Below are 110,752 nucleotides of genomic sequence, written 5' to 3'. Positions count from 1 at the left end.
ACCAGTGAAGCATCAGTAACTGCTTTGGGAAAGCTTTACCCTTCTGTCCTAGTGTCTAGACCTTCTGCCTAGAGCCTGACTGTATGTATTTTGTTCAGATTAAGTTTGAAACACTTAATGAGTTTTGTATACACATCCTTAATATTTGGTGTACCATAAGTGGAACTCTCTTACATTTTTTGTAATACATACTAGATGGTAGTATTAAAACTGAATATGATGTGTAAGCTGAATTAGATTGAACAATCATTTTCTTTTTCTACTTTGCTGCAAAGTATATTTAGTGCATGAATTAGTGCGTGAAAGGTCTGATTATAGCAAAATGTGGTCTTCACATACTATTTAAAGTGTCTTGAAGAGGTGAGGAGAAGAGATAATAACATGTATTCTTTTTTTCCCCGAGGCCTGAAAATCCCAAATCTACAACACCAAATAAAAAAAACCCAACAACAACATTCCCCTCACTCCCTTACACCATCTCTTGATGAATTGTCCCTCCATCTGGTGACAGTTAAAGCCCTATCTGGGATCTTGCTGCAAGCTCTCATCTCTTTTGGAACCACTCTCAGCAAAAAAAAAAAAGAAAAAAGAACAAGAAGTTCTTTCATGTGAAAAAGACAAGACTGCTGTGACCTTGCTAACTGTTCATATTCCCTGGGTAGCAAAGACACTTAAATGATGACTTGTGTGAAGACAGACACAGTTACTTTTCTCTTCAAGGGTTTGACACAGTGAAACTATCACCAATCAAGTCAGAGAGCAGGCACATTGCAAACACTCAGACCACATTATACTCTGTAAAGTAGTATCCATTGTTCTGAATGTAGTAGAACCATAGAACAGGAGTCTACAAAATCAGTGAAGTTTGGGGAAAATGGCCTGTGAGTTTAATCTCAACTTCCTTAAGGAATTGGAACGAGAGGCTGTTCTGGAAGTCCTGTACCGTGACCAGATGGTGAGAAATACAGAAGAGGAAAGAATAAGGTATCTGTTGTTCCCCTACTCCTGTATTTCTGTTCCTTTTTTCCCAGAAGTATTCTTTTTCCTCTTTGCTGTTCTTCCAAATATATTCCTTTTTTTCACTTGTTGTTAGATCATGCCTTTTTATTCTTTGGGAAAACTAAGGGTTATACAGAGCCTCTTGGATTTATCATGCTATTGACTACAGTAAAGATGAGCAAATACTGTTCAGTGAATAATCTACGTGATGAATTTTACTTCTAAGCTTAATAGAAAATTCAGTTGCTGCCTGTATTGTTTTCTGTGAAGGCTTTATAGCAGTTTCATCATGTTCCTATGTATGCCTATAATAGCCCTGATAACACAGAACATGTTCAGATTTTTGGCTGGCTTATTTAACTTACCGTTGTGTCAAGGCTGGACTTCAGAATCATTGGGTATGTGCTCATTGTGCTGAATCCATCACTGTCCCTCGTCACTAGTGTCAATAGGTGTCATTGGTTAGGAAACGAATTCTATTTAATTATTTCACACTCTGCAAGTATCTGAGTCGTGAAGGATAAAGGATAATCCTCCAGCATTTGCTTTGTATCAGGGCTAGGGCAAGGATTTCCTTGCAGCTTGTACCCTGCTTTGTCATGCTGCAGCCCCGTGTAAAACAGGGTGTTTGTGTTGCTAAGTCAGAAGTTTTTAGCCTCTTAAATGTAGAAACTTGAAGTTTGTTTACAGCAAACATTTATGTAAGTATTACTGGATATATTAAATGATTGTGAAAAGTAAGTAAAGGGTTATAAAAAAGTCTGAATTGGTTAGAAAATCCCTGACAACTGTTGATAATGTTTAAGCTAACACTTAAAAACATAGATCTTGATTATTAGTACATGTAATGGAAGCAAAGTTAATGAAAGGGAGAGGTTTTGATATTTTGGTCTGATGTGTTTTTTATTTAACTTTCAGGGGATGCATTTGTTATGATTACTTTTACTTCATAGAAGATTTGATTCTTGGATAAATATGTTTTAAAAAAAAAAAATCAAATGAGAGGGAGCACCATTTAGTCTCAGTTTTTCTATGTGAATACATTAACATTTGCATACACAATCTCTGTGCCCTGCCCTGAGCATGCATAACTGACAGAAGCAGAACCACATGTACACTAGACAATTGCTCTGTTTGTATGCACACTTGTGGTTGCATATACAGTGCAAAAATGTGCTGTGTGTAGACACCTTCAGACAGTGCTCAGCTGAGGTTAAATTTGGGGACGTATCTTCCACTAGTAACGATATTGCACAATCAGGATATTAGCTTGTGACTTACAGTGGGGTTTTGGTCTATTTAATTTTTTAATCTTTTTTTTTTTTTTTTTTTGCCTGGGGGATTAGGAAACTGAAACTGCAGCTGCAGCAGCTTCGATGGAAAGGGGCAAGAAATGTAACCCATGAATACCAGGAGAGATCTTGCGCGCGCTGTCAGAAATCGCTTGGGTTATTGATGAACAGAGGTGCAGTATGCAATGGGTGCAGTCATCGAGTGTGCTCTGAATGCCGTGTCTGCCTGAATCCTTACCTTTGGAAATGCACTGTTTGTTACGCTCATGGGTAAGAAATTTTACTGGTTTGGGTAAATGCCAGTTTACACTGATTATGCAGTGGATGCACACTGGTTTTTGTGTGTATCTGTTGCTTTAAACAATTAAGGAAACAAAGCCTCTGGTGGAATGAAAACGTTGGATGAAGTCCTGGTAGCAATGAAGTTGATAGGAATTTTGCATCATACTTCATGTAGTCAAAATTTCCCTTCCTGTGTTTAGCAAAATGGATCCTCAAGGTAGGCCACAGACAGTGTAACAAAGGTGATAGTGGCAAAACACAGGAACAGCTGTTAGTTTCTGAACTGTAGAGAACTCCTTCCCCTGACTCAATACTGAACCAGTGTGTCATAACAGGTTGCTGTGTTTTAGTGCAGTATAGTCAGTTTCTTGACAATTTCCCAATCATTGTGTTGCCTCACACTACAGGAGTGAGGAACCTGTATTGATGAATAATTTGAAGTCATGTTTTATATAAATTTAGAAAGCAATAAGCATTAATAACATTATCTGTAATTGTTTAAATGTGGTCAGGAATCCAAATTTATTTGCTTTGAATTAGTTGTTTTTTCTTTTACTATGTCACTTGCTTTTGTTTTCCAGGAAACAGGAAACAATCTTTCTTTTACTGTGCTGGTACAATTTTTACATCAAAATACTCCATCACAATCCTTCCTTTTCATTAGAATATTTCTAAACCAAATGGTTTAGCTGTATTTTCACCTTTGATGAATAATTATATTATGTAGACAGAGAGAGATAGTTTTGAAAATGAATCAACAGCTGTGCTTGGTGATATATATCCCTGTACAAAGGGCGAGGATTTGGGTGAGATTTTCCTTTATGCCAACACAAGATTAATGCACCGCTTCACTCCCTCTTAAGATGCCAAAATGAGATTTAAATAATGCCTGAGAAATGTAAGGCAAGGTATTGGTCTTAAGCTAAATGAATTTCTACTACTAGTTTGAAGTAATTTTCTGTAGTTTGGAAGAGACTATAAACTATCACTAAAAATATGTACTCCGAATCCTCAGTTTATTTTGCAATTTATACATAAAATAGGCAGAGTAGCTCCATCTATATTTCATACAAAGCAATTGCTAAATTTTGATGCATACATTTCACTATCTGAGCTTCACTCTGTAAGTACTAAAAGGAAAGGTTAAAAAGTTAACTTTCTGTATCCTCCTCTAGATACCTCCCTCCACTTCCTCTTCTTTTAAATTGCTTTCCAGTTCTTTGGTGGCCACAGTGGAAATCCCCTATAAAGAGTAGCTAGTTGTTAAGCTGCATTGTATAGTGCTGTGCACCCTTAATTATTTCATAAGCTTGTCCAGATGTTTAATGGTAAAACCATGAAAGCTTTGTTTAAATTAATTAAAAGACATTTTTACTTGAGGAAATTATCTTTTTGTGTTGCTAATACAGAGGAATTCTTCATCTGTCATTGAAATTCTCTTTATAGAAAAGAGACAGCACATTTGATCTTGTTTAGTCACAATGCAAAGTTGTTAGACTTCTTCCGTTGCTTTTAGTGAACTTTACATCAAGGCTACAAATCTCAAGAAGGGTAGGGAGTACTGCAGTGTGGTAAATGCTACTCAGTGCCTTTTGTTTACCCCAATGAGGGGAAAAATAGGGTGACTAAGAAATGTAAGAGCTGGTTTTCAAGTCCTGAGCAGCATACTTTTGAGTCTTGGTTACCACTAGAGTATATTTTAATGAAAAAAACATTATCAGCAGTAGCACTACTGAGATTCTCTCCTAGAGACATGTTTGTAATGAACATGCTTAAATACCTCAGTGGAAGAACATGCAGGGATAGGTGAACATTCATTGTTTACAAAATAAGAAATGTAAAAAGCCTTGTGGACTGACAAAGTTTGTATCTTTTGCCTTGAAGAGGCATCTTTTACATGAATGGAGTTGGTATAATGTGTTTTTTTTAAAGGAATCATATCTTCGAGGAGTCTAGAAAGACACTTGCTTTGAAGGAGGTTAGTTTATTTTACCTGACAAGGATAGTTCTTTATCAGCTTCGTTGTCATGCTTTTGGTTATGGCTTAGCTTAATACACTCTATAGCTTAAAAAAAAAAAAAAAAAAAAAAGGTATGTCCACCAGATGTGTTTTCATCCTGTGAGTGTGTAATCCTTACATGAGCCTATGCAGAACTGGAGATTAAACTTTGTGAAGATAACCATAGGTAGTGGGGAGAACATAAAGGGAGGGCTGGAGATGAGAATCAAGGCACTACCAATGCAGAGCCCTTGAAAATCTAGTGCAGCCAGAGATTTCAGGCATTTATTAGTTAATAGATGTCCATCCAAACTGAATAAGTGTTCTGTCTCAAAGTTATTTTAACTTAATTTTCAAACTAATCTGTGTTCAGTTATGCACAAGGATCTGTGGTTAGGCAGGTAAATAAATAGTACAATCTACACAGGTAGTGATTTTTTTTAATATTCTGCATTGCTACTTACAAAGGTATATTTAAAATGCCTAAAATGCCTTAAAATCAAGCCACAGAAAGAACAAACAGCATCCTACTTATAGTTTGTCTATTTTAACATAGAGTAAGGTGAGGTGTGAAATGGCAGACCCAGGGGTTTTGTTGCCTGGCCTTTGGTGAATATCAGTATAGCTCTCATGTTTAGAGGTTTTGTTTTCTGAAGGAGGCTAGTCCTACATGAATTTACTGTCTGTATGTTGTTGCCAATTTCAAGGAAGCTTGGCAGACGAATGGTAGTAAAAAGATTAAGTTCATAGAAGGAAAATGAACTACTTGGGTAAAGAAGAAGGTTTAGCAGTGCCTGCACTAAGGAAATTTTTGCAGTGGGACTTCATCCTATAGTAAGCATCAGAAAATCCACAAGGAACAGAAATATTATATATGCCCTAAAAATTAGTAAGACATTTAGATGAGAATTAGGAACCTGAAGACTCCAGAGAATGCCGTCCTCAGTTAAAGAATTTTTTGCTTCTTTAATAATGGATGAGTTCAGATTGCAGACTTCGTCTAGTTCAGTTGGAGACAACAAAATGCAAGAATCAAATCTGCTGAAAATCTGCTCTTGACAAAGCTATTTAGTCTGATATAATTTTATACTTGTTAATCATTACTTTTCTGATCCTGTGATCCTGGTGCCTGTGTATGACATGGACATCACTGATGTTGGCCTCCAGAAAATGGAGAGAGATAGGCCATGAAGCCATCATACCATCAGAGTTGTGGAGCTCAGTGCTCCCTGGTAGCCGTTCCAAGTTCTGCTTGGGAGCATATCCTCTATCGTTGACTTTCCTTGCTCCTCAGACTAGGCTGCAGCTGTAAGCAGTGGTGTCAGCACAAGTACCTGGAGCTGTTATGCAAGTTGGTTGTGTAGACTGGAGCGGACCCAGGACTCCTGGCTTCAGAGCAGTGCCTTAGAGCCGTATGTATTGCTTTCCATGGGCAGTCCTGCATAGCAAAAAGGAAAAAAAAGTAATGGAGGAGAAGAATCCCTTGTTTGCAGACCCACAGCAAAATCAGCCAATGGAGTGAGCAGTCATGAAATCCTAGTTTTATGGCAGGATTAGCAAGGATTGTTGGGTTGTTAAATGGTTGTCAAACATTGGAATAAACACACTTTGGAAAACATTGATTGAAATGTCTTTTGCTTGTTTTTCAGAGATGTGAAAGTAAAGGCTGGTGAATGGTTCTTTGAGGAACGAGCAAAAAAATATCCAGGTGAAGGTAATTGCTGGAACAGACCATAAACTGCCATGTAACGTGTAGTCCTCATCTAAGTGAAACATAGAATGTAGTCTGCCACTGTATTTAATGTTTCTTCCACTTGGTTAGAGATTTGTCAGAAATTATCATGCAGTGCGTCTGTCTATGCACTAAATAAAATGTGAACACAAACTAGCAGAATGCAGTTGAAAGTAAAATTTATTTTGTATGAGTAATAAGAATAAGAAAATTGCTGGCCATATCAATTTGAATTAATGAGTGTTTAAGGCTTCTGAGAAACACAATGACATGAAATAAATATAGAAACGTTAAAATATATGTGCAGGAAGCAAATGATCTTGCATCCATTGTTTGTCGAAGTTAAAACTTTAATTGTTTGCACTGAGAAAGTTCTAAAGCTTAATGAAATGACAAAATGGAATAAAGAAAAACATGTATATGTATAAATCAACAGAAAGCTAAATGCTTACTGTTTCTTTACTTTCAGCCAGTTGCTCTATTGCCTTATGTTCTGTCTTTTTCACTGCAATTAAAAATACAAAACCCTAAAAGAAATTATAGAGGATGTGAATGGATTGCCCTATGGGGAATGTGTTTCACCAACGAAGGGGCAGTTAGTCTTCACCTACAATGACTATAACAAGGTGGAGAGGATTTCCTTCCTCTTTCCCTTGAAGCGCCACTTCAGATAGGCAACTATTTCACTTTGTGCCTGACTGTAGCTAAATGTTACAATTTCATTTCCAGTAGCTGCATGGTATCTAGACTTAAGAATAGCTGGTAAAAAGGAAAGCAATGGACCTTAAATCTCTCTTGGGAAACTTAAATAGAATAAATGGAAGAATGTAATCAGGCGAATTTTGGGTAGTAGGTATTCACAAAAGACAGCAGGTAGCATGTTAAGAAACTGAACTACAGTTTCTACTAAAACAATTCATTTAAAATTTGAAAGATTTCACTGAATTCCATTCTAGCTAACACAATTTCTGATTTTAAAGTATTAGTTGACTAATCTTTTAAAGCATGGTTGTATCTCACAACCATTGTTAATAATTTTTCCCTCATATTCTTTTCAGTAAGTCTAAAGCCAGTAATTTTAACAGTCTCAGTTATTGGACAATGCTATGTTGTTCTCAGATGCTGAATCTGATACTGCAAGATACTGACTGTCCCTCTTTCCAGTAAAATGAATGAGTTCTCACCTTGCATTATCAAAGCTTTGTGGGTGCTTGAAGCATTTTGCTTAGTTACTCTAATGGTAATAATGTTGAAGTCACAAAGATCTAAGGATATGCAGGAGATAAGCCTGTAGGGAGAAATAAGTTTATTTTAGTTCCTTTGATTAGACCAACTGGTATAATTAACGGGGTTAAAAAATGACAAGCTTTTGAAACAGCAGCCGTAGTAGTTATGTACCGTTCAAGCCTGGAGAGACAGTGCCCTCTTTTGGTTTGAAAATATCCTACAGTGAATACTTCAGTTGTGTTATAAGTTTAACTGAAAAAATAGGTGTTACAGTGAAGTTTTCTCATATTGCGGGGGAGGGGGGGAGTTACATCGGTCTGTCTTTTATTAATTTTGTGTAGTTTCTACCTAAAGAATAAAAATCATATTTTCATAAAAGTGATAGTTTGCCTTGCTGGCTAATTACTTAAAAATCTAGGAAATAATTTAGTGCTGCAATAAATCAAGATACCAAATATTACTTAATAAGAGAGCAATAAGTCTGGAGTTCTGATTGAAATTTGTAACATCAATAAGTTGATTATTGCTTCTACCACCACCAAAGTCTGCAGCTTATATGTGAGTAATATGTAATAATTAATGACATATTCCGCAAAGCATAGATCACATGCTGCTTTCTGTATTAGGAATGATTAGTGACTAAAGCCACTCCAGATATTTTCAGGTGGCCATTTGTTACATGCATTTAGCCCTTCTTTCTGTTGGCAATCACTCAGGAGCAAACTACATTTTTATGAATCTGCATTGTTTGTGCCTGATGGAGTGCTTGCTCCTTGGTGTTCTTAACATGTGGCTGTTCGCCAGAGGAATGTGACATGGTTGCTATTTCCCCGCAGGGATGGCCTTCACAAAGGGTTTTGCTCATGTTTGTGAGCTAGTCATGTGTTTTCATGGCTGTTCAGGTCTCTAGTAGGAAAAGCAAAAAGAATTTTTCATAAGATTCAAGAGATGACCGTGTATCTACTCTTGTACACATTTTCAAGCTTTCCACAGAGTTTGAGTTTTATGGTTGAAGTGTGCTTTAGTGCAGTGGGCCCGTGCGTTACCTGCCTCCTAGACCTCAGGAGGCTGAGAGCACTTAGCAACCTGTAGGAATGGGCCTGTTAGCATCCATCCATGAGTGTCCTCAGCATTTGTGAAGAGCTGGTCTGAACATGTCACCTGTAAAGAGGTGAAGGTGAAATCATGATAGAGTTTGTGATACAGGAGAAACTTGCGTGTTGCTTGGCATGTATGCTGATAGGTCAGGTGGGAGCTGATTTCACTCCTGACTTGCATGTGCATGAGCTTCTGTAAATACAGACCAGTTCCTGAAAAGGTACTGATTTTAAAAAGTATTATACATGTGTTACTAACTGACCTTTGAGTGTTTTTTTTTTTCTCCTTCACAGACAGACATGAAACAGTTGGTGCAAAGCTCTTGAAATCTTATCAGAAACTGAGGTAAGACTGATAAAAGGACAAATGGTCCTAGGACACTGAGAGTTTGTATAAGTGATAAATTTTATGTTACAAATCAGCCATCAGTTTATATTTTTTTTATTATGAAAACGAAATTTCAATACTTTTTGAGTGTAGAAAAATTGTCACTTTTATCTCTCAGCAATCCATAGAAAAGGTCTCAAGTACAAAAGAGTACTATGTTTATGGTAATAGTTTTTGATTTACTTGAAATGATGTGCAGTATTTTTGTTAGATCTGCTTATATTTTTTTGCAGACTTACAAAGATTTACACCATTGTCTTTCGAATTTACACACTACTAGGATCCTAACTAGGGCTGCATAAGGGCTTGCTTTTGCCTAGATGTGGTAAAAGAGAATCAAAAAGGAAGTTCACCGGCTGCCTTTAGGGTCCATGATTATGCTGTGATAACAGAATCAGTCAGATAACAGTCAGATTTTTTCACAGACCGGGGCTATTTACAACAGATGAAATGGCTGGAATGCTGTAAAGGGGCTGTAACAGGTTTGGGCTGAGGCAAGGAAGGATCCTTTTAGTATTGTAAATAGACGACTGTTTTCTGAAAACATCTCTGAAACAGAGATGGAGTGTGTTGCACAGGAATTGTGTTTTAACACTCTGGACGCAGATTGTAATACTGCCAACCATATAGAAATCTAGAAAGCCTCTCTTAAATTAGGTCTTCATGATTGTTTTAAATTAATAATTCTGCCTAGAGCAGCCCAAGATTGAGGAGGTAGAAAGGTGGCACTAATTCTTATGAACAGGCAATAAGCCTGTGCTGCAGCTCTTAAAGACACAGGATTTCAACCCAGATCTTTAGATTACAGGAACAACAGAGAATAAAGATACTGTGCATGAACGTGGTTTATTTATCTGTCTATTAGCATAATATATTAATTGTTGCCTGTTTATTGTCTCTTGATTTTCTAGCAAAATTTCTGTTGTACCTCCAACTCCACCTCCTTTCACAGAATCCACATCAGGAAGCAATGTGACGGTAAATGTACATATTTGCAAAATACACATATACACGCACCTCTTACGGTGTCATTCATATGAAAAGGCCAGCCACAGAAATGCAGTAAATAGCAACTGCATAAATACCACTACATAAATGTAGCCTTATGTTCCTTTGTAATTTTTTTATGCTGCATTGGTAGTAGGAGAGAAAGGTCAGAGTCTGTCATGAGGGGTGTTTTAAATTAGTTTTCAGTTTTTGAGGGAAGTAATTAACCGCTGTACTTGGCACTGGAATACTGAACCCAGTTTTTGGTGCGTCACTACAGGAAGGTTGGACTGAGATCTCCTGAGCTCCCCTGCAGCCTGAAGGATCCCATGATCCTATGATATTCAATAGTCATTTATAAAGCGATAATTCCATGTGTTGCTTTCACTACTGAGTGAAAAACAGTGAATATGATGGTTGCCTTTGCATTACAGTTTCTAGTGGACAAAAGAGTGGGCGTGGCTCAGAACTCGTCAAAATTGTGCTAAATGACTATTTCGGTTCATTTTGGACTGGGTCCTCAGGCCCTGGTTTTGAAGCTGGTTGCAATTCTGTAAACATTCTAATATGTGTTTACCTAGAGTTTGATGAAAACTCTTTAATTCAGAGGCACAGGAGCATCTGTAATAGGTAGGACTTTCCTATTTGAAGTATTAAATACGTTACAAAAAATCAGTGATGTAATTAGTTTTATTTATGAAATTGTTATGTGATCTTCCTACTTATCTATCAAAGAATATGGAACTGAAAAGATTATTTCCCATCTTCATACATTAGTGTGACAGTTTTCAACCATGTCAATATATGTCCTCAGATGTATTTGTCTACAGACGTGAGCAAAGGGCTGCAGCCTTACTGTCTGATTGTTATGTGGTCTGTAGATATGTGATCATGGAAGCCATATATTTTGTGTTTTCTTACTCTTGGCATTTCCCATTTGCAGGAACTCAGTCAGTCTAAAAGTTTTAATAAATCTGTGGAAAACTTGTTTTTGTCTCTCACAACACATATAAAAAGTAAGTAGCTTTCAGTGCTTTGTCATTCTAGAGTTACATAGTCAAATGTTTCAATTTTTTGGCCAAATTGTTGGGCAAAAAATAGTTATAAACAAAGGGTGTTGAGTGATGGCTGAAATGACTAATGCCAACCTGAAAAATAATACAGTAATTTTCCTTCAGTATTCTGCTAGCTGTTTAACAAGCTGATGATACCAACCCAGAATGCCTTTCTTGTAAAGATGTGAAAAGACTGTATAATGTTATTTTTAAGTTTACTGAGTGTTCAGATGCAGTATATTTAACTCATGTTAGCACGGAGTAATAACCACTTTCTACTGTAGTGACCTTGGTGTTATCTATCTGACTGAACCCCAGCTGACACTGTAAAAGAACCTGTCATGTAATGGATGTAGAGTTTAATATTTTCATTCACTGGCAGTTTTCAAGAGGACTTCCTTCCTCTTTCTCAGTCTGTCTGGTTGTGTGGGGTTTTTTAGTGCATACTTATAAGAGCCAGCCAGTGCTAACAACTCTTTTTTCATTCTGATACTTTTGGCTCCTTCCATTCACTTATGCTGCCTGCTGTGCTTTAGGGTGCAGACTGTGTATGCACCTCTGAGGCTAACTACAGTGGGGACAGCCTGTCTTTGTGAAGAACAGATTAAAGGCATCAGTGACCAGATGAAAACAACTTCTGAGCCTCATGAAGATTACAGGGACTTGCAGATTTGCATGTATTTGAGCAAACCTTAGTGTTTTCTTACTAGCTTCATCTTAGAAAACCCCAAATGTGAGATTAGACCTGGATAAATTTGACTTTAGTGCCTTTCTGCCTTTCCCCCTACCTCTTGTCTTAGCTCTTGTTTGGTCTTTCCTCTGATTTCTTCCACCCATCCTAAAGGCCTGTTCTCCTTTAACTACACAAATTTAATGCTGTGTCTGTGTGAACACACATTAGAGCTACGCAGAGACGCAATGGCTGTCTCTCCAGAGAAGTGGGTAGGCTTCGTTACTGGAAGCGGATAGCTGAGGCAGCACAGAATTTGAAAAAAATTTATTCTGCTTTCTGTTAGTTTGAAGCCTGGTCATATCCCACAGTTACTGGTAAAGACTGTCAGGACTGCAGCAAGCTAATTTAATAGTTCACTGCTACCAATGGAAGGGCCTACTACTCCCACATCTGTCTTCTCTGTTTCTGGCTATATGCTACCATCACTTAACTTGAATTCGTACCAGTGTTTCTGGACCCCTTTGGAAACTGATTTAGCCAATTAGAATGGCAGAACACTAACCCAGACAAAATACATAGGTATGTTTCTGCTGGTTTAGTGAGTTAAATAGGCTCAAGGTAGGGTGTATATGTTAGAGCCTGCACAACAGAGAGTGCCGGTCCATGTGGCCAGGAGCCAGGGAGTGAGGAGGGAAGAGCCAGTGGCTGCTGAGAGGAATGGCAGCAAGTTGTTAGCTCAGTGCACTGTATGTGAAACCCCCACTTGGGTGCTGTCATCCTCAGTTAAGGTAGAACCTTTTAATTTGTGAGGAAATAACAGGCTGTTGCAATCACTGAAGTCAATAATTAAAGTGTAGGAAGTCTTACAGAGGGAAAGGCTTGGGCTTCTTGACTTAAGAAAACAGCGCGCTCAGACAATATGGCCTCTTAATAAAGCCTGGTACTGCACTGATAAATGCTTTTGGTCACGAGTGTCTAAAGTTAGTATTCTATATCTTATCTAGATAAAAACGTCCTGGTTTGCAGAGGTATTTAATACACCCAGCTCTTGTGTGTAAATAAACCTGGAGAACCTTGTTTATGCCTCTGATTCTGTCACTGGAGCCAGTGTGTGTGCGTGCCTGAGAGCAGCAGGAACAAAAGATTAGCATGTGCAGCACAGTGCCACTGAGGTACAGTCTGCTCTTTATGCTGTTACCTCCTGTTCCAGTGTGGTTTGTCAGTAACAGGAGATTATAATGCAATGGTTGCCATTTGGTGAATGTAAAATGAGTTGCTGGTTGTAGTTTTATTTGCAGTGCAAAATCGCCCTTGGCACTAGAGATAGTGTCCGTCTTTGACCATTTGGGTACAGAAGCCAAAGGAGGAATAGATATGAAAACTGAACAATCTCTTTTTTTCTCACACTAACCTGTTCTGTAACCTGTTCATTTCAAGAGAGTGTGAGGCAAGCTTGTGTTTCTGCTTCTACTGCTGGTCGAGCTACTCAGATTGTATCTACTCCATTAGATCTCTCACTCCAGTTTCTTTTACGATCTTTGATTTCACTGTGTATTTTAAAAACCTGCTTTCATTTATGGTCAGAGATGACTTAATTGAGCCTGCCTATGGATATGTCACATGATGTACACAGAGTACAGTAAACATCTGAGCACTGATTGCTGCTAAGAACAAAACTAACCCAAAGTGGCTTTAAAAATCACACTTAAGCGTGCCGTTGTTTTTGAATACCATAATGACGTATTGTCAGCTGTCTGAGGTTCCTCTACAGAGGGTCATGTTGTGAGAGAAATATTTATTTCTTCTGTATGAATTAAACATATGATAGCTATTTCATGTACCACTTACAAGTTATTAATTCTTCATGAGACACACTCTAGGATTTACAATGAAGTATCTGCTGCTAAGCCTGCTAGTTTTCAACTTCAGAAATCACAGATGAGTGCTGCCCTTCCCTTTAAGTGAAGTTCTGACTGTACCTTGAGGAATAAGAAGCAAAAAGTGGTGCACTAAATGTCCAATTGTCCTATAGATTTATTTCACAATAAACTAGATGTTACTGAAGTGCTGATTCAATAAGGTGCTTACGTATGTACATAAGCTCATCCATATGAGTAATGTTATTGTAGTCAGTGAGGACTACTCATGTTTTTAAAATTATATGTGGTTTGGGACCAGAGTATGTAATATCTCTCCTTTTATCCATATTTTGGATAAATTTTTAAATATTTTCCAATATGCTCTGCTTTCTAACTTCCACTGTTGTGTTGCTTTATGTTGTTATAATGATCTTGCTTTTATTCTGAACGAAACCAAACTGCTTTACAAATCAAACTAAATACAGGGACTGTAGTAGCTACTTCTGCATGGGAACTATATTTGATAGCATACAACAATTCCGTGCAGCAGCTGTAATGATAGGAAACAAGGAGTATAATTTCCAGTTGAAACAGCAGGAAAGATTTAGGTAGGCAAAAAATAATTACAAAAAATGGGACAAGCACTTGTGTTCCCATCTGTTTCTTACTCTTAGGGGATCAATACTGAAATTGCAGGATGAAAGTTTGAAAGCTACAGAATTAGCCTATAAATCTAAAGGATTGCTTGCAATGTTTGGTTATAGTGACTTCTCTCTTTATTTTCCCTTCAGAAATCTCTAAGTCTCAGAATGATATGGCTGACAGATGTCTCCTAACCACAGATTATGGGCAGAACATGGAAAGAAGGAAGCAAAGAAGGAGCCAGTCTGACACTGCCATCAACATTACAAGCAGGGTAACCATATTATTACACACAGTCCCTAACTGTAAGGGCTATTTCAGGAATGGAACATATTTATACAAATAATGACTTACACAGTGGAATTTTACTTTTTCTATATGAGCAGGGCTTAGCTGATTGTCATTGACCATGGGCAGAACTCTGATTCTTCACAAGGTTTTTGACTGAGTCTGCACACTTGATCTCAGCCCAGAGCTGAAATGTTAGACTGAGATTTTACAAAGACCCTCACATAGGGAGGGAGAGGATGTGTCATTTTGCTCTCAGATGCTCCCACACTCTCTTGAGGCTGATTGAGGTCTGCTCTGTGTGATTGTTGGGCTGCAGGGAGGTGCTCTGTGTCTTGTCCTCCTGCCACTGTTGCTGATGAACAGGACCAAGCCATGAACATCCAAAACCCCTCCTGACACTTTCTGAGCACTTTTTAATTTGGCAAGGAGAAAACGTTGACTGCTGTTAGTTGTTGGGCAATTTCCCTTTTCCTTTTGCTTTGGTTACAGTCTCTAGTGTTCAGTGTTTTCTTGAGTAGTTTGAGAAAACCCAGTCATCTGTTTTTCCACAAATTGTGCAGGGCTGAAGATGATGTCACACATTTGCTTTAAAGTTACACTCAAGATTTCGTTTTGTACATTTTCATCTCTCTAGTGACTGAACTTTGTCCATACTCAATTTTCCATATAGTGGGTACTTACTGAATCGCCTCATCTGAATGAGGTAAATGTGGTCTGCTAAGTGCCTGAATTAGATGCTGAGAAAAGCTTTTGCTTTGGGCCAGACCTCATGGCAAATATTACTCACAGGTCCCTTGGTGCACACTTTTCACTTTCCTCTGAAGTGTTAGGTGTTGATAAATGAAAAAGACAGGATGTCAGACCACATGGGCTTGTGGTTTGAATTGGCCCAGCAAGGCCTGTGCACTCGGTGAAATTAATTCTGGTATTTTTGTATGCAATTGTATTGTAAATAAAATTGGCAACCCTTATTAACTACCTGAGTCCTGCTTTCATTGTGACAAACCACATTTCAGTGTTACTTTACCTATTCCGCTGGCAGAGCAGTGCTCTTAATGCATCAAAAAACATCAGAGTTGGAGATAATATGAACTTTAACTATGCTTTGTTGCATGCTGATCACACACAGCCTGTCATGTTTAAAAGATGGATACGGATTCCTTGGCTTGTGAAATGTATTAGTAGGAGATTCCAAATTATTAGGCTATTCCAAATTATTTGTGTGGGGTTTTAATTGCCCATTTAAAGATTAGGACTTAATTTATGTCTACCCTTCGCATTACAGATTTTGAAAGATAGATTTCAATGTTGTTTGTGTGTCAGAGCTCTATTTCTATGAAGTCAGGGAGCTTTTGTTTCATCCAAACCAGCTAGACTATATTTAAGCTAGAATTTTAGTTTTGCTAGAATTACTGTTGATCTTTTTTTCTTGTGAATGTTGTCTTTGCCATTCAGGTTTTTTAATATTGAAATAAATTTTACTCAGCTGTCCCTGCACTTACATGATGGCTTTTTGTATCTTTACTGTGATTTTAAAAATTATTTTAAATCACTGTCAATGGCAGTATTGCATTATTCTTCCTTTTTTTTTTTCTTTTCCATCTTTGTTTTCATTTAATAAGGGTAGACCCTTATTAAAGGATCCTTACTAGAACTATGCCTTAAGTTTAGGGACAGAACACGTTTTAAATTACACTTGCAAAACAACTAATTACTCAGATTTATAACAAAATATGGTTTAGAAATCTTACTTGTCATGATTTCCACCCCAAAAAGAACTTTCATTTTCAGAGAATGAATTGAAACAGGATTTTTTTTTCCACCAGAAAGTGTGAATTTTTCTCCTGGGAATGACTGGGAAGTAATAGCTGTTAACTCTGCCATTTTGAATGTGCAGGGTATAAGACTGGAGCACCACTTCGGTCTCAGGAGTAAGATGTGTATAAGTAAGTTTTCCAAATGTGTGATATGCTCTGGGCTTGATTCCTTCAGATTAAAATTGAAAGGGATTATATTTAACTTCAATAATAGTGAAAAAACAATCCAATGGCAAGAACTACCAGCCAGTGTAACATCTGGATTTAGGAAGTTAATTGAGTAGTGTTTTCTAGGGCCTCACAGCACTAGAATCTCTAAGTTCATTAGAGGAACTGCAATTATACCTGCCTCCCTGGGAGAATAAGCAGACAGGCGCAAGCTTTGGAAGCTGTTTGTAGTGCGTCGGTAGCTGTGGGTTACTCCTGCTGTGACAGCGGATGCATGCTGCTGCAGAGCTGGGCTAGGTGGGAGTCTTGCTTATGTGACCCGATGCTAAGTTTAGCACTGGTAGTTATGTTGCCTCATCAGTCACTTATATTCTGTTTAACACAATAGAGAATTCGTTCTGATCCAAGTAGTAGCTAAAATTCAGTGTGTAGTTGGTTGTTTTGGTTAGCGAGTGAAATTGGTGGTGGTTCAAATTTTCATAAAGCAGAAAACAATTTCTCTGCTGAGAAATATGATGTTTTAGTTTTGGGGCTTTTTTGAGACTGTATTCTGAATGTGTTTTCTGTCTGTTTCCTTCTGACAAGGGAACTTAATGAATTCTTAACATCTATTCTTAAGGTAGGGCAGTTATTACACATAACAATTTCTGCGTGTTATAATAACAGCTTACTGGTTTGGATTTTGCACATCCTGTTTTTTCAGATGTAATCTCAATATATCACCTCCTCTGTTGTCCTCATTCTTTAGTGCTTTCTGCTGATGGTGCAGGAGGGGTTCCCAGATCTGTTAAATATATGTTATCTGTTTCTTCTATGCAAATTAGTCCAAATCCTTTTGTTGATTCGGTCACACTGTATTCTTTCTAGTCTTTCAGGTAATCCCTGTTACACAATTTTTGTTTTCTTAGATCTTAACCCTGTAAATTTTCTTACCTCACTCTTTTCCTACCCATTGAACTGTGAACATACTTTTCATAAATTGTATCATCCAGGGGTAGTGGTGTGCCAGAATGAGCTAAAATTTATTTTCAGCATATTTCTAGCCATCTGTATTAGTCTTTTGGTGCTTCATTGTATTAACTGTTCTTATTGGTAACAGAAGTGGCTGAAGGTAAATTTCAGGGCGTTTTGCTACTACATACCTTAAATTTTCCACAAATTACCAGGGTTTTCACGGGAAGATTGGAAAGGTGAATGGACTCAGTCAAAGCATATTCAAGAAAACCTCAGAAATGTAAACTTTTTCTATAATCAAATCTAAATAAGAACTTGTGAGTCTGTTTCTATTTTCAAGTCTCTTTCAACCTGTATTCATTCTTGCGTAGGTAGACATGGGCATGTCATGCATATCACAAAATACAGTTTTTAATTTTTTTAATTTCCTGAAGGCAAGATTAATCTTTTTTTCTCGCAAAAATTACTGTTTTGTTAAAGGCTAATAAGGCATTTTATTAGTATATTGCTACTTTTGGTGCATTATTAGTAGACTGTTATTAGCAATTGCTGTGGTAGTGATCCTTAGATTAGATGATGGTATGTTGATTTTAGAAAATTATGCCTGTAACGAACGTACTACTAGCTGGGATGGGAGAATTGTAAATCAACATTATTTTAAATTAAAATAGATTAGATTAAATTAAGTTAATACAATGTCTTTGAAAGTGTGCTACCTGCGTGACATTGATCAATGAATTGTAGCTATTTACTGAGTTTTCTTCTGATAGTGTTGCTGAAGGAATCAGGGCATTTTTCTTAAATAAAAAAAAAAATTACTTGCTGAATTTCTTACAGGTGAAAAGCACACCCAGTCTTCAACAGCTCATCACTGGTACCCAAAATGACAGTGAAATTCTGATGAAAAGGAATTGCAAGGAGGAAGAAGACCTACCAACCAGTCCCACAAGTGATGCAGTTTTCTGTTATGGCAGAAAACATGTAAGTTGAAGGGTGAAGCATAACAGAACAGGTGTCTAATCGGGACACATATAAAAGCTAAGAGCTTGTGCAAAATGTTGGTGTATTTTGGATTATATTACAAAATGAAGGAAGAATTTTACCTCAGTTTGTATCTGATCAAAGACTGACTGCCTTTGGCACAGTCCTCATAGTAACACTGTGAACTTTTTGCACCATAAGCCAAATTAAATTAATAATGGATAATTGATAGATATATCCATTAATAATGAATAACTCATAGATCCTCTTTCTTTGAATTTTGTAAATGCAACTAACTTTCTTCCCATTTTATATTAGGGTTGGTATCATGAACATGGTCTTTCTAACCTAGTAGTTAGCTTTTTCTCTTAAAACTTTAACCAAAGGGTTTTGTTGTTCTGCAAGAACTGTGGTAATGGAAATGTCAGTGGAAATTCAAATGTCAGAATGTCATGTGAATGAAGAGGAAACTGACAGTGATGGAAGCCAGAGGAGCCGTTCATAGGTTTAGGGGTTAGCATCGAATCATCCTCTGATGGATGGCATTTTGAATACTGCAAATGAGAGAGAAGGAAGCCATAAATGAATTCAGCGCATTCTTTAAAGTCTCTATGATTAACTGTGGAAGATAATATCTATATATTAGTGACGAGGTTAAGCAGGGTCAAGTATCCAAAGAATCCATGACTGATATTTTAAGCAGGGAACTAAAATGACTTTTAAGGAATCAAAATTAAGCCAGCCTACTCACTTTGCAGAGGAGTAAAAACACACACAAGGACCTTGGCGTGCTGTCATAGTTTTACTGCACTGTGGAGGCTGAGGTGCTAAACTGACAGATAACAGTTTTGGATGACATTTGTGATTCTAACGACAACCATTTGAACTGGGCTATAGACAGCCCAGGCTTAAAAGTGAAATATTTTCTACTATCTTTTAAAGGGGAAGGTTGAGTTCCATTAAAATTCCCTTTATGGGTAAATGTTGGATTGTTGATGACTGCTCTGTGAAAATGTATCTTCCAAAATATCAGATGGCATTGCTTCCAGGCATGCCCACAGGATTGCAATACATGAAGTCAATGCTAAATCCCTGTTCACTGAACCAAAAGCATGAGTGATTTCTACATTGAATGTACGTGACTCCTGATCAGGTGGGAGACACATACAGTGATATTCAGTCCAAACATCATTAATCAGAACACTTATCCGGTCTCTCTAAATAAATAAGAGGTTCTATGGAATAAATATTAGGGACTATTGCAGAACTTTTTTTAGGACATATGACCTAATTCAAAAATCTGTTTGCATTCCTTTGTCATGAAGGATTTTGGTGGAAAATAAGTGTTTTCTGGTCAGATGAATAAAAATATGTTAGTGAGTGAAAGAGCAGAGCTGAACAAAGCTGCAAGGGAGATTGATTACACTGATACATATCTTGTGGAGGGAGTAAGGTTACATGCAACAAGCATCAGGTCAAAACAGCCCTAATGCTTCTTGTGACTTCCTCAGTAAGCACTCTGACCCTTCTTTTGTCAAGTTTGTATGTTACTTAGAGCTTATAAGATAGAGTAGATACCTTCTTTAATTTAATTAAGCTGTTAATGTGAATTTTAAGGAATATGCCACATGAATATTTGGCAAGCTGCACAAATGAAGAAGAGCATCTGCATGGAAAAGAGATATGATCTTATGAACACTACTCTGCACTCTTAGGTGCTGGGTTGTGCACTGCAGAACTCTTTGGTTAACGAGTCCTGTGTGGGTTGGTGTTTATTTTCAGAGGGAGGAGTGATCTAACACAGCTGTCTTAGCAATCTAGGGCAATGTTGCTGTGAGATTAATCACAGTTGTATCTTCATGACATATGCTATGTAAAAAGTTTCTAGGGCTCACCTTAAAGAATATCATTATAAATGAATGGAGACCAAGCTATCTTGATTGTGTTGATAATTTGTTACAGTGAAGGCTAGCTAACACCATAAAGTTACATATCTGTGCTGGGCCACAGAAGGAGTTATAGTTTCTTCCTTCATTGCAGTTTCATGGCCTCTGTAAATGCTAGACACAAATGCTGTTTATGGATGTGGATGGACAGCATCCAAACCTTTGCCCCATAGGTGAAAGTAGATGAAAGGAGAGCAAAGTGGCTGAGGCGAGCTAGGAAACACCTTCTTTGTGCATCAGCATACAACAACTGGATGTCTTCATATTTTAATCTTTCCTGAATGGTCTGCTGCACTATGGAGTATGTAATTTTTATATGGAATTGGGGCATCTTGTAGAATACTTACTGGATGTGCAAAGCTACTTCTGTTTCCTTTAATACATGATAGAACCTAGTGTCTCGGCAGTGTACCGTACTATGGGCTATGTATTAAAAGCGGTCTAGTTTGACGTTTTGTGTGTTCTTAGATTTCAGAGGTTTTTTCACTTCCTTTCAGACACTTACCTCATTTTTCTCATGGGAAGCCACCTAGGAGTTTTATTCGTAGACAATTTCTAGTTCTAGAAGGTACCTAAGAAAGCATTTTCTTAGCCTAGAAAGCTTACTGAAGAGAAAAAGGGAAAGCAGTAGAGTTGCAATTAAAGTCATAATTTTCAGGGCTGTTATGGAAGCAACAGTATGTTTTCTACAGGTTACCTTAAATCTTTGTGATTTGCAGTAGCTCTACTGTCATGTCTGTATAGATACTGACCTTTGAGGGGAAATAAATATTTTGTCCTGTTTGATCTGAAGCTACTTTTCCCAATCATTTGTCTTTTCTTAGGAGAGTTTGTATAGTCTTAACAGCACTTGCACTGAGTCTGGCAATTTTGGCAAGGCTAACGTCACGGGAGAAATAGAATTTGCCGTAAGATACATATTCAAAGCTTGCATTTTAGAAATTTGCATCAAGGGATGCAAGAACCTGGCTTACGGAGAAGAGAAGAAGAAGAAGTGTAACCCGTAAGTATTTTGTAGAGAAGGAGAAAAAAAATAAGGAAAATATTCTGTTTTTAAGATACTTATGTATGTTGTGATTGAAATTGATTGATATATGATGGTGTGCCATATTGGCACTTTCAGAACATCCAGCATATATACCAGCCCTTTTTACATATACACACTGCAAAACAAATGGGTTTCCTACCAGCCCTTGTTCCATTCTGACACTTTCTGCTAGTAACTGTCTCTTTCCTTGCCTGTGACCAGGCAGTTGGGTAGCTGTATGGCTGATGAGCACCTTTGGATCTTGAGAATAGCTGTTCAGATTTTAGCTCTTAAGTTGTGCCCACAAAATTAATACATAAGTGACTAAAACATGAGATGTCATGTTCCTAATTCATCTTCTGACTCACTGTGGGGTCACTGCGTGATTGCTATACTACATCTGTGCTTCCATATTCTGTAACAAGAATAGAAATTTTGGATATTGTAACACATTTTAAAATCTAAAGCTGTTTAATAATTATGTGTTACTGTAAGAGCAAGAAATACCTACTTCTGTGGATAAAATATAACATAGAAATTTTTGGTTGGGTAGTTAAGCCTTCGTGATTTGTCTGTTTTATTACTAAATGATCCTCCCTGACCATGCAGCAACCATTCATAGAAAATCACCAGGCAGAATACCTAACTACCTGTTCTTGCCCCTGCTGTCATGCCATGTTTGAGCACTCAAGTGAGCACCTTGGCATTGTAGAGTTGCAGTCACCTTCACCCAGAAGGAATATGGGGTTTGCAAATCTTGCAGAGGATGCTCATAAAGATGAGCTTGGTGATGAAGGAAACTTTGCTGGAACAGCAGCTCATGAGGCAGGGCATTTTGGGAGCGCTTCAGAAGTTGGTCAAGGTTCTTTAAGTCCCCAGGTAATTAAGCCAGGCAAAGAGGTGCAGGAAGCCTGAAAGGCAATGTGAGAAGTGCTGTGTAAGTGCTGTGCTTACCTATGGGTAAGTTTGGAAAGAATAGGGAAGATGTGCAAGTTCTGCACAGGCGATATCAGATACCGCTGATTTTATTTACCCAGTAAGTTCATCAAGAGGCTGTTTTAAAATTAGTTTAAATCATAATATCGGAAATAAATACAACAAATACAGTTTGAAAATATTTAGTGTTATGTTAAGAATCACTTCTTTCCCTGCCAAGCTGTGAGCCAGCACTCTCTATTGCTAATACTCTTTAGTTCTGAAACCATAACACACATACAGCCTACTGAACTCATATTAAGAGGGATATTTCAGTATCAATGTTCATGTGACCTACACATGAGAAACTTCGGGTAGGAGTCATTGGTGCTTGATATTGGTATGACTCAACTTCACAATTTTTTTTTTACTTGTTTTCTTTGAATCAATGTTAGGGCAATTTTGAGCACTTTAGACAATATCTTTCACTCTAGTGGCTATTATAACTATTAGCATATGTAAGAGTTATGAATTATTATGTATTATTTGTATTATTATACCTTTTTTTGCTGCATGGTACTTGGTGGTGTAAAGGTGAGATGATTTTCTTCATGAACAAGCAGCAATGGTCCTAAAGTAGATTAGATTGAGTTGATATTTTTCTTTGAGCACATAATATGCTGTCACTACAGCTGACAAGGTGACTTCCTTGGTAGCTATTTTATCAGAGGCCAGGAGTGTGAAAAGATTCCTATTCAGATTCCAATCCTTTCCCAATTAGAATAGAATTGAAACACATTAGCCGAATGATATACAGGGATCCTTATAGTCTGTCTGCTTTTATTGAGAAAGGTTATAAATCACAATTTGCCATTTTATTGCTTGGAAAATTACAAAGTCAGTAAAATTGTTGAAAAATTAAGAAAAAACACCTCTCATCTAATCAATTTTTCTTCTTAGTTTGACACCCCTCCACCCCCCATTCTGGCTACTTTCCATGTATCCTTCTCTCTGTCTACAAGGTATGTTAAGGTTTATTTGCTTCCCGATAAATCTCCTCGGAGTAAGCGGAAGACAGCTGTCAAAAAGAGCACAGTGGATCCAGAATTCGATGAGACTTTGAAGGTACTGTTTGCCATTGTGTGCCACTTTTTCGTGTGCGTTTTTCCATGGTAATGTCTCCTTTTGTAATGCAGAATCCTGCAAGTTCAGAATCCTCCTTATGGGGCAAATCTTGGAGCCACTGACAACACTAATTTTTAAACAGGATTACAGAATCATCAAGGTTGGAAAAGACCTTTAAGATCATCAGGTCCAACCATCAACCCAACACCACCATGCCCACTAAACCATATCCTGAAGTGCCACATCTACATGTTTTTTGAATACTTTAAAAAATTATGTTTTTAAGTCCAAATAAGAGAAAATGCTTTGGGACTTAAAATAGTAAATTGCAAACCATCAGAAGAGTCTGCCTTTGTCCATGAAAACACTTTTAATGAATTCCAGTGTTGTTCTGAGTTACCCTGTGGCAAAAGCAAAGTGTCTTCCATAGACACTTTTTTTGTACATTCAGGAACTGGGTGTATTGCAGAGCAGTTAGTTAGTATTTTACACAAGTATCTCTTTCAACTGATACCCCTTTTGTCAGTGCCACTGGGAGTGTCTCTCTGCAGTTAGCTGAATGCAAACTGAATTCCACCACCTCTAAAACATCGTCTGCTTCCTTTCCCCCATGCAAGAGGTGCCAGGCCCTCTCTTTGTAGTGTCTAATTTCAAACTTTAATAATCCCACCAGAGAACAGTAGTTATGATTTTAATTCCTTAATGCCTTGCAATATTACTTCTTGCATCCTTGTAAGAACTGTGTGTAGAAAATAGGAGCCATTATTCTCACTACACAGGCACTTAATGAAACGTGAAGTTGACGCGGAGTACTGTCAGCTAGGAGGGGTTAGATTAGTTTGTTCTTTCCAGCTCCAGTTTTGGACAAACCCTTCTTTTTGTGTGCATCAGCAAGCTGCAGCAGTACCTGAGGTGTTGAGTTCTTCAGTAACGTGTTGTCTTGGAAGAGATATGAAACCAAGTTAATGGAGGGACAAACTTGTATTGTTGCTCCTTGAACTACACAAAAGTTTCGGTGTTGCCTCCATCTCTCGGTGTTTATGAACATCAATAATTTGTAGTGAGTGAAACAGGCAAAATGTTTGAAAAGACCATTGTTAAAATTTGACAACAACAACAAAAGATTTATGTAGTGTATGTAATTCTTATATATCCCAAAGTCTGTATGTAGGGTTTAAGTTGGGAGAAAAAGAGCCTGAAGTTAGAATAATTGGTCCTAATTTTATAGTCCCTTTTCAATGCTAGAGTCATGCAGAACTGATAAAGGGAGAGTGAGAGCCATGCCTGAGCTGGCTACATGAACACTAAAGGTAGTTTAGTTAGAAATCTTTTAAATTAGTTGAATTATTCGTTCATCCAGAGTAGCAGAAACGGTCAAAAGAGCATAGCGCTAGTGCAGGTAAACTACATCATGACACTGCAATCCAACTCAGTGGGATTCAGCTGCAAATTAAGGCACCTGCATTTAAGTAGCTGCATGTGTGAGAGGTGTGTAACTGCTCTTGGGAATCACTGGGGGTGATTCAGGGTGATTTGCCCCAGAGCCTACACCCAGCTTGTGATTCAGCAGCCTAAATGTGGATAGCGATGCCCTTGTCCATGTCATCGCCTCCATTTTTCAGTCCAGCTGGGTGCAGGTCACCTGTAGGCCGGGTATCACATTTGTTAGTCTCATGTGGGTATATTAGATACTCAACAATCTCTCAAAGATCTCTAACTATGTTGATACATATCATGGAGTAGATGTCCGCTGACCAGAATGGAAGTTTTAGCACCTTTGTTAGGTGTCTTAATCTTGAACGCCAGAGCAGCCAAATTCTGCTGGGAGTGTAAAACGGAAATATATATATTTTAAAAAAAAAAACAAACCCCACAGCAAAAATGGTCAAGAATTATTTGAAGTTCTGAATCAATAATCAAAAGCTTTAACAAGGCAGGCCAAGGTATTCCTGGAATGTTGTTTCATATTTGAATGAGCATTATTTAGCATTTAAGTAGTGGGGTAATATGCAAACTACAAAGCACATTCAGATAACAGGGTTCTGTCTGCTTCCAGATGCCTTCAGCCATGCTGCATTTGGGCTTCCTTTGAGCAGGTTATGCTCACGGGCCTGCATTCATCCTGTGTATTGCTTTGTAAATAAATGCTGTTTGTCTTTCTAGTACAAGATTGAATACCCACAGCTGGCAAGTCGGCAGCTTCAGATATCTGTGTGGCATGCAGGAGTACTCAAATACAGGGTGTTTTTGGGGGAAGTGGTGATTCCACTGGCAGCATGGAATTTCGAAGATAGCTCGATGCAATTGTTCAACTGGTACCAGCTCAAACCCAAGGTGATTCTTAGTTTTTGTGCTTAGTTGTATCTTAAGAGCAGGATGTAGTGAAAGCTATGAAAAAGATCACCCTTCTGAGGTCATTGGGGGGAAAATGCTGTCAATCCAGTCCATTAGTAAGATGTGTTGCAAACATAAATAAGTTGTGAGAATGATGTGGAATAAAATGATTGCAGTAATGCAGATTTCTGTATGTTCCTTTCTTCAGCTTGAAAAGCCTGAAGATGATCTTATCCAGTACAGTGGTGAACTCCTCGTATCTGCAAGACTGTCAGTACCAGCCCAGTATAAACATTTCCATTTTGAAGGTATAAAATGTTTTAGCATACATGAATCCCTCGGGTAGAAAAGAATCAAGATCAATGAAGGACTGACAGTGTGCCTATATAATTTTCCTGTACAGGGTGTATAACAGCTACTGCAAACAGTGGTTTGTGGTGTATTATATTTTAAATTACTTAAAATCCAAACATTGGCCAACTTCATATTTTTGTTCTTTTTAATGCCAACAGAAGCTGCACATTAAAATGGCAGCAGAATGATGTATCCAGCTGTTTGGCAAGCTTGTGCCTGTCATGGTGTTGCCAGTAGACCTTATTCTGGAGGTGATGCAGCATTTTTACTGCTCAAGGTAGAGACTGACAATTTAGGGAGAAGGTGGAAGGGAAATGGCTGCAAGGGTACCAGACCAGCACCCTTGGCTTCCTCTGGTGGTCTCATTTTAGAGAGATTTTTTTCACTTGGAAGATGTTAGGTTCAAAATGTACAGTCAGGATTCAGTTTCTGGTAATGAAAGACTTGTAGTAAGTATTGCTGTAGTGTCTCAGAGAAAGCACCTGCTGGTGGAGTAGAATGAACAACTTGAGGTTGTCCTGTCCTTCCCCCCACATTTTCCTTACCTCCGTAGATCATAGTGAGGTATATAGAGGTTCAGAGCTCTAGTAATATGTTCAGGACCATAGCAACAGGCAGAGACCAATAGGAAAATCTAATTAGCTGTTAGGTTAATTTTGTTCCCTTTTCTTTTCCAAATGACTCCAAAGTTACTGGCTTGCTTTCTTACATTTTTCTTCCTTATGCATGCCTGTGTGTTGAGTCTCTGCTATGTAACTAGAGCTGTAACAGAGGAGCTGTCACACGGTGGGTTTGGCTGTTTCTCCTACTTCTGGCTTTGTTTCAGAGAAATGCTCTGTGTTTACTTGTCACAAATACAACAGAAAGCTCTATGTTTGGAACCAGAATCACAAAGCAACCTGCTACTCATTGCTTTCTTTTTTTTAATGAATCATACATTGTTAAAATCTTTCAAATCATCCTAATACAGCACTAGGAGCCTTTATCTCAGCAGTACTGCTTAGTCATGTTCCTACTTACATATAGCAGCACCCTAAGCTGTCAGCTGAACCAACTGGTTATTTCATGTGATAAATGCTCCTGTTTCAGGAAAAAAAGATCAAGGAGTTCCCAACTGCCAGCTTCAGGTTATGATATTTGGGGCCAAGGACTTGCCCGTACTGAGATCTGCTGGAATGACAAACTTATTTGTTAAAGGGTATGTATGAGATGTAACACTTCAAATAATAGAAAATGTCACACATGTTCTGTGCAAAGGTATGTGTTAACATGTTTTCATCAGCAGACTGGCATGTGAAAATGGCACTGTCCACACTCTTAATCAGACTTCCTTGTAATGGTGATATCTGGGTGTCTGCACAACAGCAGCACTCAGCAGGGTGGTGGCAGGTCCCACCTGCTCTTTGGGTCTGGAATAGAACTTCAGAATTTACTGATGTCATTAAAATTTAGAGTTCATAAGTTTAAGTATCTGCTTTTAGATATTAGGAGGAGGAAAAAAAAAAGTGCAAATCAAGAGGGTATTTTCATTCATATTTTCAGCTGTGTCTTTGTGGAATTAAATATAGCTTTGGATACACTGAAAAAGAAACTTTCATCTTCTCCATTCTAGGCATTTTAAAAGAGGAAGGACTAATTTTTCTTCAGTGCGCTGATAGCCTGTATGTGGGATCATTTTACTTTCTTAGTCAGGCATCAGATGCCATTGGAAGTATGATACGGGGTACACTTACAACATCTCACAAAGCCATTTCACCTGCTGGGGCATCTATCTTCAATGAAGTGGGTGGGCATTTTATCTACTGAAAGCCAGATTTCAGGCAGTATTGGATAACAGAACAGGGAGTGAAGACTCCCTCAGCAGTCAGTGACAGCAGACAAAAAGCAGACCAGAAGAGCCTACTTGCACCCACACTGAAGGCAGATAGGAAAAGGAGCAAGCCTTATAGTAAACACACTAGCACCATGTTCTACCTTGCACGTAAGCTAAAGTGGGCATGGTGGTGTTGGGTTGCTGGTTGGACTTGATGATCTTAGCGGTCTTTTCCAACCTTAATGTTTCTATGAACTTTTTGGATATTTAAGGCAAACCAAAGGGCTGTAGTTGATTATTGCAGATGTTCCATTTTCTGGTTGAGAAATCAGTAACCTTGGTAAACAACTCTCATTGTTTTGGGGAAGTTGTCTTATCCTTCCAGACCAAGTAGAGGTAAAGCAAAAGTCTCCTGTCCTCAAGAAAGAAGCCTGTCCCCAGTGGAAACACTTGTTTGTCTTTGATGGCATTACCCCAGCTCAGCTACAGCAATCATGTCTACACCTGACTGTCTGGGACCAGTCAACTTTCAGCTCAAGTGATCTGTTCCTAGGAGGAGCCAAGCTCAGTGCAAGTAAGTTAGTTCTTTATGGCTTAAAAATTGAAGGTAATTTGGGAAAATTTTCATTTAGTTTATATTGTAAATAATATTTATTCTGTGCTATTTATTACCTGCTGTCATGTGCCTACACATACAGCCCCAGCTGCTGTCCTAAGCAACTTGCAGTCTTGGGCTTTGATCCTGCAAGAACCGATGCATGTGTTTTAGTTCAGGTCTGTGCAGCAGCTCCAGGTTGTCAGTGAGAATTTTCAGGAAAGCCATCTGTTAGCATGGTAACTTTCAGGGTCAGAACCTGGCCATGCAGAAGACAAGCACAGAAAAGTTGGGTGGAGTCAACTCACCTAGAGCTCTGTATATACTTTTTAAGATACGTTCCTTGAGCTGTTTTATATGAATTGGCTAATTTTAAATACTATCTATCTATCTCATTGAAAGAGATGCACAAGATCTAATGATCTAGTAGATGTCAGCTGTGCTTATATTTGTGCTGCTTATTTTACATCCACAAATCAATCAAATCAATGGGAGAAACAGTGAAATTTGCTCAGACAGGGCTATTGCATGTCTGAGTTTTGGGCTGTAACATAAGAGTGAGCCCTCTTTCTCAAGGCTGAGAAACCCTCTGCTTGCTGAATAGGCCCTAACTGGTCACTGAGCAGGGAAGCTGCTGTCACTTGACAACTGCCCAGTGGAGGCTCTCACCCCTGTCTTCCCAGAGAGTAAGTGTGTGCTTTGGTTTCAGTATTTGAGATGGAAGGCTCAAAAAGATTGAGGCTTAGTTGCTTCCTTACGGTATCAACAGGCACTTTGGAGGAGTATTATCACTATTAATAACTCAGTGCTGTGCAGGCTTCCTCATGAGCTTCTTTTGATTGTCCTACCCAGCATTTTCCTTTCTGCTAGAGCAGGGACCCTGCTTCTGAGTGAAGATGACTATCCAAGCCTAGTAATGCATTAAAGTCACTGGAGATCAACTGAAGCAGGAACCTTACTGCCGTTCTGCTCCTTTTAGTATGCACACTTGCGCCTCCACTGTTAGTCATGCAACCAAAACCTTTTTCTTTGCTGCAGGTTGAGAGAGTGATCCTAGTTTAACAAGTTGTAAATAATGCTTCAAAAGTATAACTACAATTTATTGCAATTAATGCCTTGGGAGTGGGAGAAGCAGGTTGGTTGTTACCTAGTCAGTTGAGCCAGAAGTTGGGTAAGGCTAAGTGAAAAGTAACTCTGTGACCTTTCCTTTTGCTTTTTTGCAGAGGAATCGTTTGGCTCTACAAACCAGGTTTCTCAGTCAGTGCTCCAGTGGCAGGAATTGCTCTGCAGCCCAAACATGTGGATGGACTTTACTCTTGTACTGCATTCAAATAAGGAAAACTTCAAATCATGAGACATTACTGCCAAACAATTTTTCCTTCCCCATGGGTGATGTTTTAAGTTCAAGGGGCACAAACCTTTTGGGTCTGGGGAAAGTTACACTGCAACAGTAGCTACACCAGCTTTTGGGGAATGGAGTTATGCATTTGAAAGTGTGCAACGTTCTGAAGGTTTTATTTCTCCAAGAGCTAAGTTTTTGTTATCTGTGCCTCTAGCTCAAGTCTCAGGTTATTATTGCTTCTTCATGTGTGACAAACTCAGTTTGAAATGTGTTATGCTGGCAAGGCAACAGTAGCCAGATGATATACAGTTTTCCATTTCTGGGCATAACAGAACTGTAATTATTTAATCACAGATAGGCATAATTCTTAGAGAAAAATAACTGTTACCTTAAAGTTACATGCTTTTGCTCTGATCTTGATGTCTTATACATGTTCAGAGAGAATTAAAAACTAGCTTATCTTTAACTGCTTGCTGCAAATGGGTGATGCTAACACCTCTGTGCTTCAGAATTATCAACAGTGCCACTGTTATGTCACATGACCCAAAAGGCCTGTGGCCATGTGTCTTTCAAATGTGTGCTGTATTGTGGTGCTTAAAACAGTTAAATGTACACATTATCCCTCAGCAGGAGGAATGTGTGGCAGCACATAATAGAATAAATGTGGTTGGAGGAAGTTCCTTGTTCTTAGCAGTTGTCACTGCAAGACAATATTAACAAGTCTGACTGATCTATATGGTATACAGGACAAGAGTTTAGCTAAACTTACTTATTGATGTGAACCAGGGGAAACGCAAGCTTAAGGCCCAGCTATGGTGTCAATTCACTCTGCCTCCACTGTAGCGTTACAGGCAGCAGAAACTTCCTGTCTACAACTGTAACTAGTGTTGCTGCTATATACCACCTCTTTGCTGGGATGGAGGTGAAGATGGTCACACTGGTCATTGCAGCAGGTGTTCTCCTTTCTTCCTTGCCTGGTCAATGTGGCTTTTAAGGACTTAGGAGTTAAAAAGAGAAGGAAGCATAGGCAAATCTTGGGATCTAAAAGAGCAGTAGCACACCTCCTGCAAAATACACCCCACACAAGCAACACTTGACACAGAGTCCTTTGTTACTTTGCAGATCTTTTATTTAGATATTTGCTGCTGCAAATAACAAAACGACGCAAGATTCAACTCAAGTATAAAGCAGCATAGGTGTTGTAAATGGAAGAGAAGAGCTGACAACATACTGTATCTCACTTTCTAACAGATTTTCAAGGAAAGGGGGGAGGTTAGTGGGGAAAGAATGGTCACAGAAATGCTCTCTACTAGAGAGAATACAACTGTGATATAAACAAGCAGTCCCTTCATTTTTGGAGTCTGAAACCTTAAATCAAACATTTAAAAAAATTAGAAAATTTGTTAGAAAAATAGGTGCAGTAAAATTGTATATATTGGATCATGTGCATGTATAACAATTTTCATTAAGTAAAAAAGTGATCTTTACAAATAATGCTTTATAGCAAATCAGCTACACTGTATCAGACTACAGTGGTGTTTAGGCATTTTTACAGATGCAAGTCTTATTAAATCTGAAAAGTAACAAAATATACAGAGCAAAACTATTTCCCTTTAAACTAGTATTGCAATCCACATATTGCATGTTTTTAATATATATATAAATACTACACTATAACTGATCATTAATGAAGCTGGAATGCAAACGCAGTAGTGCATTGGATTCCAACAGAGTGTTTGCCTAGGTGTTACGTGAGGAGGGTATCAGCATCCCTATGCCACGCTTCTGAGCCAGTGCTGCAGAATCTCTCCAGTTGAGAACAGCAACCAGAAAAAGCCAAATTTAAAGCCAAATTTTTACACAAAGTGGTTCTGAGGTGTTGTCAGTTCTTTTGTGTGGGGGGCAGGAACAGGACGTGGGCATCAAGACCAAGATAAAAAAACAGGTGCACAAATACATGTGCACATGTGTACCCACATACATACAGGTGCTTGCAGATCTCAAGTTCTGCAATCTGTCTTCTCACCTGTTGGACTTTACACTGTAACTAATAATACAAAGACATATGGCACAAAATTCACCCACAGTTGCTTATTTTTAGACCAATGCTGAATCCAGCACCTGCACAGGACATGTATCTTCAACTGGAAGCACTGCCTATTAAAATATGTCTTGCTTAAAGAGATGTGACATAAGGCCTTTTGGCACGAAGCAAAGGCATGAACAACTTACCAGGATCAGTGGTACAATGAGTTTTTAACTATACCAAATTTTATAGAAGGTATGGAATAAAAGGGAGATTCAAACACCTCTGGGTCTAGAGAACATTTGTTAAATGTTGTACAGTGACCACTCCTCAGGGAAGAACCCTCCTCAGGGGAAAAAAAAAAACACCAACAAAACAAAACAACCCACAACAAAAAACACCAAAACAAGGACACAGCACTAAGATCTGCCTCTCCCACAGTCCTGCCTTCTTGTTACAAGCATCATTACATTGCCTCAAACTCATCAATTCTCTGCTTGGTGTTGCCTTGCCGGATCTGCCGCAGCGTCTTGTACTTGTCCCGTCCCTGTCGCATGTTCTCCGAGTGGATAATATCATTGTGGGTCCTCTTATTTTCATCTCTAGCCTGGGCCAGCTCATCTGTCAGCGCCTGCAATGCAAAGAACATTAAATACAGATTATACACGAGAAGCTTTCGGTTCATGACAGTGGTATTCTTTGGTGGGAGTTGACAGTTGTTAGATGACTGGCCAGCTCAGTGATATGGATACAACATATGCTTTCCATAAGCACTATGGATAATGTAGGTAATCTCAAAGCCTGAGCAATCAGAGTAATCTTTATATACCTTGTCTTTAATTCAAACTGCCTACAGGAACCGTAAACGAAGAGAAACTTTGTCTGCTTGACCAAGTGGTTAAATGATCTACTTTCCAGGAATAATTGTTTCAATTACTCTGCCTCCTCCAAACATTGTCTTACCCTCAGTTGCCTCTGTACACGTTCATTCTTCTCTGCTTCAGTAATGCGTTTCTCCTCGTTGCGGTCATTCCTGATCCCCTCACTGGAGAACTCTGCACTGTAGGCAGAGTACTCAGATCCTTCATCTTGCAAGTTATCATGGACATGGTAGTTGACTGGCTCATAGACAGGGGGTGGGGGTGGAGGTGGAGCAGTCATTACCAGCTGTAGCTCCTCCTTTGTCTTTACCAGATCCTCCTGGGCTTCCTTGGCCTTTGGGAAAAGAGTGGAAAGTATTTTCATGCATTTCTTGTTCTAAACCAGCATAAAGAACACCTTAATGCTTATCTTCCCAGTTTTATCATGAAAAGCAAGAAAGAAGGAATTAAATCTCTTGCAGCTGACAGTACTCTGTTAGTGTCTTATGTAGAACACCCTTTTTTTTTTGCTAGTGATGCTACCATCATCCACTGTGCAGTCTGCAGGTGATCTGAACAAAGAATGTTCTTCCAATAAAACACAGTCTAGGAAAAATAGTTCTGTGGGAAGCTACAGTTATCTTCATCCTGTTCTCCATGTGAAGAGCTGTAGGCTGTAAATATGGGTTCCACAGAGCAAGAACTTAGATTCCCAAGTCTGTGTTCTTAATGCAATTACGCTCTAGGCAGTCAGCTTGCTTGCTGCCTCAGTGGTTCTGCCCTCCCCTGCTGTCTGCAGTGCTAGTTACACTCCAGCCGCTCCGAGCCTTGCATGGTTTAGTTTTGGTTCTAGTGCATCAAATTATTCAGTTCTCCCACCCCTGGGTACCAAGAAGCCACTAATGACAGAACACACTCCTCAAGACTGGTACCTGCAGTGTGGCTGCATTTGCAGCGTCTTCTCTTGGGTGATGTAATGTTTTCATACATTACATCATGAATTAAATACACCATTTATACATGTGCCCCTCCCCCTCCATGGCTCCAAGAAGTTGAGCACATTTTTAGGTTTTATACCAGCTTCCATTTTGAATTTTGACTGAAGGCTTGTTGTAAGAAAGGGGTTTGGCAGGTATATTGCACATTCATCACAAGTCTGCCCTTCTCTGCTGGTATACAGATGTTTGTCTCCACATGTTTAGAGAAGTCATACCAGGCTAAGCACTGCCTGGTAAAATTGTAGGCTCTGCTCAGGCGTAGAACTTCAGAGCAACTTTGTAGAACAGAGATACTCACTCTGATCTGCCACTCTTCAACCTCACTCTCTTTACGCCTCCTTGCCTCTTCAAGAAGTGCAATCTTGGCTGTATACTCTGCAAGCTCCGTAGCCTGTTGAATAATAAAACTGTAATTATAAGGACTCTTAAAAAAACAAACCAAACACAACAATGAAACACTGTTGACTGAGAAAAGACCCAAGTGTTACACTCCACTGTAATAAAGACTGAATAGGAAGTTAAGAACAAAAAAGTAGATTGCTCATGATAGAAACCATTTTACTGCACTATGTTTTTCCCCAGAAAACAAGGCCTTGCCTTACTCAAAGGGCACAGTAACATGCCTGCATCTTATCCTTAAAAAGACTGGGTCTTACCAGCTGTTCCTGGCTCTTTATCTGGTCCATCGTTTGTCTCTCCAGCTCTTCCTTGGCCTGCAGAGCAGCCAAACGATCAGCTTCCAAGCGTTCTGCTTCCTCCTGGGCTCGTCTCCTTTCTTCCTCCAGCTGAATGGCTCTTTGGATCTGATCTGAGAGCTCTGGAAAAAGATGGATAAATGCAGTTAGTCCACAAGCCTGGTCAAAGCAAATGGACTGCAGTCTCTTAGGTAACTACAAGAGAAGTCATGACAAGTGCTTGACTCCAGCTTGCAATACCCCTTCACTGTGCACCTCAAAGTAATTATTTGCATAATACATCAAGTAACTGAATTAAGGAGTAGTCAGCTGCAGAAGATTTAATTATAATGTGCAAGATATTTGCACTGAAGTCTGTAACACTGACATGATTCTGCTGCCCTTAATTTGACAGCTTACTGTAAGGACCAGATGTTGCTGTCTCCAATCTGCTCATCTGTGCATCGAAACAGAAGCTTCTGTTTCATTGGAAAGACTTGTTCCCAAAGGACTACTTCTGTTAGGAGTTAAGTAAAAAGGACTTGAGAGCTAGGTCTTGCTCACTGCTGGAAGAGGCTATACTGCTAAAACCCTCCTGGCAACAGGGGAAAACAGAATTCGTGCCCTTCGGTTCCCAAAAACAATCAGCAGATTTTGTGCTACTTTCTTGCTTTGGATGATGTCAGCAGTGCACACAGATATGTGTATTTATCCATATAGGTAGATACTAGGAAGCCTTGCCAAGAGATCCCAGTGTCCTCAGATTTAGGCTAGGTGTAGGCAGTGATGCATATAACCCACATAGGGAGCAGAATACACACAGTCTCATCAGCCAGTAGAAGTACTTTACCTTTCTCTGCTTTTTGAGTCTTCACCTCATACTCTTGTAGCCTCACCAGCAGCTCCTCCTTCTCCCTCAACATTTGTTCTTTCTCCCTCTCAATTGTCTCCCTCTTCTTCTTTTCATTTTCTAGTTGTTGCCTGTGAGAAACAGATTTCATGCTTGAAGCTCGCTTTCAGACCTAAGCTGCAGCCAGGCAAGAAAGCTGGCTGGGCCTCTCTCCAGGCAGTTCAATGGGAAGTGACCACGACAAAACAAGAGCCAGAAGACAGAAATACATATAGCCTGTTCCTTTATTACTTCAGAATTTTTGCTCAGTTTTGGATACCCCATTTCATAAAAACATTTGTATTTTTGTTGCCCACCACAGAATTTTAGAACACCAAATAGCTACTAGGTGCAGAGGGAGAAAACCAGGACTCTGTACTGCACAGTAGAGAAGATTTAGCTTTGTTACTTCTGTCATAAGGGAAGTCAAGGAGGTGTAAAAACAAGAGCGCTGAGGGAGTGAAGACAAACAAGCCAAATACCAGGGAGAAGCAACATGATTTCTTGAGCAATCTGCAGCCAGTAGTAGAAGTCCAAGGGAATGTCTAATCCTTTTTTTTTTTTGCCTGTAAGAGGTCTCCCAGTCCCCTCTTCTTTCTCCACAGTGCACACACATGCTCCCTGTGAAGGTTTCTCCCCTACTTCCAACCATCCCATGGCCCAACACATAAATCAGGTCCTAACACTCAAGAGCCAGGAGGAGCCCTCTCTAGGTGTGCGCCACCACAGAAGAGCCCACAGGACCTTTACTTGCACACTTCCTCACAACTGTCAAGGCTGCAAACAGGACAGCAGACTACACGGCCACAGGTCTGAGCCAGAAGAGTAATGCTTACAGTCCCGCTGCAGGTTATCCCGAGTCCACCCCATATACCAGAGCTCTAGAGCCACACATACACCTTATGAACGGGGGATAGCTCAACCTTGCCTAAGCGAAACCGATGTTACAGGCTGCTGCTCTGCCGGTACAGCTGCCTGCTGAACTCTGGCAGTTTGATGTCATTTATCTCTGCCGTCACATCCCCGCTCTCCATATTCAAGCTCACCTTTCCAGCTGTTTCTGGTGCTTCTCCTCCCGGGCCTGGGCTTTCATCTGCTGCACCTCAATGGTGTCAGGCTTCCTGCGCCGCATATACAGTTCATGGTTGCCCATGCAGAGCTGCAGGATCCTCTTGTTAATTCTGAGACGAGGAGCATAAAACACAAAGTCCTAGAAAGAGAGACACCACACAGCTTTTCAAGCAGGCTTTCTCTTCTCCAAGCTAGCTGCAGACAGATCATCTTGCCACAGGCCATTTAAATAAAGCAGCAGAGACTGCCAATATCATCTGAAGCCAAGAAATTGCTATTTATATTATCCATTTCAAGTTTATGTAGAATTGACAAGTTACTCTGTTCATTTTCTCTAGAAGATACTTTTTCTAGAAATCTCAAATATCTCCGTTTAGGGGAGACTGTGGGGTTTGGATATGTTGCAGATGATCCTGGGTTGGCAGGCAACCATTTGGGCAACTCATAGACCTCTGTATTGAGTAACTAGTTTTTAAGTTTGCATGGTTTTGTACTGAAAGATAAAGCATGAAACCAAAAATGTATTGCAAACTTCATAGAACTGCCTGATCTATTTGAACCAATATTCAAGGCACCATCTGTGTTCTTTCAGGGAAAGAGAAGAAATCCCCACCCACGCAGAAATACCTTCCAATATCATTCTTTCCTCTCCATGGCGTTTCCTAGTTAAGTTGACCTAGGCTGTTACAAGACCATCAAATGAAAGCTGGGTTTTTTGAACCACCAAACATACGGGCTATTTTGAATTTTGGGTTTTAGGCAGTAACAAAACACAAGATATTCTAAAATTTCTGGTTCTGCAAAAAGAAAATCTCGATATTTCTGTTTATCTGTGTTATAACCAAGCTTTTACAGAAACTACACACCAGGCTGGAGCTTCTAGAAGTAAATCTGCTAAGAAAGGGATACAGAGGGACAAGCTCATTACCTGCCTGATGATCTTTCTGAGCCCACAACAACATATGTTTACAATGCAGCCCAAACTTCCACAGTGAACAAGCTCTGCATCTTTGTGCCCTTTTTTTTGTGTACTATGTGGATAGTGATATGGGCAGCGGGCAAGCTGCCACCATAAGCCAGCACCCATTCCTTAGAATCGTTCTCCTAAGGATTGCCTCTCTGTTGGCAAGAGGCGGAACTGAGAAGGGGCACACAGAGGCTCTACACTTTCGCATGGCAGCAGTAATCATGTTTTCAACTGCCTGAGCTCAGAAGCACGAGTTGTTGCTACTTCTAGAAAGAAAACTAGAAGTCACACTAGAAGCAATGAAAAGCACTCCAAGTAATATTAGGATGAACACGAATATACTGGCAAAGACGCGTTTTCTTCAATGCATTTTCCTAATTCACATTCTGACTGCAAGAGACACAGTCAGCGCGGTGTGTTGTGCTCCCCCGCCAAGTCCTGCCAGAGCCATTCTGAGCAGCACAGGTCTGACACTGCTAACCATACCTGTAAGCTATTCATCCAACCTCCTGCTTCTGACAAGTGTTTTTAAAAACAGTTTGTGTACACTGCGATGAGCAGGTCCTATCATGAGGCAAGGTTCACCTACATGGAAGTAAATACCGAGGGCATGGACGGTGGTTGCGTTTGTCATCTAAGGCCATAACCAAGGGACAAAATATTCACATAAGAATGTAAAAGAATCCCCACCCCCTTTCCTCATCCCCAGCCTCCCCCTGGTTTCGCACAAATGGGAGCATTGCAGCTTCATATTTAAAAGATAACGTGCTGAAGATGTTAAAGTATGTGAGCATACAGGCCTAAAAATTAAAAAGCTTACTCTGGGCAAGGTGCCACAGGACTCTACCCATTACACTAGTGTCCATTTAAACACTGACATGTAGAATCCTCCAAATTAAAGGGGAGCTTCCAACCCACATCTTGGGCAGACTGGGTATTTTGCTTTAGTTATAATACTTGCCTTTTTAAAAGGAGGCACAAGCATTTGAAGAGATCCAGACAACTTCCTGAATGCTCAGAATTAGTGTCCAGATAAATACTTTTCAGGCATAGCTTTAAACATAACGCCATCCAGAGGGAAAAGCACAATTGAGACAGAGGGAGGAAACATAACTTGCGTTTTTCAATGTTAACACCTTTCTGTATCAGCCTCTTGCAAGTCTCCCATTTCAAACTCAGTCAGATTTACTGTTGGGGAGTTGATGGAAAGCTATGATCCATAAACAGGAGATCAATCATTTTGTAATGTGTACATGTCCACGAGGCTTTTCTAGTGAGAAAAGCATGCCTGACCGACCAGCTTCCTGTGTCTGTGGAGTTTTGTTGGTTTTCACTAACAGCATCACAAAAAGAAGCTCCTCTCCCCTAACACCCAGTTTGTTAATCCGGGGGAACACTGTGTGCTAGTATCCTTTAGACCACTGGGAGGATCTTCTTCTGTTAGAGAGATTTATAAGCCATCACCCTTTGCCAAAGCCAAACCGCTTATTATTTCTCAGGGCTGTACTTACCCACCAAGGCCAAGCACTGGGATGGGGGAAGAGAGGAAGAGGAGGCCTTTCTCAATTATTCCAATAGTTTCACAAGACTGACAGAGTAAGATCCACCTATACCAGTTATTCCACTTTATGTTCTCAACAGGTCTAAGTAAGTTGCTAATTCTTCACTAAAATAACTCTAAAAACATGTTTGTAAGCATTGAAAAGCAAGTCACAGGCAGCTACATTTCAGTTCTCCACAGAAATCATATCCTTGCCATTTACCCTAGTAACCAAGAAGGTCAATGAAAACCATGGTCCTTAACTGGCTTTTACTCTTTTAGTGGCATGGAAGTGAGCATTAAGATGGGAAGCTATGTGTATCCATGTGGTTTTGCACTAGCATTTCAATGATTTTTGTGTTTGGGTTGTTTTGGGTTTTTTTAATGAACAACAAAAGTTACCCACCAGCTTTCATGCACTGAAAGAAATGAGGAGAGGACTAGTTCCAGTATAATCTGGCTACACAGAAGACTCAGAGAACTAGAGAAGAATCTCAGGTTTAAGCATAAGGCTACCTAGTTTGCTAGAAAAACAGGACTCTGCAGTTGTAAAATCCTTGGTTTTCTCCACGTTAAATACCACCATAAACCCTTTATTTATGCTGCACAGAAAAACAGACAGCTCTAAACACACCCTAAATAATAAGGCTCATTTTGCATCTAGAATATCTGCAGCTTTCTCCTCTCCAAAGACAACTTTATTTTGCGATGAAACACTATTAGTTGTTCAAATGCAGTATCCAGGAATCCATCATATATATATACTTACAGGTGCCTTCTTGTCAATAGGTTTTATAACAAACTTCTTGTCATTGAAAGAGATATTTCTGATTTCGCTCCAGGGGAATCCAATCTTTGGAGTCAGCCTGGAAAGAAGAGAAACATTTTTAAGAAGTGCCGCCATGAACTTTTTTCCCCCACATTGCTTCTAACACACAGACTTGGTGGGATGCAACACTTCATACAGCTCTCCCAATGGACAGAAGACAGTAGTTGAACCAAAAACCCACAGGGAGTAGGGAAAGATGTCTAGTCACCTCCTGTACAATCTCTTCTCATTGCAATCAGCCACCCTACTGACCTTTGGCTGTGCAATAGGGATGGTCTCTACTGCAGCCACACATTCAGCTTTACCAAACACCTATGCTTTAAGTTCATTTCTTTGAAATCAGGGCCTAAAACCCGCAGCGTGCAGACTTTAGGCATACGTGTTGCGCTTCCAGGAGGCTTCTCGCACATAATGGGCGGCATAAGCCAAAGTAACTCGGCCACTCCCCAACACCTTCTAGCACCCACAGAGAAGTCTACACTGCTGTCTTACAGCTAGCCCAGTTACCTCCATGCTGCCTTCACTACTGAAGTGCTAGGCAGGCACACACACAGTTGTTAGAAACAGATTTCTTGTCTTTTGTTTCCTCCCCTAGATTACAGGCAAGACTAGTAACAAAGAGCCCTCGTCTCTCCTTCCATGCAAACTGCTCTTTCAAGCCCATCCCACTACTCATGAAGCAGAACTTCACACCTTGGTCATGCAAGAGGCTGCGCCACATGGCTCTCTCCCATTGGAAAGCAAGCACCCCTACGAAGCAAAGGGCAAGACTCGGACTCCCAGCTCTTCCTTGCTGCCTAGGAGTTCAGGTCTGTTGGTCTGTTTAAAATTACTTCTTTGAGCTTCGTTAATCATTTAAGATTTTCCTCTGCTTTAATTTCTCCAGACTCTTGCATATAAAAAGCATCAAGTTATTCAGGAGATGAAATGTTTCTGAGCCATTCCAGTACTTCATCCTTACATACCTGCCCAGTTCTGCAGCAAGTTCCAGTATTACAAGGACTGGTGTATTTGACTGTAACCAATTCCTTTTATTCCCTCCCCCCAATATTTCAATTTTTATGTTTAATATCGCATTATTATTCTTTTATTCTTCTCTTATCAAGGGAAGGTGTATTCCTGGCAGTTAAGAATTAAGAATTGTGTCTTACATAAATGATAATACCAACAAGCAATCTTCTTATTATCTGACTCGCCAATGCATGTGTGTCTGGCACACACTGAAGTGCTGACAATTATTTCTAGCAAATGGTTTGAAGACATAAGTAATGGTTAGCACTTAGAGAAATGTGTATCATCACGGTGAACCACTTGAGCTCTGTAAGAATCCTTACTACGAAGCTCACTGGTTAAGGAAAAAACTGGCAATTTTGGAGGAATTTGCCTCAACATCACAAAGATGGAAAGCTACCACATAGCTCAATTTCACTGGGCCCAAGCATAAGAGAAAAAGCTTGCTCACTTTTAAATCAAACATCAAGAATAAAATACATCCTCTTTGGAACTTACCATTCCTTAACCTTTCACTCAACTGCAAGATTATGCAACAGTGTATGTGTGTGTAACATTAAGTGAGAACTGTAAAGAAAATTATTTTACTAGACTAAGATTAAGTAATTACTCCAGCCTCCATCATATTAACTTAAGAGTTTCAACCCTAGATCATACAGTATGACAGACAACTAAAATAATTCATGTATTAATAAGTTCTATTGCAGATTCTCCTCTTTACTGCAGAGAAAAAACCCAAAACTTGAAAATACCTAGAAGTAGGACACTGATACACATTGCAGTACGGAGGCTTACACACCTACAGCAGTCTCATTTTCCCCAGCTTGAACTTCAACAATGAAATCTTTGCATTTTCACCTTTGCCCCAGTCCCCAAGTTTTGCACGTACAAACCAAAGTCGAGGTACACATTACCATTTTTCTAGTCCCCATATCTGGTCAAAAGACTTAATTACATAGTAGCAAGAGTTACAGCAGAAACAAAGAGTTTATTCCAGCAGTGTATTTGTTTTGCAAACGCTCTTGATAGATCTTTACAGTCAGCGGCCATACTCTCTCTGCTTCTGCAGCTTGAAAAACCTGTTTGTGTGACCATGGTTACATAGCAAGACGAGTCATTCAAGACTGAAGTATTACATGAGCGAAACTACTTTTTCTTTCAAGTGACACTCCTTGTTTTCTGAGTGACAGCACATGTTAGCATTGCAGAAAAGACTGCATTTCTCTTTGCCGTCTTAACAGAAGCTCCAGAGAGTTCCAATTAATATTTGGGTTGCATTCAAAGCTTTTTGGAGGCAAAGACATAGAACAGGTGAAATCCCCTCTGTATGACAATGAGAGTCAGTTACAGATTAGTGACATGAAACCAAGACTTAGGAGGTGTGGGGGGAAAGCAGCACTCTAGACAACAATGCTTCATCTAAAAATGTCTATTCTAACTCCTCTTCAGTCCTTCAGTTGTGCAGTATTAGAAGAGACTAGCAGGCTTAGACACAGCTGTTATCTTCATTTTATGTTTATTTATAGATGTAGTCTATCATTTCCCACCTACTATCCAATTAATAATGGCTTTGTCTTTACCAGAAGGGCTGATTAAAACTATGCGTACCTCAGCAAGACCTCATTTCATTCCTCGTTCAAGGTAACTATATAGGTTAAATTCCTCCCTGGGTTCTGGGTGTTATCCAGCTTTGGTTTCATGTCCACCCCATAACCTGTCTTTTTCAAAACCAGGCAGTTGTACACACATCCATCATTAACTTTAGTGTAGGAATGGCCTTAGATGTCCAAAACACCCTGCAGATATCTTAGCCTATCTAGGTTCTTGTATTGTATCCACTGCTGGTATACCTGGCAACCTGACTCAAGGAAAAGCTTGGTAAACTCTTTAGTTCAGAGTTCAGCTCTACAACTGTGTACGATTTACCAGATGGCATTGTACAACTGATATCTTTCTTTATATGGTAGGTAGCATTAACAAGTCAGGCTAAAAGGGTCAGGAAAGTCATGAAAGCATAAATGATGAAAGCTCATTTCCTAGCACAGCTTCACCTACTGATCCAAAATTGGAACATGAGCAAGTTCTAAACTTTTCCCTGATCCTGTAAATGATAAATGTTCCTTGGCTCCCACAGGAGCCCTCACTCTGGAACATCAGAGGTGGGGGAAAAAAAGTCTTACTTATCATCCTTTTCATAGATGTTGAGCCCCAAGGCATCGACCCCCAGCCAAAGGTCAGTTCCTTTCTTATTCTTGATTTCAAAGTAGTTGATTCCATACATCTCCAGGTCTTGAGCAATCTTCAGGTATTCCAGCATGGCATTCTCTCTAGTTAAGACAGGAAGGAGATCAGATGTTAGTCATCAAGAGAAACAAGTAACTTTTCCTAAACCAAGACATCAAACAAGGGTTAAAACTGAACATTCAGCATTTGGGATTCACTTTAGGAGTTAGGATATTACACCTATGAACACACACACACACGGAGTACTCCCATTTACCAAGCCCTAGTATTTCTGGACAGAAAATTAGCAGCTTTCATCTCTTCCAGCATTCATCTTTGTCTCAAGGTACACTCAGTGGGAAAGGTATAGTACCTGAACTTTGAAGCATTTGCATTCGCAGATGGGGAATGAACTTAAGGTTAGATGCACACCTGTACTTTTTTCCCCATTCAAAGTCATCACTGATATACTGTGCCTAGGCCCGTGATTTTTAGGAAGCCATCCAAGAGACTGTTCTCAGCACAAATGTGAAAATCCTATTGAGTTTTAGCATGTGATTTGATGTTGGACTAGAAAATATACACCAAGAGTTCCCCCACACAGGCCACTCTTGGAGTCTATTTCAAAAACTCTTTGTAGAACTGCAAGCTGGTAACTAACCAGTGACAAAGTGATTGGCGTAGGGACTGAGACAAAACACTTACTTGAGCATGCCACTGTGTTCAGCGTGCCACACCTGGGTCCGTTCTTCCCACTGCTCTCTGGAGAGCTTATGCTGGTCCATCACCCTACACAAGAAAGAGGTATTAGCCAGATTAGTCTTTGTGTTCTGCAGTATCTGTTGATGCTGATCTTTGCTAAAGTCTTACTGAAAAATCAGTCCCACCCATGAAGCCGTACTGAAACCAAGAGGAAGATACTACTCAGCCCAAAGACGTACTCTGTGAAGCACAGTAATTCTGAATGAACAAAAAACCTGCAAAGCCTTTCTGGTCACTGACCAGAGACATGAGAGGAGTAAGCAGAACACTGCAAAAGGACCACATACATGCTGCAGACACCAGAGTGTTAAAGCAAAGCAAAAGTCAGTGTCATTCCTGGAATTAGACACTGTGCAGAGTGTCATCAGGGAGTGTAAACAGAAGTCATTTGTCTGATAACATACACTTATCCTGTGTGGGGATGGGCTACGTAGCCTCAAGATTTGCTTTCCAGATATAATGTTTTTAGGACCACACATTAGGATTGTGGACACACAACCTAACCTTCTTCAGGGACGACACATGCCGAATGCTGCTCTTTTCTTCTTTAAGAGGAGACATTCATACTGCCAGCTACCAGCACGGCAACAATGTTTAGGAAACAAAAGCCAAATTTAAAAGTATACTTCCTCTGCCTAACAAGCCCAAGGAGAGAGCACAAAAACATACTCTAATATGACAGAGAGAAGTAAAAGGAAAAAACCCCCAATGCATACAGTTCAATTTTTAAAAAATTGCTTTCAGTGAAACTCTCTGTATATAACTAGAATGCAAATTCTTGACTTTTAAAAACAACAACACAACCAAAAATGGGAGCCTGCATAAACCAACTCCTTCACCTTTGGGGGATCAGACGCTCTGAATTGAGGTATCCAGGCTTGTGCACATCTTTGTTGTAATCTCCAAATTTGGCCTGCACTGCATAGGAGCCAAGAAGTACTGCTGTTTCAGGAGGACAGTAGATCTCATCACTGAGGATCCCTTCCTTCACCTGCAGGAAGAAGAGCTTCTGCGTGATGTCCTGGATCAGCTCTTCAGACACATCCTCTGGGAAGAACTTGGCACGGAATTTGAACTGGAGGGGATTCTCCTTTCTGATTTCTTGAGCAGAAACCTAAGGACAGAGGCAACACACACTGAGCAGGGTTGCAAACAGTAGAATAAATTGCTTTTACACATAAAAAGGGATTTGGGGCGTTTGCCTTAAGAGGTGAGTGACTGGCAACTTATTACTGGCATTCCTTAATTCCAGCTGTTTACTGGTATTAGAACACAGAGGAAAAGCATTACGTTTTCCAGCTAAGCCAGTAAAATTCTGCTTGCACAGCAAACCTTGGTCACTTGAGAATGATTTACTATGCTATATCAGGTAGCAAACCCATCCAGCATCATATGCATTTGACAGAGAACAGCCCTCTGACATTAAACAGGCACGTCACTGACTGCCCCATCAAGAAAAAATGTTCATACCCTCATAAGAATTACAAGTCCACAAACGAGAGCCCAGAGACACCTGTGCTCTGTTACAACTGCCCAGCCTTGAAGTGACCTATCTTTCTGATTAGTGCAATAACTGATCCTGCACAAGCAGAGGCTAAAACCATTACTAGCCAAGACATTCCTCCAGACACAGTAAGAATAGCTGCTTCTACCCAAAGTACCATATCAAGCTGCTGCTGTACATATGACAAATGCTGTAAAGCTTTCTACAATTCACACAGAGAGAAAGGGCAAACTTCCACCATGCCACACCTCACCCAAACAGTTCCCATTTTATCTAAAAATAATCACGGAGTTATGAGAATTAAGGAACAATCAACAACAGGTACAAGGTTTATAAAGTTGCAGCCAATAAAACATCAGGAATCAGGCAAGATTTAACCTTTGTTCTGCAATTAGCCCAAAGTCTGGTACCTTTTTATCAAGCTTCAGCCAAGTCTGGAATCCTTTGTTGTCCACATACTGAAGACCAAAGTACCACACTTCTCGCAAACCTATGGTTTTAACCACCTGAAACAGAAAGGTCAAAAAAAAAAAAAAATTGTTATTGTAGGTAACAGTTCAATTGAGGTCCATGTGTCCTCTCAAATCCTGCATCACCTGTGAGTGCAGGCAACAGCATAAACCTACTCATCCAGCATCTCTTAATTTCATCTTGTAGACAAAGACATACAGTTACCATAGCAGGTGACAGCAATGGCATATTGTAATCATAGAATAGTTTGGGTTGGAAGCGACCTTTAAAGGTCCAACCCCCTGCAATAACCAGGGACATCTTCAACTAGATCAGGTTGCTCAGAGCCCCGTCCAACCTGACCTTGAATGTTTCCAAGGATGGGGTGTTTACCACCTCTCTGGGCAACCTGTGCCAGTGGTTCACCACCCTCACTGTGAAAAATTTCTTCCTTACATCTAGTCAAAATCTATTCTCTTTTAGTTTAAAACCATTACCCCTTGTCCTAATGTACTTGTTCCACCCAGTTCCTAGAAGATGAAACTGGGGAAGAAATGGGGCAGGTTATGGGCCACCAACTGCTAGGCTGGTACACTGGCAGCAGGTGGGGTTTCTGCTTGCTTGTACCTACTGGCCCTTCTTAAAATTGTGCTTGATAAAGCAGACAGGTTACTTCTCTCACCAAAACTTATGGTGGGAGATAGTCTGTAATAGTGTTAGTAATAACTACAACTAGTTACCAGTACTAATGGCTCAAGCCATCTTGCCTGCCAGTCACTGAAGATTATTTGGCTAGAGGAAGCAACTGTGGGATGCTTCACACAACTGCTGCAATAAGTTCCCTGTGCGGTTTTGAAAGTTAAAACAAGCTGCAAGTATTCTCAAGGGTATCTTTTTTTCAAACTCACACAAATTTTTGAAGGACAAAATATTATTATTATATATTATTTTGATGGCCCAACATTAGGACAACTTTAATTTAATTTCATATATTGTAAATACCAATGAGACAAAAGTTCCAGAAACACCCTTGTTAACTGGATGGCACATTTACTAGTGAAAATAGTTCTGTGTGGACATGTTCCTTTTTCTCCATGGAAGAGATAGCCTAACAAGTTCCCAACCTCCTCCTACTCTTGACTGCTTGTTCTTATAGCCTGGTAGGTTGCTGCTAGCTCATGTACCTATAAAACTATGTTCTAGACAGAGCTGAGATCTGGAAAGATCCACTACACACATATCTGGATCACTTTCTTGATGTTATTTGCAGAGTAGCCCCTAAAAAATTGATGTGGGCATGACCACAGGGAGCTGAACTGAGTGGAAGGCAAGAACTTTTAAAAATTACTTTACAAGTTAGGAAAATGTGACAGACTCGAGAGGGTGTAGTTACATGGGCTTCAACAGGTCCGAGATGTCAAACAAGGTTCTTCTTCACCCTCCCCATTTATAGTATTGCTGAAGACACTCTGGCTGGAGAGCAGACTTGAGAGAGACAATGATTTTAGGATGCTAAATTAGTTTTTGCTGCAGTATCCCTTAAATTTGCTTACTGTTGAGCTAGAGGCCAGCAGTCTGTACTTAGAAGCCAGAGCTTCCCAGGGTTGGTAAGGGAGATAAGGAAAAATGCATCATCTGAGAATTACTGTTTGTGTGACACTGTTGAGTAACAGGCAATCTATAAAGTTTAGTGATATAAGCGGACCAAGAAAATTGCTTAGTAATATGGAAAACGTGAGTAAGCAAATACAATTTTTAAGAATAAAGATGTCAGTGCCTACTAGTTGAGGAAATGGGACAGCTTCATAGCTAGACATTATATTCAGTAGGCTACAGTTTATATATTCCACTTCAGCAGGGCCATAAGTAACTAGTTATAACTAGAGTTTATGTTTAAAAAAACCACCAAACAACCAACCCAACAAACAAAACCACTCCCTACCCAACAGCTTTTTTTTAAAAAAGAGCTGGGGTCTGAAAATTCTTCAGCCTTTACTTGACTAAAATCCCTTTTCCCTCCTCCCCCAAAGCGGCTTGTTTCACTACAGAACAGACAAGTTTGACAGCTAGACATATTTTTAGAAGGGTCAGAACTGGGCTTTACTCAATCTAGCAGGAAAGCACAGGGGTATGTTGAGTGCGTTACTTCCTGTTGCACAAAAAAAGTGTTGCAATTTTGTTAAAGTAAGAACTTGCACAAATCAAGCAGTTATCAGGTCATTATCTCTGAATGTCTCTTACAAGAGAAAAAGTACACTTATTCTATAAATCAAGTTAGATTGCAGAATCTTGCAGAAGTTATGACCCCTCAAGTTCTTCCCAAAACCTAAAGGCAAGGAAGGAGAAAGTATTAAGCTAAACTTCACAATTTGACCATTTGAGTTCCAATATGAAGAACAAAGACATGAATGTTTTATCCTGTATTCTGCAAAATGGTTTGTAAACTTCCTCCATATCAGAGCAAGGAAGAACTAAGAACCAAGGCATTATATTCAAGATGGGAGACACACCCCCCACCTCAAATGCACGAAGCCGGAAATCTTAAGTCTGCCCATTCTACCCAGAAATGCATTCACTCCCAGAAACTGCCAGTGGCACGCTGTCGTCCATTTGAATTTCTTTTCCTTCTGGCCAGAATGCACCTGACTGCCGTGGGGAGGTACTCCAGCCAGCTGGAGAGCCCACTGTGCTGCTTTTCAGGGCACTTCAGACCATTGCAGTGTAAACTCTGCACAGGTCTGGCTCGAGCAGAGCTGAACTGAGTATTCACAGGTTTCCACTAGTTTCTCCTTTCTACAAAAAGGTGTTATAATCCAACTTACATGCAGGATATGCTTATGCTAGCAAAGCTTAAAGCACAAGGACGCCGCCAGAGTAGTTTTGCTAGCTGACAGCAGGCCAACAAATCATCCTGTGGTTTTTAAAAAAAGCTTGCTTCTTCAATGCCCTTTTCCCCCCACAGTGGTTCTGTGGCTCAAGTTGGGCCACTCCCCATACCTTCAAAAACCTGTTGCCTCCATAGGCTTTATCTGAGTGTAAACTTCATCTGAGATAAGGGCCCAGTAAAAGGCTTGCACAGCAGAAGTGAAGAGAGGATGTCACAACAGTTGCAGCTAAACAGTCTTCACCTTCCCCAGTTTTATGCTGCACGCTTCAACTTTAGTCTTCTGTTGACATGCAGAAGTGCACCCCAAAAAGGTATGGACTAGGGATAAGAATTTCCAATCACAGGTTTTTAAACCCAAGCCATAGGATGCAAGAAGCAAGTCTTCACGAGGCGATAGTCTATCCCAATAGTGCAATACATGTTGCAACAAGCAGAATCTTCAGAAGTCCAGAACTACCTAGACAGCAAGCTGGAAGTATCTTGGATCTGAAGCATCCCGCCTTTTTCCATGTTCTCAGGATTTTGTGCCTCTCAGCTGGAGGTCAAGAAAATAGTTCCTCTTCTGCCAGAGAGATGAACCTGACTCTTAACACATGTAAACATTAGTGAATATATCTGGGGGAGAAAAAAGGTCCTTGTTGAATCCCTGTCATCAGGAACATAGGACATACTTACATTGTCTGATCTAAAGCACTGCTTTTAAAAACTTGGCTTTTAGTCATCTGGATTTTTGTGCCCTCAGAGATGAAACCAGAGTTCTCCGTTTTGGGTTAACATGGGAAGGGCTGGGGCAGGAAATTACCCTGATGCGAGGGTGGTCAGTAGCGAATGGAAGGTCAAACTCCAAATGCTGGTTCCATAAAAATGCAGCCATTTCATATGCGCTTCACCAAATTTCCAATCAATGAATACTCAATGTTTAACCCACATCGGTAATAATCAAAAGGAATTAAGTTAGATTTAATGATAAACATAATTTGTAGTACTCTATTTTGTATTCTGGAGTTCTGCAGTGATTGTAATTTGGTTTCCTCCTTTCACTCCCTCCAAGAACACACTAAATGTTTTTGTTTGTTTGTTTACAAAGTAGTTCTCACTGGAAATCTGCACAATTGCCACAAGGCATAGCAAGCTCTAGCTAACTCACTGAAATGAGAAACTGTACCAACAAAAACTTAGCAGGAACGAACACTGTTTAGCCAGATCTGTCTACTTGAGTTAAAGCTCAGCCACCCTGGGCTATCAAAGGCTAGCAGGCGACAAGGGGAGAAATGCAAAGGAGTTGCTGTAACGCTTCATAAACAGCTGAATACGTGTAACTGAAGCCTGCATACATAAATTCTTAGTTTTCAGGGTTCCAGCAGGAATATCTAGAAGCAAGCTCTTTTTTTTTTCTAATTATTTTTGAAATTACAAAATAACAAGTTCATTTTTCCTGCTGCAATCTAGGTCTTGCTTCAGTTTAGAAAAGAATTACAAGGTTTTAGAAAGTGCTCTTTGTTTATTTTAGTTGTCTTTATCTGACCTTTATATGTCCATCTCCAAACCTGTGTATTGTTAATGTAATAGCAGGAAGAATAACACTAAGGGAGGAGAGTCTTGTCTACTGTGCTGGTTTTGTCTGGGATAGAGTTAATTTTCTTTATAGTAACTAGTATGGGGCTGTGTTATGGATTTGTGCTGGAAACAGCGTTGATAACACAGGGATGTTTTTGTTATCACTGAACAGTACTTAGAGTCAAGGTTTTTTCTGCTTCCCACCCCACCAGTGAGTAGGCTGGGGGTGCACAAGAAGTTGGGAGGGGACACAGCTGGGACAGCTGATTCCAACTGACCAAAGGGATATTCCATACCATATGATGTCATGCTCAGCATATAAAGCTGGGGGAAGAAGTGGGAGATGTTCAGAGTGATGGTGTTTTGTCTTCCCAAGTAACTGTTATGCGTGATGGAGCCCTGCTTTCCTGGAGATGGCTGAACACCTGCCTGCCGATAGGAAGTGGTGAATGAATTCCTTGTTTTGCTTTGCTTGCATGCGCAGCTTTTGCTTTACCTATTAAACTGTCTTTATCTCAACCCACAAATTTTCTCACTTTTACTCTTCTGAGTCTCTCCCCCATCCCACTGTGGGGGAGTGAGCGAGCGGCTGCGTGGGGCTTAGTTGCCGGCTGGGGTTAAACCACGACAGCTATTCATGCCCTCCACTTCCCTGGGAACCCCTGGAGGCAGGCTGGACAAGTCTCTGCTCCATACTGCTGCACAGGGACTTTGTACAAGGCATATTGCTATAGTTGCTGCATGGAGATCACAAACTCCTGTGGTTTTCCACATGTGGCAAGTGGCTACCTCCAACTCAGCTCCTATATGAATGCAGCTATGCATACATCATCTTCATCAGTCATCTGAAGACCTGATTCTAAAGAGCTTTATGCACAGAGACAACATTTCAACTTTAGAATTTAAGAAATAAGTAAGAGCTAAGCTGTATTTCAAAGTAAGAGGTGCATTTTTACACACTACATACGCTGTCTAGACATTTTAAATCCCTTATGACACTTCATCACCCAGCAATGCTAGGAAGACAGGTTTCACTGGAACGTAACATACCTGCAAGGATTTTTGCTTATTTCTTTTACTGCAATGGAATTTAGAGATCTTAGTCCAGACCACTGCCCTTTGATTCGGAGGTAGAGGGAAAAAAGAAAGATAGGTTTGGAATCCAGTCTTAAGAAAACACTATAGTCTGAAATGTACTCCAAGCTTAAGCAGTAAGAGCCCATACCAACCCTTCACTGACCTGGTCAAACAACTGTTTGCCTGTAGTGTTTGGCTGGATGGCAAACTCCAGCTCTGCGTCCATAGTAACAACTCGAACGTTGATCTAAGGAGAAAAACAAAAGTATTGTTTAAGATGTAGTGAAAGCTATTTCTCAGCATTAACATAGTACTTTGTGTACAATACAGTCTCCATGCTTTGATGCACTACTGTAACCTCTAAAATATACACACTTAAGCCCCAATTAGATTTGTGTTATCACACCAGCAAATTTAATTGGGGCACTGACTTCACTGTCTTATCCAGATTGCTCTACAGGTTTTCTTACTCAACATGGGATTGGATTGAGGTTCTAGTTAAACAAGAGGGCATTTTAGAGTTGACTGTTTCCAAGAGGGCATTTTAGAGTTGACTGTTTCCAGGTCTAAACCCCCTTGGAATAAGGGCTCCTGTGACTGTGTGGCACAGCTGCCTGCAGGCCATCCCTTGGATTACAAAAAGCCCTAATGACTAAATTAAATTTAAGACTTATAATTTAACTTCCATTTATATTAGAGCTGGATTAATCTGAGGTTTTAAAGGCAAAAGGCTGCAGATTATTCTTACAAAGCAATCAGCATTAACCTGATAAAACATTCATTCATCCCCTCATAAAAATCTACTCAGCACATAAAAACAGCAGTTATGGGTACCAAATGATACTACAGGGCAAGAGTTCACTAAGCTATGGCTGTTAGTGAAGAAACAGCATAACCAGATTTACTGCAATGGTAGAAGTAGACTGCAAGACAGAGGTTACTATTGTATGCAGAAGGCAAGAGTGTTTAGTGACTTGAAAAAGTCTATTAGCAGTTAATTTGGAAACAAAAGCAGCGACCAAGCTTGCAGGGAACAGCATAAGGACTAGCTAAATGGCAAATCAGGAAAGGATTATCTCCAACTGTTCTGACTACAGGACAGTCTATTACTAGCCATATTATACTAGGTCTCAAAAAAACAACCACCCCAAAGCAAATTAAAAAAACAACAAACAAACCAGACATGGATGATTGTGTAGTATAGTTCTACTAACAAGTTAGATTCGTAGCTTGGTATTTTAAAGAAAAGAGAAGAAAAAATGGACATGTAAATACAAGGCCTGACAACAGGCAAGCTACACACAGATAAAATTTCATGACATTTTCCCAATATTTTATAACTGTCGCATCACAGACAGAGCTAACAGACCAGGAGAGCCTGCTACAGCTGCAGCACTGGTACACACAGAGGTACACATTTGAAGAAATGAAAGGAAGGGGCAGAAGAGGAATAGAATCACTCACTACAAAACATTGACACTGCAGCAGTTTCCAGCCACTTAATTATGTATATTTAAAATCTAGGATAAATGTCAGGTAAAACAATGCTACAGTTAACACAGAACTGTGAAAAAAAAAGTTGCCTGAGCTAGTTTTGTCAAATACATTAGAAAATTTTGCATTCTTTTTTAGCAAGACATGAAGGCATCAAGTGTCTTTTAACCCTTACAGAGATGTTTCTTTTTCCCACTCTCTCCCAGATGACAGAGGACCCTCCTATAGAAAGATGACTGAAGGCAGTTTCCAAGTCATGGAACCTCAGAACTGAACAAGAGAAATGACTGCTTAGGTGCCTTGTCACTTTCAAGCTGCATTTATAAAGCAATGTCCTTTAAATTGGATTTTTAAAAAAAATTCCTCTAAAAGCAACAAGAAAGAACAAGCGGGAAAGGTTTTCTGAGAGCTCCTTTTCCTAGCTGTAGCGTTTGGGATCCGTAATGGAGCATGGAAATGTGCTTAAGGCTTTCTTCCTGTGCCTTAAGAACCAAAGGTTTCCCAAACAGTGTTTTCGGTGTAGGAAGGGAGGGGAAGTTCAGATACCAAATTCTCAGGAACAGCCAGACTGCAATTCAAAGATGCGACCTTAAAAAGCTCCTGTTGCTTAATCCCTCTTGACAACAAATCCCTAATCATATTCTAATCCTTTCTGCCCACTTCAAGAAAACATATGCTCGTAATCCACAGTTTCGTATTGTGCAAGTTATTTGTATTTCTGGCTGAAACACCACAGTGGGTGTAAAATAAGTATCAATTTACAAGCTAAAGAAGTTGAAAGGATGTGCTTCCCACTCCTTACCAGAAAACCTGCAGGAAGTTGGCTGAGCACAGAATTCCAGTCAGTACCAGTACACTTGTCTTTTACTCTCTCTCCTTAGTGATTATTTGCTGGTGAAAAAGGGTAAACTCCCTAGTTTAGGGGAATACCCTGTATTACTCCAACCCTTAAAGACTCTTTTGGATACAGTCCCCTTCCTAAAGGATCAGCTACATAGCCAGCTATTTAGTGATAAAGCCATCTACCTGCTACATCTTTTAAGAATTATTTGAGAATTAAGACCAAAAATTGAAGTCATCTGCTTTCCACTTCAATCATTTAAAGCCATGCAGGAACATGACTACCTGGTTATCCAAAAAGCTTTCAAGGACACTTGGGTGTGTGGTAAAGGTTAATTTCTGTGTTCTTAAAGGGCTGAACAACCAGCAGGATAAAGAGGAACTCCCTGGTGTCCCCTCAGACAAGCTGCTAGCCACATGACAGGCAGAGCAAGAAGAGACAGAGCCTCAAGCAGTTGTCACTTCAATGAGCTGAGGACTCCCTGGGAAAAGCCTCCCAGCCTCCTTCCTGCCATATTACGTCCTCTTGCTTCTCATCTCCAAACCTCAGCCTTGATTTCAAGAAGAACATAATGGTTTTAACAGTGTTTCTAACTGGATGTCATACAACCACTCCACACAAGCTTTTAGCCACAGAGAAGCCGATAGTGAAGCAGGCAAACAGAGCTTAACCCACCTGAAACCGTGGCTTAGACAATCTGAAGAAACCTCCATGTCTGTTAGGCTGAGAGACCATCAGTTTGGCATTCAGCTCTGACCACATGAAATTCCCCATGGCACCAAGACAATTAAATCAAAACCCAAGGTGCTAATCAAAGGATTATATATTGTTGGGGAGGAAGAGAGAACAACTCAGACTAATTTCTATCAGCAACAAAAAGCAAGACAGTTAAGACAACTTTCACAAGTGAAGTCCTGCTCACCCTGTGTAGGCAAGGCAGGTCATTTGTAAGACCCCTACCAAATCCTGGCTGTACCCCAAGACAAAATTGAAGCCATAAACAAAAAGCAAGCAGTTTTTAATTGTTTCAGAACACAGGGCTGTTATACATGAAATAAAGGTTTTTAAATACACATAGCATGCTAAAAATCCTACACAGTAAGATGGAACTTCCTTCTCAATAGGCCAATGCTGTAACACTTTATGATTACACATTTATCTCCAAGACTAACATACTTAAAATGAATGACAAATAGGGCCTTAGAAGGTTTGCTTATGTGTACAAAAACATTTCTTCCCCTGTCTTAGGATGCATAAAATTGCTAAGAAATTTGATCCAGAGTGGAAAAAAACATGCAACTGAAAAAGACAATGCCATTTGCATTAAAGGGAAAAAAAGCTCCATGAATCGTAAGATACAACAGAAACCAAAGGACTTACTACACTAAATGACTGAACACTAATTCCATGACTTCAGACTGTTCAGGGTAGACTGTAACGTTACCTCCATTTCCAACTGGGACAAGAGAGTGGAAGTAAGATGAAAGATAGAACTAGAGAGAACTTCAGAATACAGTTTAAATAGTCTAGTCCTATGGAAAGCTCTTGTACTAGAAGTTACAGTTGTTAGAATGTAGAAAGCAAGGAAGATCTTCCTTGCTTTAGCAATGCCCTGAAGTCATGCATTTGTTCTTTTTTCTCTTTTTTTCTTAAGACATCTCTTCTAACACTAAGTCAGTAGATCAATCTATGGGACACTGCAGCCTTTCAGAGACTGTGCACCATACAGTACCCAATTTCAAAAATTAAAATGCCACTTGAACAACATTCAGAAAACATTGTCTCTTAAGGAGGCAATACATTGCCATCCAGCTGTGGCAACATTTTCTCTGTGTGAGATCCAAGACCTAGATAGGAACCCAAGATGACATTGCCTTTTCAATCCCTTCCTCTCACAAATGCAGTTTCCAGGTGTGTTGGACACTGCATGCACAAAGTAGTCTTTTTTTTTTTTCCCTAGTCTGACTCTTGAGCTGCAGCCTGTTTATCCAGAACCTGTCTCTGGTTGCAAGCAACACGGTATCTTTGAAGTTAACCATCCTGCTCCTGATATTGTAGCTCCACTACAAAACATCCTACTCTGAAGGGGACAAGGAAGGCAGAACAGGAAAAAATCCCACAGCCCTCACACACTAAGCCATCATGGATAGCTCGCATCCCGATGCATGAAATTCAATACCCCTTAAGTTCACTTGCATAATAAAATATTTCAGTGAAACCATGAAGTTGTGCAAGTCATTTAAAATACCATACAATTTATTTCCAGTGAATACATAAGATAAGGGGCAGTAAATACTGACTTTTACCCATATACACAAGACAAACCAGTATTTAACATGTTCATATCATTATACAGACCTAAATGCCTCAGACCATACTCAGGAATGTTTTCTTCCTCTTTCCAAGGAGGGATAAACACCAGAGTCTTTTAAATAGCAGGCTTACACGCGCAAATGCTAGTGAAGTATCTTTCCAAGTGGTGGCAATTAGAATCATAGTGGAGAAACCCAGACAGGCATGCCTTCTTTCTTCAGTCACTGGATGACTGGAAATCCCAGGCAAATATCTAGTACATGTAAGCAGATCAACTGCATAGCGCAGAGGGGATAAGGGGTTTTGAAGTGCTGCACCTGCACAGCACATACTGTGAAAAAACAGCATGCAGGCCTGTTAAGGTTTCCTGCACATATGCAAACTGGCCATATAGCACACAGACATGCTTATGCTGAAGGAATACGGCAGTCTTAACAACAAATAAGAGAAAACAGTAGTATTAAGAACACTGTTAAGAAAGCAGTAGTATTAAGCTTGCATCCTCTCTTCTGCAGGTCTACTCTCCTGCCACACAAGCAATAACTACTATTGTACCTGTAATGAATAAGGCAAGCTTTTTGCTCTGAGTTGCAATGTATCTGCATGGACAACGTAATATCATTTCAACTTGGCAACCAGACCTGCTCATAGATGTGTGTAGTGATAAGGTATCTGGTAATAGGAAAAGCAATTTCACATAGCAGCACCAGCTACTGGGCACTAAAGCTGCTCAGTCTTCCACCTTCCGTGCATTAGTGTTTGTTGGTTCCAACAATAAAGATATAACTGATGGAGTAATCTTAGTCCCAGCTCCTGGAAACTGTTGGGACAATTTTCAACTTTGATTAAAAATTGATTGAAAAAATCCTAGAGGCTCCAGAACTCAGAGATTATCTGTTAACACTTCAGCATCTGCATTTCTCTGTCCCCCACAAATTACTTAAGGCAACAGCTAATGGTTCAAAGGCTGCAGAGAGGAAGGGACAACTCTGGGAGGGTAAGTAGCACAAATAACCCAAGCAACTGGAGAGATATTAGTTCAATTTATTACATTATTCTTTAGCAATTACAAACACCAACACGTCAAGAACACAGCACTTAGAGCCAGTTCTGTTGCTTCTCTGACAGAATAACCTGCCTGATAGATCAAACCTCATCTAGTTACATATTTGATGTGGTCCCATATGACATAGACTAGGTATACAACAGAACTGCACCATGTGAAACTACCACTGAATGAGCAGTTGTGCACCTAAATTCTCCATAGCTTCTGTTAAAGTAGGAGGCAATGTCATGAATATCAAGCAAATTATCAGCTCTATTTGATGGTGCAGAATTGCCAAAGCACAACTTCCCTCTCAGTTGGACTCAGCACCTTCATCTACTATTACTGTAGGGACACGTATTCTGACCTTTTCATGGCAGGCCAAGGTCTTGGAAGGGGCATGTGAGTGTGGTGGGGTGGAAGGAGTAAGAAAACAAAGTATTCTCATGGTCCCTAGTAGACAGAGTGCACTTACAAGTTCATAAACAGCACCTAGTCAAGAACCAAGATGACACTCTTTAGGAGGGCAGGGCTGGAATTCAAAGATCTTGGTAGGTCTGAGAAATAGTTACAGGTATTACACTCGCAGAGGTGAGAATGGACAAGAGTCAGAAGAAGAGGTGAACAAATTACAGGCTTGCAAACAATGGGCTACAGCAGGACTGTAGACAAGGATGTGGTCTATTATAATCCCGAGAAAAACACCACATTTCCTGGTGCAATGGTATTGCATAGAAGGAAAAATTACATTCTTCAGTGTATTTGTCACCGGAAGCATTACAGAAGCGACTATTCTGTTCTGCTTGCCTGGTGACTTGCCAGTTGGAATGCCGTCACCCAAATTTGAATGCTCCTTTTGGAAGGGAGCAACTTAATCAAGGAAAATCTGCACTAATCTGAAGGTCGTGTGTTTCTGGGTCGGCTGCATTTTTTGTGGGTTTTTTTTGTTTGGTTGGGTTTTTTTGTTTCAAACTGGAGTTGATTTTTTAGCATGGCACTGATCTCTTCCAAATGGGAGTTGCCTGAAACATGAAGTGTTTCTAGAGAAGACAGTAACCTTTAAACCCACAAGGAGAAAAACACCAAAAAGCCCTCTTACTTTGCAGGTTGGGTGACAGGAAAAGAAACAATAATTGCTGGAGTGGTAAGATATCAGGATACTATATAATCAGTTCCATGCAGTCCTCCCCAGTGCTACATTTTTATGATTTAAAGGGTCTCAAAGAAGCTAAAGTGAGAAAGCAAATAACAAACCTGCAATTTTTCTTTTGCGGGAAGGAGAATCTGATTCCTATGAGAGTGGGAAACATGTACAGCACAACACTGAAGAAAACCTTTCAGTATGATCCACACACTCCTCCCCTGCTCCCATGCCAGAATCCTTTCTGCACTACCTGCCCAACACGCAGCATTTCAGAGAGGGCAGTGGCAGCACAGCAAAATAGTCCCCAGAGTTCCCTTCCACGCCACAGAGCACACATTTTGCTAACAATGGAGAAAACAGCCTCATCAGTTCACAAAACATGAATAGGGGGATGGCCTTATTGGCATCCACTTGACTGAGCAAGGCAAGCTCATTGCATTGATTTAACCGACCCAGTTTCTCAGCATACCGTGTTAAATCAAAAAGACCCAACTGCGAACTGAAGGACACGTTCCATTCCAAATCTCATTGTGCTAAACATTGCTTCCTCATTGCAAATAAATGGGAACATTAAGTCACGTTCCACTGGAATTCCTCTGAGTCTATGAAGCAGAGTTAGGTACTGCTGCATTTGCAACAGGTAACATTAGAGTTGAATAGGCTGGTCTTTGTTCCTTAAAACCTTGCTCACCTTCCCATGAGAGGGGGAAATACCACCAAGGGTAAATATAGTTGTATATTTTGTATAGTTGTATATAATGTATAGTTACTTTAGAATTGTCCAGCACGGTTGTTGGCCTTAACTACCAGTCAGCTTTAATGCAACAGCTTGTACAATCATATTTTTTTTGGTAGTAATCCTCACTATTTAGGGAGCAATACCTGTATCAGCTGTACTTAACCGAAATTTCTCAAGTATACTCCAGGCAATAGGAGCCCAGGTATTTGCTGCTCTCATGTAAGATGAAAAACCTTTATAAAAACTTCTCTGGAAGTTTTTCTGAAGAGAGAAAAAGGACTTTGAGGGGGAAGCCAGGAATAATTTTGAAGTGAAATGTGAAAGCTAGGGACTCTTTAGGAAGGGGTGGGAGGGGGGAGCTCATGAGGGCAGGAAAACCTTGAATATCCAGATCTGGAGAATCATCCAGAAATTCCAGTTTTAGCAAAGCAGGTTGAATTTTCAGAACAAGTTTCCCCCTCCCCACCAGCTAACACAACCAGATCACAAGAAAGCCAACTCATTGAATTTGGTTTTGCAGGCAGGTCACTTGACTCTTTGTGAGATAACATGAAGCCTTCCTTATAACTAAACATGAAGATAATCCTAGAACATAAATTCAAACTTTTTTTTAGTTTATTTGTGCAGAAAAAGTTGCCATACCAAATTACATGCCTGTCTCAGTTTCCTTAACCAAAGCTGGATGTATCTGCTGTCAGCATATAATAACTGCATAGCATGCATTTGCATGAAAAGCTGAGCAGCATCCATGGCTGTAATTTAGTTCTTTATCTTAGGCCAAGCAATAACGCTCTGCATGCCAGAAGATCATGAAGATTTCATGCAGGTGTGGCAAGCACACATGACCCTGCATCTCTGACAGCCCTGGTTCCCAAATGCCTAGGCCTCAGCCAACTTGCAGGGTTCTCCACATCCGGTCAGCTCTGTACAGTTCACTGTAGCTGCCCAGTGAAATCATAAAACCAAGCAAGTACTCTCCCCAGAGAAAAATCTTCCTCTGCCAACAAAGTTTCCCCCAACTTTTCCCTAACAAGCAAACTGCAGCATTCTGTCCCAGTTAGGGAGAAGTTGAAAAGCTGAGAGACAGAGACCTTCTAAAGATTTTAAAATTCAGGTTTTTTTAAAATCTAAAATTACCTAGGATAGCCCTACTTTCTGACAAGACATAAAGCAATGTAGTTTAAGCCTGAAAGGCCCCAAAATATTGCCCTTAAAGCCCTGTATACTCAGGAAGCCCAGACGTTTTTCATGCAAAACATTTGCTCTTACTTTCTCTGAGGGTTGTAGGAATGGTTTACTCCTAACACAGACAAGGCTAGGAAATGGCAGGAGGGTTTATGGCGTTCTGTTAAAATACATTAACATTCACTTTAAACTCTCTGATGCTGTATAATACTCTATTAGCATTGTCGGAATATCTGTGCACAAGCAGCAGTCTGTTCTTTAAAGAAGAAACACAGAGCCAGTGACAGCAGGCTTGGCTCAGCACCACTGCTTGGATGAGCCGTTTGCCCTCAGTCGGAGTTGGGATGGGTTTAGGAACACAGACTGCAGCAACAATAGGTCCTTTGTACCTAAAGGATAAGTACAGAGGGAAGCTGCAGGCTACTAGATCAAACTCCTTCCTACACTGCTGTTGCATCTAATTAAACATAATGAAGTTGCAAGACTAAGGCTTTACACGTGAAGTTTAAAGAAAGCCCCACAACCAATCCTCAACTAAGCTTTATCTCAAGAAGTCACTCGGAGTCCAGAACGAATCAGACTATCCTTTGTGTTCTTCCATCAAAAACGTCAGCATGGGGCCAAGTGCAGACAATATAGAGGTTTAAGATCTCAAATTTAATTATAATTTCAGAGTCTTTTAAACACTTTAACATCTCCAATATTTATATGGGTCAGCTACATAAAGTAATATGGTCCTTCTGCAATCCCCATGAAGGAAAATAAAAAATAACTGAGTATCTTATAGTCTTGACCCAGAACATAATATCTGGGTTCTCATACCTCTGCTTGGCTTTTTCATTTGGAAGTAACAAGCACACAATACTTTATGCAAAAGCTGAACTTCACGGTACCAAGTCACAACAAACAGGGGCAGGGTCTGAAGACGTGAATAATCTAAATAAAAGCTACAATAGCCTCAGAGCTTCCCCTGAATCTGAGCACCAACACTGCTGCCTTTTATTCAATGCTTATGCAGAGGCACGGGTTCTAGAGAACAGTATGCATGGAAAAACACAGAGCCATTCCGAAGAGTCAGACGCCTGACAGCTGCTCACCTGGAGACCAGGCAACAACACAACCTGTCAGCACACAGCTCTCACCACTTTCAACAGATCCTGTATGAACAGCACTAGCACAAGGTACAATGATTGTTCTTCTGAGGTGGAAGACTGGCACATTACATTGGAGCATCTTGGGCTGTGTGAACACAAGGAGAGTCTGTGACCTACACTCTCCTAGGATTATGCCCTGAGAGTTTAAGGGGACCAAGAACCAAATGTTGGAGTAATGTTCTCAACAACTGTGCTCTTCCCAAATGGAGACACTACAGGAAGCAAAGCAGTATTTTTCATCAGATGTGAACTGGAAGAAGCTCGAGGATGTTTTAAAGGCATGGAATAATTTCCATGCAAAGATCAAGTAAGCTGGTTAGGACTTCTCAGTTTGGAAGAAAGTTAACTGAGGCTAGGACATAAGAGCATGTAAATTCATGAGTTTATTATTTATATGAACAGGGTGGACAAGGACCACATTTTCAGTGCTCTACCAATATAATAACTACGGGACATCAACACTCAGAATAAGAAAAAGGTTTTCAAATAATGCTGTAGCAAGGCGTTTTGTAGATAACTTTCCAAACAACATGAAGGTTATCTAGAACAGCCTTTGTTAAAGCATACTGTGGATGCTGGGGTGGTTTCAAGGGGAGACTGGACAAGTTCACAGAAATCCATTTAGTAACTCATTATATAGGAACTTTCAGCCTCCAGTACCTCAACAGCTCAGAGGAAAGCGATGGTGCTTATCTTTGAAATACTCTTCTTCAAGCATCAGCTTCTGGCCAACGTCAGAGACATACTCTCAGGCTACAGGGGCTTTCTGCTTGACCTGGCAAGACCAGACATGTTCTTATAGAAGTCAAAGAGCAGAAGGAACATGGACTGCATTTACTTAAGGATGAATACCAATGTAACAAGTCACATAAGGCCCGGTAATGATGTATGTTCATTCTGCATTGTAGTTATGAATCCATTTGTCAAAGAAGGATTTATTGATTTGATACCTCACCCTTCTGTTTTACCTGTTCCATAATCCGGCTCTTTCATTTTATCTCATGGACTTTGGTGGAACATATCACATGGCATTTGTGAAATTTATGAGTAGGATTATATGATGTGATCACCTCCGATAGCTTGATAACCTGATCTACGTCCAATACACTACAATGCTCACACTGCCTAACAACGTACTTCAAACAGTATGCAACAGGTACTATTTGCTCCCAGATAAAGATAGGTCATTACAAGTCCTGAAATGTCACCTAAGCACAAAGAGATTGCTCTTGAGAAGTTAGAGATTGTACAGGAAAAGTGATTGGACGGATCGGCAAAATGCCCCTTCCTGATCCCTAAAACAGCTTGAGAGCTTCTCAGTTTCATATTCTTCACAGGCCCTTGACTGTGGAAGCATGATGGCAAACAAATATGCACCAGTGATTCCCAAAGCATATCCAGAGCACAGTGGGGGCAGAAAAAGTAACTTTCAAAAGTTTGTCTGCACAGCCGTATTGGTTTTTAAAGGGGAAAGCTACTCTCTCCCACACAGAGATCGCAAAATACCTATTATGCAAATCCACTCACCAATTCACACCACATACTTTGTGCACCAAGAACTTTCTACAATCACTTATCTCTACAAAGACAAAAAGTTAAGCAAGCTAAGCTTTCATGATTAAAGCGTATTCAGCTAGGTGTTAAAGAATAACTTTAGCTCCCACAAAGAACTCTGAAGCCCAGATCCTACCGTACAGTACAGACTCTGAAGTCCTCTACCGGGCTACACAGGTTAAATTCAGGCACCCTGGTACAAATTGAGATTCTTTAATCTCTACTTCTTCAGGTAGCAGGCAGCTCATAGAACTCCTCTATGCGTCTGCAGAACGATGGTCTCCTGGCAGATCTGAGAAGCTCTGGACCCATTTCAAAATCCTCCTCAAGATTCATCAACTGGATGTCCATCCACTCGCATGCCCAGAGGAGCCTCTCTCACATGCACTCCGCACTGAGGTTAGAACCACCACCAAAAACATGGACATTTTCATGCAAAAATCAAGAGGAGGAGATGGTGGTAGTGATGCCTTAAGTTTTACACAATTGCTAGAGCCCTTGCTCCTGAAAGTGGGAGGGAGAAGCAAGTGCACAATAACTCTCTCTCAAACAGGGCAATTCCGTACTCCCTTCTCAAAACTAGCAGAAGGCTACAGACCTTGTGTAGGGGTGCCAGCACCTCTTCCACTGAGCCTACACAACAGGCAGCCAAATACAAGTCTTTGGTCATCAAGCAACAGTTTCTCTTGCTCACTCAATTAGAAGATGAGCCTGCATGTTAATTTTTAGACTTCTATTTTAGTTGACAGCTGATAGTACCAAGTGCTCATCAGTCCCAGCCGAGCACATGGCTGCTACTCATGCGCTCTCAAAGATGAGAGCAGATGCAGAGGCGGCAGGTGATTTTTCCTCACTATTAAGTAGGAACTAGAAAGAGAAACAAAATCTGAACAATTGAGCAATATGGAGGCGATATGGTTAGCTGTGAAACTGAGCTAAGCCTTCTTTCCAGGCTCACATAGCAACTATTTTCTCCCTTTCCTAGGGGGAAAAGATCCTGTACACTGCTCAGTGAAAGCCAGGGACTTTAGTTGCTTCTGCAAAGAGCTGCACTTCTCAGCTCATAGGCTAAATGTTACCTAATGCTGCAACCAGGCTTCAAAGCAAGCACACAATGCAGCTAAAATACATTACTTAACACAGTGTGCAGTGTGGTTCAGTGATCTTAGGCAGCATTGCCTTCCTTCAAGGTCAATTGAGTGATTATGGGATTTACAGTGCCCATAAAGCTCTTTGGGCATGGAGTGCCAAACAAGAATGACACTGATGCAGGAATCTTCAGGGGTCATCAAGAAGTCTTACTCTCAAGAAGTCCTGACATATCATGGCTTTTTTTTCATGGACAGAGGAAGACATTTGTGTGGGCGGAGGGAGGGAGAACAGGAAGGCTTATTTGCCCCCCTCTGCTCTTTAAGAAGGCTAAGAAATTCTTTAAGTAGTGACTAACATAACAGTTAACACCCTTGATTTCTCTGCAGCAGTTAACATCCCAGAAAAAACTGCCCTTAGAAATGCTTACTCAGCTCATGCAGTAATTCAGGTTTTTGGTGCAATTGTGAGCTCATTCTCTTATAATTTCAGTAATCTGTGAACTACTCCCTAAATTTACTATTAATAGAATCCTCCACCTTCCTTTTGCAGCTATAAGTGGGAGTTCTCACATTCAGCAAATGGAAGCTTCCTTACATTTCCATTTTGCACCAGAGTATATACCTCCTAGTATCAACTAAGTACACCATACACCATATTATCTGATGTACTGCAACTGGTGCTTACAAGGAAAGGCTAAGCTTTTATTCCTGACTAAATCTATAGCTATCCATAAGCTAAGAGTGTTTTAATTAATTATGAGCACTGAAGGATATAAAAAAAATATTTTTATTTCAGTCCAGTTATAGCAGTCTGCTGTGAAGAACCTGGGAGATAAAACCGCTATATAGTTAGAAAATGCACAGTCAAGAATAAATTGGGGGGGATCTGGGAACAATTATTATTATTATTTGTATTTAGAATAAGCTTCCGTCACTACACTTGTATCTCTTTGGGCTGACTTATGATAACCTTGTTGAATTTTAATGCCATAATCTGTTCACAGACAGCTAAAGGTTTGGCAGAAGACTTACATGAATTCTGAAAACAGAATTTGAAGACAGCATGCATATTCAACATCAAACAGGTATGGAGGACTTGTCTAACCACCTAATGCCTAGCACACACCAGGGCATTATTAACAACACAGGGCTGTGAAAAACCTTTTGAGTCATCAGTTCCAGTTCCCTACTCCTACAGGCAGCAGCATTAAATTGTGTCCTTGTCAAACTTATATTAAGGGTTGGCAGGTCTTGGAATAGTCTCCTAATAAGACCAACAAGGGGGAAAAAAACCCAAACCACCAAGCCTACCCACCACCACCAACAAAAAAAACCCCACCACACACACTTAACAGCTCTAATGTTTAAAAGTCTCTTAAAACACAAGTTCTGCTTAAAGCAGTTCCTCCTCTTTGGCATTTAAGCCCCTTACCTCTTCCTTCACCTGCATGAAATGTAACTTGTCTACCAGGCTAAGCTAGCCAGCCACTCTCTTATCGTGAAGTGGCTTTCTGCCTCTAGTCATCCCAAAATGCTTCTCCAGGTTCTGCTTTGAGTTTGTCTCTCCTGGACACAGATAAGTGCAACCTACATTCAAGGAAAGATCTCACTAGCACCTTCTATTAATGCTTTCCATTAGAGAAAGCCTATGCATTGCAGATGACATGGACAAGACAGTCATATTAACACTGATTAATCCATATCCTTCTATCCTATATAGTGAAGGACCTTCTTCCCCCACCCCTCCAAGATAAACTCTTGCAATGGGACCTTATTACTCCAGTCCTTCAATCCCTATTATATGGTGGCCCTCTGCATCAATAATACCTCCCCCTCAACAGCATGGAATTAGCAGATTTCATTAGTATGCTCAGCATTCTGGCCACAGGTCATTAGTAAAGGTATTAAAAAATGGTGCTACTTGATGTTATTCACTTTTATTTTCTCTTTAGTACCAGAAGCTGTTAGACTGCATTTACTGCTGTCCTCTCTTTACACAGTTTTATACGCATGCACACAATTATTAAAAGTTCTTGTGTGACACTACATCGAATGCTCTACTGCAAAGCTGACTGTTTCTTGTGAAGCTTTACATTTTTTCCCCCAAGGGGAAAGAAGAAAATCCACCTTCAATAAAGTAACAGAGAATGCTGGTAGGTCAGATCAAATTCACAGGTCTATAGACAAGAGATCACGTTTCCTTCTCTTTCGGTAAGTAATGTTCATTAGCCTGCAGCCATGCTGTTCTAGCTGCAATTTATTAGATCGGTTTGTTTTGTAAAAGGATATAATTCAGCTAAAAAAACATCGATTCAATGGGTCAAACAGAAATAAGCCAGTAACACACATCTAGGAAAAACAAAGAGAGCACACAGACACTCCAGCGACGAAAAGATGTGAGGCTGAGCAAGTAAGTTTATTTAGCATTTCAGTTGTTTTCAGATTACACAGCAAGACTTGGACAAGATGACATCTCTCGCATTTCCTTACATAATAATTCACCACCTGTGAAGCTTAATGAACCCCTGCACAGCCTAGATGGAAGTATCTGAACTGTTGATGAACTCCTAGCCCTAAACCCTTACTGCACTGGGTACAAGAAGTTACATATTTATAGCTTACCTCAGAGAGAGCTTGTTACTTTTTAACTGTTACGCATGGCAGAATGTCTGTGTTACATTATAAATTAATGCTTGCCTATATTAACAAATACACTTATTTAAAAATTGTTTTCTGGATTGTTACTAAAATTTATTTTGAGCACTGTAAACATGCATCAGATCCAACTAATTGTGAGCAAATGTTACCACAGAATCTGGAATACAGTTGGCTTTCTAGCACATCACTTTGGTACTCAATTAAAATACAAAATCACTAATGTTCTGGGGTTAATGGACTTACTATTTGTTTACTGTGAAAGAATAAATTCCAAACATGATCTGCAAGCTTTCTGCACGCATGCACAGTTTTTGTTAAAACAAAAGTTTCATACAAAGGTTTAACTTAGTGGTTTTGGGGGGCGTGGGTGGTGCCAAAATTTTGCTTTCCGTCATCTTAATCTTTACTCATAAGCAGCTGATGACCAGTGTGTCAAACTTCACCACCAGCAGCATGAAGTCCGCCAAGCAACATCATATTTACTCGTGCCATGCAGACAAGACACATGCAAACAAGCTTAAGTAATAAATATTTAGTACCCATGTCAAATACCTATCAGAAACTAAAACTGCTTCCCGGCATGTCCCAAGAGTTCACGCTATCGTTCCTCACGCATGCCAAAGGCTGTTGCCACATTGGTCCTGAGCACAGTTCTGCTGCTGGAGTGACAGCCTTACATCCTCTCCCCCCTGCTCCCTGCAAACTGACAGGAATCCTATTAGGCTGCATTAAGAACAAATGAGCTGGGTTGGAAAGGATCCAAATCCAGTCTCAGTCTGAAGCAGTCAGACAAAACAGCATGTTTTATTAAAATAACCTCTACAAGATTCCTCTTTTCTGTTTACAGTAAGGTGGCACTTAGCCCTACTGAAAAAAGAGCTTACATTGTACAAACTATTGACACAGAGTCTTGTCCATAAATCCCAGCCAGTAGGTCACGTCTCAAATAATTAGACTACAACTGTCCTTCCTAGTCAGCCAAGAAACAAACAAAAATCACCATCTATGAGGGAGAATGAACATAGCAATGCCAGGTAAAATGATAAACACAACTAATTTTTTTTTTTTTTTTTAAGAGATTAAAGAGTTTTTCCACACCTATCCATGACTTCCAGTAAGACTTAGTCCTAAACCAGGATTTCAGATTATTCTGACCAGGATATTTCAAGAAAGCACTCTGTAATTAGCAAATGGCTAATAAGGCAGAGAGAGATTATTCACACACAACCTTTTACATCCATGCTTTGTAAATTATGTATTTTCTCCCCCACCTGCAGAAGGGTCCTTTCAGTATACATTTTTATATACAGCAATATGTCACCTCTTACTGATGAAATACACCCAAGGAGACTGAAGACTTAAGAGGATTGAGCACGGGGTTTTTTGTAGGTTTACTGAAACGGCAATATATGTTAACCTAAGCACTCTTTTTTTTTTTTTGGGGGGGGGGGGGTGTAGTGGTGGAGGAAATTAACTTTAATGTTATGGTGGTAAAACATCAGTTGCATATTACTATAAAGATAAGCTTGTTTACTCCCATTTCACAGAGTGTAGCTAATACTCACATAAGTCCTTCACTGCACTTCATTTTAAGAAATATTGCCTCTGTTGAAAATAGATAGCAACAATAATCTCTTCTGATTATGATCTTCAGAGTGCAAGAGCGCGTCTGCTCCTACGCTTGCTCAAAGCTTGGCATTAGGCTGTTAGTACTTCAAGGGAATTGTTGTTTCTAACCGGCAGAATAGTATCAGGTTTTAAAATAAAAGAAGCAGAAATCCCACTAGAAAATCGAGGGGCGTGTCAAGAAAAAAAGGAGGTATGAAAAAGACAGCCAAGTTTGTTCAACTGGAAAACAAACCAAAAAAAGAGAAAGAGGTTTTTGAATCTGACTGTTAGCAAGACTACTGTGGAGCACTGCATTAAGAGTCCCTGGAATTTAGTTTCTAGCTCACAAAGCAAGGGGGGCGGGGGGGAGTTTCTCCTGTGTTTACAGACACATACACGTTTCCTGCAGACAAATACATAGGCCATGCAAATACTAAATGGAAGCCAGTACAGTTTTGCCATCTCTCTTTAAGTGGGAGTGTGATAAAGACTCTTCTTTTAGGAGTTGCTCGGGAGGTCAGTACGTTTCTAGCAGGGGCGCACTGCAGAAGAGGGAGCAACTCACCGTTTGATCTCTCAGGCACAGCGCCCGAGGCTCCTTCCCCGCTGCCCGCGGCGGCGAGAAGGCGAGGCGCACCTCCAGCCCAGCCCCGAGTCGCCTCCGTCCCGCCAGCGGCCGCTCGCCCCAGCGCCATGTGTAACTCCTCCTGCTACAGGTCGCCGCTTAGGTGGTCCCGGAGAGCCGGTGTGAACCGGGGGGGGCGGGGGGGGGGGGTGTGCCGGCAGCTCCCTCCTCCTGCCGCGCAGAGCCCCTGCGGGTGTCCCAGTCGAGAAGCGCCTTCCCGGCACGGGAGTTCGGGCCGCCAGCGCGGCAGGGACTCCGGCTCAGCCCCGGTAAAAGCCCACGGCGCGGCACCGGGAGGTGGCCGCCCCTTCACAGGCGCCCGGGCCGGGGCAGTCCCTAACGGCCAGAGCCGGGCGGGCCCCGGCACAGCACCGCGGAGCGCCCCGCAAGCCCCCGTTCCCTACTTACCGGCTTCGGCATTTTGAGGGCTGCTGGTATTTCTCTTAGTCCCAGGACAAACGCTCATGCAGCGGCTGCCTCGCCTCAGCCGAGCACCCTGTGAGGAGGAGGAGGCTAAGGAGGAGGAGGAAGGAGTCGCTCCCGGCCACGGCGGCAGCACAGCCCACGAGTGCGGCGCCGGCCGCCCGGCGGCGGTTAAGTACGCAGGTGGGGCCGCGGCGGTGACTCACCGCCGCCGGCCATTACCCGCCGCTCCCCCCGGCGCTTTCCGAGCGCGGGACCGGCCTCGCCCAGCCGCCAGGCACCCCCACCGGTCTCGCTTCGATACCTCCGGGACGCAGGGGGAGACCCGGGTCTGGAGTCTCCATCCGCCCCCCAGCCCCACGGGCGGGGCCGCCCGCGAACCGTTGGGCAACAGGTGCCGGTGGGAGGGGCGGTGGCGCCGCCCTGGTAACCCGCCGGGCACGGCCGAGCCGTGGCGGGATGGGGCCTGCTTGTGCCGCCTCTTACTCGTGCCCCCGCGGGGAGACCCTCACCCCCAGCGCCGAGCCCCGCCGCCCTGCCCACCGCAACATGGCCGCCGGGGCGAGCCTTGCCGCCACGCCCGCACCTGCCGCCGCCAGCTGCGCCGGGGGCCCAGCGGCACCCAGCGGGCAGGGCCCCGCCCGGTGCGGCCTGGCGGCGGCGTTGGCGTTTCCCAAGCCGGCGGGTGGCTCGGGGACGGTGTCCGGTTTAGGGGATGGAGAGGAGTCTGAGGGAGGGCTGCCGTGCGTGGGCTCACCGAGTCTCCTGCTGCCCCTCACTCCCGCTCGGGGCTAGTCGGTCATAGTCGGTGTGTTTCTGGAGGTCCAAAGCTGGGAGATACACGATTACTTAACGAAACACAGGTTTGCTTTCTGTATTGAAGCACATTTTCAGCAATGGCAGCAAGAGAGACAAGTTTGAAAATCCATTTAAGCTCAGAAACTCGAAAGCAAAGAGTATACTTCCATTGGCCCTGATCTTTCATCAAGACCAAAAAAGATCATGCAAGTAGCCTAACAATTTATAGGCATACAAAGACAGCAAAGTCTGTGTCTCTGCCCTGTGTCCCTTCTCCCTCTTCGTTCATGAACGCACCCATGCAGATAAAGTATCCCTCAGTTCTGTAGGAGCTGCTGGCCTCCCACTGCATCTCCTCTCTTGGCTGGTCGCAATAGCACACTGTATTTACATAGTCATGGGCAACGGCCTGTAGGACACAGCTTTTCTGCTGTGCCGGCAATGGCATGTGGCTAGGCTGTGAGATTAAAGAAATTGTGCAGCCTGTACCCAAGTTGCTGTCTGCGACACCCCCACTTCAGGCAGCATCCAGCTGTTTGGTCAGAAAAAGCAAACTCAGGACGGGAACAGGGAGGCACTGAACAAGGCAAGTAACAACCCATTACATGGAAAATACATAGGGCAGCGACAGCCTGGGAAGTACCAAGGGATGGTAACGAAAAAAGGACAGCCCTAATAATACAGCTCCTGCATTGGAGAAGATCCAAATGGTGTCTTCCCTCACAGAGTCCCCTAGGCAGCAATTGGTAGTGCCACATCAAAATAAAAGAATCGGTACTGTGTCAGGTCTGTGGGAGAAAGGGGAGGGGAGCCGAGTCGGAGGCTAAGAGAATTCATGATTCTATTCCTTTGCTGTTGCATGATCCTCAGTGATCAGAGGAGGCTTTACCATCAGAATGGAGCCATGGGGGTGGCAACTTGCAACAGCAGGTGAGATGAAATAGTCTAAGCTGAACAGCTTCTAAGAAAAAGGCAGTGGGATGAAAAATCTTTGGGAAATGGATATGGCCTTCATTTTCAGCTGAAGCAATTCCACCAGGATTTACTTGGATCAGGTTAATTTAACAAAATATGATTTGTGAGGAGACTTCTATGCACTTCTGTTAGGCAGTAAGTTTATGCTGGGTTTCATGCCTTATGCAGTAGGACAATACTGGAATGGACCAGACCAGACTATCACAGTGTTTTGGGTAGGCTGCCAAGCACAAGGAATGACTGATCCAAGAAAGGAGTGCTGTAAGAACCCAGCTTTTGCATCTCTCAGTCAGAACCCTAATTGGTTGTGGACTTTTTGGGGGGTTGGAAAAGGATAGAGATGAGATATTTTCATTCCTTAGTCTTAAACCCCAGATTTTGGCTGTGATTGGAAAAAGAAAAGCTAAAACAAGCGTGTCTGTCTGCATACCCTAGAAACATGGTATTGCAAAGATCTAATGGGAAGCCCATTTCCATCCTGGGAGATTTCCATTCCCAAAACCCATTCCTGTCTGTAGCTCAACATGGATTCAGAGACCATCACCCTGGGGCTCCATGTTGGAGCAATTCCATGTTGGAGTGATGCCTCATTTAATAGATCCTAAGCTCTTCAATGTCTTGAATCAGCCAGGTAAGTATTTGTTTCCATATGTTAGTTATATATCCAAGCTTAAACCCCTGATTTTTTTTTTACACTTACCATTGCTTCCTAACCACACAGACCTAGAGGCAAAAGGAATTTAGGTGACTAACACTAAGTGTGGCAACATACAATCTTTAGGTTCCTGTTTGCCACAGCACATAACCTTGTGCCATTCTTCCACAATCACCTGCAATACATGGGGAAAGGTAGATACCTCACTGGTATCCATAACTACCAGCTTACTCAACATTGCTCCACCCAAAACCAACCACCATGAACATGTTGAGCTTAGACAAGCAGAATGGTCTTCTGTGGAAGGAACCAGAATGACTGCCAGCTTGGAGCATACGTTAGCGACTCTTCGCCTCCTTCTTGGGCTTTTGCCTTCTGCTCAGATCAGATGCACTTTCAAACCCCCTTACCTGCAGAGCACGGTGCTTTATTAAACGCTCGGTTAGGTGGAGTAGCAGGGTGTCTTTGTGATAGTATGAAATTCTCTTCTATAGCTGGGTCCCCTGAGCTCCTTCCTTTATGTTTCTCTCCCCATCTCCCCCCCCCCTCCCCAGAAGGATGGGAAGGTATATAATGCCAGCTCCTTCCTTCCTTTTACACAGAAGCCTACTCATCCTTTGGAGATGCAGCACAACCAGTGTAGTTCCCCTCTCCTTCAGAGGGGGGATGAAAGCCCTCAGTTCTCTGGCTTTCCTGAGGATGTCCTGATAGTCAGCATATTGAATTTTGGAGCCTGGGCATGATCTATAATGCTGATAAGCATCATGTGTGAATGCTTCCAGACTGAATCCCCTTTGGAGTTTCGACAAGGGAACATTGGAGCAGGCATGAAATGGGCACAAAGCAATCAACTCCCACCAAAGACAGCCTGGGGCAGAAATAAAAATATTAAAAAACCCCAGATACCAATGTAGAAGCTGGGGAAATTTTCACATGAAAAATCTATGGAACTTGGTTACTTCTAGATTTAGGCATTAGCTAAGCAAGAGAGAGCTTTTACAGCAACCCTAACTACAGCACCTTCAGTCAGACCTCACAAATAAGCATAAGACCCAAATCAAAATGAAAGTTTTAGGTTACAGGATTAAGATCTCCTCTGATCCAGCACTTATTCTTAACCTGCTTTATTAAGGGGATAGTATTACTAACAATTTACAGGAATTACTAAGGCAGAGGAGGTGATGAAAGGATCTCAATTGCTCAGCAGGTCAGTAGCAGAACCCAGTTTCTGTTTTCTTCTCTTTAACAGTTTCTGTACCTTACTGACCCCTAACCAAACTGTGTGTTAAGTCATCCTCATCAAGCCTGACTTCCCCATTTTAAAGAGAAGATGTCATCTACCTCGACTTGTGCAAAGCATTTGACACTGTCCCACACGACATCCTCATCTCTAAATTGGAGAGACGTGGATTTGATGGATGGACCGCTCGGTGGATAACGAATTGGCTGGATGGTCTCACTCAGAGAGAGTGAGTGAGAGCCAAGTCAACGGCTCGATGTCCAAGTGGAGACCAGTGACAAGTGGTGTTCCTCAGGGGTCGGTATTGGGACTGGTGCTGTTTAACATCTTTGTTGGCTACATGGACAATGGGATTGAGCGCACCATCAGCAAGTTTGCTGATGGCACCAAGGTGTGTGGTGCGGTCGACACGCTGGAGGGAAGGGATGCCTTCCAGAGGGACTTTGACAGGCTTGAGAGGTGGGCCTGTGCAAACCTAATGAAATTCAAAAAGGCCAAGTGCAAGGTCCTGCACATGGGCCAGGGTAATCCTAAGCACAAATACAGGCTGTGTGGAGAAAGGATTGAGAGCAGCCCTGAAGAGAAGGACCTGGAACTGTTGGTTGATGAGAAGCTCAGCATGACCTGGTAATGTGCGCTTGCAGCCCAGAAAGCTATCTGTATCCTGGGCTGCATCAAAAGCAGCGTGGCCAGCAGGACAAGGGAGGTGATTCTGCCCGTCTACTCTGCTCTGGTGAGACCTCACCTGCGTCCAGCTCTGGGGCTCCCAACATAAGGACATGGACCTGTTGGAGTGAGTCCAGAGGAGGGCCATGAAGATGATCAGAGGGCTAGAGTACTGCTCCTATGAAGGGAGAGAATTGGGGCTGTTCAGCCCAGAGAAGAGAAGGCCAGGGAGAGACTCACGGGAGACCTTACAGCAGACTTCCAGTACCTGAAGGCCTACAAGAAAGCTGGACATGGACTTTTTACAAGGGCGTCTAGCAATAGGACACAGGATAATGGCTTTAAACTGAAAGAGAGTAAATTGAGATTAGAGATAAGGAAGAAATTCTTCACTATGAGGGTGGTGAGGCACTGGAACAGGTTGCTCGGAGAAGTTGTGGATGCCCCATCCCTGGAAGTGTTCCAGGCCAGGTTGGATGGGGCTTTGAGCAACCTGGTGTAGTGGAAGGTGTCCCCCAGGGGTCTTGGAACTAGGTGATCTTTAAGGTCGTTTCCAACCCAAACCATTCTATGATTCTATGATTTAATTTTCCTGTTCTACTTTAATCTGTAATAACATTCCAAATTGATGTAAAACATTTATGAGTTCCAAGTATTTGCCAGAATTCTCTAAAGCAAGTCCTATTGCTATAAAGTGGCTTTTGCTTAACAGGCATGGTGCCAGTCAATTTTTAGTCAACATAAAACTTCCTAAGCCAGATCATCCTGGAAATGGGAAACATGGAATCTTGTGCCCTAAAAACACCCTTGTTGGTTGCTCATGCAAAACCAATAGTCTCAACAAGAGGCAGCCTTGAACTCCCTGTTTCTCCATATAGAAAGCTTCATCCAGGTTTAGGATTTTTGGCAAGGCATAGCTGGAAGAGTTTTGCAGCACCTCTGCTTGTTTGTTTGAAGTTTTACTCTGGAGCTTTTTTACTAACTGCAAATCTATAGTAGCTAACTCTGTCCTCTTGACAACTCACAGACTGTGCATCTAGTATAGCAGTTAAAAGAAAGGATGCTCAGGATATTAGTTGAAGGAAAGGATGCTATGTTCTGAGCTGTGTTGTATAGATTTAACAACATTTGCTCTCATCTAGGACAGTCAAGAGGGTGATTTTCTTTGTCAGTTGGAAGAGCTGTAGGAGGAAAAAGAACCATATGTTATTATTGACAATAACTTCTTTTTCATTGTGCGTGACTGAATAGGCAGCTTATTCCCCACTGCAGTTTCTGAAATTTTGCCATTATAATTCCTGAAATGTCAGACTTCAGGAAGAGTGGCCAAGGACCTGTAGAGTTCTAGTTCTGTCTGCATCACTGCTTCCCCACTGCCCACACTGAGCTTATTGAAAACCCGATGAATTCAGGTCACGATGGACCACCATCTATTGACAAAGCACTGTTGACATTCTCCCAGTTTCTTTTGAAGGGGATATACGAGGTAAAAGAGCGCAAAGCTTGTGCCTCATTTTTGGTTGTTCCTAAATGAGAAGCTGCTGCCAAGTTCAGTTAATGCTTTTTTTCCAAGTAAGCGTGGGTTCCCACAAGTTTATTTTGTACTAAAAAATTGTTAAGTGCGTTCAGGCCTGAAAAGAAACCTCATTAATTGATCTGATGGTTACATGCTGGAAGACCCTTATCTTTGCATTAATTTTATTTTCCAGCTGTGCCCCAAGTGTTCCTTGGGATTACCTGACCCTCTGAATGATCATGATGGAGCCCTATAGGGACATGTTAGGTTATGAAGAAATGCGTATATAAGTTTATGATGGATTATTTTTAAATGTGGTAAAAAGGAAAAAGAATCAGACAAGACTTCAGGCTTTTATCTGGTTTGTTCTTACCCATCATAAAAAGAGAGAAAAGCTTAAAGGAAGATTATGAATATGCTGCTTCTCCTCAGCAAAACTTCTGAAAAGTCCCAAGGCCAGTTTGCTTTCAGTTCCTGTAAGAGTCATCTTAGTAACTACCCTAGTAACACATTCTTCACTTTTCTTCCACAGGAAACTTTCACAGTGAGTGATGCAAAGTGTGCAATAAAATCTTCTTTTGGACTGAAACAAAACATAATTTGACATTTACATTTTGAGCATGCTTACACTGAGAAATTACTTACAATGGATGGGCAAGACTTAGTTACAGGCAAAATATAAATAAAATGTTACTCAAAGTAAAGGCAGGTTTAAACATGCCTGTGATCAGGGAAGGAAAATTTATGTTAATCATCTTTGTAAGTGAAATCCAGAATGGATTATTGATCTTACCAACAAAAATAAACAAATATAAAAAACCACTGAGAGTTTTCTGCATCTATTGAATGAGAACAATCATGTCACACAGCATTGTTTAAAAATGTGTAAAATGATGAATGAAGCTCATGACACACTGAATTTGTGGAGATTATACCACACATGTAAATCAGCCATGTTTGTCTAAGACTCAAAACAAATGGAAATTAGGGGCAATGGAGCTTTTACGTCTCAAAACAAAATAATGATCTTAATGCGTATTAAAAGAAAGGAAAGAGGAAGGGAGTTCCCCTGGTTAAGTAATCTCTATTCCACCTTGATATCTTCCTTTGTGCTTTTTTATTTGGAATCTGATTAAAAGCAGAGCTGAGTGCTGTACACAGCTAATACTGAACTCTTTCAAGTCTGCAAGTCTGAACTCTTTCTACGGGGACCGGCTCTTTTATTTTTTTTTTTAACATCAAACTAGAGTTGTATGAAGACCGTGTTGACAAAAACAACAGGTCAAATAATGTTAACTAACTTAGTTCATGTGATTTACAAATGGAGCACAGATGTGTGCTTAGAGCAAGTATGAGTAGTAAGGAAGGTGGAGGCAAAATAAATGCCCACTAGTGGATAGAGGGAAAAATAATTCACCAGTCTATGTACAGGAGTTATTTACTCCAAGTTGTTTTGTAATTATATATAGTGCCGTATATAGCAATACATTTGTATCGCTCTCACTGTGGAAATAAGACTGTAAGAGTTCAAAAATACAAATAATAAGCTAATTCAAATTAAGTAAGACTGCCAAAATTCAGAATTTCAGGGCTAAAATAAGAGTGCAGATTTCAATGGACAATTAATGGACATGGAGCACATTTTCTTTTCCTGGGATATGATGCTGACCCACATCTTTTAAGATCAGAATGACCATGTTGTTTGACTTTCAGCATAAACTAAGCTGTTGAGTTTTGTCTGGTGATTCTCAAATCAAGCCCATAACATTAGAAAGGCCTTAAATCCCAGTCTCAAGACTGAATGACAGTGAGTCTACCTCCTGTCCAGTTCTCTCCACGGCCAAGTGCTCTTCCGGTATAAATTGTGAAAGTTGTTTGCACTGACTGGTACTTGTACGTCTCATTCCATTTCAGAAGATGCATTATCTACAACGTGATTTGAAGTTAAATACTGAGCCAAGATAAACCATCTAGCATGGCTCTTGCCTCAGCTAAGTCATTAATAGAAGCTGTGCATTATTGTGCAGTTTGGTGCCAGCTATCAAAAGACCATTTTCTCTTATTTTTCCCTAATTGAAACAGAAAGAATTGCTTGGTGCAGAGGTAGTTCTGAAGTTCAGAAGGTCCCAAATATCACTCTAGCCTATTTTTTGACTCAGGACTGTCTCTTTCAGATTATCTTCCCATATTTTGCCTATCCTCATTTAAGTGCTCTGCACAACAAGGCCTTTCCCCCTTTGAACATTAGAGTTCAGGTTTATTTTGTAGTGTAAAGGCTGGTTAGCCCTAACAGCTGCATCCAATAGCAAGAGAAACACAAAATAAGTAATATTGGTGCTGCTCTTCATTACTGGTCATACATTAGCCCTCTTATGCTGCATCACTTGTTTCTGCTGTAGATGAGAACATTTCCAAGCACCGTTAGAGGCATAAGTTATGTCTCCACTCAGGCTGCAGCTGCCCAACAGCAGTGCAGGCTGCACAGGGAACTCCCAGTGCTGAATTAGAAGAGAATATACAATGGAGACTTCTTTTGTAGATAAAGGAGGGTAATTTTGACCTTAGTATATCATGAGTAAGACATGAAGCTGGAGTCTGAAGTACAAGAATCCACCTATCTCTTGGGAAATCCTCTGTTTGCTCTGTGATAACACAATAATGCTGAAAACAGGCAGGCACTGATAAAGATGTAAGACCAAATACAAGGCAGGTATAAGCAGGGTGACATTGCTAAACAAAGCAGAACACTGCCTACTTTCACCAGACCTGAATTTTAACTCTGATATTTTGCAAGGGCTTACCTTACTTCAATTAAATATTCATTCATGAGAAAAATCATAGCGAACAGCTCATACACAATTTACAAATGGCTACATATATCCTTAATTAGTTTTAAACAACCCTGCTAAACAGTGAGGGCAAACTAAATCCATTTTATGTCAAGGCTGCAGATACACCTTATCTAATCAGCCCCAGCTGCCTTAAAGCCAGTAACTCAGAAACAAAGAGGCTACCAAACCAAATAACTTCTGTGAGGCCTTGCTGGAGGAGAAGGGGATCAGGTTGATTACTGTTCACCTGCCACACTGAGGCATGCAGGCAACCTGAAACAAAGGGAGTTTTCAGTGCTTCCCAATGACACACCTAGTTTGTGAAGTAATTACCTCTGACGCATGACACAAAAGATAAACACTGACTCTTGTAGCGTGTTGGCTAGCAACTCCTCAAAACACTCTGGAAAATAATATCATTACACTACCTTTAAAATAGCAGGTGAATTTCACCTGTTTGCAGCAGGTAACTCAGGACCTAGGTACGAATTGAGTAACGCTTAAGACTCCAAAATAGAGCTGAAGTGCTGCCTCAGATGTAACCAGGATTTCACACGGACTTGATTTGTTCCTAGGCAGAACACAGCTCAGCTCAGTGTTTCACTTACTAATAAGCTGATTATCTCTTAAAAGTTGCATGATGAATTCTTTGGTCTCTTTTAATAAATGACAAATCTATAACAGTTAATCTTATGATCACCTTCTGTGCCATGGTTTCATCTGCGTGACCTCTCAGCAATGTCTTTGGAGACAGATCTGTTGGTGCACTGCTCTGTTTTGACCTTCAAGCACTTACAGTGTAGGAGGAGAAGGGTGAGGTTCCGCTGGACTCCAGAAACAGGGTGTTGTGTCCCTCCACCTGGTATCAGTTGAGGGTGAGGATCTGGTGACACTGGAGCCAGTGGTTCATGAGCTAATCGTTCAGTATGCTTAATTATCTTGGAGTGGTATAAACATTGTCATTGCAGCAATGAGACAAAGTAGAGTTTCTGTATCCAAGAAGTTTGTCCTTTTTTTCCAACTATGTCATTTGGCTTTATGGACTTTGTTTTGGGTGATTTAGCACAAACATATGTCCATTAGAGACCTTCATGGATTTGCCTCGGATTACCTCCAGAGCCATCCCCAGCTTGATCCTGAATCCGAGAGAGACCAGGAACACAAGAACTGGAGACACCTTGTAGACAAGGATGAACTATATTGTCCCTAAGACATGCTAGACTGTCATGTGCGGCATTTTCCTATGAGAAAGTGGGTAGCCCTGGGTTGTTCTCCCTGACCGTGGTCTGCCTGCCAGGGCAGGTGGAGAGGGAGGTGGAAGTACAACATCAGCTACGGCTTTCTTTTGCGGAGTTAAGTTTTAAGGCCAAGTCCTGTCAGCACTCGGGATGTTGTTCTGTACTGTAAGGGCTTCACAGTAGGCCGTGCTGGGTGACATGGCCTGGTTTTGACACAGCATGTTGAAGCACAGTCACCCCAGGCGCAGCCTCAGTTCAGAGTGTCCGAGTCCTCTGGGCCTAGGGCCACGAGTGGCTTCTTGCCAACTGTCCTTGGGAAACTGGTCTTCGAGGCCTGTTTGTGAAAGCCTGCAAGAAGGGCTCAGCCTACTCCATGCAGACATGGTGGGCCAGGCCTGTGGCGCTGTTTCCCTGCCCAGCCCTCCATGGCTGCTCTGCCGGGCAGGACAGCAGCACGAAGAAGAGTGGGAAGACCAAGAGTCCTGGCCCTGGCTGCTGGCCTAGTTTCCCTTCACCTGCCTGACACTGTGAGGCAGGAAAATGCCGAAAGGGCCTCAGAGACGACAACAAAGCAGGGTGTCCATGTGCAGCTGATGCGCGGGGTGCAGTAACAGCTGGACGTGCTCGCCAAGAAAGCTGCTGGTCTCACAGGCGGGGACCCGTCACAGAGCAGACGTGCCTGGGGGGGTTCAGAAGCATCCTGGTGAGCTGCGGCTGAGGTCCTCCCAGACAGCAATGTGGACAGGACTAAAAAAAGCGATTCACCCACGCTATTTCTCTCTGAGCACAACCATCTCTACCAACAGAGCCTTTTTTCCAGTTGTGTTCAAATTGATGGGAACTCTCCTGATCCCTTTAGGAGGCTGTCCCATAAGCGAGCAATGTCATAGCAAGAAATAATTTATTATCTTTCACGATACCTAAATGTGCTCCTTCCCTGCGTTGCTCTCAATAACCTCCACCCCTGCCTCCTGAAATAACTGTTCACTCATCACTGCAGTGGGTTTAGCCGTGCTGTACGAATCCAGAGAGATAAGAAACAATATTCTTTAGATAACAGCACAGACTCTTGCACAAAGTTCTTTGTCTCAGAGTTCAGTCTGCACCCTTATTTTAAAAAAAGGAATGTAACAAAAACCCCCCTCTTTGCAGGAATTACCTTAAAATGCAGCATGCAATATCATTAGTGCAGTGCTAAGGACTTTTGAAATAGTGGTTGTGTTTCAAGTAAGACTATGGCCACCGTTTCCCCCACAGTTGCCAATGTGTAGTATTTGAAACTATCTCTTTTTCTGTGCTTCAAGCAGCAATTAAGTATTGTCTTTCAAATGCCACCACACAGCAATGGTGAGTAAATAATGGCTTAAATAAGAACTAAGAAAAAGTTTTGTTTGCTTTTGCAGGTGTTAAATTTCAGCCAGACAATCTAACTCAAACAAAGCCCTAAACAAAAGTTACTGGAATTCCTGACTGACAACCCAAGTTTCACGTTAGACAAGGCAGATAATCAAAATTATCTCTCCTAGCTCTAAAATCTCTAACCACTGATTTTTACCACAGCTGTAAAATTCAGGGATTGAGGTTTTTAACTCCAGGTATAAGACTTTTGTTTAAATTTTTAATGCATGGGAAAAACAATTGCAGTAACTACATGTGGTTAAACAATGTATTTCTGTAATAAGTATCCTTAAAAAACCCACAAGACAGAAAAACTCGCATGGACAAGTACACTGCGGGATTGAAATGTGGATTTAGGGTGTTTTCTTGTTCTTCTGGTAACCTGGTTATTCCTCCCTTGAGATGAAATGCAATGCTATGTATCCAGTACCCAGATGGATTAAAATGTACATCCTGTAAGCAATCACAGAACATTAGGAAAAAGGTAATTGAACCATTTTCAGACCCAGTAATTAATTCTGTGGAACCCATTTATGGGAAACTCAGCTGCAGTGAAACCCTGCTTGTAGAGAAGAGAATGAAAGCTGCAAGTTGTTTCAATGCAAACTAGTGATGCTTGTAAATGAGCCCCTTCCCACAGGACTCAAGCTTGCAATCCTGCCCCAATGTCAAAGCCCTTCAGGGTCAAGACCATGGGACCACGCCTGTAACAGAGAGGTTTGGTGGAGAAAATTCCATGACTTCACTATGACAGGCTCCCATTATAATTCTTAATTGGTTACTTTAGATTACTCTCTCAGCCAACCCTTGTTAATGTGAAATGATAACCTTGAACTGTGTTCACGGTTTAAAGCATTATCCAAAGACCCGCAAGCAGTGTACAGGGACAAAGTCAGAAATTCTTTTGAGCTTGTGTGAGGTCAGAATCAGGCTGATTCTGCCAGCCTCATCACAGGATCGCAGTAATCCAGCTGTTTATGGGCCTTATGAAACATTAGATTAAGAGTTTCTACGTTCTGGTCTGGAAATACAGCTTACTGGCCTGATTCTGCTACTGTCAGCCATGGTGCTATTACCTGATTTGCTCAGCTCAGCAATTCCTTTTGCATCTTCCAACCCAAAGCTACTTTTTCAGTACCTGCTCATTTAATTGACAGCCTGCCAATGGTGCCCTCCAAGCCACCCCATGGTTCAGCTCCTCTTGATACTCTTTGAGCCCTCACTCCTCACCCCAGCTGGAAGCTGGGAGGCAGCTGCACCAGGGGTCCTGGTTCTCCCCCAGGCGAGGAGGGAGAAGAGAGCATGGTGGAGTGGGGAGTGGAGCGATCCTGTTGTTCACAGTAAGGAAGTAAGGTGTGGCTCATCCTGAATTTGCCTGAAACTCTCTCATCAAAGGACAGCCAGCAACCAGGAAGAAGGTTTATCAGGTGAAGGTTCCTTGGAATCGCCCATCCAGGCCCTACAACAAAGGTTGAGCTTTATGGGATAAGAGTTTTGTTCTGCATAATACAGTTAATAAAAAAACCTGCCCACAAACAGGGTGAGCTGGTTGGGAACAGACTGCTGCAGGACGTGCAAGGACCTTCACTGGAGCACATGCACAGGGCAGCTACAGTAGCCAGTAAACATTGTATTATCTTAACAGCACAATGAGTTGGTTTTACTATTCCTCATGTCTTTTTTTTCATTAATTATTAATATTCAGTTAATACGGCAGTGAGCAGAATGTACCCACAGCTCTATCCATAAAGGAATTAATTTACTGCCTGCTTTACAACAAGTGCTGTGTAAACACTCGAGTTGCATTAAGTAAGTACTGCATTTCCATAGTGGCAAATTCAGGTGAGCAAACACAATACTTTGGAGAAAACCAAGCACTTTTTGTCCATCCCCAGCCCACATATCTACCAGCCCGCAACAGTATGAAAATAAATCAATGTTGAGGAACTATCCCAACATGCTCTTTAAAACTCAATGTTTCTATTATTTCCACAGGAGTTCTGCTTTGTGCAGCTTGAATACAGAATTAGAAAGGCCCTAGCCTTACTCCAAAACTCTCATGGATTTCAGGCCCAGGATGGGCACCTGAAACCGAAAGCATAAGAAAGGAAGCCCAAGAGACCATGATTACTTCCCACCATCTGAGTGATTTCTTATAAGCACCTTAAAATACTCTTCAAAAATCAGAATTATTTATAGGTATATAATTGAACAACCTCTGTATTATCCTGTTACATCTACCTCTGTATAAGGGCAGATTTTCCCCTATTCTTGTCCCCTAAATCACCAAGCTGGATTCAAATGTCATTATTCAATTTTTTCTTTCTCTACATGTGTAACACTGTTTCTCAGTGCAGTTTCACTGCTGAACAGCAAACGGAACTGACCCAGATGGAAACCAGGATCTGCAAGACCCTCCTCAGATCTGCAGTGTTTCCTTGCCTTAAAGCACGTATCTGAACTGTTTGCTGGGACCCTTCAGCGAGGCGTGTATCTCATTGTGAGGTTACAGGCTTCAGTTCATCCTTGAAACCAGCATCCTCCAGACTTCAGTGAAATGACAAGGCTTTTTTAACTCTGTATGTATAGTTCTGACTCTTCCTGGACTGGAGCCTGAATAAAGCATGCATCCAGCAGACAGCCCTGTGCATGCTCAAGGATAATAGTTAACTAATCTGTATGGAGAGCGTTGTTGGACAACTTCTAGTGACTGTGATCTTCAGTAAAAATAATTTTAATCCTTAACATTTTTAGAATCATTTCAGTATGGTGCCTGTACATCGAAAGTCACTGTGGCATACATACTGCCCTGTCTTCTTGCAGACATAGGAGCTTTGAATTTTTACTCTTTACCCTCCCACATTCCGGTGCAATTCCTTTCCTTAATGAGCATGCACACAAAATGACCTCTGTGTTCCCTTCTGCAAAATTGTGCACTGTTTCCCTGAACTCTGGAGTTCACATTTTCATGATAAAAGGTGCAATTATTTTCCTGTGCAGCAACATTTTCAACAAGACTGGCTTCGCAAACAGATTTTCAGCCTCTCATTAGGCTGACAAGAATTTGGTCAGTCTGGTAAGAAATCTTTTGCATGTGGCAAACTAATTTTATTTAAGCACCCCCTTTAAAAGAGCCTTCTGAATGCAAAGGCAGATGCTACTGCTCAGCCCTGTGCATCACAAATTGCTCATTAATGAGGCAGGTAGAATCTGATTTTATGCAATCAATCATGAAAATATGTTAACAACTGTAAACTAAAATTAGCACCTTTCATGACTGTAACATCATTCCCAAACTTCCCTCAATTACACGCTGTTCCTTAACGGTTACAGTCCATTCTTTGTCATTCTGGAGTCTTGGAAAGCTCTGAGCAGCGCACTACACTGGTGACTGGCAAGGCAGAAACTGGATCTATGTAATTCTTAAACATTACTCACAGATCTTTTTTCCCCTACAGTAGATGAGATTCAGTGAGTGCAAAACCGACAGTCTTTGATGATGCCTTTGATTTGTGGTGGTGGAAAAACTGCTCGTCCCAGTAACCTGCAATTATGACATTTAAGTGATAAAAACCACACAAATCAACACCTCCACTAACAATGCAGTTTCTCTATTTTAATGCTGGGGAATTCCTTGCATTTTACTTTTGGCACAGGTTATGATTTAATTCCCAATGAGAGCCTGGAGAATCTCTCTGTTTTGTTCAGTGACAGGGGATAAGCCCAGCAGTCAAGGTTTATTCTCCAAATATTAGCAGAAGTGCTCTGCTTATCAGGCAGTTGATAATGTTAGCTTGAAAGCAATAAAATCTTTGCATCCAAATACAAGCTATTGTGAGATCTGAGTTGACAGATGGGTTTATAGATTGATAATACAATCTTGAATTTCTTCTTAAACTTTGGTTAATTGAAGCATTTGGGAAGTGTGGATCTTTCCAAAACTACTCATTGAAATGAAATTATGTTGCCTACTCAGGAACCTTACTGCCAGTGAACTTTGACTTTCCAATCATCGTAAACTGTCTTTAAATTAAGACTATTATAAAACTGGAAGGTAGCTTTATTTTTGTTTTGATACAGCAACTCAAGACACGTGACATGGACAGAGCAAAACAGATATGAGGCAGGTCTGTATGAAAACTGCAAATTTTACTTTCTGATGCCTCCTAAACTTTTTCCCCAGTAAAGACAATTTAGCAGTGGGCTTTACAAAAAATTCCATGAATCTTTATGCATTGAGGGCATGTCCTCAAATATACCAAAATTCTTGAAGAGACTCTCATAGGCTTCACTGGACTTGTAATCAAGCTCTGAACGTGAGAGGCAAGAGACTCCGCACTTTCATTTTCTAGATATGATCGACAGTGTTGGAAGCACCCAGCTCTGTGAAATGTTGTGTAAAATTTTATAGTACGCTGTTGTATATGGCTTGATAGTGGTACAGATGTGACAGCCTGGGAACTCCTATAGTATAGAATATGATAATTCCTGAGTGAAATGCCTTCTGGAAGAAGATTTTCTTTCAATGAATTAATGGGCAGCAGATGCCTGGAGGGACACATTTCTCTTTCTTTCAACAGTGCTTCATATGTAGAGTAAATAATGTAAAGCATGATACACCTCTACATATATGTATAAAAGATGTCTAGCCAGGATTGCTCTTTAGAAATTACAAAGCACAATCAGGCAACCAGTAGAATAATCTTTAGCTTAAACAAATCAATACTTTTGAGAATAATTTTTAAGCCATAACATAAATAGGTTCTGAAATCCTACAGCGGAAGTTGGACAACAGAAACAGCTTCTGCAAAGTTTATGTATTGTACTCCACTTGCCAAAAATGTGGTCTGAATCAGGAAATGGTGTGAACTAAACCAGTCAAAGTCCCATCAATTAATATTTTACTATAGCTCCTAGCAGACAAGACTGTAAAAAGTCCTTCTTCCCTGTCTGTGTGCTTAGCATGTGATAGGCCTATCACCTGGCAGAAACTGTCCAGGAGTGTTTTGGCTCAGGCTCCAGATTAACACAGATCTTGCCTGCGCAGACAAATTCCTGTGGGAGATGAAGGGCTTACACAAATGAGTATTTCAGGGCCACACCAATATGTTGTTGCATTTCCAACCCATCTGACTGCCAGAAGATGTACTGGCTGTAGAAAACTGGGGGTTTCCCGTGACACCCATCTCCACGTGGCTTGACTTCCACATCCTCCTGAGAGCTACATCCAAGAACTCCAGGGATGATGATTCCTGCAAGACTTAAGAGAGGCAATTAGCACTGCTTGTTCAGTCTCATCCTACACTTGCCAAGCTAATACTTGCAGTTGCAGCTTTCTCAAAGTGCTGTCTTAGTTGAACAGAGTTTGGTGAACTGGAGAAACTTCCACACCCATGTAAGAATACTGTGCAATTGGATCTTGATACTACTTAATGTTGAACTCTTTGACCACGTGAAATGGCAACCTGGTCTATTTCATCATTACCAGCAGTCTTCTGTCCTTAATCTCAGGTGCATACCGATGTACCAGCAGACCTACTGGAGACACGAGGGACTGCAGCTGTTAAAAGCATACAGCCCAACATAACCACAGACTGTTTCTATAAACAGAGCATGAAAGTCACACATGGCTTTTATGGGCCAGGTCTTCTGGAGGCTATTTTCGAGTGGCACTGAGTCCCGGTAACATATTTAGCCTGTTCGTTAAATGTTCACAAAGTGCTTGTGCTATGTGCCAAAAATAAATCTGCAGTGACCTGGTCCATCAGACTCTTTGCCATCCTGTCATGCAGGAGCGGGGATGTGAGGATGCTCCTAGCTAGAGACCAAAATCAGCAAAGCTGAATTAAGGTTGTCTGTACATCTAGAGATGGATGCAACCTGGACACTTCCTGCAGGTTCATTTCACCTGTGTCAGGGATCTGCAGAGGTACCAATGCACGCTTTCAGAACTCAGCCAACATCTAAGCCAGCTGTGGCTGCTGCAGCTCTCTCACCCCTCCTCTCCTAAGGCCTAAATCCAGCTGCCTCTGCGAGCCTGGACACACAAGTGACAGCAGCAGAATGGGATGTTCTCCCCTTCCACCGAGAAGGCTAAGGATGAAACCCGTGAAATATGGCTCTGACCCGCCCTGCTTGCAGACCCCTGGCAATCCCACCCACGTACGCTGCTGCCTTCCCCAGAGCGCCCCAGGAGCCCCGCCGCAGCAGCCCTCCGCCCGTCTCCGAAGGAGCCTCCCCTCAGCCCCGCCGCCATTTTGAGCGGGGAGCTGAAGGGCGCGGAGGTGCCAGAAGGCCTGGGATCAGGGACGGCCCGTGTCTCCTACACCTCCAGCAGCTTCCTCCCCAACCCGGCGAGGTTCTGACAAAGCCATCCCCACCGCCGGGAGCGGCTCCAGAAGCGGCTCCGCCGGACAGACAGCGAGCTCCCAATCCCCCACCCCGGCCCCCCGCTGAGAAGGCATCTCGAGTCCCCGCCCAGAGGGTACTGCGCATGCGCACTGCCGCCGCCGGCGCCGCACCCTGGCCGCCACCCGTGTCACCCGGGGGAGGCGGGGGGGAACGGTGGGACTTTGCCCTGGGAGAGCCGTTGTCGTCACGCGGGCGACGGCCAATGAGCAAGGGCGATTAAAATAGCTCGCTATAAATAGCAGCCGGCGCTCGGCGGTTGGTGCCGCGCGGGTGCAGGTGCGGTGGAGGTTGCTGCTCTCCCCGGTACCAGCGTTCCCCCGCCGCCTCCCCGCGTGCTCCGGGGAGGAGCCGAGGGGGGTGCGGGCGCGTCCCCCTCCCTCGGGAGAGGCCCCGGGGCAGGGCGCGACACTCTCGGGGCCTTGGTGCCTGTCCCACCTCACTTCACCTCCCCTCGAGGACTGAGTGACTTCTGCTGCTTTTAGTTCACTTCCGTTAAAACGTGCTCTCCTCTCTCTGGAGTAGCTGAGGGTAGCCCGTGCTATGCCATCATGAAAAAAAAAAAAACACTGTAGTTGGTTGTGCATGCTCTTAAAAGGGCATCTGTTTCAGATCTGAGACTGGCTGTTGCTAGTGAAGGAAGTGGAGAGATAAAGCTTATCGTGTTGGCCTGTGTTCTTCCATCTCTTCTCCATGAGTTTGAACTACGCTGCAACAGAAAATGGCTTCAGAGGCGTTACAGGGCCAGGCCCTTCCTGGGTAAGATCCTGCTGGAGAGATGCAGGCCTGCCCTGCTTGGGGCTTATCGCTCAGGCCTCCCAATCCACTAGAGAGGTGCACAATGAATACATAAACCTGTATCTGCCAGTGGAGGAACATATGGTGAGCTTTTCTCTTTATCCCCTTTCCCTCTGGGAAAGATGGGGATGCATCATACGGAGGCGAGTAGAGGAGAACTGTACTAAAACAAACATGGCTGATAATGAAAGCAAATGGTCTTCTAGTTGAAGGTTTTTGCTTTATTTTTAATATATGGGAAGGAAAATGTTAAAAATCTAAAAAGCCACGTTCCTGGCTATACTCAGGATTGCAAGTGTAAGGAGTGCAGAGGATCACTTGGAAGATGTGATCCTACTTGCTTAAACTGCGCTGGTTTTGTGGTGATGCCTGTAGCACACCTGTTCTTGGTCTGCGCTGTGCAATGGTGTTATACATGTTCTCAGCTTACTAATTGCATATATTGCATTACTGATCTCGTACCAGACCAGGGATCTGCTGTAAGATCAGTAGGGTGTTGTTGTTGTTGTTGGGGGGCGTTTGGTTTTGCCTTTTTTTTCTTTTGTGAGGCGTTGGTAAGATAATAAAGTATATGCATTTGCTATTTGGGGAGATATCATGCAGTGATAATTACATATATACACACTTTCATCCAGCTGAATTCTCTAAATACGAAGTTTATTCTCTATTTTTTTACAAAATTGCCACTGGATTCACAGAGAAGTATTTACTGAAATGCTTGACATAGCAGCTGGGGCATGAAGCAGGATCATCAAATGAAATGATGAGGTGACAGGTTAGAAAGAAGGTACCTCTTCACACAAAACACCATTACATCATGGAACTCATCGGTACGGGATGTTGGGGATGTTATAAGTTCAAAAAGCAATTAGGCACAATCATGGACGAAAAATCCATGCAGGGATGTTCAACACAAACACCTCTGAATCAGGAACTCTTTGAGGTGCAAATCCGCATCCTGCGGAAGCGTTTTGGGGAGCAGCCTTCCCTGTCCTCACTCTGTCATTAGGTGATTCCTGTTGGCCGCTCTAGGAGATAAAAGTCCAGGACCGGGCTAGAAATGCTGCTGTTCTGACCCAGCACGGTCACCTCTAGGTTCCACTGTCATTTCATTCAACGTGTTTTTTTCACAATCTTTAATCTGTCATAAACAGCAATTCTTGCAATAAACTTTTGTGATGCCTAAATGCTGTTTCCTTAGGCTACATACATCTCTGTTCTTTGTTGCCTGCCGTTTTGACTGGAGGATGGAAGGTTGTTTTGCTGTGTGTTTGTATAATGCCGCATTATCAAGCTGAGCACTGGTCCCTGCCTGCATTTCCTAGACAATTACTTCATACAAATAAATATTAATAATCTGTATTTCTGAAGATGGCCACAAGCCAAAACGTTTGCTGCTCATATAAACATCCTACGTAAGGAACCCTGGAGCTCTGGTCCTCATTTGCTTGCAGAATTAGCCAGATGGGCCATTTGAGAAAGCATTTAAAATACCAACAATTCCTGCCTAAAGGGTTACAAATTCCATGATCTGCATCTTTAAGGGCTTGTATTTCTTACCTAGGAGCATGGGACCAGACCTTGCGAACCTGCTAGGGCTGAAGGGTGAGGTCAAGGGTGAGACATCAGCGTAGCTGAACAGGCGTGGGCGGCTGCGTGGTGCCTCTGCCCTGAGCTGCCTGCAACATGCTCACGTGCATCCCTTTGGCTGGCGCTGCGCCTCCCTCGGGGAAGCCTGGCACTATCTGTGGGCCCACAGCAGGTCTGTGGGCGCCAAACGTGTTCTTCAGCTCCAGGTCCATGCGTGGTAGTGCCTTCGGCAGGGGGCTCAGGGTGTCTCCGAGAGGGGGGTGGAGGGCCTTGCGAGGGGTTGAGCAGGCACCTGCTGAGGACCACGGGCTGACAGCAGGCTCAGAAGCTGGAAATGGGGTCAGCTGGGCTTGGTCCTCAGATTTTTCGTTGTAGCAGGGAGATACAGTTGCCTTGTGTGACCCAGGTAGCTCCTGTTCCAGCCTTGCTGCCAGAAGGAGATGGGTTGGTGCATGCATTTTCCATTGAAGAGTCAGTTGTCCATATTTATGTTTTATTTCCAAAGACAAGCCTAGTTTTAGTGCTCAGGAATGGAAGTGCCTTGAGATCATATGGGGAACAGGAACATGGTTGTCCCATTTATATTGAACAATATTCATCATAGATCTTCTGAAAAAGCCCTAATTCCTTTCCTGCCAAGGCTGGAGAACCACTGTAGACTCTCATGCTCATCTTTAACATAATGGAAATCCAATGTATCAGTCCTAGGGCAGGGGGGAAAAACAATCCTGAGGGAAGACCCTTTCCCTAAGGAGAAGTGAAAAGAGGAAGGGCACGTGATTTTGCTGAGGATTATCCTTGCCATATGGATAGGATTTTATGCCAGTGTACAGCTCTTGGCTCGGAGGCTCAACCTGCCATGTATATAAGGATACAGCTCAGGATGGATGTGGGTAACCCAGCAAAAGCCAAATGGTAAACCTGTTGTTCTTCCTGTTTGTCTCACCCGCGTTCCTGTTCCTCTGCTGATTTTGCAGGGGATCGAGGAGAGGCTGCATACATACAGAATGAGAGACAGCATGTGCTTATAGAGGTTGACAATGGAAGCCAGCCCTGCTGCGAAGTCACATTTCTTTTATGCAACTGCCATTTGTGTTGCCGATAACCATGCAGACCATGGCTTTAGCAGCCTCTCAGAGGTAACAGTTCCGTAAGGATGAGTAGTTCTTCAACAGCTGCTTAAACATGCAACTAGTTGCACCTTGGACTCAGATGCTGTGTATAACACTTTTCTCCAGGACTGTGTTAGCATATATTGTAAATAAAGACAATAAAACTGAATTTATTCTTTAGTTGGTGGGCACAGGCCTGGAGGGGACGGGGTGGGTCACTAAGCTCAGTCCCTCAGGACCGGCAGCAGAGACCGGGCTGCAGTCCAGAAAGGGCTGCAGAACAGTTATTCCATGTGTCCCGCACTCAACATACATTTATACCACATAATATTAGCTGGATTTGTGAGTGCCAGTATTAGTGAACTGATTGTTTGCAATGACCATGTTCTTAAGATTTTTAGATTAGTCTATTTTTATGCCTGCCTGGAACAGAAATGTATGTTTCACCGCTACTTCACTCATGGTCACTCAGCATCACATGTAACCTCAGTGGAAAAACAAGTTTTGGCGAAGCCCAGAAGTAGTGTCACTGCCAGACTGCTCTGTCTCTGCCTGCAACCCTCTGCCACAAACCCACCACCGTCCTCAACAAGCCCCTGTAGTGCCGCAGTCCCAGGTGGCTCCCACAGCAAGTCCGTCCTTGGCATTGCATGGAGCAGGAACCCAACCATAAGCATCTGTCAAGTGTCCAGTGTAAGGACCTGGAGGGCTGCTCTGGCAAATCCTAATGCTTGTGTGTTTGGCTTTGCCACATCAGTAAAATACCCTTCAGAAGAAGTGTATGCATGGGGAAGGATTGAGTTATCGAGGTTTACAGGTCAGTGGTGGCCAGCAGTGGATCTTGAGCAGTGCAAATGTGGTTCTTAGGCTGGAGCGGTCTCCATGAGCAGCGGGTTGTGCTGGCACAGACACTGCCAGGCACCTCAGGCACCAGCTCTGTGAAGAAGTATGTTGGCAGAGCTGGTTGCCCAGCCCCATGGAGAGCACGGGCCCATGGGGAGCAGGTAAACCCACGATGGAGCGCTCCCCTAATCCTTGGTCACATGAGGTTTTTGGCACGCAGCTTACAGGAGCATGAAGGTTGCTCACTCTGGAGTAACCTCACTTTTCCTCCAGCCTCAAGACATTCATTTGCCACCACCACACAGCACGGGCCCAAGGATCAGCTGTAACTCTGTTTCCGTCAGGTACACAACTCTTCTACCTCTCAATACCAACCAGCTCCCTCTCCATATGTCAGTTTGTCCCTGCTGCATGTTTTTAACACTCCTTTGTGCAGATGTTTTAGTGCAAAAGGAAGGAAATGCAGCAGAACCTGCTCAACCACTGATCTGTCTACTAGCAAGACGCACTTTCTGGGTCAGTGCAGTGCAAGTTTTATTGGCATAGGAACAAGACAGGTTCCTAAGTAAATTCTGTTGCTGTTGCTATCTTTAAGTTAGTGTGAACTGAAATAATTCCCATTCAGCCAGAGGAACGTGACTGACTGCAGAACACAGTAATGTCCTTCCACCAACAGTCACTTGCAAAAAGGGATGGCCATTGTAATCTTTTTCTTATAAACTTGGGTACACCTTATCCATGTGAAGAAATATTTTTCATCAAATAAGCATTTCTGATGCCCATATTGCTGTTATCATTAAACAAATATTGTATTTAGGGAGGATGGAAACAGGTTTATGAGTTTTTTTACCAAACACAGCCATTGGCTGTTGACAAAAGAACACAGATTGCACAGCACTTTAGGGCTAAAAGAATTGGTTCCCCTATTCTAATACATTCTGCAAATGTACTGTAAGATATTTTTTACAGTGTCATGCCACTTTTGTTTTCTTAAGCACAGACTTTAAAGTATAGATATGATTTACAGGCTTGGATTGTATTTGTAAACTCTAATGAAGTAGAAATGGCACTCTCTCATATGAATGATGCTGCAGGAAAAATATCTAAACATAAGTTCTCACATAACTTTCCGTAAATACCCTCTACCTGCATTATATCAGGTGGAGAGTGAAATCCCAAGCAGCATTGGCTAAAATACCTTAGGCTGACCTTATAGTCTTTTGACAATTTTACACCATAAACAATCAAACCCTTCACATTCTACTTCTTTTTTTAAAAAAAATGTAATTATGAAATCAAGATCATGTCTTTCTAGCTATGACTGAACATGCTCTCTTTTCCATAGTTGTGCATAGTTCACATCACTTCAGGTAAGTGAGGACAGGGACTTCCTGAACAACACTTTTGATGTTATGTGAAAATCAGATGTATGAGCTTTTGAATTTCTCTTAAACATGGTCTTGACCTTTCATAAGCCAATATTCCTGAATAATTGCAATGGATACAATTCATTAATTTTTCTTATAGCAATTTAAGAACAAAAATAATGTCACAGACAATTTAAATGCAACATTTCAACACTCTCTAACTAAATTTTCCATCTAATAAAGCACAAAGCAGAAGCGGCAGAAATGAAAATCTTCCAGTTGACTGCTTCCCCTTGGACAATTTCCAGAACAAATATTGAAGTCAGTATTCGGTTGCTTGAATCTTTTCACAAATATCGGCAGCAATCCTCTTAGTGATGCTAAATCTCTTGTAAAGATATGGCAAGATGTCCAGTAATAAGTAATCCCTAAAACTGACATGTAATATTCCACTAAAGCAGCTAAAGCATTTACAGTTCCCACATACCACACCTTAATTTCCTTTTTATTTATTTTAATCCAGATAAAGTTAGCCATTCTGAGGCTGATTTATATGAAGTCATGACAGGAGTCTCCATCATCTTGGAAACAAAACCAATGTGAAATCTGGGTCCCATTGACTTCAATACCCAAACCAAATTTTCACTGACAGCCTTTGACTCCAGACTTGTGTGTCATCAACAGAAACTGAGCAATTGTTCGCAAATACTAACAGGTAGATGTAGTGAGCATGGATTTTTTTAATTTCAGACGGATGACATATATCTGGATAATTTTAGGAATGAATGACAAATGAAGAATATAGCACAGGATGTTGAATTACTGCAACTTAAAAAACAGCGGAGTTTGCAGAGTTTACGTATTCCATGTTTACAAAGTGTCTGTGGTCTGCTAGCCTAATTTTGACCTCAAACCATCTGACTACAGACACTCAGTTTAACACATTGAAATCTGCTGATCCTCAAACCACTGAGTGGATTTGTTGGTGGTTACATCTCATTACTTTCTGACTTTCAACTACCTACAGAGCGAGGTAAATACCTGACACCTTCCAAAGGAGCTTTTCCTTGTGAGCAACAGCTGCCCTGATTGTCACTGGCTGCCCTAGCCCAGGACGGAGGGAAGGCAGGGTCTGACTGTGAAGCCACACGTACAAGTGGTCCAGTGAAAAGTCTGGATGTCCCTCTTGAGGGTACGAGACGTGGAGCAGGTACTTGTCTCTTCAGGTGTTATTTCTGACATCCCACTCTCAGACTGGGACCTGGCCTGCTGGGGTAGCACACATGGCAGATAACCTGAAGAGCTTCAGGAGCAGCAGCCTTCTCTCTGTTGCCCGCTGAGGTGCCCGTGCGAGGCTGTCAGGGCAGAAGAGGCAAATGTGACGATAGATTTCCTGTTAGTCATTTCCTAGCGCCCTGCCAGCCCCCAGGCCCATCCTGGCCAGGTCTGTCCCCTCCGCCTGCCCTGGGCAAGGGGGTGAGGGCAACTGCTGGCATCCCCTCTGTGTCAGCCACATCAAGCCCCATGATGATCTCTATAGCATGAACCTATGCCTCTGTTTCCCGCTACAATCATTTTGGTACAAGTCAGAAGGTAGATTTTTACTACCATTTCATTTTTCAGGCTTTTGATTTTGACCTAAAGCTATGGAAAGTGTGTTTTTTGGTACCTCGCCAGGTGGCATCAGTAAGCCTGACACTGGTCTGCCAGTCACTCCCATGGCTGTATGTTTAGGGAAGCCTGATCCTTAAGCCTATCTCCATCCATCCTAGGGAGATTCTGGCAAAAATATTACACAACTCAAACTCCATGATAAGCAGGAACAATGCTAGGAAGGGCTTTACACTGAATAAGCTCTGCATGACAAATACAAAATTAATGCCTGCAACGTCAACCACCCATGGCCACGGTGCAAACTGTGGACAATAGCTGGGTGTGCAAGCCTGCCTCTGAGGGAAGACTAACCATAGGTAAATGTGTTTTGCTTTAGTGTTATCAGTGACATCTGGTGGTAATAGACAGTAAATTCAGTGTAGATCTTTAAAGGCTGTTACATATGAGTTTAAATGGATAATCCCAACTGAAGTATTTTACGAAGCTGTATTTCTCAAAGTATATTTCTGTCTGACAAAATACGTATAATGACTGTGCTCCATGCCTGTACACAGCATGGTATTTGGTGGTGGTGGTAAACACTGTAACCAAGAAAGCCACCTTTTTTGTGTGTCTGAAAAGCAGTTGATGAACACCTTTTTTTTTATTACTGTTAGATACATATAACCTTTGTAACTTTTCCAAACCTCATAGCCCTTCCAAATCAATGAACATTGCAATAGTTCAACTCCCAATTTTAAATATGTAATTTGAATAAAACATATGACAAATTAGAAAGGCCACCAGCGAAGGTGGAGGGACTTAACACAGAAGATAGAACAATAAAGAGGTGCTGCAAAAATCTCCACTGGTAATTGATGGGTTGGGTTTTGCACAAAAAGAAGGAATTGTCATCAATGGGATAGCTTGGTGGCAGGCCACCTAGATGGCTGGGGCTGGAGCACTCGTCCTGTGAGGGGAGTCTGAGGAACCAGGGCTGGTTCAGCCTGGGGCATCTCTCTCTCGGTGGAGCCTGACTGCAGCCCCCTAGCATCTGGGGGGGGGGAGTTAGCAGGATGACAGAGCCAGGCTCTCAAATGAGAAGGGTTCAGGCTGGGGTTAAGGAGTCCCTTTGTCACCCTGAAGACGGTCAGACAGTGGCTCAGATCATCCAGACAAGCTGTGCAGTCTCTGTCCTTGGAGTCTTTCAAGACCCTACTGGATAAAGCGCTGAGCAAGCTGGTCTCAGCTCACAGCTGAGACTGCCATGGGCTGGAGGTTGGACTGAGACCTCCTGAGTTCCACTCCAGCAGGGGCCATGTTGAGATCAGCAAATGTGGAAGAGCAAAACAGGAGCAGGCTGGTGGTGGTGTTTGGCAGTATGCTCCAACCTCCCTGCACATCCTATTCAAGCTCTATCTAGTTGCAAAACTTAGAAGGAAAGTGATTTAACAGGAATATGATGGAGTTTTTCATCAACATTATATCCTCCAGGAACATTCTCCTTGGGATGTTTATTCAGTGGTCACATAAAACACTTCTTACTTAAAAGGAGAGAAAATTCCCTCCACCCTGAAGAGCTACATGAAGAAGTGATTCTTGAGTGTACATACGGGCACATATGTCATAGGATAAAATGCCTAACAGACCAGCTGTAATTATCCAAATTATACCTTCACAAAGGAAATTCAGGGTCCTGATTGAACTGAAAATAAACACCAAAGTAATGAACACACAAATACTGCTGTAACGATTATTTGAAATCACAGAGGAAAACCAGGGGAATGAAAGACGTAACGCAAGTATAAAAAGTCGTTTGATCTAGGATCACCATAGTGCCACATGCATTCATCATAATTTTATGTTTCTACACAAGACAGAGTTTAGATTGTTCAGATGTTTCAACTGCAGATTCTGACTAATAAAAGAACCTGAATACTTAGCTTGAACTAGCCCCCCAAAAGACTGATATTTTAATCTATTTCAAAAGCAAGGACGTGATTACTGACTGCTGAGGAGGTAAGCCCTTGTTTTGATGAAAAGTGTTGGTCCCCTGACTTCTCTGTCAACCATGGCCTATGATTATCCTTCTCCTTTCATGTAGGATGAACATATTACTCCATAGCTCAGGGAGCTTACACAAACAAGTTAAGAGACTCTCATGGTATACACATGGTTGTAAGACAGGATGGGCTTTTCTGTTCCCACTGGCACAATCAGGCACACTACAGAGAAGAGCACAGCAATGGTGGCTGTGTTACACATGAGAAATGCAAGTTTTATAGCAGAGAAAAGAATTGGTGTTCTTTAACCATCCCACTCCTGCCAAATGTATTGTACCTCCCAGCATCAACACATCTCAGAGTATAAAGCCAGCAGAGAAAGGACAGTGCAGCGTGACTTCTATTATTTCAGCTGAGAAACCATTACTGAGGTGTACGTAGTAGTAATTTTTCAACATTAACCTCCTCTGTAATGTTTCTTCCACTTCTGCCATCAACCACGGAAGGAATTCTGTCTCAATATCTGTAATTCGGCAGGAAGGAAGCAAAAAGAAGTATCTTTTTATTAAGGATGAGAGACAGGATCTTGGGGATGGTTTTCATTTGCTGCAATCATTACAGCATGAACATCATTGCTGGAAGACACTTGGTTTGCAAAAGCCAGATGAAATCTCAAGAGTTGCTGGCTGTCTCACCTCCTGCCTCTTTTACTGAGGTTCCCTACCTTTATGGATCTGGACCAGAATCCCAATTATTTCACAGCTTGTCTTTCAGTACTGGCAATGGTTTTCTGTCTTCTGACGAGCAGTCAGGCAGGCCTGTTTTGCTCTTAGGAAGTCCTACCTTCTCCTCTCTGTATCGCCTGTCCTGCTCTTCCAGGCGCTGTACTTCAGCAAGCTCTGCATTACGCAGCTCTGCATAGGCACGCTGATGTGCCCACAGCTGGGCCAGCTCTTCTTCCTCCATGACTTCCAGCAAAGCTTGCTCAACCGTCTTCCCAATCAACACCTCCAGGATTGGCTTGACTTCAACGTCAAAGTCAAACAACTGAGGATGGGAGTAAGGGAAACAGAGATAAATGACCCTTGTTCACAGTCACTCTCAACACCTTGGCAAGGAGAAAAGGAGGATGAACAAAGCCCTTATGCTGAAGGCAGGGCTGAGAAGTGCAGGTGGGGGGCCAGTGTCAGCTAAGGCAGAAGCATGAATGCAGCTGGGGCTAAGAGATGGGCAGGCTGGAGTGAGACACCATACACCTGACCACAGCCACAGTGGGGGCACTGCCAAGGAGAAGCACAGCACTCACCTGGACCCTATTTTTGCTCACCCCTGGGTTCCCAACCCCTTCTCTGGCTGGACACTATTTCCACAGGGCAGAGCTTTTCTCAGCATTGTAGTAGCATTTCTTGGTTCTTAGCTGAAAGCAGCAGAACCAGTGCATATGGAGAAGCACCTTCCGTAATTTTGCACTTAACCTCGCAGCAGACACTGGAGACAGTTTTGTTTTAATACCTTCTGTAAATTTCAGTTCCTTTCTGTTTCTGCCTCAGTTTTGAATCAGAAACTTGTTTCATACAGGAGGCATGTTTTGACAGTGCTTGTGGCCCTGCCTTTACCTTGCACCTCTCCTTTTCCTACTTGTATGGCCACATCTCCTCCTCTTTCTTCTTGAGTGAAGAACAGAGAGGGTTGCCTGTCCAGCAGAGCACCTTTCTGACCCTCTACGTGCACCTGTCTTGCTGCTCTTCTGAATGCAGCTCTAGAAAGCAAAAGCTGCAGGACTTTGTGATTTTTAAACCTGACAATTCAGTAAGGCAAACATTATCCAAGAAATGAACAGTAAAATGACTTTTGTGAAGCCAAAAACAAAACTCAAAACTCAACTTAAAACATACACTGGGCCTCTCTGTATGCTCTGCTGCTGTGTTCTCTGTAATATCTGCTGCTCTTCTTGAAAATGGTTCCTGAAAAGGGTATTTCACGCCACAGACTTCAGAACCCAGAGTCTAGACTTCTAAGTTTCAGTTCACCTTGAAGCACAAACAGCTCTTGGAGGAGCTGACCTTGATAAGGCAAGTGCAGAAAAGAACACTGATAGCATATAAGCTATGCTGAAAACATGTCTTTCTTTTCATAGCCTGTTTGTTCCTCCTCAGAAGCAGTGGCAAAACACAGACCTCTGGATCTGTTACGTTTGGAGAATGATGCTGTTTTGAGCCCTGACAGAAGGATCCTTGAAGTACCAGCACATCAGTAAACACAATATGCTTGAGACAGATGTTTAACATCTGGAATGAATTCTGTTAGTGTTGTCATTTTGAACTTCTGGAAAGTGTTCCTGTAGAAAAACACTGCAATAATGTATTGAACCATCTGCAACTCTCTGTGTTTCCACAGATGTATTCCCATATCAAATTAAAGAATTTGGCCCAGCAGCCCTAGTTATGACATCCCCAGTCCATTCTCACACCTGTGGAGCTGTCAGTGTGCTCCGGTGACTCCTCAGTCATAGCACAGGCAGGTAAGGCAATGCCCTCCCCAAATATTTCTGAGCAGTTGCCTATGAGGAACTTCACCAACACCATCACCTGCACACAAATGCTGCAGACTAATTGATCTGCCCCGATACAGACAACGCCATCAGCCACAGCTTCAGCCTTACTGTCCAGAGGGCCGGTGGGTGACACTCCCCACAGGGTGCCCTTGCTCTCTGTGGGCAAAGTATTCAGGAGCTGTGACACGACACGGGGGCTGCAGGGCAACCACTACTTGTGCTCAGAGGAAGCGAGACAAGGGGCAGCTTTGCCCGTCACGTTGCAGGCACCTGAGAGGAGGAGCACCCCCGATGCCCAGGGGTGCTGTTTTGTTCAGCTTTTGCAATGGCAGTGGGATCCCCATGGATGGCTCTGAGCTGCCCCGAGGCAGGTGGCTGCTTGGTGAGTTCAACACACCTTGTCATTCATCTCCTTCTGCACTTCCAGCGGGAGCGTGTTGTCCATCTCTGGGCTCAGCATATTTGGGCCAACGCAGATGGCCAGATTGCTGGAGTCCATCCTGTTGGTCTCGGCGTTTTGGCTGATGTGGTGGAGCAGAGACAGCAAGTGCTTGAGCAAGACGAGGTTTGGTCTAGGCAGTTTGTCAGCCACCCTGCATGAACACAAACAAAACGTGATGTTAATTCATGGTGCAGCAGCCGCTACTTCTTTATTTCAGCAAGTGTCAGTTAAACTCAGCTGACGCTTCCTCCAGAAAGAGGCATGTGTGTGCTTTTTTCCACTGCTTAGCAGAAGTGTCATTCAGAAATCCCCAACAGCAGCTGAGCGTGTGGCTTACTATAAGATCTTGAGTTACAAGGTCTTGATGGAAAGGCGAGTATTACAGCAGTCCATGTCCTTGAGTAGATGGGATGACATCAAGAGATGTCACGGGAGGCTTCCCAAAGGCACGTGAAAGCCTGCGGTTGTGCTGTGCAGCTTTCAAAGCACTCCCAGTCAGCCTCCACGCCTGCTCTTTCCAAAGAGCAAACCACAGCCATGGGCTCCACGTGCCCAACTTCATTGCCAGCAGATGTGAAGGCTCCCTGTCAGTGCCTGTCTCACCGTGCAGTGACTATGTTAGCTGAGACACTGCAGCCTCTCTCCTCTTCCTACGCTAGTCATTTCCTAGAGCAATCTCAAATAATGTCAGGAAGTGCTAGAGCCTTCTAAACCAAAGCCCACGGAGCAATAGCAAGCTGATATAAATGCCCGGCTTTTAAATGAGACTCTCAACTTCAAGAGACATCACTGGCCTCTACCAGCCCCTCCATCACATTGGGGCTGGTTGCAAAACTTCCTGGTTGCCAAACTTACTCTTTCAATTCTTCAATTCTTTCCTGCTTGCTTGGCTTCTCCAGAGCTTGCATCCACTTCTCATAAAGGTCGGCCAACAGGAGTTTGGAGGGAATATTTCTCAGGAAGTCCTGCAAAAGGACTTTGACAAAGGGAAGAATTTTGAGTGAGGCTTTGGACACTACCCCTGAGCACAGAGGGGACATCACTGTGACATGGGCTCATGAGGAGGCAGGTTGGCTTGAGCTACCTGACCATCAGCACTGGCAGAGCAGTGGGGTTCACAAGAACATGCCAAGTACACTTGCATTGGTGTAGTAATGGGAGTCAGCTCTTAGCTGCTTTTCATTCACCTTAAGTCTCGGTGTTCCTCTCTGGGGAGGATGCTGACGAGGAGGAGGAGGATGAAGTGTGTTTCTTGTGGGCATGCAGGAAATCAGTGGCACAACGTGTAGGACAGAAAATCAGGTGGAAAAGGAAAATGCCAAACTTTCCCAAACCTGAAACATTTAGTCTGGCTTCACTCTGGCTTTAGCCTGGAGTCCCACCCAGGTCAGCTCTGGGCGCTGAAGTGGTCCCGTGCAGATCAGCAATGCCCTCCCACCATTGCAGGTCAGAGGAGCTCACCTTCAAGCCCACTGCCAGCAGGTGCACAGATTTGCTTTTCCAATCGTCCCGGGGGCTCAGCCGGGGCTGGGGAGGGCCCTGCAGCCCAGGCACAGACAGGGTCTGCCCCGGACACAATGGAGTGTGAGGGCCGAGGGTGGGAAAAGAGGCTCCCTGGGAGGGTGACGAAGGACTCGGAGACACGTAGCTAAAGCAGGGCTGTGCGAGCTTGTGCTAGACGGACGCATGCAGCAGGAATATGGAGAGGGCCAGGGACATCCTCTCCAAAAGGCCTATGGGCTGCCACCACTACGTCCCAAGTACAAAAGTGATTTGGGCTCTCAAGATGCTTTTGAAAAAGAGATTTCTGTGTTTGTGGTTATTTGACCCAGCAGCCCTGAAGAAAAAGAGACAGTGAAATGAAGGAGGGTGGCTGGGTGTGGGTCTGGGCCTCTGGAGGGACTGCTGCTCCCCACTGCGCTGGGGCTGACAGGTGGCCACTGTCTGCACATGGGTCTGCACAGCCGGGGCTTGGGCGCTGCAGGGTGCCTGGCTGCTGCAGAAAGTGTCAACTGTGGTTTTTTCAAGCATTGAGGAAAAATACAGTCCTGGATGCGTCAGCTGGAAGGAAACATTTTTGACTTTTTGTGTGATAAGCCTTCCACCCCTGTAGGTTTGATAAGAAGCCTTCCACCTCCCTACAGGGCTTCTCCAGATGCCCTTCCCTCCAGTTTGGCTCTGCGCCCATGGTGGCACAGGGGAGGCCCCAGGGGCTTCCAGCTCCTGGCCCCTGCTCAGAGCCACAGCAGCATCCCTCGAGTGTGCATGTGGGTGCAAGGGGAGCGGAGGGGTGGCAGAAGGAGCTGACACTGCAGGCACTCGAGGGCAGGACAGGCCACAGCAGTCCCACCACAGAGACCCATAGAAAGACACTGATGTCACCTATTGCACATCACACACCCTGCACTAGTGACACTCGACTGCATTTCCCTCCTCTGCTAAACCCCAAAGTCTGGTCATACTTATAACATGAGGAGCCAACCCTCAGTGTCACTCAGCACAATCCACACTAAGATCACAGACTCACAGAATGGTTTGGGTTGGAAGGGACCGTTAAAGATCATGTAGTCCAATGCCCCTGACATGTCCACATGTCCCCTACTCCGTCCACACTAAGATGCTGGGTTTCTAACTGCAGCTGCAAGTGTTTCCATGCCATGTCTCAGCCCTGGACTGAACCCTTCCAAAAAGTTCAGCGGAGCTGTTTCAACCTGTCCTTTGAATGAGATTGGAGGAAAAATACATTTCCCTGCCTATATTCAACCATCTTTGCAGATGTCCCAGTAAGTGACTTTGTCACCTCCTTGCCAGAATTCGGTGTTTTAGCTTTGCACCACTATCATGAGGTGCCTTAGCTGGAAGGTGAGAGGAATTGTGCAGCACAGCTCCAGCATATTGTGAGAGTGAAGCAGAGGCTTTAGCACACAAATAGGCAGGATGCTGGACTTCTGCTTCATGTTTTGTGTTTCTCATGGAAATCTTCCTGCAATTTTCAGGAGGAAAGAGGATGTGGCAGAATCAAACCACTGAAAACCAGAAGTTATTTTCTGGAGCAGATCTTCCAAAATATTCATATCTCACATGGGCTCCAAAAAATCGGGGAAATTTTCAGAAGAACTTAAGCTCCTGACTACTTTGAAAGCATGTCCAGGGACATTGTCCATGTGGAAATCTAGTCCCACCGCTCACTGGAAATGACAGACACGCCATTCTTGCTACTGCTTCACATCTGACATGGAATACACAGACGCAAACCCAAATTGCATGTAGACCAGGCTGTGTAAAGACAAATGAAACACTCAACAGCCACCTGAAAAATGCATCCTGTCCCTTGAAAAACAGATTATTGTGGGCTCATTACCAAACCCTGTGTAGGGAGCAGCTTTGTTCTGTTTGCACACCGCATTAAACCCACTCAGGCTGCAGTCCCAGAGCTGCCGCTGGTGATTCATCTCCAGCGCCTTCGGCCGCTTTCCCAAGAGCAGAGCTCCCGGCACAGACCCCGACACCGCTCCTACCCCAGTCCCTGCTAAGTAGCCGCCTACGTAAAGCACCGACGTTTTCTCCTTGTGGAGACCTGGAGGGAGCGCTCAGCAAACGTTCAGCTATACATTGTGCTATGCACCTGTAGCAGTGTTTCCAGAAGGAATGCATTCTTGCTGTCTCGCTGCTCAGGACCCACCAGTAATTCCTCCGGTGCTTTTTGGCCTAAAGAGACAAATACCACCTCATCCCGTGCCACCTGACGCCTGTTTTCCTCCAGACCATGGGCCTGGACTCTTTATCAAGCAGCTCTTGCCAGTCAGAGGCAGATGTGCCTCTTTTCCAACACGTACAAACCTTTCAAGATACAGTTCCTGAGCAGCTGGAGCACCTGAACTGTCCTGGCATATGCAAATCCACAGCATTTGCAGTGCCCGACCTACACACAGCAGCTGGGGATATGACCCATGACGTACCCCCACCTGCTCAGAGAAATATCCGTCTGGGGATGACGTGAACTCTGGGCTTGGAAATAAACCCCTGCAGAGACCCTCAAGAGCAACTGGATGACCGAACAAACCAACCCAGGCGCAGGCTGCCGCACCACACCGCAGCCCGCCAGCCATCAGCAGGCGCAAAGCTTTCGCGTGGCCCAACGCAAGAGTCAGGTGCTCCCTGGTGCTAAATCTCTTCCCAAGCAGAGACCCACTGGGCTGCACAAGCACGCGCACGCGCGCACGCCTGCGCACGTGAAGTAAGACACTCCTTCACTGTGGGGTCCCTGCCGAGGGCTCAGCAGATCACACTTCCCAGCCCTCTGACCCATTCCACAGAGCTTCACACAGCAAACGGCGCACAAACGAGAGGCTGCACACCTTTTTTGATAAAAGCTCAGGGGAAGAAGGATTACGGCGTTTGTCTCCCCAAGCCACCGCTACGCGTGCTGACACCCTGCTTCCCGGAGCGTGGCTGGACATCTGCCTGCCAATGGGAACTCGTGGATGCATTCCTCTTTTTGCTTCACTTGTGCACGCAGCCTTTGCTTTTCTTACTAAACTGTCTTCATCTTGACCCATGAGGGTTTTTTTGGTCTTATTTTCTCCCGCTGTCCTGAGGAGGAGGAATGAGAAAGCGTCTGGGTGGGCGTCTGGCAGCCGGCCGTGGTCAATCCACCAGTCCTTTTTATTGCCGCCCAACGTGGGGCACAAGATAACAACAGTTTTGATCGGGGCATACTGTAGCTGTGGTAGCTGGTGGTTGGCAAGCTTCTGCGGGGGTCACGGAGCTTGCTTGATTTACCATGTAACAGAGCCTAGGGCTTGTCAGCGGCTGCTTTCAGCTCCTGCTCTTTGCTGCACCGCTTATCTCTACGTTTAGCTGCGCCAGGGAACGTTCTGATAAAAGCAGCGGCCATGCGCCGGGCTCTGGCATGTGTACTGCTCCTGTGCCGGGAGGGCTGTCCTGCAGAGAGGTGAGGGATTGCACCTCCCTCTTCCCCTCCAGGATGGATGTGTCTGAGGTCCTCACGTGTCCTTATCTAAGCTGCTTGATTAACATCGTCATCTTTTCGTCATTTGCCTGGAACCAGGTTTCGTTCTGGTGAGGTGACAAGGAAACGTGCCTCCAGGCTGCTGATCCCTGGGTGGCAGGGTGTGTGAGAGGATTTGGGCAGGTGCCTGGGGTGGTTATCACCTCCGATAGCCTGGGATCTTACACCTCTACAGGTGTGTAATCCCATTGAATTGGCACACTAATTGACAGCAGGGTGCCTTGCCTACCCTGGTGAAACTCAGCGGCTCTTAGCATGGTACTGAGGCTTTCCCCGTGCCTCTTGACCCTCCGTTCAGCACCAGCAGAGGAGCATGATTGAGACAGGGACCCGAACCATATCTGGGAACACCACTGATAAGATAGGGACCCAGACCTCAATGACAGTAATTACCCCAGTAGTCAAAAAGAAGCACTGGATGCAGAGACTGACAGGTCCATACCATCAGTTAGTACAGGAGGAGGAGGCTCTGATCAGGAAGCTGGTCCTTCAACAAGAAAGCAGGAGGAAGAAGTGAGAAAAATCACCCAAGAGGCAGAAACTGCCTGGTCCCTAAACTTGTGCAAACTTTGAGATATGCAGAAAGGTTACTACTGCCAGCGAATCAAGCAGATTGCTGCCTCTACCACTGAAGAGGGCATCCAATATCTGAGAGAATTAGCAGTGCTGAAGTCTTCTACAGTGACCTAGGTGACAACCAGGCCTCCAAAGATTCAGATGATGTCCAGCGTACATGGGCCATGTGGAGGAGACTGGTACAAAATGTACTGGCATCATATTCCAACCATCTGGTGATGATGAACTAGACAGACTTTGATACACCAGCTGCAGAGAGAGTATCCTACCGGCGCTAACATTTTGAAGAAAACCTGTCTCCCTGCTTGTCCCCAATGGCCAGCGCCTTGGCTGTCAGGGGTGCCCTGCAGACCCAGGAGCCCCAGCCAGAGGGGAAGGGAGCCCAGGTGCACACTGTGTGGCACTCTGGTTCCTGCAGGAAACGTGACTGGGAGGTACATGAGGAAGTGGGATGATAAGCCCACTTCTACATTAGAAGCCCATGTACGCAAATTGAGGGGGAAGACAGCGGCTAAGAAGGGGCCATCCAAAATGGCTGTCAGTTCAGCTGCTGTTGAGATGGTAGAAGGCAACCAGTGATCCCCCAGGTATACAAGAGAGTACTTCCTTTGATTCTGGTTAAGGGACTTTTGGTCTGACACTGCAGGGGTCTCTGACTGGGAACGGAGGATCCCTGCCTTTGGCCAGGAGGTGGAAAGGGATGGATTTACTGGACTATGTAGATTTTTTTGGCTGGCACACTGGATCCACAGAAGTATAAAGCTTTGGTGGACACTGGTGCACAGTGTACCCTGATACCATGAGGGTATGGCAGGGAGGAACCCATCTGGATTTTTGGAGTGACAGGGGGGATCCCAACAGCTGTCTGTATTGGAGGCTGAGGTGAGCTTAACAGGGTGCAAGTGGCAAAAGCACCCCATTGTGACCAGCCCAGAGGCCCTGTGTATCCTTGGCAGAGACTACCTCAGGAGAGGGTACTTCAAAAGGGTAGTGGTGGGCTTTTAGTGTAGCCATCATGGATAAAGAGAAGATTAAACAGCTGCCTACCTTGCCCAGCCTCTCAGAGGATCCCTGTGTTGAGGGGTTGCTGCATGTCACAGAACAGCAGGTGCCAATTGCTACCAGGTCGGTGCACCGCTGGCAATATCACACCAACCAAGACTCCCTGGTTCCCATCCATGATCTGATTCACCGATTGGAGAGCCAAGGAGTGATCAGCAAGATTCAACTACCCAGATATAGTTTGCTTTCATGTGGAGAGTTGTCCAATGCACCTGGAATTGACCTCACCGGGGTGGAAACAGTCCTACCATTTGTCATGGACTGATCCAGACTGGACCAGAACAGGGCGAAGTGCCTGAACATCTGCAGTATATCAGCATCATTGTCTGGGGCAACACAGCGGAGGAAGGGTTTGAGAAAGGGAAAAGAATAATCCAGATCCTTCTGAAAGCTGGTTTCACCATTTAAAAAAAAGTCAAAGGACCCACACAAGAGATCCTGTTCTTGGGAATAAAATGGCAGGATGGATGTTGTCACATCCCTACAGGTGTGATCAGTAAGATAACAACTATGTCCCCACCAGTTAATAAAAAAGAAAAACAAGCTTTTCTAGGTGTTGTGGGTTTCTGCACAATGCATATTCTGGGTTACAGTCAGCTTGTGAGCTCTCTTTATCGAGTGACCCAGAAGAAGAACTATTTTGAGCGGAGCTCTGAGCAACAACAGGCTCTTGAGCAGATCAACCAGGCGAAAGCTCACGTAGTAGCCCTTGGGCTCATCTGTGCAGGACCAGCTGTGTAAAATGTGCTCTACACTGCAGGCAGGGAGCGTGGCCTCACCTGGCACCTCTGGCAGAAAACAACAGGAGAAACCTGAAGCTGACCTCTAGGGTTTTGGAGCCAGGGGTATTGAGGATTGAAGTCCACAATCCTCAGCCCACATACTCCAGCTGCAAAAGAGATACTAGCAGCATATGAGGGAGTTTGAACTGCTTCAGAAGTTGCTGGCACAGAAGCACAGGTCCTCTGGGAAGGAGGTTCAAAGGAAGCGTCCCCTCTACACATGAAGCAGCCGACACTACGTGCAGTAAGTGGGTAGTGTCGATCATGCAACAGGCTTGAATGGGGAACTCCAACCATCCAAGAATCCTGCAAGAGATCATGGACTGCCCAGAAGGCAGAGATTCCAGAGCATTGCCCAAGGAGGTGACTCCTGCCCAAGAACCACCACCATATGAGTTATCAGAAAGTGAAAGGCAGCATGCTCTGTTTACCAACGGATCCTGTCATGTGTAAGAAACCATCAGAAATGGAAAGCTGCTTTCTGGAGTCCTACATGACAAATTGTTGAAGCTGTTAAAGGAGAAGGCGAGTCAAGTCAGTTTGCAGAAGTGAAAGCCATCCAGCTAGCTCTTGAGACTACTGAAAGAAAAAAGTGGCTAGTACTCTATCTCTATACTGACTCATGGGTGGTGGCAAATGTCCTGTGGGGCTGGTTACATCAATAGAAGCAGACCAACTGGCAGCACAGAGGTAAACCTATCTGGGTTGCTGCATTGTGGCAAGACATCACTGCCTGGGTAGAAAAAAAAACACTCAAAGGATTGTTTTTGCTCAAGGATCCGGGTGTGCTTGGTGGGTAATGGGAAAGAATGGGGAGATCCAGTGTGTATCTCAAGGGGATTTAACCTTGGGGGAAAAAGAAACCGTGAACTGAGTTGTATGCTGTAGGAAGTAATGCAGCAGGAACTGCTGGAACTGATGGAGAATGAGTTTTACCAGGAACCAGGTGAGGGCAGTGATGACCCAACCCAAACTGATCTTGGCACCCAACAATCCCACATGCTGCTGTCCTGAGTGATGACCTTGACAGATGAGGCCTGAGTCATTTGCTGTTCTTACAGACATTTTGCCAGGGAGGCCCATGGAATGGGAGAATAATACCTCTCTATTTGTCAAGAAACAGAGTATAGTAGTTAACGAGGATGTATAAACCTGACTGTAAAGAAAGTTTGAGTATGTAGTGTAAGTGGTAAGTGTTCGTGAGAGGGAATTTCAGGAATGAGAAGCAGATAGAATGGGATGGTCAGAGGGTACCAAGATGTATTAGATAACATGGGACCTGAGCATGACACAAATGGTATGGAATTAGGGGTGGAGATTGTGCAGAGTCTGGCTGGGATGAAGTTATGAAGTTAACTTTTCCCCTTGGCAGCCTGCGTGGTGCTGTGCTTTGCATTCGGGGCTGGAACAGCGTTGGTAACACACCACTGTTGAACAGTGCTTGCACGGTGTCGAGGCTTTCTCTCTCTCTCCCTCCCCTCCTCCCCATCCCCAAAAATGAGTAGGCTGGGAATGGGCACGAGGTTGGGAGGGGACACAACTGGGACAGCTGATCCCAATGGACCAAAAGGATATTCCCTACCACATGACATCGTGCTCTGCAATAAAAACTCAGGGAAAGAAGGAGGAAGGTAAGGACGTGCATGGTTATGGTGTTTGTCTTACCAAGCCATTACGCATGCTGAGACCCTGCTTCCCAGGGAATGGCTGGACATCTGTCTGCCGATGGCAAGTCGTGAATAAATTCCTCTTTTTGCTTTGCTTGCACACGCAGCTTTTGCTTTTCTTATTAAACTGTCTTTATCTTCACCCATGAGGGTTTTTTCATCTTATTTTCTCTCCTTGTCCTGCTGAGGAGGAGGAGTGAGAAAGCATCTGGGTGGGTGTTTGGCAGCCGGCCAAGATCAACCCACCACACTCACGTGCAGGTACACGCTCACCGGCTTTGTACATACGTTTATATACCTGAACACACATACGTTCTCCTCCGAGCTAATTCACTTAGTAACAGCAGGCAAAGAAATAAACTTCAGGTTGGAGAATTGCTATCAATTCCTTAGAGAAAAAAAAAAAAAATTATCACTGTATTGCATATTGCTCCCGGGGGATAAGAGCGAGCAATCTTGACTGAATGTCAGCGAAATGCTTCCCCTGCCCCAAGGAAAACCCAGGCGCCGGCGCAGGTCCTGTGCACCGCTCAGGTGGTCTGAGCCGTGCCATCAGGGACACCTGAGGGGTAGCTGTCAGTACTGAGCGGTGGTGGCAGAGCCTGGATCTCAGTATGTACAAGACGTGGCAGATGGGGTGCAAAAGCACATGGGCTGGCTGGCAGCAGGCACTTCAGTAATGAAGCGTCACAGGAGCTCGCAGGCTCCTCTCTGATTTTACTGGGCTATGTTCCAGAGTGCGTTTTCGCCTTTTTTTTTTCCCTTAAGTATCTGCAAATGAAAGCCTGCTAAGCTCTTGGATAAGATAAGTGTCTCTTTAACTTCTCAGTCTCTTATGAATTTCAAATAGCAGTTTTTTATTACCTTAATTGGTGACTGCCTGTTTTAATTAGGCATCACAGTTAATCTTACACTGGTGACATGCATGAGGCTTTGTGCAGAGCAAAACATGGCTTTTTTTTTAGCATAAGCACCAAAAGAAATATGAATTTTGAGAAATAAGATGACCATGCTTGCAATTCTGATTTCATTTTCTTCCTTTCACTGTAGAGTTCAGTTGCCACCTTACAAAATTCTCCAATATTTTACATGCAGTTAAGTCCTGGCCAAGACATTGTGTGAGCTTAGAAAAAATTTCTTCCCCTCACAGTGATCTGGAAAACATTTCTGATCTAAACAACGATAGGCAGAAAGCAATGGTCTGTCTCGCATCTCTGAAGTCCTCAAGCCATAATTTTATCTGTCCAACTTGAGCTAATAAATAATGAACAAACATGTAAATGTAGAAATCAGTCACTCCTGATCATGTTGTCTGGGAACATATTGCAACCTCCACAAAAGCTGGCCTGCGTTCATGTCCTGGAGGGTTTAACTGAGCCTTCACAATGGTTGCACTGATGATGCCAAACCTCGTGTAACTTCCCTCCTCCTGATTTTTGCAGGCTGCCAGAGAGTGTCATGGACGGAACCCAGCACCTTGGAAAGAAATTTTATTAATATTTTATACAAGAGATGCACTCAGCAATAAAGCTGAAAAAATACAAGGGGAAAAAAACCAAAACCAACCAAAGCGCCCCCTGAAATGGTATGGCCAGCAGGACTAGGGAAGTGATGGTGCCCCTGTACTCGGCACTGGTGAGGCTGCATCTCGAATACTGTGTTCAGTTTTGGGCCCCTCACTACAAGAAGGATGCTGGGTTGCTGGAGCATGTCCAGAGAAGGGCAACGAAGCTGGTGAGGGGTCTGGAGCACAAGTCTTATGCGGAGCGGTGGAGGGAACTGGGGTTGTTTAGTCTGGAGAAGAGGAGGCTGAGGGGAGACCTTATTGCTCTCTACAACTACCTGAAAAAGGGTTCTGTTGAGGCGGGGGTTGGTCTCTTCTCCCAGGTAACTAGCGATAGAATCACAGAATCGCAGAATCATTAAGGTTGGAAAAGACCTTTAAGATCATCAAGTCCAACCATCAACCCAACACCACCATGCCCACTAAACCGTGTCCTGAAATGCCACATCCACACGTTTTTTGAATACTTCCAGTGATGGTGACTCCAGCACCTCCCTGAGCAGCCTGTTCCAATGTTTGACCACTCTCTCAGTGAAGAAATTTTTCCTAATATCCAATCTAAACCTCCCCTGGCGCAACTTGAGGCCATTTCCTCTTGTTCTACTGCTAGTTACTTGGGAGAAGAGATCATCACCTCAGTACTTTTGGGTGTCCAGGTGGCATAGCAGGTCCTTAACTGCTTCATCCTGGATTATGGGGAGTTGATTCTGCTCTCCATCCCTGTTTTCCAGCTCAGGGAGCTGAATACCCTGAGGATACTTAGTCTGGCTATTAAAGACTGAGGCAAAGAAGGCATTAAGTACCTCAGCCTTTTCCTCATCCTTGCTGAAAATGTTCACCCCCCAGCCCCCCATCCAGTAAGGGATGGAGATTCTCCTTGGCAAAGAATGAGAGGAAATGGCCTCAAGTTGTGCCAGGGGAGGTTTAGACTAGATATTAGAAAAAATTT

At 42.6% G+C, this 110,752-nt stretch overlaps 2 protein-coding genes across 2 annotated transcripts; one reads left to right on the top strand and one right to left on the bottom strand.

Annotated features, from left to right (window-relative positions):
- Positions 1-874: 874 nt before the first annotated feature.
- SYTL3 (synaptotagmin like 3) lies at positions 875-29,906 on the top strand (the record flags this gene model as incomplete). Its single annotated transcript, XM_081997486.1, has 15 exons — positions 875-984; positions 2,346-2,561; positions 6,222-6,286; positions 8,923-8,974; positions 9,928-9,994; positions 10,947-11,019; positions 14,382-14,506; positions 18,300-18,443; positions 21,214-21,392; positions 23,354-23,456; positions 25,620-25,790; positions 25,999-26,098; positions 27,234-27,342; positions 28,326-28,531; positions 29,776-29,906. The coding sequence occupies 15 exons, from the start codon at positions 875-877 to the stop codon at positions 29,904-29,906; spliced, it is 1,851 nt and encodes a 616-aa protein (XP_081853612.1).
- Positions 29,907-31,866: 1,960 nt separating this feature from the next.
- EZR (ezrin) lies at positions 31,867-69,090 on the bottom strand (the record flags this gene model as incomplete). The annotated part of the gene is made up of 13 exons (XM_081998540.1): positions 31,867-32,551; positions 32,884-33,135; positions 34,077-34,169; positions 34,435-34,595; positions 35,303-35,433; positions 36,388-36,551; positions 39,689-39,785; positions 42,940-43,086; positions 43,688-43,771; positions 44,584-44,858; positions 45,659-45,754; positions 51,383-51,466; positions 69,079-69,090. 13 exons carry the CDS (start codon positions 69,088-69,090, stop codon positions 32,387-32,389), a joined length of 1,761 nt encoding a protein of 586 aa, XP_081854666.1. The 3' UTR covers positions 31,867-32,386.
- Positions 69,091-110,752: the final 41,662 nt, after the last annotated feature.

Source organism: Phaethon aethereus (genome assembly GCF_964289735.1).
Source record: "Phaethon aethereus genome assembly, chromosome: 3".
Classification (NCBI taxonomy): domain Eukaryota; kingdom Metazoa; phylum Chordata; class Aves; order Phaethontiformes; family Phaethontidae; genus Phaethon; species Phaethon aethereus.
The sequence above is the reverse complement of the archived record's forward strand: the minus strand, read 5'-3'. Positions and strand labels throughout refer to the sequence as shown.